This window comes from Astyanax mexicanus, chromosome 21 (assembly GCF_023375975.1).
Source record: "Astyanax mexicanus isolate ESR-SI-001 chromosome 21, AstMex3_surface, whole genome shotgun sequence".
Lineage (NCBI taxonomy): Eukaryota > Metazoa > Chordata > Actinopteri > Characiformes > Acestrorhamphidae > Astyanax > Astyanax mexicanus.
The window spans coordinates 33,429,318-33,551,213 of record NC_064428.1 but is presented as its reverse complement, the minus strand read 5'-3'; the positions used below and the strand labels follow the sequence as shown (position 1 = coordinate 33,551,213).

The 121,896-nt window shown below is 37.2% G+C and overlaps 5 protein-coding genes across 7 annotated transcripts; 1 reads left to right on the top strand and 4 right to left on the bottom strand.

Annotated features, from left to right (window-relative positions):
* The first annotated feature begins 6,626 nt into the window (after window positions 1-6,626).
* ifngr1 (interferon gamma receptor 1) lies at window positions 6,627-35,679 on the top strand. Of its 2 annotated transcripts, NM_001360864.1 has the most exon segments (10): window positions 6,850-7,085; window positions 24,700-24,820; window positions 26,424-26,596; window positions 27,672-27,833; window positions 27,836-27,838; window positions 27,840-27,850; window positions 28,151-28,307; window positions 30,682-30,821; window positions 34,000-34,584; window positions 34,646-34,874. In NM_001360864.1, coding segments are annotated over 9 exon segments (1,173 nt in total). In that variant the 5' UTR covers window positions 6,850-7,015; the 3' UTR covers window positions 34,336-34,584; window positions 34,646-34,874.
* Window positions 35,680-39,166: 3,487 nt separating this feature from the next.
* ltv1 (LTV1 ribosome biogenesis factor) lies at window positions 39,167-58,555 on the bottom strand. Of its 2 annotated transcripts, none has more exons than XM_022674560.2 (11): window positions 58,386-58,555; window positions 57,010-57,141; window positions 56,443-56,667; window positions 55,118-55,205; window positions 51,579-51,708; window positions 48,829-49,081; window positions 44,087-44,214; window positions 42,926-43,059; window positions 41,792-41,844; window positions 40,885-41,082; window positions 39,167-39,802 (listed from the first exon to the last, which is right to left on the bottom strand). In XM_022674560.2, exons 1-11 carry the CDS (start codon window positions 58,386-58,388, stop codon window positions 39,689-39,691), a joined length of 1,458 nt encoding a protein of 485 aa, XP_022530281.2. In that variant the 5' UTR covers window positions 58,389-58,555; the 3' UTR covers window positions 39,167-39,688. The 2 variants fall into 2 exon arrangements, with proteins under 2 accessions (XP_022530281.2, XP_022530280.2); XM_022674559.2 differs by having other exon boundaries at window positions 40,885-41,085; window positions 58,386-58,554.
* An 8,124-nt stretch (window positions 58,556-66,679) lies between these two features.
* LOC111193475 (uncharacterized) lies at window positions 66,680-69,192 on the bottom strand. Its single transcript, XM_022674384.2, has 3 exons — window positions 68,883-69,192; window positions 67,101-68,198; window positions 66,680-66,926 (listed from the first exon to the last, which is right to left on the bottom strand). The coding sequence occupies exons 1-3, from the start codon at window positions 69,090-69,092 to the stop codon at window positions 66,768-66,770; spliced, it is 1,467 nt and encodes a 488-aa protein (XP_022530105.2). The 5' UTR covers window positions 69,093-69,192; the 3' UTR covers window positions 66,680-66,767.
* Window positions 69,193-73,327: 4,135 nt separating this feature from the next.
* On the bottom strand, window positions 73,328-102,370 carry capn9 (calpain 9). The gene is made up of 20 exons (XM_022674562.2): window positions 102,013-102,370; window positions 95,164-95,233; window positions 93,861-93,979; window positions 90,592-90,725; window positions 89,404-89,572; window positions 87,881-87,964; window positions 87,025-87,110; window positions 86,702-86,779; window positions 85,559-85,719; window positions 85,296-85,450; window positions 83,916-84,124; window positions 82,506-82,542; window positions 81,773-81,853; window positions 81,448-81,505; window positions 80,314-80,378; window positions 78,106-78,174; window positions 76,692-76,770; window positions 75,730-75,846; window positions 75,137-75,195; window positions 73,328-73,703 (listed from the first exon to the last, which is right to left on the bottom strand). The coding sequence occupies exons 1-20, from the start codon at window positions 102,217-102,219 to the stop codon at window positions 73,677-73,679; spliced, it is 2,064 nt and encodes a 687-aa protein (XP_022530283.2). The 5' UTR covers window positions 102,220-102,370; the 3' UTR covers window positions 73,328-73,676.
* A 1,262-nt stretch (window positions 102,371-103,632) lies between these two features.
* taf5l (TAF5-like RNA polymerase II, p300/CBP-associated factor (PCAF)-associated factor) lies at window positions 103,633-114,917 on the bottom strand. The gene is made up of 7 exons (XM_007260615.4): window positions 114,784-114,917; window positions 112,651-112,792; window positions 112,431-112,535; window positions 110,608-110,801; window positions 110,344-110,490; window positions 108,183-108,605; window positions 103,633-107,369 (listed from the first exon to the last, which is right to left on the bottom strand). The coding sequence occupies exons 2-7, from the start codon at window positions 112,787-112,789 to the stop codon at window positions 106,566-106,568; spliced, it is 1,812 nt and encodes a 603-aa protein (XP_007260677.3). The 5' UTR covers window positions 112,790-112,792; window positions 114,784-114,917; the 3' UTR covers window positions 103,633-106,565.
* Window positions 114,918-121,896: the final 6,979 nt, after the last annotated feature.

Genomic DNA, 121,896 nt, shown 5'->3' with positions numbered 1-121,896 from the left:
CTTCAGTTCGACACGAAAAGAAATCACTGAATTTAACTCACACAGTCTCAGTCAGTCACTCATCTCATTCACCACACAGCCTGTCACTCACCTCCTCCACAGTGTCTGCCTATTTGTAAAAAGCTAAATATCTATTGAACCATTGAACAATTTGTCTATAATAGGTTTAAAAATAAAGAAAACTTTAAAAAATAAAATAAAATAAACAAACAAAAAAAAAAAACTAAAAAAATAACGTGGTTAATGAAGTTATTGTAAAAAAGTGACTGCCTATTTAAAAAGCAATAGAAGTTGTTCATTTGTTAGAGTTCATTTGTAACTTATTTTGAGTGATTTTTACTCACTTTTGTCTCTCCCACAACCTTAATCCTTTACAGCTTCAAAAACATGTATTATGCAAATTGGGTGATGACGTCATTTAGCGACTTCTAGCGACATTTAGGACAGCCAATAGCTACTTTCCTTACTGAGGAGTTGGCAACACTACCTTTGCCAAGTGGTTGCCATAAAGTGAGCGAAGTGAGCAAAGCCAATCGTTCTCTCTCGGACTCCGGCTGCTGATGGCATGCAGAATAATTGATTGAGTCATTCTTGGATCATATTGACATCGCCTTAGTCCACTGAACCACTAACCAAACATTTTTTCCTATGGCTTTGGTCGAAGAATCTTTTTTGATTAAAGAATCCTTTTTTAAGAGTATCTATGTATGAAAAATATGGTAAAAATCTAACATTGTCGATTCCACACAAATGTTGATCACCATTAGTAGAGGGAACGAATCAGTACAATCCAGCAAATATGGAGCTAATCCTGAATCTCCTGACTGATAAACCTGATCAACTAATCCTTTATCTGAAATCCTAACAGACAGACAGACAGTCAGACAGACAGCAGAACATCAGTGAGCACACTGGCCACCTCTCCACACGCCAGCAGGTGCACACGTGTGTGGGATGTGGGCAGAGGGGGTGAATAAAGAGCGCATTATAGTGATGGTGGCGTGTGGGGGGATTTTAAATTGATTTGATGGTGATTTAGAGGGGATAGAGGGACCGCCCACTGCTTTCCTGCCGTCCTTGACCCGCCTTAATATGGTTGTTTTTCTCCCACAGGTGAATTAGTAGCCACAACACTGATGGCACCCCTCAGCTATTTGAAGATTGGCACTGAAAAAAAAAAAGCTCTGACAGTGAAAAGGGCGTGTGTATTTGTGTGTGTTTGTTTGTGTGTTTATGCAAAAATGTTTTTACTTCATAAGAAAAAGGGGACAACTATAATACATACACTGGGACTTTTTGAGAGGAGCCGGGTCAACAGACCGGCCTTTTTTTATTTTATTCATTTTATCTCTTTATTTGTTTTATTACTGGTTTTACTTTTAGCCTTTTACTTTTTTTATTTCATTATTTCATCCTTTTATTTTTTATACTTTCTTAACTGACCATAATTATTTATTTATTTTAGTCCCATCAATTACCTTTTTATAATTTTGGTGTTATTTTAATCCTCTATTTCTTGTGTTTATATTTTGTATTATTCAAATTATTTATCTATTTGTTTAATTGCTTTACATTTTAGCCTGTCTGTGTATCCTTTTTTTTCCAATTATTTTATTTCTTCTTAATAATACCTTATATTGTTTGCTTGTTTTTATGATTTAAACTTATTTTTCAGTCTCCTTAATTTTGTAAAGGCTCGGCTGCATTGAAAATTGGCTCACAAAATCCTAAAATAAACACCAATATTATATCGTTATTTAATCAACATTCAAATAAACAAAAATTAAGAAAATGTTTATTTAATGCTTGTATAAATTAAGGAAACTTAATACAAAATATTATTGCTATTTGGTTTGTAGTCTTATTATGGCATTTGCTGTTTTCAGTAATTTCTGTACTCAATATACCGACACTGCTATAGCTTGTAGATTAATTACAGTGTATATACCATATATATATATATATAGACAGTACATTATTAATAATACCATGTGGGTTAATTCAGTTGATGTACAGCTGTAGGTCTCTCCATTCTACACACTATAGTGTTCAGTATTATTAGTAGGACACTCAGAGCTGATCCTTTACATGCATTTCTGTCTGTACTGTTGGGTTCAACTCGGAACTAGAAGAACAAGGTGAAACTAAGGTCTAAAAACACACACACACACACACACACACACACACACACACACACACGCACACACATACACACACACACACACACACACACACACACACTCGCACAAGTGCCCCAGGTCACTTACACGTTTGGTGTTCACATCCAGACTAGTGTCTCCCCACATCTGCCTGAATAAAAGACTAAAAGACAGCTGCTGTAATCCTTTAAGAAGCTTACACACTCTCTCTCTCTCTCTCTCTCTCTCTCTCTCTCTCTCACACACACACACAAACACACACTCACAAATTCCTCTTACCTTGTGTGACGTGAAAATAGTTTCCATAAATATTCCCAAAGAGAAAAAATACATAAATATCAAAAATCACCAATGCTCTTTTATTTTTAATATGTTTATATTGCAGAAAGAACGAATGGATGAGCAGGCGTCCCAACACTTTTGTCCATATAGCATATGTAACTGTTTACCTCCATTAAGCAATTGTATTTAAACATCAATTCATATTGATGCACCACTGGCTGCAGGTGTGGCCTGGTTAAACTCACGCTCTTGCCACAAGGGGGCGTAGATAGATAGATAGATAGATAGATAGATAGATAGATAGATAGATAGATAGATAGATAGATAGATAGATAGATGGATGGATGGATGGATGGATGGATGGATGGAAGGATGAGGGGTGTGTACATGCTGTGACCAGAGTGGCCAGAGAGAAAAAGTCTTCAGTTTGCTGTGCCGAGATGAGTTGAATAGTCTTATGGCCTGAGGGACAAAAGACCTCCGCAGTCTGTCTGTGGAGCAGGACTGGGACAGCAGTCTGCCGCTGAATGAGCTCCTCTGCCTGGTGATTGTCCATGATATTAGAAGTGTTGAAGTGCTTATTCTCACTGCCAAATAAAAAGTCTCTCAGAAGCTACTTCTGGGTAGTGCACCTCCTGGTGAGAGACCACTGACTGACATAGACTTTATATAGCGGACTAAGCGCTGCCATTATGAGTGGGAGATCGCTGGTTCGTATCCCAGTCATGCAGCTTGCCATCAGCTGCCGGAGCCCTGAGAGAGCACAATTGGTCTTGCTCTCTCTGGGTGGGTACAGTAGATGGCGCCTTTTCTCTTCATTACTTCTAGGGTGATGTTGATCAGCACAAGGCTGCGTCTGTGAGCTGATATATCAGAACTGAGTCACTGAGTTTTAGCACTGTAATGCTACTTGGCAACGTTCAAAAAGAGGCGGAGTCTGACTTCACATGTATCGGAGGAGGCATGTGCTAGTTAGTCTTCACCCTGCTTTTGTTTTGGCATCAACAGTGAAGGAGGATATACAGCTCACTAGCAACTACCTAGTCTAACTAAATTAGAGAAAATTAGAAATACTTATAAAAAAAAGCATAAAAAAATCTTTACATCATTATTAATATCTTAGGTGTCCCATACATAGTTTTATAGAGTGGGAACACTGGGAACACTCCACACACTCAGAACCTAGTTCTTAATCAGGCCGTATACTGTGGTGTGTGTTATGTAAGACAAGCAGTGGATTCAAATCCGGTGTAATGATGGTAAAGAGGTCATCTATACAAGCCAACAAATAATCACAGCCTTTACTCAGGCCAGAGAAATCAGAGGAGACCCAGCAGCTTACAGCAGGGTCAGGAGCTGATCATCACGGACCACCGAGACCCCGGGCGAGGGTAAGCCAGAGCGAGGGAGAGTGTACAAAGGGTGTAAACAAGGGTGTGTGACTGAGAGTGAATATGTTAGTAACAATCTTCAGTATTTATTTTCTTTTTTATTTTTGTCCTATTTCCCTCAGCGAGTTACACTGAATTATGAAGTCAGTTAGTTAATAAAGTAAGTGAGTGTAAATAAGTGAAAAAGGCTCAGAGTGGTCCAGCGGACTAAGGCGCTGCCACTATGATCAGGAGATCGCTTCGAATTCTGTTCATGCAGATTTCCATCAGCTGCCGGAGCCCCGAGAGAGCACAATTGGTCTTGCTCTCTCTGGGTGGGTACAGTAGATGGCGCTCTTTCCCCTCAACACTCCTAGGGTGATGTTGATCAGCACAAGGCTGCATCTGTGAGCTGATGTATCAGAACCGAATCGCTGCGCTTTCCTCAGAGCGTTAGCGCTGTGATGCTACTTGGTTATGCTGCATCAGCAGCAGCTCAAAAAGAGGCGGAGTCTGACTTCACATGTATCGGATGAGGTGTGTGCTAGTCTTCAACCTTCTGGTGTTGTGCCATCACCAGTGATAGAGGGAGTCTTAATGAGTGGGTTGGGTAATTAGCTGTGTAAATTGGGGGAAAAAATGGGAGGAAACCTTAATAAAAATAATTTTAAAAAATGGAAAAAGTGATTGAGGTGAATGAGGGTTAATGAGTGACTTAGCTAGTGAATAAAGTGAGTGTAAATAAGTTAGAAAAGTGAATGAGGTGAGTAAGGGTAAATTAAAGAGTGACTCAGCTGGTGAATAAAAAGAGTGTAAATAAGTGAAAAAGTGAATGAGGTGAGTAAGGGGGAATAAAGGAGTGACTCAGCTGATGAATGTAAATAAGTGAGAAAGTGATTGAGGTGAATGAATGACTCAGCTAGTGAATAAAGTGAGTGTAAATAAGTGAGAAGGTGAATGAATGAGTTACTCAGCTACTGAAAAGGTAAGTGTAAATAAGTAAAAAGGGAATGAATGAATGACTCCGCTAGTGAATAAAGTGAGAAAGTGAATGAGGATGAATGAATGAGTGACTCAGCTAGTGAATAAAGTGAGTGTAAATAAGTGGGAAAGTCAATGAGGTAAGTAAGGTGGAATAAATAAGTGACTCAGCTACTGAAAAAAAATAATGTAAATAAGTGAAAAAGTGAATGAATTAATGACTCTGCTAGTGAATAAAGTGAAAGTAAATAAGTGAGAAAGTGAATGAGATTAGTGAGGGTGAATGAGTGACTCAGTTAGTGAATAAAGTGAGTGTAAATAAGTGAGAAAGTAAATGAGGGTGAATGAATGAGTGACTCAGCTAGTGAAAAAAAGTGAGTGTAAATATATGAGAAAGTGAATTAATGAGGGGAATGAGTGAGGGTGAATGAATGAATGAATGAATGACTCCGTTAGTGAATAAAGTGAGTGTAAATAAGTGAGGGTAATTGAATGAGGGTGAATGAATGAGTGACTCCGCTAGTGAATAAAGTGAGTGTAAATAAGTGAGGGTAATTGAATGAGGGTGAATGAATGAGTGACTCCGCTAGTGAATAAAGTGAGTGTAAATAAGTGAGGGTAATTGAATGAGGGTGAATGAGTGACTGAGTTAGTGAATAATGTGAGTGTAAATAAGTGAGGGTAATTGAATGAGGGTGAATGAATGAGTGACTCCGCTAGTGAATAAAGTGAGTGTAAATAAGTGAGGGTAATTGAATGAGGGTGAATGAGTGACTGAGTTAGTGAATAATGTGAGTGTAAATAAGTGAGGGTAATTGAATGAGGGTGAATGAATGAGTGACTCAGCTAGTGAAAAAAGTGAGTGTAAATATATGAGAAAGTGAATTAATGAGGGGAATGAGTGAGGGTGAATGAATGAATGAATGAATGACTCCGTTAGTGAATAAAGTGAGTGTAAATAAGTGAGAAAGTGAATAAGGGTGAATAAATGAGTGACTCCGCTAGTGAATAAAGTGAGTGTAAATAAGTGAGGGTAATTGAATGAGGGTGAATGAATGAGTGACTCAGCTAGTGAATAAAATGAGTGTAAATAAGTGAGGGTAATTGAATGAGGGTGAATGAATGAGGGACTCAGCTAGTGAATAAAGTGAGTGTAAATAAGTGAGGGTAATTGAATGAGGGTGAATGAATGAGTGATTCAGCTAGTGAATAAAGTGAGTGTAAATAAGTGAGGGTAATTGAATGAGGGTGAATGAATGAGTGACTCAGCTAGGGAATAAAGTGAGTGTAAATAAGTGAGGGTAATTGAATGAGGGTGAATGAATGAGTGATTCAGCTAGTGAATAAAGTGAGTGTAAATAAGTGAGGGTAATTGAATGAGGGTGAATGAATGAGTGATTCAGCTAGTGAATAAAGTGAGTGTAAATAAGTGAGGGTAATTGAATGAGGGTGAATGAATGAGTGACTCCGCTAGTGAATAAAGTGAGTGTAAATAAGTGAGGGTAATTGAATGAGGGTGAATGAGTGACTGAGTTAGTGAATAAAGTGAGTGTAAATAAGTGAGGGTAATTGAATGAGGGTGAATGAATGAGTGATTCAGCTAGTGAATAAAGTGAGTGTAAATAAGTGAAAAGGTGAATGAGGGTAAATGACTGAGTGACTCAGCTTGTGAATAAAGTGAGTGTTGGTAAGGAAATCCCCGTAGTTTTTGTCTCCAGTGGTTGGTGCAGGTGGGCGCCAGCAGAGGGAGCCACCATACCTGTAAAACACAAATCTCTCGAGCTGAAACGCGAGCCTCCTGTGGGCACGTGCGCTCAGGTGTGCAGTGCGCGTGGGAGTTACCTGTTCACTCAAAACAGCAGGAATTAAATCACTGTTCTGGAACCCTTTTGATCTTATTGTAACTGTTGCGAGCTCGTGCCTGTTTACAGACTTCAGAAACGTCCCATGTTCTAATTCCCTCCGTTTTTTTTTTACCGGGGGCGTCCCTGGTCGTTACGCGCGTTACGCAGGCGGAAGCGCGCGCGGGGGGAAGGAGTAGCTTAGGAACGCTCTGAGCGCGTCCACAGGGAGAACCGCAGAGGCTCCAGCTCCTGTTCTGACTCAAACTCTGGGAATTTGAGCTTTAAATCAGCGCCCTCTCACATTTAAACTCATATTTAGACTTGAATCCGGATTGTGATGCGAATTGTGAGAGAGAGCTGAGTGTCTGAGAGGGGAAAGATGCGAGCTGGGGGTCTCGGGGGTCTCCTCACCCTGTTTACTGCCCTGTTCCTGTGGTACCCTACAGCTGGTGAGTAGAATTATGGATATATTTCTGACATATATACACTCATTTCAGATATTTATGACTTTTCTAGGCTCTGATGTAAGGTTAAACACCAACTTTGATAAAGAAATGTCTAATGCTCTGGAATTTGATTTTGTTTGGGATTTTAAGTGTTTTCACAGGATTATGGTTCAGTTTCCCATAGAGATTAAACTTAGTCTTGGACTACATAGTGTTCTGAATGGAGATTTTCAATTTAAATAAGAATAAACACTAAAATATATTCTAGAAACTGTCAAATCCAGTTAAAACTCTTTTAAAATCCCAACAAATTCAAATACCAGTGTATATAATGAAGGATATTTAGCCTATTCTTTGACTACACTGCATGTTGAGTAGGACTTAGGCCTAGACCTAATCCTTACACAACTTTTTTAAATGTTTCTAATGTTTTCAAAAGGAACTGTACAGCTGACTAGTAGAATTATGGCTATATATCTCACATATATACTAATTTCAGATGTGTATGACAGTTCTGGGCTTTGATTTAAGCAAAAACACCAATTGTGGTAATTGAATTTGTTGTTTTTACTGGATTATGGTTCATTTTCTTATAGAGACTAAGCCTAGTCGTGAACTACACTGTGTTTTAAATGGAGATTTTCATCTGAAGGGAAAATGTAGTCTAGAATTAGGCTTAATCCACACCTGAGAAGCTGTTTTGTCCAGTCAAAACTCTTTCAAAATCCCAACAAATTAAAATACCAGTGTATTAACCGAGGTATATTTAGCCTATTCCTTAACTACACTGCATGTGGAGTGGTAATTAGGCCTAGACTTAATCCTTACACAGCATTTTAAATGTTCCTTATGTTTTCCAAAGGGACCCTACTGTTGATGAGTAGAATTATGGCTATATATCTCACATATATACAAATTTCAGATATTTATGACAGTTCTGGGCTTTGATTTAAGGAAAAACACCAACTGTGATAACAAAATGTCTCATTTATTTTTGGACTACACAGTGTTTTAAATGGAAATTTTCAATTCAAAGGAAAATATCGTCTAGACTAAGCTTAATCCATATCTGAGAAGCTGTAAAGTCCAGCCAAAACTCTTTCAAAATCCCAACAAATTCAAATACCAGTGTGTTAAATGAGGGATATATTCAAATATTCCAATCCTAGATTGGGATTAAGCCTAGTCTTGGATTACACTGCAATTTGAATAGAGATTTCACACTGAATGAAAAATCTAGTCTATAACTAGGCTTAATCCCTGTCTGGTCTTGTCAAAACTCTTTAAATCCCAACAAATTCAAACGCCAATGGATTTACAAGGCTTTTGTTCTATTTCTGGGATTTTACACAGCATTTTGGACATTTAAAATAGAGTTCAACCAATTGTGATGAAGAAATGTCTCATTTAATGCTCTGGAATTTGAATGTGTTGTGATTTCTAAGAGTTTTTACCAGATTATGGGTGAGTTTTTCCATAGGGACTAAGCCTAGTCTTAGACCACACAGAGTTTTGAATAGAAATTTTTAATTGAAAGGAAAATATAGTCTAGAACTAGGCTTAATCCAGACTGTGATTAAGACTAGTGTTTGACTACACTGCATTTTGAGTGGAGATTATAGTCCATGACTAGGCTTAATTCCTGTCTTGTCAAAACCCTTTAAATCCCAACAAAGTATCAAACGAGTGATATATTTAATTTCCCAGACTGGGATTAAGCCTGCTCTTGGATTACACTGCATTTTAAATGGACATTATATTGTATGACTAGGCTTAGTTCATGTCTGGCATTTGTTAGTTTTTGTTAGTCTAAACTTGGACTATACAGCATTTTGAATAAAGATTTCCATTTAAATTGAGAATATTTCCCTGTCTGGGAAAGCTGTAGTCTACTCAAAACTGGTCAAGAGCTGCTTTACCAACTAACCTACAGGTATACTGTATATTTTTACCTGGTTCACTAGCTTTTCAGCCACCTTGACCATCAGCATAGCCCAGAGTAGATCATCTAAACCAGCTACCAGTAAAAGAAACTGGTCTAGAGCCGGGGAAAGTACAACATCTATAAATATCTGACGTTACTAGGTAACATGGGTGTGACCAGATAGAACTGATAGGGTACAATAAACTTTCAGTTTACGATTAAAAAGTTAATCCAGATCAAATAGTCCAATCAAAACCATTAAAATCCAATATATAAAAATACAAATTATATACCAGGTATTAAACAAAGCGTTTGTTCCTCACATTGAGTGTGTATTGCTTTAAAAGAAACCTAGAACTATGTAGAAATAATTAAAAATAATGATTTTTATTATGAATTCTGAAGTAGGTCTGTCACAATAACCATTTTGGTAATACATTTTGTTAATTATCGCAATAAATTCTAGTATTTTGTGGTTGCTGTTTAGTTGCTAAGTTAGATAAAGGGTATGGTGTTGCATAGTGATTGCTAGGGTATTTTAGGTGGTTGTTGTGGTATCCCAGATTGTTGCTGTGGAGTTGCTAGGTTAAATAGAGAGTATGGTGCTGCCTAGTGATTTATATTGCATTTCTGGAGGTTTCTGTCGCTATAGCATCCTTGGTGGTTGCTGTGGAGTTGCTATGTTAGACAGTGGGTATGGGGTTGCATGCAGATTGCTATGGTATGGCAGGTGGTTGCTGTGGTATTTTAGGTGGTTGCTGTGGAGTTGCTAAGTTAGACAGAGGGTATGGGATTGCATTGTGATTTCTATGGAATTTTAGGTGGTTGCTGTGGAGTTGCTAAGTTAGATAAAGGGTATGGGGTTGCCTAGTGATTTCTATTGCATTTCTGGAGGTTTCTGTCGCTTGGTGGTTGCTGTGGCGTTGCTATGTTAGACAGTGATTTATGGGGTTGCATGGTGATTGCTATTGTATGTCAGGTGGTTGCTGTGGTATTTTAGCTGGTTGCTGTGCAGTTGCTAAGTTAGACAGAGGGTATGGTGTTGCAAGGTGTTTGCTGTGGTTTTTAGGTGGTTGCTGTGTTATCCCAGATTTGTTGCTGTTAAGTTGCTTAGTTAGACAGAGGGTATGGGATTGCATTGTGATTTCTATGGAATTTTAGGTGGTTGCTGTGGAGTTGCAAAGTTAAATAAAGGGTATGGTGTTGCATAGTGATTGCTAGGGTATTTTAGGTGGTTGTTGTGTTATCCCAGATTGTTGCTGTGGAGTTGCTAGGTTAAATAGAGGGTATGGTGATGCCTGGTGATTTCTATTGCATTTCTGGAGATTTCTGTCACTATAGCATCCTTGGTGGTTGCTGTGAAGTTGCTATGTTAGACAGTGGGTATGGGGTTGCATGGTGATTGCTATGGAATTTCAGGTGGTTACTCTGGTACCCCAGATGATTTTTGTGAAGTTACTAAGTTAGACAGAGGGTATGGTGTTGCATGGTGTTTGCTATGTTTTTTTAGGTGGTTGCTGTGTTATCCCAGATTTCTTGCTGTTAAGTTGCTTAGTTAGACAGTCTGTATGGTGTTGCGGGGTGAGTTCTATGGTATTTCAGGTGGTTGCTGTGGAGTTGCTAAGTTAGACAGAGGATATGGGATTGCATTGTGATTTCTATGGAATTGTATATGGTTGTTGTGGAGTTGCTAAGCCAGACAAAGGCTATGGTGTTTCATAGTGATTGCTGTGGTAATTTAGGTGGTTGTTGTGGTATCCCAGATTGTTGCTGTGGAGTTGCTAGGTTAAATAGAGGGTATGGTGCTGCCTGGTGATTTTTATTGCATTTTTTGGAGATTTCTGTTGCTATAGTATCCGCGGTGGTTGCTGTGGAGTTGCTATGTTAGACAGTAGGTATGGGGTTGCATGGTGATTGCTATGGAATTTCAGGTGGTTGCTCTGGTACCCCAGATGATTTTTGTGAAGTTACTAAGTTAGACAGAGGGCATGGTGTTGCATGGTGATTGCCACGGTATTTCAGGTGGTTACTGTTGAGTTGCTTAGTTAGACAGAGTGAATGGGTTGCGGAGTGATTTCTATGGTATTTCAGGTGGTTGCTGTGGTATCCCAGATTGTTTTATGGAGTTGCTAAGGTAGACAGACGGTATGGTGTTGCAAGGTGATTGTTGTGGTATTTCAGGGTGTTGCTGTGTTATCCTAGATGGTTGCTCTGGAGTTGCTAAGTTAGACAGTGGGTATGGTGCTGCAAGGTGATTGCTAGGGTAATTCAGGTGGTTGCTGTGGTATGCTAGATTGTTGCTGTGGTGGGTAAATGGAGGGTATGTGTTTGCTGTGTTAGTTCAGGTTGTTGATCTGATGTATGATCATGTACCTAAATATTCTTATTTTGTACTATAATTTATGTTATCTTACATTTTATTATATTTTATACTCTAATAATAGTCCTAATATATTAATTTCTAATAGCCATTATTTGACTCATTATTTAACTAATATAACAGTTATTTACTTGAGGCAAGCAAGCTACAGTTACTATAGTATTTCTGTATCAGATCCAGAGCTTAGTCTTTATTTATCTCCACGCTATAATCACCTGTACAGAGGAATGCGTATTACAGTGTCCAAAGTGTGGGATAGTAACACATTAACTCTAAACACTGTGGAGGAGTGTGTGAGTGTCGGCTGGCTGAGATTAGAAACACTCACAGAACTACGGTGGGCGAGAAAGCCCAGCGCAGTGCAAATTGAAAAGCGCTGCAAAAGCACAAAACACATCCATCAAAATTACAACACAGGTGCAGCAAATAGAAAAACGCGCTGCAAAAAGAAAAACGCGCTGCAAATAGAAAAACGCGCTGCAAAAAGAAAAACGCGCTGCAAATAGAAAAACGCGCTGCAAAAAGAAAAACGCGCTGCAAATAGAAAAACACGCTGCAAATAGAAAAACGCGCTGCAAATAGAACCACAACACAACGGAAGTGAGTCACAACACAACGGAATTTTCCCGGGGACCTTAAAAGATGCTGTACCAGCTGTATACAAAGGACAATAAGTGGCAAACAAGCTTCTGAAAAGTAAGTTATGTTTATTACCTGTGATTACCACGGTTGTGTGCATATTATTAAAAGTTCTGCTTCACAAAACGCCTTGTTTGCCACTTATTGTCCTTTGTACACATAGTGAAGTCCGAGACGTTACTGAAGACGCAGCTTAGCTGGTACAGCATCTTTTAAGGTCCCCCGGGAAAATTCCGTTGTGTTGTGACTCACTTCCGTTGTGTTGTGGTTCTGTTTGCAGCGCGTTTTTCTATTTGCAGCGCGTTTTTCTTTTTGCAGCGCGTTTTTCTATTTGCAGCGCGTTTTTCTATTTGCAGCGCGTTTTTCTTTTTGCAGCGCGTTTTTCTATTTGCAGCGCGTTTTTCTTTTTGCAGCGCGTTTTTCTATTTGCAGCGCGTTTTTCTTTTTGCAGCGCGTTTTTCTATTTGCAGCGCGTTTTTCTATTTGCTGCGCCTGTGTTGTAATTTTGATGGATGTGTTTTGTGCTTTTGCAGCGCTTTTCAATTTGCACTGCGTTGGGCTTTCTCGGCCACCGTACAGAACTGATTAATCACTTTCTGAAAGTGTTTTAAAACAGTTTATTATTCACCAGACACGGCCAGATTTGTGATGTTTTTTTTGTAACCCATTTCGATGTTTGTAACTCTTTTTTAGACATATTTTGATGAAGCTGTTTTTTTAGTAACACTTTTTAATTGTCTTTTTTGTAAAACATTTTTACATGTTTTCAGGTTGTTTTGTAACATGTTTTTTTTGTAACAAGATTTGTTTGTATTTACCAACCAATTTTAATATTTTTAGTACATGACACATTAATTTTTTTTTGTAATCCATTTTGATGCTTTTTTCTAACACATTATGACGGTTTAAGTGATTTTTGTAACACATTGTGAGGTTTTTTAACAAATATTTTGTGATTTTTATAAAAACTTTTAATGTTTTTTGGAAACTCATTTTTATGTTTTTTGCAAACAAATTTTTACATTTTTTGTAATCCATTCTGATGTTTTTTTTCTAACACATTTTGATGGTTATTTTTTTGTAAAACTTTTAAGTGATTTTTGTAACACATTTAGATTTTTTGTAACACATTTTTATGATTTTTTTAACACATTTTTGTGTTTTTTGGAAACACATTTTTTTTTCTAACACATTTTAATGTTTTTGGAAACATATTTTACTGGTTTTTGTAACATATTTTTATGCTTGTTTTTTTTTACACATTTTAGAGATTTTTGTCAAACATTTAAGTGATTTTTATAACACGTTTTTATGTGTATTTTGTAACAATTGTTAATGTGTATTTTGTAACACATTTTGATGTTTGTGAATACATTTTTATTATTTTTATAATGCATTTTTATGTTTTTTGGAAACACATTTAAGAGATTTTTGTAACACATTTTAATGAGCTTTTGTAACACATATTAGTGATTTTTTCTGACACATTTTAGTTTTTTTTTTTCTAACACATTTTAGTGAATTTTGTAAAAAAAAAAATTTGGAACACGTTTTTTTTAGTTTGTTTTGGAACACGTCTTTGATGTGTTTTTTTGGAACACTTTTTTTTTGTAATTTAGAAATAGTAAAAAAGGCCTCTGTAGCTAACATCACATCACATCACTAAATGCAATCAAATCCTTACAGCAGTGGCACTTTATAATGTAGTGTTCAGCTCTCTCTGGGCAGTAGAGACAGTTACTCCAATAAGCAGCAGCAGGATAAACTCTTTTTAATTCTCTTAATCTTAAAAGAAACAATGAATGAGTCCCAATACTTTTGGTAATGAAGTGTGTGAAGGTGTGTGTGATGATACAGCCTGAACCCTGAAGAACCGGGCGGGGCGGCTGCTATTAAAAATAGAAAGAACACGGATGTTCTTTGTTGTTGGGTTTCATCGCCCACGCAAATTCTTCAGAACTGGTTTCACTGTGTACACACTTAAGCAACTTACATGGGCAATGTCACAGTGTGTGTGTGTGTGTGTGTGGTGGTGGTGTTTTGTATTAAATGTGGATTTGATTTGGTTTCAATTACTTAACTTTCAATCAATCAAACTTTATTTAAACTCGAGCCATTACACAGGGAATGGATTGTCAAAGAAAAACAATAAATAAATAAAAAGACCAAGCATTTTAATAAGATATATAAGATACTTTAATATAAGATATAAAACAAATAAAATAAAAATGAGAAATTAGTCAGAATCGTAAAATCATAGGTAGGAAAATGATTAAAATGCAACTACAAATTAATAATAAAACTAAGCATGTAAACCCTGAAAAAATATACTTAATTAATGAGCATTGATTCAGTGTCAGAATATGTTTAATATTAATCGATGCCTGTCAGTCAATGTTAAATAAAGGTTGTTTTAAGGTTGTTTTTCCATCATAAATCTTAAAATATGTAATATACGCTAACTTTGCTATTTAAAAAAAATAGACATGTATATATGTAGAAAACGAGAGTAAATCACATGTGAGTGAAATTTATGTAGAAAAAGGCAGCTAATTATTGGGTAAACAAACAGTTGCTAAGTTGGCTTAGCTAATGCTACTATGCTAGCTCTGTACAGCTCGTACCTTTCAGCTTGAGAACATACTTCAATTTTCGTACAGTTAAGTACGCTTAGCACAATTTAAGTAAGACTTTTGTACTATTTTTAAACAGTTAAAATATTATAAGTACAAAATAGTTGTTCCATTTTAGCGCTCTTTAAATACACTGATTTATAATGTGGCTACAAGAAGACTTTAGTGCACTATAGCATAATAATGCTTAGTATACTTTAATCTACTTTTCTTTTACTAGGGAAAAAAAAAAAAAAAAAATATATATATATATATATATATATATATATATATATATATATATATATATATAATGAATAATAATTACAATCAGTAAAAGAAAACTATAAAAGAAAGGTAAAAACACAGCTTAACCAAACCAAGATTAAAAAGTTAACTAAAATAAATACGACTAAAAAAACTACTAAAAAAAAAACCAAAAACCCTTTACTTATGTAAATATGTATATCTTGATTGTATTCTATTTATAAAGCTTGCACTGTCATCTTGCAGTGCAGAAAGAGACATTTGAATAATTTAAAAGTATTAAAGTAAAGTATAAATAAATATATATATATTTTTTAATAATTTTTAAATATTATATTTTTATTTGTGGGGAGTACATTTCATCTAAATCATTCAAAATATTTAAATGAGCATTGATTCAGTGTCAGAATATGTTTAATGTTAATCAATGCCTATTAGTCAATGTTAAATAAGGTTTTTTTAAGGTTGATTTCCACCATACATTTTAAAAGATCTAATATACGCTAAAAAAGTGTTTATTTAATGTTCTTTGCTATATAAAAAAGTGCACATGTAAATATTTAGACAAAGAAAACTAGAGTAAATCACATGTGAGTGAAATTTATGTAGCATAAGGCAGCTAATCTTTGGGTAAACAAACAGTTGCTAAGTTGGCTTAGCTAATGCTACTATGCTAGCTCTGTACAGCTCTTTAACTTTCAGCTGGAGAACAGAGAGATCTTGAAAATGAGAAATGTGATGCTAAACACTGTTTCATTTAATTTATTATGTATTATTAGTGAATTTAGCTTTAAAATCAACATAGATCTGTTTAAATCATGCTAATATGCTATTTAGCAGCGCTAGGGGACTGTGGAGCTGCTGCTGCTGCTTGCTTTGTAAAAAACCCCACAGTAAAAACTGTCTGTCTTTTCTTCTCGTATTGGAAACAAAAAACGATTCAGATTTAAAGAGGAACTGAGTAAAACAGTGAATTCTTTTCTTGGCTGTCCTTTTTTTCTGGATTAGAACCTCTCAGTATGACTAAACTTCAGCAAACATCCATTAAACAGTCCTTGGAAACTGACTTTAAGAGAATTTAACTAGGTACTACCCATGTTTACGCCACATCTGGGGGCATTTCAGGAAGCGAGAACAGTTATTTTAGTCTTTAAACTAACTTTCAACTGTAAAAACAATAGTACTGGGACACCACACTGCAAAAAAATCCATTGGCAAAAACTGGACGAAATTTATGCAAATTAAGACAAATATATGTATATTAAGCAGAAAAATCTGCCAATGGGGTAAGCAAAATTTCCTTAGTAAGATTTCTTACAAAAAGCAATGACAAAGTGAAGTGAAGTAAGTGAAGTAACACCTAAATCAAGCAAAAAAAGTCCCTGTTTTTGGACACAAGAATCAGAATAACTTGATTGCTGCTTGATTGTGCTTATTTTGAGTTTTAAGGTACAAATTCTAAATAAAAACAATTAAGATAATTATCCCTAAAATAAGCTAAATAATCTAACACTTACACAATGCTTAGTAAGACAAAAAGTCTTATCAGAGAAGAAAATAAGATTTAATGCCTTAAATTCAGAAAATTACACTTGCTAAGAGTGCAGCAGTTCATTAGCATTTATTAGAAGGAGGCTGTGTTCCAATTGTGCACTGCACACTTATACTAGAAGATATTTTACTATATATTAATTATAATAATGTGGGTTTCAGTGTATATCTTCCTGTTGAATATAATGTGCGCTATTTAATTCTAAATAAATCTACTTTTGTAATATATAATGTAATATTTGTGCACTTTCTAGGGTTCAAATAATACATTTTTACAATTACAATCAATCTTCATTTAAATGATCTGATTTGATTCATATAAACCTTACATTGATCCTTATAATTAGTCTCTTTTTTATTACCTTTTTTTATTTTTATTTTTTTTTATAAATAGCCATTTAATTGTGTTTGTTATAAGTGAGATAATTAGGTGATTTTGCTTAATTCAGGAAAAAAAAAACACCAATGGAATATGGCCATTTCCATAGATGAAAACACTTAAAACAAGCAAAAAAAATAAATAAAATAAGTTATTAATTCTTATAATATTGCTTTAATAACTTTAAAATGAGAAATATTGGACATTTCAGCTTTCAACATTTTTAAAGAAAATTTTGCTAGGTAAGGTATCGTTTTTTAACAACACGCCTCTCTGAATTTGAGTTTGTTTTCTTAATGCTTCATCATACCAACACATTTTATTCTAATAAACACACTCCTAAACCTTGTGGAAAGTTTTTCGAGAAGAGTTGAAGAGCTCTATTAAGAATAGGATGTCCCTTAAAGGAGAACTTAGGTGTTAAATTGACTTTTGTTGTAGTAAAACATGATAAAAAGTACTAACCTTTGTTAAATAGCACACCTCCTTTCTCCCGCAGCTTTCTGAAATACAGTAATTATGTGCGTTTTGCCCAGCCGCTTTGGGGCATATTTTGCCCCAATATTTGCTTTTTCCACCGTTATCCAGCTTAAAGTAGCTCCACACCTCCTTGGTAGAATCTAGAGAGCTTTGACATTTAAAATGAGGCATTAATAACTTAAAAAAGTGCAAAAGGAGCTTATTAAAAATCACTGTTTACATCCCATAACGCTTGCTTCAGCTCTGAGTGCCACCATCACTGTACTGATAATGACATAGACATATATATATATATATATTAGAGGTGTGCCAAAAAATCGATTCACATAAGAATCTTGATTCTCATTTACTACGATTCAGAATCGATTTAAAATGTCCCAAAATCGATTCTGAGGGGCGGGTTTTAGACTGATTTTGGGCTGGGTATTTTTGTTGGACCTGGCAACCCTGGGGATAGCGCTTGTCCCTTCAAACGGAGATCTTCCAGACACACACAGAGCGTAGGTGTTTGAGAATCACCGGTAAGATGGCAGAACAAGCATTATATTACCTTAGATTAACGTGTAGTTTTAATGTTTTATGGCAGAATGCTTCATAACAAGCATAAAAATGATCGCTAGTAGTTAGTTTCAGTAACTGTTAGCTAGCTAACTAGCTAACTTTCCAGTTCCACCTTAAATAACGCTACAGGTGGCAGCGGGCTGCAGCATTTAAGGCGGAACGGAAAAATAACAATAAGCTAATCAGAGCTAATTTCAGCTCCTCATCACAGAGGAATTAAGGAATGGACAATATGAATTAATTTCTCCACCTCCTGCTCCCTTTCTGAAGAAATACAACGACCTTAAATTAACTAGTTAATCAGCAGCTGCTCCTGAACTTTAGCGCTCCAGTGCTATCATCACATCAGCCCAGCAGCGTCACCTACACACCACCGCTAGTAGCCTGGTAATAAATCAGTGTTATTTATTATTTATTTATTGTTCATTAACGTCATTGTGATATCCCAGTGATTCCTCTGTCACTGAGGACCCACATTCCTGCACATTTTATTGTTTTTGTAACACATTACCTGCTTCAGGACCAGTGTATATTTTGGAGGCTTTTTTCAATAAGATTCATAAGCCAGAAGCAGAAATTTTTATAAATCAAATCGTTTTGAATCAAAAATCGATTTTGAATCGAATCGTGGCCCCCAAAATCGGAATCGAATCGAATCGTGAGATAGTAAACGATTCCCACCCCTAATATATATACATAGACTCCACATAGAGTAGCAGCTGTAATTAATTCTTATGATATTGCTTTAATAATCTCAAAATGAGAAATATTAGACATTTAGACTACATTTTTAAGAAAATTTGACTAGGTAAGAGATTTTTTTACAACACACTTCTCTGAGTTTGAGTTTGGTGGTTGCCAGGTGAACGATTATTATTATTATTATTATTATTATTATTATGGTGTGGGGTTGTTTTTTGAGGATTGGACTAGGCTTGCCAGTTCCAGTTAAATTAACTCTTGATGCTTCATTATACCAAGAGATTTTGGATCATTTTCCTATAAACACACTCCTAAACCTTGTAGAAAGCTTACCCAGAAGATTTGAAGAGGGCAGTTATAGTTGGGAAAGGTGTACTGACATCATATTAACCATTACAAATTAAGAATAGTATGTCCCTTAGGTTCAAGTTTGTACAAAAACAGACAAGCTAATACTTTTTTTGCAGTGTAGGCAGGAAGTAAAGCAGCTGGTATAAATCCAGGAGAAAACAAGTCACAGCCTCAAATAGTCTGTCTGGCATCTATTGCCACACACTCTGTCAGATCACTACAGTGAACAAGGTTCCCGGCCGAGCTCCTCCTCCACACGTACACGTCTGTTCCTCAGAATTTAACTGATCTGTAGAGAAATGCCTCAGGCTGAGGGGCACATCATAGAAAGCTGAGGAGTTTCCCAATCAAAAAACAAGGAAACGGAGAGAGAGCTGAACTGGGGCTCGTCACTGGTCCCACCGGGGAACTGCAGTTCACAGTTACATGAGTCACGGAGTTCACCCTGAGGCTGCCAGTAAGAGTTCCTCAGAATAATTCTGCTGCATTACATTTATAATGAATCATTTTCAAATCCCACTCACTGGACACTTTATTGGAAACGCCTCAATTTTGTTGCTTCACCTTGCTGGGGTACAGTTAGTTACACTTACTGGTCACTTTATTAGAAACACCTCTCTTATAGCTCCTTCTTCCTGGTGTACAGTTTAGTTAGACACACTTCCCCTGGCCACTTTATTGGAAACGCCTCAATTTTGTTGCTTCACCTTGCTGGGGTACAGTTAGTTACACTTACTGGTCACTTTATTAGAAACACCTCTCTTATAGCTCCTTCTTCCTGGTGTACAGTTTAGTTAGACACACTTCCCCTGGCCACTTTATTGGAAACCCCTCTCTTGTGACTCCTATTTGCTGCTTTACAGTTTTTTAGATACAATCACCCTGGGCACTTTATTTGAAACCCCTCTTTTGATGGTGTATAGTTGATCCAATCACTGGCCACTTTATTGGAAACCCCTCTCTTGTGGATCCACCTTGCTGCTTTACAGTTAGTTACACTTACTGGCCACTTTATTAGAAACACCTCTCTTGTAGCTCCTCCTTCCTGGTGTACAGTTAGTTAGATACACTCCCCCTGGCCACTTTATTGGAAACCCCCTTTTTTTCTTCTGTACAGTTAGTTACACTTACTGCCCACTTTATTGGAAACCCCTCTTTTGATGGTGTATAGTTGATCCAATCACTGGCCACTTTATTGGAAACCCCACTCTAGTGGATCCACCTGGCTGCTATACAGTTAGTTAGTTAGTTAGTTAGTTACACTCACTGTGGCCACTTTATTGGAAACCCCTCTTTTGCTTGTGTTCAGTTTGTTACACTCACTGGCCACTTTATTGGAAACACCTCATTTTTTGTAGCTTCACCTTGCTGGGGTACAGTAAATTACACATACTGGCCATTTTATTGGAAACACCTCTCTTGTAATGCCTCCTTCCTGGTGTACAGTTAGTTAGATATACTCACTTTGGCCACTTTATTGGAAACCCCTCTTTTGATGGTGTATAGTGGATCCAATCACTGGCCACTTTATTGGAAACCCCTCTCTAGTGGATCCACTTTGCTGCTTTACAGTTAGTTAGATACACTCACCTTGGTCACTTTATTGGAAACCCCTCTTTTGATGGTGTGTAGTTAATCCAATCACTGGCCACTTTATTGGAAACACCTCCTTTTTTTGTAGCTTCACTGTGCTGGGGTACAGTAAATTACACGTACTGGCCATTTTATTGGAAACACCTCTCTTGTAGCGCCTCCTTCCCGGTGTACAGTTAGTTAGATATACTCACCTTGGCCACTTTATTGGAAACCCTCTTTTGATGGTGTATAGTTGATCCAATCATTGGCCACTTTATTGGAAACCCCTCTCTAGTGACTCCACTTTGCTGCTTTACAGTTAGTTAGATACACTCACCTTGGCCACTTTATTTGAAACCCCTCTTTTGCTTGTGTTCAGTTAGTTACACTCATTGGCCACTTTATTGGAAACACCTAATTTTTTGTAGCTTCACCTTGCTGGGGTACAATAAATAAAAATGCACTGGCCACTTTATTGGAAACATCTCTCTTGTAGCTTCTCCTTCCTGGTGTACAGTTAGTTAGATATACTCACTTTGGCCACTTTATTGGAAACCCCTTGCTGGGGTACGGTAAATTTACACGTACTGGCCATTTTATTGGAAACACCTCTCTTGTAGCTCCTCCTTTCTGGTGTTCAGTTAGTTAAAGACACTTCCCCTGGCCACTGTATTGGAAACACCATTCCTGTGAATCCACCTGGCTGGTGTACTGTAATTTAGTTACACTCACTGGCCACTTTATTGGAAACTCCTCTCTTTCTGGTGTATAGTGGATCCAATCACTGGCCACTTTATTGGAAACCCCTCTCTAGTGGATCCACTTTGCTGGTGTACTGTAAGTTAGTGACACTCAGACTGGCCACTTTATTGGAAACCCCTCCGTCTCTTGTAGCTCCAATTTACTATTAGTTACAGTTAGTTTCGTTATCTGGCTCAAACATACGTAGTGTAGTATTAAGTTTCTAATAAAATGGCCAGTGCACGATACAGACAACTCTGTAGTTTACTTTAGTCTGGTGAAAGTGCTCATCTGCAAAGTGTCCTTTCATAACATCTTCTTTTCACGGATGAGCAGTAGGACGTGCCAGAGCGTGAAGTGGTCGGTTGGCTGCTTAGAACTTGAGAAACTGGTCTAAATGCCAACCATGCTTACCTGTAAATGCCCTCCCAGCTCCTCTTCTCTCTTTATCTCTGTTCTTTCTTTAGCACCTTTTACAGATCTGTACTTATCCACCTTTACTCTTTTACTAAAAAACTGTAACAGTATCATGTCCCATGACTTTTGGTATGGCCCATGAAAGCTAATAAACTCTGCACTAACAGGTGGGATATGAGTGTGGGCTCTCTTGTATTAAATATGTATGTATGTGAAATGTCCAGTTTCATCTACACCCACTATCAGACCTCAATACAACTCCCGGGATTCACAATAGGCTTGTTCGACTTAACCCGGCGCTGCGCAGTCCGATCGCCGCCTGGCTCGGTATGGTGCATGCTGGTTAGTTTTTTTGTCCGACTTGCGTCTGCGCCTTCATCACGTGACGATGACTTCCGGCGTTATAGTCCCGCGAGTGAAATCTGCCTGCAGCCGTCTGACCCAGGCGCTGCAGTTGCTTCCCACCAACTGCGGGAGCCTAGAGCCGCCCTGATGACGACAGAGCTTAATCCCCATTGGTTAGAAGATCCACCGACACCTATCACGTGTTAATCTTTTTATTTTAAAATATATATCTCCTTAAAACCGCTTAAAAAAACACAGTATTTACACTGTCATATCTAGTAGCAGTCATGCAGTATTCAAAAATATTTATTTGTTCATAATCTGCATTTTATATCATAATAAAGCTCAACTGCTATCATTTTTACTGTTTTATAAAGCGCCCTGAACTGCTCTTATTAATTATCTTTAAACCTATATAACTATTATACTGAGATCTACTTTTCTTTTCTTCTATTGTTTTTGTGTTGTGAAATGCGCTAAACAATTAAAGCTGTGTAAATGAGCATGATGTATTTATTTCCAAGAACAAAGGACAGAAAAGCTGGTCTGCAAATAAAAATTTAATCCCATTATTAATTTAGTACTACACAATACATCTGTAACATGACAGTATGTTTTGTGAATATTTATAACAAGTTTTTATCTCAATTTAATAACACTCATGTTATCTGTTTCACTTTTGCGATTTTATTCACACCAGAAGTAAACAAACAGTGCATTCATCGCGAGATCCTGTGTTGTTCACGTGGGCTGCAGGTGGAGACTGTCCGACCTGACTTCTCCGCTCCTCCACCCCGCCCACCTGCACGCGGCTGCTCTCGCTGACCAGCAAGGCGAGGCGCAGCCGCATCTCGAACAAGCCTATTGCCTTGCCATGAGCACGTTAGCCATTGTTCAGTCATTGTTCAGTCACTCACTCACAAGAGAACACCTCACAACTTATACAGGTGTGGGTTTTCCCAAGTTGTCCCCTGAGGTGACATTTCATGGTTAATTTATATTCTGCTGTCCCGTGACTTTTAGCATGACTGTGTATTTAAGCTTTAATACCACAACATGCAAAAACTGCACTAATCAGCAAACTGTCAAACATGGTGGCGGGAGTGTCATTTCCTATCAGGTTTACCTGGCTGCTTCTGGAACAGGCTGATTTTTTTTTTTTATTACTTTATGGATTATGTTACTAATTATGATAACTTTTTTTTTTAATTATTATACCTGGTGTTATTTGTAAATAAACTGGGATAATTATTTTTTATTTAGCCTTTAAAATAATCAGATTTCTTTATACAGTGCTGTAACATCATTCTGATATAAAACATCAACGATTAATTCATCTTAGAATACAGTTAGCATCTATGCTAACACCCTCCATTCCTTACTGCTGGGTTCAGCTATTAGCTAGCATCGAGCTGCTAACTGCATTCCAGGGTTCTGAGTTCAATAACTGGAGACTGGATTGAACAATTACAGTATCATGCATCTGTTAACAAAAGTTATGGCTAATCTGCCATTTCAGGCTTCATAATAAAAGCCTGAGGGCATATCATATAAATTAAAAGATGTGCACAAAACAATCTTTGACTGTACTTTAGTTAAAAAATTAAGAACATCCATTTGTTTCGTTTATTTGGACTGAGTGAACTTCTGATCAAAATATATGGTCAAATATATAAATATATATAAACTCTCTTAATATTTGCATCTAATTTTAAGCATCTTAAGCAGAGCTGGTATATGTTATTCATACAGAGCAACATATTTCAGCTATTAATGTAAAAATATAATTACAGTATATAGAGTGTAGTTATTCTTTAAAGCTCACCTTCCGCGAAAATCCGATTTTTCTTGTTTTTTGTGGAATACAGTAGGTCTCTCCGAGTTGAATGTGTACACCTGCACATTAAACTGTTTTGCAGCCCCCATTGTCTGCAGGAGCTAAGCAAAGAAATCCCCCCTCCCCCCCTCCGAAAAACGGGTGAATTTTGAATTATCTTTCTGCCTACGTAGGCAGAAACTCACAGACCAGCCCACCTTGGCTCGAGAAACTCCCAGAGGCGGAGCTGAAGCGACGCAACATCACCGCTCATCAGTTAGGAGGTGGGAGGCAGTGAGCGGCAGAGCGGTGGAGGGGCGTCGCAGTGCTCCTAGCCAATCAGAGGAGAGATATTTGCATGCTGTTTGCATGTATGAATATTCATGAGCAAAGCTGGAATCCGGTCATTTTGGACACACCCCTAAAACAGTCCATTAAAAAAGAGCTATACAGAGACACCTGAGCACTTTTTTTTTACAAAAACGGCTCACATGTCATTCATTCATACTAGAGACCACAACTAGACATTTTAAAATGAAAGAAAAAACGACGGAAGGTGAGCTTTAAGACATATTTGAATAATCTATAATCTTATAATTTTTCTATTGTTGTAAGAGATATACAGTATTTACAGCATCTGATACTGACTGATGTTCATTACATATATATTATAAGTCTATATCACTTATTCGTTTATTTATTCATTTGCTCCTCAGCTAAAATGCTTTTGAATTGTACAGATTAAAAAGCGATTAAATGAAATGAATTTAGATTAATTAATCACAGAGCATGTAATGGTCACTTGAACCTCATTTTGTGACATTTTTGACTTTTTCCATTGTTTCCCTCTGTCTCTCTCTTCCTTTATGTTTTTCAGTTCGATCTTCTGACCTTCCGCCTCTGTATAATGTGACTGTGATGTGTGACAGTTATGGAGTTGTGGTGAGCTGGGAGTCTTCTCATCATCAGCAGCAATTCATTCTGGCTCTCAAATCTAACAAACAACAAAAGTAAGTTTTAATATTGTTCAATAAGTGATCATAAGAAGAACCTCTTATACACTGTACTGTATATCCAGATGTCTAATGATGCTATCTAATGATACACTCAGCTACTGTCATCTGAAACATAAGCTTAACCAGTCCCTGTGTTATAATATTGCCAATAGAATAGGACTCTTATCTGGAGTAGATAATGTGATAACGTGAACCTATTGGAACCATATAGGAGAAATATCAGCATTCGATTATTTTATATACAATTATATTTAATTACATTACTGGTGTCAATGACTTAAAAATTAATTAAAATCATGTTATGTTTTTTAAATGCTGGTATTTTCCTGTATTTATGTGAGGGCGATAGTAATAATAGTATAATGTGTATTTTTTATTGTATTATAAAATCTCAGGGTAAAGAGAGAGAGAGTGAAAGACTGCGCAAGTGACTGAGAGAGAGAGGGAGAGAGAGAGAGATGGAAAAACTGCGCAAGTGAGCGAGACAAAGAGAGGAAGACTGCGCAAGGGAGAGAGATACAGGAAGACTGCGTGAGTAAATGAGAGAGAGACAGAAAGAGAGAGGAAGAGAGATGAAGACTGCGCAAGTTAGCGAGAGAGAGAGAGAGAGACAGAGAGGAAGACTGCGCAAGGGAGAGAGATACAGGAAGATTGCATGAGAAAGCGAGAAAGAGGAAGACTGTGTGAGTGATAGAGAAAGAGAGAGAGAGGGACAGTGGGGGAGGACTTTGCGAGTAAGCGAGAAAGAAAGAGAGAGAGAGGAACACTGCATAAGCGACAGACAGAGAGAAAAAGAGGAAATCCGTGCGAGCGAGCTTGAGAGAGAGCAAGAGAAAGATTGTGTGAGTGAATGGGAGAGAGAAAGACTGCGTGAGTAAGCAAAAGAGAGAGAGAGAGAGAAAGAAAAAAAAGGAAGATAGTGTGAGTGAGCGAGATAGAAAGAGCGTGAAAGGCTGTGCGAGTGAGTTCTAAAGAGAGCAAGAGAAAGACTGCAGGAGTGAGAGAGAGGGGAAGACTGCGCGATTGAGAGAGAGAGAGAGAGAGAGAGAGACTATGTGAGTAAGCAAAAGAGAAAGAAAGAAAGAGAAAGAAAGAAAAGATTGTGTGAGTGAGTGAGCGAGAGAGAAAGAGAGGTGGAGGACTGCGAATGAGCTTGAGAGAGAGAAAGAAAGACAGCAAAAGTGAGAGAGAGAGAGAGAGACTGTGAGTGTGAGTGAGACAGTTTAAATGATCCACGTTTCTGCGTGCGCTCTCCACGTATGCCGCGTTTATGCTCACCAAATGTATTTATTTATTTATTTTGGTACTCTGTAGTACAGAGGAGTTTTGCTCTGTGAATTTTTCATATAGAATATTTAGCCCTGTCTGTAGCGCAGTGGAACAGCGTTCTCTGGAATGATGGAGCTCCATTCAGTACTTTTGGATGGGATGAGTTGGGAAATTATTAGAAGGTGTTTCAGTACTTTTGTCTGTAGAGTTTATAGTATTCATTTGTTGTTTAGGCTTTTTGTACTGGAAATAATTGAAGGGCTTTTTCTGAACTGTGAAAAATCAGAAATACTGAAAGGTTTTCTCTGTTGTGTTTCAGGCCCAACGGTACAGTGATACGTATTAATACGAGGGAAACTCAATACAACATATCAGAGCATCTGCTGGACCCGGCCTTTAATAGATACCTAGTGGACGTGCAGACGGAGGATGGCAAATATGCAGATTCCAAAGTATTCACTTATAATAGTAAGCAAGATGGCATACAGTGTAAGTACATTTTTGATTAGTTTTTGTTTAATGCTTGTATTCTTTACATAAATAATTGCAAAAAAAAAATAAAACTACATGAATTAAATCATTTTAGAGTGTGTATAGAGTGAAGGTTGAATCTTCTGCTCTGTGAAATAATATTTTTTATATATAAACCATCAAATAATCACCAGACCTGCTTATGTAACTTTATGTATGTAAGTAAGTGATTATAATGTTATAGTGCATTGCATACTTGAGTAGCCAAGCTAGGAATTGACATCTGACTTTTGAATGTTGTCAGGGTTCAAATCAGTCAGTAGTGCACCTGTGCTTTTCATTGCCAAGATAGCAATACGCCAGAAATGTATCTAAAAACACCTCACTTCCAGACCACTATGCCCATCATCATAGATATTTACAAGCACCGTAGCTATTTAAACGACACAAGTGTAAGGGGTGAAAATAGATGGTTGGTGGGGTGTAAGATAGCAATGAGCATCGTGACGCACCTTGCACAGGGTATACGATAGCGCCCCAAGTGTCTAGTCAGAACATACCTGTAATCATTATACATATCTGCCCGAGACATAGGTATATGTTTGAGTAAAATGAACAGTGGTGTTTTATTCTATAAACTACAGACAACATTTATTCTAAATTACAAATAAAAATATTTTAGTCATTTAGAGCATTTATTAGCAGAAAATAAGAAATGGCTGAAATAACAAAAAAAGATGCAGAGCTTTCAGACCTCAAATAATGCAAAGAAAACAAGTTCATATTCATAAAGTTTTAAGAGTAAAGAACTAATCAATATTTGGTGGAAAAACCCTGGTTTTTGTTTTTTAATCATTTTTTTTTCATGCATCTTGGCATCATGTTCTCCTCCACCAGTCTTACACACTTTTTTCGGATAACTTTATGCTAATCACTCCTGGTGCAAAAAATTCGAGCAGTTCAGTTTGGTTTGATGGCTTGTGATCATCCACCTTCCTCTTAATTATATTCCAGAGGTTTTCAATTTGTTAAAATCAAAGAAACTCATAATTTTTAAGGCTGTGTATTAAACAACTGTCTGTTCTGTTCTCAGGTAATCTTACGTTTCCTCCAGTCGAGCTGATACCAGGAGACTATCAGCTGACGGTTAAGTTCAGAAACCCTTTCCATCTCTACAGAGACACGCCGGCTCTACGACAACTACAAAAAGAAGACATCCTAAAGTTCTCCATCTGCCCCAACAAGACCAGCCGCTCAACAGACTCATGTGTGGTAAGTGCACACAAATACAAACAGCTAGGCATGCTGGGACTGCTTCTACAAACATCAGTGAAACAATGGGTCTCTCTAAGTCCAGTCGTAAAATTTCCCCACTACTAAATATTCCACAGCCAACTGTCAGTGATATTATAACACAGTGGAAGAGACTGGGAACCACAGCTGGTAAAGAGGCAGAGTCTGACTTCAGAAGGCAGAAAGGCCTTTGATATTTAAGAGAAAAAGGGATAAAATAAAAAATAAAAATAAAATGTGCATACTGAGAATTAGCCTCACAATTGTTCTCCATTTCAGAAACATTCCTTTAGGTGCACTCAGGATTCGGACACGTGTGAGGGCACCGTACCGTTTCCAAAAGAACAGGAGGAATACTGCGTTACCCTCTCCGGATCCATCAGGCAAACCTACGTCCAGGAAACAGAAAGCTGTTACAGAGGCTCCCTGAAGCCCAGTAAGTGTTCTCCAGTAAGATCTTCAGATTCTGCACATATCCATTTTCTATTCCTGATTCAGTATCCTCTATATATTATTCAGTAACTAGTATAAATGACTCGGGATCTATTATAAATTATTCAGTATCAACTATACATAAATCACTCAGTCACTGCTTTAAATGATTCAGTATCTGCTATTTATACTATTCAGTAACTACTATAAATGATTCAGTAACTACTATAAATGATTCAGTATCTGCTATTTATACTATTCAGTAACTACTATAAATGATTCAGTAACTACTATAAATGATTCAGTAACTACTATAAATGATTCAGTAACTACTATAAATGATTCAGTAACTACTATAAATGATTCAGTATCTACTATAAATGATTCAGTATGTACTATAAATGATTCAGTATCTGCTATATATAAATGACTCAGTATCTACTATATAGATTATTCAGTAACTACTATAAATGATTCAGTATCTAATTTAAATGATTCAGTATGAACTATTTATTAATTAGTAACTACTATAAATGATTCAGTAACTACTAATGTTACAGTATCTACCAGGAGTGGGTGTGGTTGCATGTTTTCATTGCAGCAGAGTCAGAGTCATCTCGTTTACATACTCATCTTATTTACTCAAAATCCTGCTGCAGTGAATAAAAACCTGCTCAGCAGGATTTGGGACCGTCACAACCAGGGGACAGTTTTATTACTCAAATGTTGATCTTTGATGTCTCAGGAAACATAATTGTCATTCTTATTTAGAGATTTACTTTGTCACAGATGATTCTTCTAAAATTGCTTAGGAGAAATAGCATGAGACAAAAAGACAGGAGACATGAATTGTTTCTGAGGTTAAAGGAGTCAAAACTGAGAATTCAGTCTTAGGCCCCATCTTACACCCTTACAGCTCATTGCTATCTTACACCTCACCTCAAGTCTACGGCAACAGTGCTTCTGAATCTATCTACACTGATGGGCGTTATGGTCAAGTAATCAGGGGTGTTCAGGTACATTTCAGGTGTATTGCTATAGAGAAAACACAGGTGCACCGCTGACTGAATACAACCTAGACAGAGGGCAACAGTCAGACGTTCATTGCTATCTTGGCTACGCAAACCTAACTTTTACATTAACCATAAACAGAATATAAAATAAAAAACATTGCTCTTCCTGTAAATTAGAGCTTAGATTCTCTCTCAAGAAAACAATCTGTGAAGTAGGTGTTCGTTTTTTAGTGCTATTTTTATTAAACTTAAAGAAGAGACACATGTCAGATTACTGAGCTCTTTATCTCACATTTAAGCAGCAGGAGAGTTACACTAACTCAAACTTTTCTATAAGAATAGACTAAACTATGAGAAATTGATTGTCTAGATAAAATGTAAATTATTAGTCTGCAATTCACATGAAAATAAATATTTTTAGTTCATCTACTACTTTCTATTTTATAATTTTCCAGTAAAATAAATATTTGAAATTATTTGGTCCACTAGGTTGTGTCATTAATGACTCAACATCGCGATGGATGGTAACCATCGCGATGCCACGCCCACGTTTTTGTTTTTCCAGAAACATGCACATACTTTTGTTACTCGCCCCTTAAAAAATGTACAAAAGAAAATAAATTATGTAATTTCTATTATAATCAGAAAAATAACAAACGAAAATAAACCAAAATGTTGACAAAATTATAATCTAACGAATTTCAAAACATAGAAACGAAATAAGTTAAAATGATATTAATATAACATAATATAATATAACAGCTGGATCAAACAGTTCAGTGTCAGTCATAAGGAAAGCGTGCATGGCATTGCAATAGAAAAAAAAGGTCCTATCAAGTGAAGTAAAATATATGGTATTAAAAGGTATTAAATTCACATATTTATTGATATTTAATCAAGAGAAATCAGGCAAAATGCGCTGCGCCGCACTGCGCTCTCGCTCTCTCTCTCTCTCTCTCTTCCGCAGCTCAGAGCTGAATTCAGCGCGAGGCTAGAAACTATTTAAAAACTCAGTTTAGTTAAATAAATTAAGATGAGTTAGGACCCGTAAAATTAATCAAATATTATCAAATATAAAGGATAGGTTGAGGTTTTGGTGAGCTGTTTCAATTATTTGAAACTGAAACTGATATTATTCTGCGCACTATTAGATGAGATTTTATTTTATATTATTTTTTTTTATTCATTTTAAATATTTTTAGTATTTTATTAATCAAACCCCCTGCCAACGATATCATCGTTCATCGCTATGTTACACTGTAAACATCGTCATCTGCCAATTAAGGAGACATCGCCCAACCCTAGGATCCACCACCTGTGTGCTTTTATTATGTAGTATTTATCTTGTCTCTGTCTCTTCCACAGGTATCCCAATCACTGTATACATCATTCCAGTGTGTGTGCTCCTGGGAATCGGCCTCATCATAGGGTTCATGATGTTTTTGGCAAAGAAAATCAACAAGAACATCAAGGAGAAGATTCGCTCTAATCTCCCAGATTTCCTGGTAAATTAATGCTCTGAGTTAATCTGGTGAGAATGGCGGCAGTTTAAAAAGAGCCGGAGTTTGATTAATTTAGCTTGCTTTTCAAATTATTGGATTTAGGGCAAAATTTCCATGTTGGTTTGAATTCAAAGAATATTATTAATATTAATTATTATTAATATTGTTACCAACAAATGCAGTGTTGAAAATTATATAAATCTGTTTTTTTAATGTACAACGGAGTGGTGAGCACAATATATTAAGTGGTAAACACTAGATACTAACTAGTAAACACTACATACTATGTGGTAGCATCAAATACTATGTTGTGAGGCACTAGATACTAGGTGGTGGGCACCAGATACTATTTGCTGGGCACCAGGTACTATGTTGTAAGCAAGCGATGCTATGTTGTGAGCATCATATAATATGTTGTGAGGACCAGATACTATATTGTGCAGTTTTCATATTAAGCAGTGAACACCACATACTATGTAGTAAGCACCAAATAGTAAATGGTGGGCACCAGGTACTAGGGCTGCAGCTATCGATTCTTTTTGTAATCAAGTACTCTACGTAAAAATCGATTCGATTAATCGAGTAATCGGATAAAACATTTTTTTTTGTTAAAGAGCAATTAAAAAGGCATTTCACTTAATAATGAATGACCAATTGGTTTCCTTGTTTAGATAAGTTATGTTTTTTAAATCACAACATACATTTCCAAATTGCAAATACAAATAAATAAACCACAATAAAGAAATAAATACCACAATTACAAAAATACATTTAATTACATTACTTTCAATTTTGGATTTCTTGTAAGTATCAAATATAGGGTATTAATCAATAAAAAAAGGCATAAACATCGTCTTTGTGTTGTGCATCTTAGCTTCTGAACAGCAGAGATGTTGTCAGTTCTGCCAGTGTTGGATCAGTGTGCTGCATTCTTTTACCACCAAGCCACTTCTCCAAAATATATCAGGACCTGTGGAATAATTGTGAAACAGAAGTATTACAAATGTGGTTTTTTTCTTTATTTATATGTTGGACTACTTGGGTCTAATTACATCACTAAGACTAATAAGTCTAATAATAAAGTCATGGCCGTGCATTTATGAACGCATTGGGGCACATTAGGCACTAGTAGTAATTCATATTTTATCCAATAATATTTTATCCAATAAATAAGAGACACACACTTCCTTATATGAACAACACAGTGTTCATACACAGTTTCTGTCTCACCGGTCAAATGTAACTCTTAGATGAAGAAATCATGCATTTAGTTTTCAGCCAAAGTAACTTCAGTGTAGCTAACTTTAACATTATTATTGTTTATATTCTGAACTCCACAGCGCTGTGTTTACTGTTTAGATAAAGCATGTATTCATTCGAAAACTTGTCTCTGTTCTAATAAACTATAAGTAATAGACAGTGTTTCTATTAATAAGCACTCCACGGCGCTGCCGTTATGTTATTAAGGCATATTAATGTTAATCTCATTGATTTATTATAAGTTATGTTTACCTGCTCTCTCGGTTGTCCTCAGCTCAGATGGTGCAGCATTAAAACGCGCTGTTTTGGGAGGCAAGGACGCGCTGCACTGAATACATGTCACCGTTCCAACCTAAAATGCTTTTATTCCTTTAAAACCGCTGTTTTCTCTCGCCGCTTCCATTTTTGCCGCTGCTCAAACCTCCGTCTCCTTCTTCCCGGGCGAGAGTGACGTAACGCTGAGCGCGTTGTCAAAATAAAAGTCGCGGAAATACCGCGCGCTGAGTTTATTAATTAAATAAACGATTACTCGAGGCACAGAAAATTAATCGATCAATTTTTTTAATCGAGTTACTCGATTTACTCGAGTAATCGTTTCACCCCTACCAGGTACTATGTTTTGAGCAAGGGATACTATGTTGTGAGCACCAGATGCTATGTTGTGAGGACCAGATACTATATTGTGCAGTTTTTATATTAAGCAGTGAACACCACATACTATGTGGTGAGCACCAGATAGTAAATGGCGGGCACCAGGTACCTTGTTAAGAGCAAGGGATACTATGTTGTGAGCACCAGATACTATGTTGTGAGCATCAGATAATATGTATCAGATAATACACCAAATATTAAATGGTGGGCACCAGATATTATGTGGTCCAGTAAACATTGCTTTTTACCTATTAGTATCAAGTACTCACCTAATAGTATCTGGTGCTCACCACACAATATCTGGAGCTCATCACACAGTATCAGGTGCTCACAACATAATATCTGGAGCTCTCCACACAGTATCTGGTGCTCACCACAAAGTATCTGGTGCTCACCACATAGTTTTTGAGGTTCACCGCTTAGTATCTAGTGCTCACCACATAGTACCTTGTGCTGACCATAAAGTATCTGGCCCCCACCACTTTCTCTACCTAAAAAAGTCACTGTCACATAGAACCAAATACTATGTTTTGGGCACCAGATTACCTAAAACTGATTGTATCTGATGCCCACCACTTGGTATCTGGTGCTTACAACTTTTCTTTAACCAAAGGAAAATACACTATGCCACTTTCACAGCTCTGTAAAATATACAGTTCTGGAAAAATATAAGAGAGCACCTAAAAATGGTGAGTTTCTTTGATTTTACCAAATTGAAAACCTCTGGAATATAATCAAGAGGAAGATGGATGATCACAAGCCATCAAACCAAACTGAACTACTTGAATTTTTGCACCAGGAGTGATTAGCATAAAGTTATCCAAAAGCAGTGTGTAAGACTGGTGGAGGAGAACATGATGCCAAGATGCATGAAAACTATGATAAAAAACAGGGTTATTCCACCAAATATTGATTAAATAACTGAACTCTTAAAACTTTATGAATATGCATTTCTCTCATTTTCTGCAAATAAATGCTCTAAATGACTAAAATATTTTTATTTGGAATAAATAGAATAAAACAACAATGTACATTTTACTCAAACAGAAACCTAGAAATAGCAAAATCAGAGAAACTGATTCAGAAACTGAATTGGTCTCTCATTTTTTCTAGAGCTGTATATACCATATATTTCTGAACAGGCTTTTAAAGGGTCAGAAGCTTTGCTGATCTACAAAAAAAAACTTTATTGAAATTCTAATATATATAGAGATAAGTGCGTCATTGTGGGTGTGGTGAACTTACGTTACTTTAATTTCTGGTTTGACAGGTAGAGACATCGTACACTCACCCTTTCAACACTTTGATAGCGGGGCCGGAACCTGTGGAGAGAAATCCCCTGGTGGAACCAGTCATCATAATTCCCATCAGGCTCGACCTACCAGCCAATACGCGTTCATGTGGGAGTCTGATGGATCTTGAAGACGATCCCGGGAGGACGCGTGCCGTCTGCGTGCAGGAAGCAGAAGTTGTTGTGGAAGCTGAGGAACGTAAAGATGAGGCGATAGGCGGCTTGGAGACGGGTTACGACATGCCCCACGGCCCCCTGTTGGAGAGGAGGGCAGAATTTAGCCCTGGGGACTTTGTGAACACTTACAATACGTAACGAGCATAACGTATAATGAGAACCTCCCTTTTTCTACACCCATGATTCATTCTTTCAGTGCTTAAGAACTCCAGCAGCACGTCCGTGTCTGAGACACTTAACACCACCACAAGAAGCATAACTCAGTATAGCACATTTTTAATGCACGCCACACGCAAGGGGAGTGAGTGCAGTTAGATGGAGCCCCTTGGAGATCAGATCTGAGCGTCTTATCTGCTTGTGACACTGCAGTGCAGTGGTGGTCTATTCTGAGGGCTCCTGACAAATTGAAGAACAGGGTTAAAGGAGGATAATAATAATAATAATAATAATAATAATATAAAAGTATGCAGAAAAACAAAACTATAAATTGTACTGCAGTGGAGCTAAACAAATGGAAGCATTTTTGGTCCTAATAATGTGGTCATAATGCTGCCCCCATAAATAACTATGCTAAACAATATTAATTGTCATTTTAATACTATTTTACTACAAAGCATTGACACAATGACAAATATAATAATTCAGAATGCATAAAGTATTTTTGCATTATTTATAAAGAGCTTTTTAGTTTTGCTTTAACATGTTCCATAATAATAGGCTCTCCTTATAAAGTAAACACTATTGTAAAAAAAAACTGGAATTAGCTAACTTGTACAATAGGTTGATAGTGTAATTATTTTATTAGTGACTAATAAAGCCTAATAATAAATATCTACAGTTTTCAGTATCATATAACCACTTATCTTACACTACAGATATGGAGAAAACAGTTAAACAGTTAAACACAAAAAGAAGGATAACTTATTACAACACATTTTTTTTTTAATGCACGCCACTCGCAACGGGAGTGAGTGATTTAGAGATCAGGAGCCTTATTGCAAGGTACACCCTGCACAAGGGTGCAAATGGCGTTAAGTGAGGTGTGTTCAGGTTAATTTCTGACGTGTTGCTATATATATATATTTTGGCGACAGAAAATACAGGTGTGCCACTGACTAATTAAAACCCTGACAACAGTCAACAGTCAGCCGTTCAATCACATCTTAGCCAGACAGGAGTGCGTGGCTCCGCAAGCCCTCTGAGAAAATTACAGGCTGAATTATCTACCATTTATCTCTGAATTTGTTTGTCGTGGTCCTCCGGTAATTTTAGTCCTGTCCGGATCCAAATCTGTGAGTTTCGTCACCTCACGTTTAATAAAATTGCTATTTGTCCACTGCCACGCACTGTAATTACACTTTGGGCCCTCGTTTCCACGGAGAAGCACATTAAAAACACAACAGCGAGTGGAAATGGAGGAGCTACTAAACGCGATGTCATGTGACCGAGAAAGCCTTAAAAAAATAAAATAAAATCACCGGTCCTCCTGTTGTGTTTTTTTTTTCCAGTCCGAATTAAACAGTTTTATCACTGAGTAGACGTGTGAAATATTTTTCACTGAGAAACTAATCCTGTCCGGATAGCGCTTAAGATACACTCCCGCTTCTTAAACAAACAACAAATAAACACGGTGCAGAGTGCAAATTTAACTTTTACATCAACAGTAAACAGAATAAAGAATTAAATAACATTGCTGTTCTCTTAAATGCAGCTCAATATAAAGCGCTGCGCTGTTAAGATAAGAACGTGCCAAAGTCAGAGCTCACCTGGTTCTTAAAGGTAATGACAGCTGGCGCACTGCTTTATTTGGTTTATTTTATGTTACGCCAAAAATCAACCCAAAACACATCCATGATTAAATAAGAGAATTAAGAGAACATGTGTTTTGCGTGTTTCGATGTGTGATAGACGTATTTTTTTGTTGCCTCACGATACCAAAGACACTTATAGACACTCCCTAAATGCAGCTACGCCTATGCACAAATGAGCGGTGCGCTATAGATCGCTAAAATTTGGCCTCAGGTGCATAACACACATATTAACACACTATCTTTAGGGGTCTTTAGGGGTCCTGTCCATTGAAGAACGAGGTAAAAGGAGTATAATAATAATAATCATAGTCATAATCATAGTAATCATAATATAAAAGCTAAGAAAATAGAGCTGAAACAAAAAAATTTAAGCAGGTGGTCATAATGTTGTGCTTGATCTGCTTGATCTGTAAATATGAAGTGAAAATTTAAGGTGAATCAGGGAATATAGAGCTACTCATGAATAAATTCTATGGACTTTTATTATTCAACTCTACTCAAACAGTCTGCTACTGTTAACTCTTAATAATGAGTCGATTAATTTAATGATTTGAATCACTGATCTGAGACATTGTTCAGCGTTCAGGTTCTGGAGGTGTGGCAGGTACTTTCCACAGGTGCTGCTCTAGGCCTATATGGAGTCAATAGGCCATGTGGTTCATGTGGTGTACTGCAGTCAGTTTCACAATGACTGCACATGCGTGTGGATGAGGCAGCTTACACGTCGGCGTTCAGGAGGAATTTTAACCTGTTTTTCCTTTTGATTTAGTTTTTACCAAGCCATTCTTTTGTGTGAGTTTTGGGTCACTGTCCTGTTGCATGACCCCAACTGCTGAAGAGTTTCAACTGACCTACAGACACTCCTATGAACCAAAGGGTTCACATACATTTATTTGCAACCGTAATAATAATTGTAACAAGCTTAATAAAATATACAAATATACAGTATAATATATAGACACTAATCTTACATAACAGATAAGGAAAATACAATACAGTCCAATACAGCACAATCATTTACTGTCTCGGAAGAGAGAGAACTCATTAAAGTACATTTTTGATGCACGCCACTCGCAAAGGGAGTGAGTGCAGTTAGATGAAGCCCTATTAAAGAAATGGACTTTTCTTTTTTAGTTGCAAATTTTGCACTAAATTGCACTACTGCTGTAATTAAAAAAAAAAAATATATATATATATATATATATATATATATATATATATATATATATATATATATATATATATATATATTTTTTTTTTTTTTTTTTTTTTTTTTAGCCCTCAGGGACCCACAACTGGCCTGGAGCCCTAAGCGGTTGGTTACCTGCCTTGCCTGGTGGCAACTGGCAGCTCTAAATATGAGCACATACTGCTGTAAATAACAGAGATTGGGAGAATTGTTAAATCCGATTTAATGAATTTGTGAATATGTTGCCTTAACTGTATATAACTGGACTATAAATTTATGTATTTAGTGGATTTACATGATGTTGCTACAAAAAAGCCATATGTTTTTAAGCCATGTTAAATGTATCGTTAAGGGGTGTTTGGATTAGAGTAGAGAGTAGAACTGTAAGGTGGCCAATCTTCAGCACCCTCTCCTTCAGTCAACCAATCACAGGCTGGCTGAACACTAATTAATGCCAGGCTCATGTGTGTGAAGAGCTTGGAGACTGGAAAAAAAAGCAAGGGTTAGAGGGGTGCTTAGGGGGATTGGATTGGGAATCACATGTAGAGCATTGAGCAGAGCTAAAGTATGGTGGTGTATTAGTGAATATTGTGTTTTGAAAGTTGTTGTGTGTGTGTAGTATGTTTTTTAAATAAACTACTCATTTTCATTAACAAATTTTGTAGTTCAGTCTATATGTGTTAATTGTGTTGTGTTGCTTGTGTACTTCAGACTTTTTTAACCTGTTTTTAACATTTTATAAGCTTTTCTTACGACCTTAAACATAAATTGTCATGCAGTGTGACATAGAGCTTAGATTCTCTGCCCGAACCCGACCTGACCCGAGGCCCGAGGGGCCGAGGGGCCGAGATTTCCCACCACATTCCTCGGGCCGGGTCGGGCTCCAGAAAATAGTCTGAGATGTAGGCATCTGTTTTTTAATTATATTTTTATTGTATATAAAGCTCTGGTGTGATAATCACAATGTTGCTAAGTAACCAATTGTTATTGTTCATCAAAGTGAACGAAATAGCGAAAACTGAAAGTGAAAAAACATTTGTGTTAAAAAACAGATGAAAGGAGATAAAGTGTGTGAGAACATTTACCTGTGAGTAGCTCATACCAGAACACACAAATCTCTCTCTCTCTCTCTCTTTCTCTCTCATTTCTTAGATTGATCTCTTTGATGAGATGTGTGAAAACTAATAAAAACTAGCAACCCCCCCCCCCCTAAAAACTAATTAAAACTTGAACTGAACTGTAGGAGAAAAAAAATAATAAATAAATAAAATGAAACTATAATAAAAAATTTTATATTTTATATATTTTTTTATGGGTCGGGCTGTCATAATGACAGTTCATGGTTCGGGCTGGATCGGGTCGGATTTTTTGGGGACATTTTGTGACATTACATTACAGTAGAAAAATATATAGTTTTAATTATGAAGTAGAGGGAAGCATGAAGTGCTGTAAGATTTTACTGTAAGACTTTAGACTTGATAATAAAACACAGTGGATCAACACCAGCAGATGACATGTCTCTCCAGTGCAGTGTTTTTTTTTGTTTTTTTAATTTTTTCCGAAAATCTTACAGCACTTAATGCTTCCCTCTGCTGACAACTTTTATGGAGATGTGGATTTCATTTTCCAGCAGGACTTGGCACATTGCCCACACTGCCAAAAGTACCAATTGGTGTTATGAATATATAATATTCTAATTTTCTGAGACACTAAGCCATACTCAACAATAAAAAAATAAAACACTTAAAATAGATCTCTCTGTGTGTTTAATACATCTAGATCTAAATGCACCTGTAACAGCATTTATTTAGTTGGCGGAGAATTGTTAGCTTACTTAATAATAAAATACAATTTAATAATATTTAAGAGTCATGCTGTGTAGCATTAGCAGCACAATGGTATGATTGATGTTGCAATATAAATAAAATAATAATAAATTTATAATAATAAAGCAAAGAAAGACGAGAAATTCACAAAGGTCTCAAAAAGTTTAATTTAAACTTCTGAATTTTTCTGCCCTTCAGAACAAAGGGCAACCACTAATACAGACACTCAGATCAAATTATAGATTATTAATTCAGTTTTATATTGGTACAGTTTTTCCACACTCAGATATAATACCATTTCTGTTATGAGTTATGAGCTTGTGCATCACTTTCTGGTCCACATTCAGTTTATGCAATAAGCTTCACTTCTCTACACCCAAAATGACCGGTGCATTGTGGGAGACTGTAGTATATAACCTTCTTCAGCCACAAAATCATGTTGTGTAGACGATCTGAGAGATCTTCTGCCTGGATCTTCATTAAATCCAGTATAGGTAGAGGTAGGAGGGGAAGATTCCTCAGACAGGAAGCTGGGAGAACGTCCCCCAGAGTCTTTATACCAGCAGAAACTCTATGTACTGTAGGTGTGCATGGTCTATATTCTTCTATGTTCTTCTCCACAGTTCTGTCTGAAGATTGATTGATGATTGATGAGTCCACAGAGGCTACGACAGCTTCATGCCCTGAACGTTAGCCCTCAGACCAACCATCTGTTTCTCCTGCATCAGTTTCTCCTGCTTAAACGCCACCTTATTAGCCTTCTTCTCCACCCGCCGCTCCTGCAAGGGAAAAAAAAACAAGCAAAAATATGATAAAATAAAGTATGATATATATTTTTATACACAGGATAAACTATATTTAACTGGAATGTAAGGAGTTTATGGAGTTTAGAGTGGATATATATATATATATATATATATATATATATATTTCAATAAATATATCCTTATTTGACGCCACATTTTGTTAATATAATAAAAAACGAAATATTAAAAACGATATTTTGTCCCAGCCAAAGTAATTTTAAATAAAACATTGTTCTAGCAGTTATTGCAACAAACATGTTTAAGGTCATTTTATGCAACTGATATAATAAAATAAAGCATGACGCACCCTTTTTAAAGCAAATACACATTTTTAAAGGAGAAATCTGGAGTGAAATAGATTTAGGTTTTTGTGAAACATGATAACAAATAGGAACTTTTGTAGAATAGCCCTCACCTCCCTTCTCACCCAGCAGAATTCGCAAATAACGTGAGTGACAGGGGCATAGAGTTTCCCAGGCAATGAAATGACAAGCTCAAACAAACTGAAAGGAGCTCCACACTTTATTTGTAGAAATCTGAGGACCCTGACATTTAAAACGTACTTTGAAAACGTTGAAGGTGCACAAATAGTTAAACAACTAATTCATTTAATTTGTGTGTATAAATAGTATTTTTTTAATAAATCCGTGACCTCAAAATTCTACCAATGGCGTGTGGAGCTACTTTGAGCTTGATGTTCATGACTATGCCTCTATCACTAGCATTGTAAGACTGTTGGGAGCATCGGCTAAAAGTGCTGTATTTAAGAATGCTGGGGTGAATGGAGGTGGGTTATTCTACAAAATTGTTATCTTGCTTGTTACCATGTTTCACCACAAATCCAATACAAGTCAATTTTACACCAGATTACCCCTTTAAAGCACAGTAAAAAGCTAAAAAAGTTTTTATTATTTCGATTTTAACATTTTTTGTAATTTACTGTAAATAAGTTGAAATATTGTACATTGCAAACAGAACAAATCCCAAACAAGAAAACCGTAAAATCTGAGCAAAATAAAGAATTACATCCTTAAACACACACACACACATCGTACCTTTCTCTCATCTTTAATGGCCTGTTTCCTGAGTCTGCGGTCCTCTTTGCTCTCCTCTCTGGATCGGGGCTGAGTGGAAACTCTGGGCAGATCCGAGTCGTTTATCCTCTCCATCCTCTCCACCTGCCGAGCAGTCAGACCTTTCTTCGGCAGAACGTCCAGAGGAATCCCCGTCTTACTGGAGACACGGATCTGCTTCTGCTGCAGCACATAGACATACAAACACAGGAAATGAAGACAGCAGCTGGGAACAGTTAAAAAACACTCTGGGCCCTATTTAAAGGATCTATTTTTAATGGATTGAGGGCGTGTCGGGAGTGTCTGGTATCGTGAGGCGCAAAAAAATGCACCTTACACAGCTCAATTACTAATTCTCTTACTTAAATGAGGGTGTGTTTTAGGTGCAACATGAAATAAACCAATCAGTGTTCCAGTTGCCATTCCCTTTAAGAGGCAGGTGAGCTCTGACTTTGGCGCGTTCGTATCTTAACAGCGCAGCGCTTTTATACGTCTCAGCAGAGAAAGATATTGAGGAGAAGGAGCTCCAGCAGCTCATTTCAGGAAACAGCAATGTAATTTTATTCTTTATTCTGTTTATTTTTGAGTTAAAAGTCGGGTTTGTGCTGCAACACGTTGTCAACTGTTGAATCAGTCAGTGGAGCTCCTGTGTTTTCGACCACCAAAACATATAGAAACACACCAGATATGTACCTGAACACACCTCACTTCCAAGCCACCACACCCATCAGTGCAGATTTATTCCTAGACTCTGACGCTATTTTAATGACGCAGGGGCAAGACATGAAAATAGACTGTCGACAGGGTGCAAGATAGCAACAAGCATCGCAACACACCCTGCGCAGGGTGTATGCAGGGTCCTCAGCATTGTGTTACTGGTAGGCGTTACCTTCTTTGTGTCTTCTATCAGCTTTGGGTGATTGTAGATGTTGGAGTACGTGCCTGAAGGAGAAAGAAATGAGATATAATTTAATTTTAATTCAAAGAAAAGTCTAATAGCTGGAAAAAACAGAACCGTGTTGTGCAAATAAAGTGGTTTTAACTACAAGGCAGTTGCTAGGCAACTGGTTTTAATGTTATGGTTCTCAATGTGGTGTTTATGGTGTTGCTTGATGGCTTCTATGGTATTACATTACTAATAGTACATGTACTTATGTCAGAAAGTAGCTGCTGCATTGTTTAAGGTGGAATGTAAACATAAAAGAAGGAACAGCTATACACAGCTCTTATGGTGGTACTTAATGTGATCTCTATGGTATTGCTGTATTTTTGCACTATAAGGTGCACTTAAAATCCTTTAATTTTCACAAAAATCATCAGTGCATCTTAGAATTCGGTGCACCTTATGTATGAATTCTACCAGTCAGGTATTAAGGAGCAGTAAAGACACTCCACTGAAGTACAGCGTTATACAGGAGTTTCAGTTTAGTTCTCAAGCAGTATTAACATTAGCCACTAACCGTGCTAAGCTCTTTGGCCATTCAGAGGTGAGTATCATCGGCCTATAGCCTACTGCTAACTGCTGTTGCAGCAGTAGCAGTAGCCGCTAATGCTAATGCAAGACCTGCTAAATTAGAAGGGAAACATGGCGACACCCCTGTTCCTTACTAGTGTCGCATAAAATGTGCCTTATAATCCGGTGCGCCTTATAGTGTGAAAAATGCAGTACATGCTGGCTGCTATGGTATTGCTTGTGGTTGACATGGTGTGAACTCATCACTTGCTGTGGTGGTTGCTAGGTTGTTGTTATGGTATCCAAGCTCACTATAATTTTGTTAAGTGGTTGGTATGGTGCTGCTTGATGATTCATACAGTTTCACATGTGGTTGCTATGGTGTTGACAAACTGCTATAATGCTACAGCGGTTGCTGTGGTATCTCAGATGGACACTGTTGTGTTGCTAGCCTAATAAGTAGAAGCTTAAAGATTGAACACAGAGCTCACTACGCACTGAATTTTTATGGGGCAAATGATTAAATTTTAATATAATACACAACATTTTTAAAACATATGTTGGTCTTACTGATGATGGTTTCACAGTCCCATTTCTCGGTGGGCGGCTCCTCAATAACCAGCGTCTCCATTTCCTCCTCTTCATCATCTTCCTCCTTTACTGTGGGCAGCTCAGGCGGACCCAGCTGCTCTGGAGTCTGGCATCTACATAACATCAACAGGAGACAACAGGACACATATAAATTTGCTAAATTTCCTTCGGGATCAATAAAGTATCTATCTATCTATCTATCTATCTATCTATCTATCTATCTATAAGAGCTTTTCACACATACACAGTAATTAGATACAGTAATAACCTCAATGAGGTTTAAAGTAATGAAGTACAAACACTTTGTTACGTTTCTTAAGTAGAAAATGTTGATTATCAATACTATATAATTTACTGGAGTAAATATTTTTTAAATGACTTTTTACTTCTACTTCTTACATTTTCACACAATTATCTGAACTTTCTACTCATTTAATACATTTTAAAAAATAGCCTCGTTACTCCTGTTTCATTTCAGCTCGTTTTTTCATTCCGGCTTTTCATCGTTCAATAAAACCCCCATCCAGATAAATCTCTTCTCCAATCCATGAATCTGATTGTGATTGGATGTAGAGAAGTATAAACATATACCATTCCGACTCCCTATTGGTTTATACTGTGATCCATCACACCTGCACACGTCACACCCCCTAAAATACATTCCTTTTTAAAGGGCATATATGCAGCTGAAACACTAGAGAACCTAGAGCCTAGTGCATCCCAAACTATATTATCAACATTAACATTTTAATAATAGAACATTATAGAATATTATAGGACTGTGGTTCGTTCTAAACTTTTGTTCTTTATGGCTTTATTTTTTTTCCTTACTTTACTTTTACTTTTATACTTTAAGTAGTTCTGAAACCAGTACATTAACACTTTTACTTAAAGAGTAAAAAGCTTGAGTTGATCATTCTTCAGCTTCTACAGAAGTATTTTATTAAACTCTACTATCTATACTTCTACCTATAGAGTAATAAATGAAAATATACTGTTCTTAACTTTGCTCCTTACCAAGATCAGCTGTGTGAGATTTGGGGAAGATCTTAATACCTAAACTACCGAAACTAATACTACTTAGCATTTTAATAGGAGATTTTCCATTGAAAGACTGTGTTGGTGTGTTCACACACTCACTCTTTCTGCTTCTTTCTGAAGTAGTCCTGGATGACCTCGTCCAGTCTGGCGCTGTCGGGGTTAATGTATCCCTCCAGCTCTGCGTTATCCAGAGCACCGATCTCATCATCATCAAACTGCTCATAGAACTACAATCACACAATCAAACATTAATGTAACATATACTTAAATTAGTAAACTCATACATATTTAACAGCTGTGCCTTGTCAAGAGTTAACTACCGTATTTTTCGGACTATAAGGCGCACCGTATTATAAGACGCACTATCAAAGAACGCCTATTTTCTGCTATTTTTCCATACATAGGGCGCATCGCATTATAAGGCGCGTTAAGTGACACTAGAAAGGGTGCCTATATCAAAGTGAACAGGGGTGGCGCCATGTTTCCCTTCCCCCACCGGGGGTGGTCGCTTGCCGGTGGAGCGTCTCAGTATACAAATCTAGCTCTTTCAAAGTCAAACGAGTGCTGGATATTAATCTACACAGATTCCTCTCCTGAAAACTGTTTATTTGGGTGAGTAACGTGCTTCAGTTTATTTACAGTAAGCTTAGATTTCCAGATGTCCACTAAGGCTTGCTGCACCAGCGTTAGCATAGCTATCCGCTAGCACGCTAGCTAGTCACCTAAACTAGTAAAGTTAACCCAAACTTAAACGACAGCGTTACACTGAGTAATCCTGCGTGTTCTGGTAAGACAGTGAGATATTAGCTAGCGATTCGTCCCCCGTAGCTTGTTTTAACACGGTAAACAAGCAGATTACAGGCTGATAAAACTCACCTCTGAGAGAGTTAGCGCTTAGCATCTAGCTAATGCTAGCCAGGCAAAGCAGCACAGACTTACAGGCCGATAACTCACCTCTGAACGGTGAACGCTTAGCGATTAGCATCTAACTCTAATAATACTGCTCCAGCAGTATTAAAAGTGCTAAATTTAGATAATATTGATCTCTGAACAGTGAAAAAGCTAGCTAGCTAAGCGGTTAGCATCTAGCTAATGCTATTTATTGCTGCTCCAGCCTCGGAGCGGCACGGCTCTGCACGGAGTGTGTGTTTACTGCTCCTTACACCTGACGGGTAAAATTTAGATAATACTGATCTCTGAACAGTGAATAAGCTAGCTAATGCTATTTGCTGCTCCAGCCTCGGAGCTGCACGGCTCTGGACTCTGTATAGCACTGAAACTCTCTATAACGCTGCACGGAGTGTGTGTTTACTGCTCCTTACAACCTGACGAGTAAAATTTAGATAATACTGATCTCAGTGAATAAGCTAGCTAGCTTAGCGGTTAGCATCTAGCTAATGCTATTGCTGCTCAGCCTCGGAGCTGCACGGCTCTGGACTCTGTATAGCACTGAAACTCTCTATAACGCTGCACGGAGTGTGTGTTTACTGCTCCTTACAACCTGACGAGTAAAATCCATACAAAAGGCGCACCGTATTATAAGACGCACTGTCAATTTTTGTGAAAATTAAAAGTTTTTAAGTGCGCCTTATAGTCCGAAAAATACGGTACATGAATTTCTTGTCTCTTAATAAAGTGTTTGAGAGCATCCGTTAAAGTAAATTAGTGAAGAGGTAGAGTTACAGGTATACAGTGAATAATATCTCTATTTTAATAATGTTATAATCCAGATTATGAGAAGCAAAAACTACTCAACTAAGCAAAGAAAAAAAAAGACTAAGAAATGAAGGAAGTCAAGCTGAAAGTCAACTTAAAAAAGGTTATGATGATGGAACTCGCACTCATCAGGCCGCTCTAGGAAAGGAAGAGAGTTTCCCCTGTTGTACAGCAAACCACTAAAGTTAACAGCTCCCCAGATAAGAGCACCTAAATGCTAGTGCTGGGCGGTATGACCAAAAATGCATATCACGTTATATATATATATATTTTTTTTTAGATTCTGACAGTTTCTCGATATATCACAGGATTTTTTAAAAATGATTATTCATAGTTTTTTTTGCATGACTGGGTTATATGATATAGGTTTGTAAGTTACTGTACTGTTAGGAGTACATATAATATAAAACACTAAGGCTTTAAATTAAGGTTTTGATTAGTATTGGGTTTACTTTGTCCCACAAAATTACACAATATAATCAGACTTTATTACCAGAAACAGCTAAAGAATACAAACAATAGACCTTAAAGAAAGAAATGCCTTTAACAACTTTAACAATACTTCCTTTACTAAACTAAATAACGTCACTGTCCTATGAAAAACACTTATCTCCATTTTTGTCGATTTTTAGTTTAGTACATAATTTGAACAGACAAGCTGTCTCTTACATTTTGTCAAAATTTCTTCATGAACGGACCAATAGAAACTCTTCAAAATAACCTGGAATAAACTCTTTTTACATTGACTTCCATTGAAAGTTTACATGTTTTTTTTTCTCTCTCCTGTAAAGTTGCTGTTTTGGAGATAAGTGTTTTTCATTGGACAGCGAAGATATTTTAAATAGTTCTATAAACACTATAAATGAACCTAAAATACTCAAAATGTAAGTATTCAAATACATATGTCTCAAAAGTTCTATTGCACATATAAGACACAAGTTTAATATAATCTTTCAATATGTTAATATTAAAGTCGTTAGAAGCATTAAAGTAATAAAATCAGGTGTTTAATAGTTTATCACGATTCCCTCGGTTGTCCAGTTAACAAATAAATTCAGTTTAGTGTGCATCAATATTATCCTTACATTAAGTTGCATTATTAATATATTTAAAAGGGCTATAGTTACTCATATTGCAAGGAGCAGCAGCAACAGAAGATGATGTGTGCTTCTTTGGTGGTGCTGTTCTACACAGTGCTCCACAGCGCCTCTAGCGGTATGGTGGTGTGTGAAAAACACATACTGGTTCTACATTCCCCTCCAGTATACCGTATGAACCAGTATTCCGCCCAGTACTACTACAGGTGCTGGTCAACGAATTAGAATAATTTGAAATAGTGCAATCATGAAATTCTTTGAATGCATTTTTTGTGCAGAAAGCAAATCAGGTGTTCACCGCACCTGTCCTACTCATTAGACTAATCACAGAACTCGTTACCTGGAAAAAAATTTGCTCAGCTGAGCTTTCCAACAGGCCCATTTAGGCCATTTAACTGTAACACTGTTGTTTTATTGAATTAGAATAATGGAGAAACCGTTTCATTGAATTAGAATAAATGCTCGAATTTTTGTTTTCTGTGAAGAGTTCACTGTGCAGTATAAAGTCAGGGTTGAGTAGAATTTCTAAGTTGTAAAATCAATCATGGGTAAGCAGCGCGACCTCTCAACCGCAATAGTGGCTCAAATTCAAGCCCTTCGCCAACAAGGCTTGACCCAAACTAAAATTGCTGAGCAGCTCGGCATCAGCCAGTCTTCCGTCTGCAAAGCTCTCAAGAAAAACTGCAGCAAGCGCACCAACTGTTCCGGCGTCCGAAAAACTTCTGCTCGCGACAACAAGCAGCTGAGAAAGATCGCAGTCAGCAACCGGTTCAAGTCCACTTCCGAGCTCACCGACTTGTGGAACAAGCAGACCGGCGCTGACGTCTCCAGATCAACCACTTACCGTCGTCTGCGCGAACTCGGCTTCAAATCTCGCGTTCCAGCAGTAAAACCGATGCTGAACAAGAAACAAATGGAGAAACGGCTGAAGTGGGCCAAAGAACACGGCGAGTGGACAGCTGAAGACTGGCAGAAAGTGGTCTTCAGTGACGAATCACGCTTCTGCATCTCCTTCGGTGACCAAGGTCCTCGTGTTTGGCGTGGTGGTGGCGTGGTGAAAAGATCCGTCAAGTTTCCCCAGAGCGTTATGGTCTGGGGATGCATGTCCGCTCGAGGTGTAGGGAAACTCTGCTTCCTCAAGAAGACTGTCAATGCTGCCGTATATCAAGATGTTCTGGAAACGTTCCTGATTCCGACTGTTGAGGAACAGTTCGGCGAAGAAGACTTCATATTTCAACAGGATCTTGCACCGGCTCATGCGGCAAAGTCGACCAAAGATTGGTTCACTAAAAAACAGCTTGAAGTTTTGGCATGGCCGGCCAACTCGCCTGACCTCAATGTCATTGAAAACCTTTGGGCCATCGTCAAGCGGAAAATTCGCGACAGAAAGCCTACTACGCTGGACCAACTGAAGCAGAACATCGCCACTGCCTGGGAAGCTGTGAGTGCGGAAACTTGCGACAAGCTGGTCAAATCGATGCCGCGGAGACTTCAGGCAGTCATACAAGCCAAGGGGGCAGCCACAAAATACTGAGAAAGTGATGATTGTAATTATAATAAAAATTATTCTAATTCAATGAAACGGTTTCTCCATTATTCTAATTCAATAAAACAACAGTGTCACAGTTAAATGGCCTAAATGGGCCTTTTGGAAAGCTCAGCTGAGCAATTTTTTTTCCAGGTAACGAGTTCTGTGATTAGTCTAACGAGTAGGACAGGTGCGGTGAACACCTGATTTGCTTTCTGCACAAAAAATGCATTCAAAGAATTTCATGATTGCACTATTTCAAATTATTCTAATTCTTTGACCAGCACCTGTAAATGCTATTTTGGTTTGTTTAAAACTTTTAAGTTACTACATGATTTATTATGTGTTTCTTCATAGACTGGATCACTTTACTATTCATTTACTATGTATAGAAAAATGCTGTATATGTGAAGCAGCCAAAACTCTCAGAGGAAAGCGCCAGATCTCCAGCTCTGATACAGATCAGTCTCATGTTCTAAAACTCGATGATCATGATCTACCTTTTCGAATCGGTCGTCCAGCAGCGTGAGCTGTTCGTTCCTCCTCATGACGGACGAGGTGAGGGAGTACTCTGTGAAGCGGCTCTTCGTCTCGCAGTCCATGAAGGCGAACTGTCGCCTGCCGTCTCCAAACTCGTCCTCCTCGTCTGAAACAGCTCCGGCTGAGTCGTAGTCCTGCTCTTCCTCTTCCTCTTCTCCACTTTCATCTGTGTCCTCCCACTCATCATCATCACCCTCACCTTCACCTTTATCACTGTGGTATTCAAACGATAATTTAAACATTTTAATTTGCAGGTTTGACAACATTCACTGTGAAAAGCACCAGCTCTATTCCTACCAGTTCCATTTGCCTTCAGAATGAGCCGTTTAAGGGCTCTGTCACTTTTATGCAAATGAGCTGTTGCTGGTCACGCCCCGTGTTAACACCGAGAGTTTACACACGTTGTTAGCACTAGTTCATGCTTAACTGTAATAGAAGCATGAAACTCATTTGAACTTATTTAAAGGTTCTTACATCTCCCTCATCTACAGACTTGCCACGGACAGTAGGTGCAGATCCCTCCCTCAGACAAAGTCTACTGGTTAATCCTGCAGTGCACTCTTCTGTCTGAGGTTCTCAAAAAAAAATGACTGATCTTCAACTGATCTAGTGAGAGGGGGTCTGACAAGTGATTGGTGGTTTTCTTATTAAGATGTCACAATACGGGAGGAGCATCCAAACGGCCCATAGAAGCAAATGATTCACAGAAAACGAAAAACATTTATTATAGGGGCAGGTAAGACGCAATTGGGGGGGAAAATAAATAAATATATAAATAATAATAATAAAAAAAAGAACAAAAAAAGTGAGTTCTGTGTTGTATGAATGAAAGCCCATTCCCGCCATCTAAAATAATAAAAAACAAATAAATAAATCCAGCTTATTTTTTCTTATTATTAATTTAACTGTTCTCATTATTTTGAAATACTAAGTTATTATTCTGAGATACTAAGTCATTATTTTGAGATAGTAAGTCATTATTTTGAGATAGTAAGAGTGTTTGCTTTTGGGAAAATAATGACTCACTATTCGTAAATCATGAGATAGCCGTTTACTTAATAATAATAAAAAAAGTGCTGGATTATTATTTTATTTTTTTTAGGTGAAGGGAATGAGCTTCCATATGTTTGTCCCCTTTAAATTAAATTGTGTTAAATTGTGTTTTATTTTTAAACGTTTTTAGATAGCTGGGTTCAATCATTCTGTTCTACGAAAAAAGAAAAGGGTGAAAACAGAAGATACAGAAACTCGAGACACAGCGTCGCTGATTGAACTCTTTCAGCCGTTAAACGTGAATAGAAACACAGAGCTGGGTTTTCCGTGTCGCTCACAGAGGGCCTCAGGGCGCGCTCACAGTTTGGTGGGTTTTGGCTCTTATTGAACTGAATCTGGTGCGGGTGTTTTGTTAGTGTAGCTTGTCTGAACAGGCAGATCACCTTCTGAACCATGATAAGTTTCATATTACTGCAGTAATGGTCTCCTGTCTAATGTACAGTAAATCTGTAAGCACACAAATCACCCAAAATGTCTTTTTCTTAACAATTTGTAAAACATTCATCAAAATGCAGTTTTTGGTAAAAGAAGGTTAAGGCAGTCTGGACATTTTAGAGTGTCCAATTCACCTGATCTCCATGTTTTTGGACTGTTCTCAGGTAGGGACTTGAACCCAAGACCCCAGCACTGATAGGTGAACATGCTAAACACTAAATCACTGGGTCACCCAAACGCCTAATGACTAATGACTTTTATTCTGGGTTCTTGCGCCATTTTAAAATTCAAGTTTAATGCTTTTTTCAAGACCTCAATAAATATCATTTAAGACCGAAAATTTTGTAATAATTTCTTGTTTTTTCCCCACTAATTTTAGCTAGCTTGTCGCTAATGTTAGCTAGCTCTCTGCTAATGTTAGCTAGCTCTCTGGTAACATTAGCTAGCTCTCCACTATTCTTAGTTCTCTCCACAGTAATGCCACTAATGTTAACTAGCACTCTGCTAACATTAGTTCTCTCTTGGGTAACGTTAGCTAGCTTTCTGCTAATGTTTTCTCTCTAAGGTAATGTTAGCTAGCTCCCTGACTATTCTTAGTTCTCTCCACAGTAACATTAGCTAACTTGCCACTAATGTTAGCTAGATCGCCACTAACATTAGTTCTCGCTCAGGTAACGTTAGCTAGCTGACCGCTAATGTTATCTAGCCCTCCGCTAACCTTAGTTCTCTCCATGGTAACGTAAGCTAACTTACCACTAATGTTAGCTAGCACTCCGCTAACCTTAGTTCTCTCTACGGTAACGTTAGCTAACTTGCTGCTAATGCTAATATGTGCTTTCCCACCGGCATTAAACAGACCATCTGAAAATATAAAACCTACAGCAAATTTACAGGAAATTTTAAACAATTTAAGACCTTAATATAATAACCCAGCTTTTAAAGATTTTTCAAGGACCAGCGGGAACCCTGTAATTATCTAGATGTGACCGTTTTATAGCATTTCAATTAATACTTCAGAAAAAAGTTTAAAAGTATTGTATTGGGATTTAAATTTTGGTATTTGGTCTTCACCTGGATTTAAGTAAGTAAATGATGTGGGGTTGGTTGATGCTGCAGTTGGTCTGCAGGTTTAGGTTCAGCAACAGTATGTGCTGAAAGAATGAGGTCAGCTGACTACCTGAAGTTTTTATATAAAAAGACCTGTGACCTGGTCTGCACGTACCCCACATTTCTTTTCATGACGTCATTGGCTTGAATGACGAAGTCGTCCTCCAGCATGTTCTCAGGATCATCAAAGTCAAAGTCTTCGTCCAGCGCCGCCACGATGTCCGGGTCCATGTCCAGCCTCGGGCCTGATACAGCAAGAGACATGTTTACATACAAAATATATATACAGCATATATATATATATATATAGTAACCAACACTATGTTGATGTGTTTAAAAAAAAAAGATTTTTCGATTCAAATCGATTTTGATTCCTATAAACCCAAGATCGATTCTTAGAATTAGCCCATTTTCATCGTATATATGAGTACAATTTTAATGTCTCGCCTTTTATCTTGCGAGGCCATCCTTTTTTTGAGCGCCACCCTCTGGCTGGGGCGATCAGTGAAGCTGGATTTCCACATTTCTGCATTTCCACTCACTGCTGCATGTGTATCATAAAACTACTACATTTTACACTGTTTTAAGTTGTTTTTCAGTGCTGTTTTTTTGCCTGTACATATTTCAAAGTAAGACCTGACAAACTAAAGCTTAGCTACAGTTAGCTTAGCAGGTTAGCCGATTCACAGGTTAAGCTAAATGCGTTTTAGCCGGATTTCTGAGAGCCACCCAGGCATCACCACTTACTCAACAGCCACCACCAGCTAGCCAGCAATTCCTTAGTAACCAACAGCTATAAATACCATGGTGGCACCTTAGCAATCAGCTAGCAAGCCCTTAGCAATCATCAAGTAACACCTAAGCAACCACCTAGTAACACCTTAAAGGAGAACTTTGTGTAAAACTGACTTTTTTGGTGTAGTAAAACATGATAAAAAGTTCTTCCCTTTGATAAATAGCACACCTCCGCTCTCCCACAGCGTTCCGAGATCCAGAAATTTTAACAGTTTATCCAACAAACACCCTTCAGACTGGGTGACACGTGGCATAATTTACCCTGATAAATCACTTTTTCCACTGTTATCCAGCAGCTCAAAGTAGCTCCAGACCTCCTTGCTAGAATGCGGAGAGCCCTGACATTTAAAACGAGGCATTAATAACTTAAAAAAAATAGCGTATGTGGAGTCTATGTATATATATGTCTATGTCATTATCAGTACAGTGATGGCGGCGCACAGAGCAGAAGCTAGCATTATAGGACTTAAACAGTGTTTTTAATGAGCTTCTTGTGCACTTTTTAAGTTATTAATGCCTCGTTTTAAATGTCAGAGCTCTCCGGATTCTAGCAAGGAGGTGTGGAGCTACTTTGAGCTGGATAACGGTGGAAAAAGTGATTTATCAGGGTAAATTATGCCCCGTTTCACCCAGTCTGAAGGGTGTTTGGACAAACTGTTAAAATTTCTGGATCTCAGAACGCTGTGGGAGAGCGGAGGTGTGCTATTCACCAAAGATAAGAACTTTTTAATCATGTTTTACTACAACAAAAGCAATAAAAGTCCATTTTACACCAGAGTTCTCCTTTAAACAAAATCCTGTGTCACAGCATCACTGCTGATGGGTTTTACAGGATCTGCATTCTCTATTTGTATCAGTTTTTCTGCCCAATGTCTCTTTAGGCATGATTTTAACCCCGTTGCCCTCTGAGTGATGAGGAATGAGGGCATGTCCTGACACTTCTGCTTGTGTAAAGAACGGTTGGGTAAAACAGAGGGTTAATGCAGAAGCTGCTGCTGCTAAAAAAAAAAAAAAAAAAAAAAAACAACACTACTGCCAACACACCTTACAGGAAACACCGAACAAAAAACAGTAAGAGCAGCAATTACACAACAGCAGCTTTCATCACATGACTTACAACATGCACTAAATCATTTATACTTCCAGCACAGAGCATAGCCCCGCCCACCCTCACTATTCCTGCACCTACCGCAATGAAAGGCATAAGAGGTCAAGAAGGTGCATTTATATGGATACCTGTTTTTTTTTTTTTTTTTAACGGTTTACCAGATACTTTGGAGCATTTCCAGCTAATTTATAAGAACATTTAGCAACAGGTAAGCCAGCCTGTAACATTACAGAATTAACAACTTTCTGAAAACATGGCTTTCATCATAATGTTCTCACAGAAATTACCAGCTAAATGATTAAAACATTAGCCCTATCTGAACAGGATTAGTTTCTCAGGGGGTCCTGGGGTAATTTTCTCTTTTATGGGGGTCCTCTGTGATTTTATTCCCATCCAGAACGACAATGTACGTGTTTCTCTCAGAAAAACGTACTCTGAGAAAATTACAGGTTGAATTATCTACAGCTTTTCGCTAAACTCTTTTTGTGGTCCTCCGGTTATTTAAGTCCTGTCCAGAACCACATCTCTGAGTTTAGTCTCCTCACGTTTAATAAAATAGCTATTTGTCCACTGCCGCACACCATAATTACACTTTGGAAACTCGTTTCCATGGAGATCCATGTTAAAAACACAACAGTGGAAGTGGAGGAGCTACTGAACACAAAGTCATGTGATGGAGAAAGCCTTTTCACAGACGTCCCCTGAGAAACTAATCCCGTACTAATCACGTTACCAGGCCGTTTAAAAATGCTAAATAAACGCTAAAAAACAGTAACATTTAGATCAAGTGTTAGCTGGGTTGGTGGAAGGATTTGACTGCATTCAGCTTTCACCACACTTCATTAAAGCTGGGTGTTTAATTCATAAACCCCCTTTAGCATAAGTCTAGGGTCAATAGTGCCAATAGGTTCATGTTTGCATCTCAAATTCAAATTTGAATATCAATGAAAAGTTACTTTTTATTTCAGTAATTCAGTTGAAAATGTGAAACTCATATATTATTTAGATGTATTAAACGCAGGGTGATCTATTTTAAGCGTTTATTTATTTTATATATTGTTGATGATTATGGTTTACAGCCAATAAAAACTCAAAAACAGTGTCTCGGAAAATGTAGCCAGTGTGGGCAGTGTGCCAAGTCCTGCTGGAAAATGAAATCCGCATCTTCATAAAAGTTGTCAGTAGCAGAGGGAAGCTATAAGATTTTGTGGGAAAACAAAACTGCACTGACTTTAGACTTGATAATAAAACACAGTGGATCAACACCAGCAGATGACAGACATGACTCTCCAAACCATCACTGATCATCAGTAAATTTTACATTTCATTTGTAAATGAAGGGAGCAGAGTCTGGAGGAAAAGTGGAGAGACACATAGTCCAAACTGCTCGAGGTCTAGTGTGAAGTTTCCACCAATCAGTGATGGTTTGGAGAGACATGTCATCTGCTGTTGTTGATCCACTGTGTTTTATTAAAATAGATCACTCTGTGTGTGTAATACATCTATATTATGTAAACTGAATTACTAAAATACAGTAACTTTCGAGTAACACTCAAAAACAAGTGGTTGGGGTACAAATTAGAAATGTGATTGGGCCAAAGTCTGTGTAGGTAAACAATGGAGTGATGATCTGTAATGAAATCTGATCTAGTTATGTAGTCTCTTCTCATTGGCTGATATTTTTTTTTACACCCAGACACAGGAAGAGATTTGTCGGATTTAAAGTTGGACCGGTCGGACGTTTGCCTCACCTGACACAGGAGCTGCTTTGTTTAACAAACCCACTTCCTCCTCGAACTCGGAGGCAAAGACGGATGAGGGCAGATTAATGGACGCGGCCTAAACAGGACAGAGACAGGTCAATAAAAAGAGGAAATTAAAATTAAAACCACAGTTTCTTCCAGTTATGCCTCAGGCAGTTATGCCCCTAATGTATATCCGAGTGAAAATAAAGATTGATTGATTAATTGATTAAACACTGGATCTTGCCACAAGGGGGCGTAAAATTGCTTTTCCACCAAAAGAACTCTGGTTCTTGGACCAGTGCCGTTTGGGCGTATAAGAGTCGTCGTCACGGTTTACACTTCAGAACCAAGTACAGTATTTTTGCACTATAAGCTAAACTTAAAACCCTTTAATTTTCCCAAAATACCCAGTCAGGTATTAAGGAGCAGTAAAGCCACTCCACTGAAGTACAGAGTTATACAGGAGTTTCAGTGAAGTTTCTCCAGCACAGAGACTGGAGCAGTATTAGCATTAGTTGCTAACTGCGCTAAGCACTTGCTCTTTCAGTGTTCAGATGTGAGTATTATCAGCCTGTGGCCTGCTGCTAACTAACTATGTCGAGTTCTGCTGGAGCAGTATTAGCTTTACATGCTAACAGCGCTAAGTGTTAGCTCTTTTCCTGTTCAGAGGTGAGTATTATCATACTGTAGTCTGCATATTTACCCTGGTAAAACAAGCTATGTGGGAAGAACCGCTGGCTAATATCGCCCTGCCCCAGTGTAGCGCTATCGGGCAGCATTAGCCGTTAACCGCATTACTAGCACTAGCGGTTAGCCACTAATGCTGCTGCACCCAGCCTTAGTGGAAATCTGGAATCTAATCTAATATAATCTAATGCTAACATCCAGCACTCGCTTTACTTTAAAAGAAAATGTTTTTTTTAAGAATTACAGTTTTGTTTACTTGAATTAGGAGGAAAACATGGCAATACCCCTGTTCTTTACTAGTGTTGCATAATGCGCCGTATAATATGGTGCGCCTTATAGTGCAAAAAATGAGGTAATATTCTTAGGTTTCCGCTGCAAACAAACGTTCCTGGTTCTGGAACCTACTTTTGTGGGTGGAAACACGGCGAATCCGTTCAAAATTTGGTTCAGGATCCAGAAGCGTGCTGATTGTCAGTGGAAAAGGGTTATCAGAGGCTACTTTTGGGTAGTGCACCTTCTGGTGAGAGAACTTTGACTGCTAGACATGCCTCTACAGCACAGTCATTTTGCCCAGCTGAGATACTTTGAGAGGGTTACACATCCCTAGAAGTAAATATAAGGAAAAATTAGTAAATATGTCTTACAGGTATAACCATGACCTCCTCCTTGCCCTTTTCCTCCTCCTCTTCCTCATTCTCCTCCTCCTCTTCATCCCTGAAGGTCACAGTCTGTGCGTTTCGTTGAGTTTGCGATGCTGAGATCAGCTCTGCAGGCCGGGACGCTTCTTTAAGATGCTGCAGGTAATTGTAGTCGTCATCGAAAAACACACCAAACTGCCTCTGCTCCTCCCTCCTCTTCTCCACCTCCACCTGCAAAACACAGATAATACACATCTGTACACATGCATTTCTGGACAAGCTGAAGTTCAAGATCCATAATCAGGCTCAAACTGACCCGACTATTTAATACACTCCTCAGGTTTGAATGAGATGGCTGTTCAGGTGCAGGTTAACCTGATTAATTACACAGATAGTTTCACCTGTGTGAAAAGAAACCAAACTGAAAGGGAAACTCTTCAAGTAAAAAAAATAGTGCATCAACTGATCTGGACCAGAGAAACAAACTACAGGTGTAAAAATGCCTTTAAACACTCTAAAAATCAATTCTAATTTTAATTAAAAATAAAAACTGCAATTCGCAGTCGTTCTCACCTTTGAGGCCGGTAAGAGGACATGTTGAGGAGCTTTCTCGTCGGCTGCTAGCGGATCCTTCTGACTTCTGTGAACCAGGTGGAACGTCACGGCGTTCTTCTTGTTTATGAACGGCTTCTTCTTCCTGTGAGGCTTTATTTAAAACAGAGAGAGAGAGAGAGAGAGAGAGAGAGAGAGAGAGAGAGAGAGAGAATCATTTATTTATTAATTTATTTTAAACAGAAACTTTGTCATTAATACCAATAAACAAGTGTAACTGGTTATATCTGTATAATTGTAAATTTGGGCTATTTTTACTGCCAATATCAAGGGATTTTATCTTTTTGAGATCTCAACTATAGCTCAATAACTTCTCTCATCTCTATAGACTTTCTGTAAAAAGATAGACAGAGACAGATAGATAGACAAAAAGACAGACAGACAGACAGAAAGACATACAGAAATATAGACAGACGGAAAGAGAGAGAGAGAGAGATAGAGAGAGAGAGAGAGAGATAGACAGACGGACAGACAGAAAGAGAGAGACAAACAGAAAGAAAGAGACAGAGACAGATCACTAGACAGACAGAAAGATATATAGATAACCAGACAGAACGATAGACAAAGATAAACAGATCACCAGACAGACAGACAGACAGATAGATCAAAAGACAGACAGAAAGACCGACAGATAAACAGACAGAAAGATCACCAGACAGACAGAGAGATAGATAGATAACCAGACAGAACGATAGACAAAGATAAACAGATCACCAGACAGACAGACCGACAGATAAACACAGACAGATAACCAGACAGAAAGACAGAAAGAACAGACAAACAGAAAGAAAGAGACAGACAGACAGACAGATCACCAGACAGAAAGAAAGATAGATAGATAACCAGACTGAAAGACAGACAAAAGATAAATAGATAGATAGACGGAAAGATAAATAGATCACCAGACAGACAGACAGACAGACAGATAAATAGATTGAAAGACTGAAAGACAAAAAGATATAAGAAATAATTTTTCTGTAATACTGAAGCTTTATTGGTTTCAAACTAAATATTTTTCTTCTTTTCAGAAGAAATATAATAATAATAATTTTCAAATTAATATTAGACACAGGCAGATTATATAATAAAAGTTCAGTAATATTAAAATACGAGTTCTCTGTAAATTCAGTATCTTTATTTTGCTAACAGCTCCAGCAGTAACACAGTAAAGCCACGCTGTGTGTTTTATATAACGTTATTTGTATATTAGATAATACGTGTATTATTAAGGGATTTATTTAATCAGTAGTTCAGTTCAGTTTAAACACATGCAGCTGTTTATGTTCAGTAGCTGCAGGGCTAAAGCTAACTGCTGTATAAGAGTTAAATCTCCTTACCATCGTGTTAAAGTGAAGAATTCAGCTCAGACTCGCTCAGTTTATCTCTTATACTCCTATAAACCCGCAGAGAGCCCCGCTGTTCCCCTGAGTTACTGAGAAAAACACGCAGATTAAACACAGCTAAACCTGGAGCTGCTGCTCTCCGTCCACATGTGCTTTACCCGGCCACAGATAGTATCTAACCGAGAGCAGCAGAGACTGACCACTCCAGGGTCAGAGTCTGTTTCAATGTTGATCTCATGCATTTTATTTTATTTTTTATTTGATAATGTATTTTTAATTTTTATTGTGTTTATCCACTTGTCAGTTTTTATTACGATACATGTAGTAGTAGTGATACAGCTGCTCATTTTGTTTCAAAATACTGTAATAAATTTTGTAATTATGTAAGCCTTTTATATGTCTAAAACAAAACAAAAAAAATGATTCAGCCTAAAAAAAAGAGTAAACTTTCTCTTGTAAAAAGGAAATACTAAATAAGAGCATTAAAAGTATGCTTAGGTAAAAAAAACCTAAATACTTTTTCTATTTATATTTTATGAAAAAACACATTAATTATACTGTCTCTGTATTTCCATAAAGTGTATTTTAAGCAATGTGCTTTAAATTATACGTTGACTGGTGTTTTTTTTTTTGTGTTTATCCACTTGTGAGTTTTTATTACGATACCTGTAGTAGTGATACAGCTGCTTATTTTTGTAATTATTTAAGTCTTTTATATGTCTTAATAAAAAAAATAAAAATAATACAAAAAATTCAGCCTAAAAAAAAGTTTCTCTTGTAAAAAGGAATAAAATTAAAATTATGTTCAAATTAGGTAAAAAAAATAGTAAACTAAAAAGTACTTTTTATATTTAACATATTCTATGAAAAAAAAAACACATTAATTATACTGTCTCTGTATTTCCAATAAGTGTATTTTTAATCAATATGCTTTAAATTAAACGTTGTTTTGACAGAAAATATTTACAGTATGTCTTGGCATTAAATACTGCTTAAAGTGCACTTTAGTGTAGTTTTTTTCCCCAGAAGCATTAAGGTGTGTTAACAAAATGTGCATCAATACACAAAGTAGTCTACATATCTACAATATACTTCAAGGGCATTAAAAAATATCTTTATAAAACACAAACTTAAATCTGCCAAAGTTTGCAGAATATATATATACAAAAAAACACAAAAAAAAACTTAAAAAAATCTAATGATTTTATGTTGTGTTTAAATATAGCTTAATTACAGTTGAAATATACTTAAGACACAAAAAAATGTTCCAAAATAGTACATTTAGTATGTATTTAAGTACATATTTATTTTTTTTAAATCATGTACTTTTCCATCTTAAGTATACTTTTAAAAACCTCTCATATAAGTACAAATTTTCTCAACATAGAACAATATTAAACGTGTTTCATAATTTTAGAAATATTTTAGAGCTGTGCTGCACCTTGGCTGTAAACTCCAGAACTACATTTGGCTCTCCATCCAGTCAATCAGCTCACAGTAATTAGCAGTAACGCTAGCGCCTTTACTGCATAAAACCCGTCTACCGAAGAAAAACTGAAATATAGGTATGTTTTATTTACTTTTTTAATTACATTACTTATTATACTTTACTAAATTAAAAGAATATTCTGTCTAAATGCTTATTCACTATTTTTAAGTTGGGTTTTTAGCCGTTTAGCCCCATTGACACCAATTCATTGAGGTCTCACTCGCGGGCTCCCTCTAGCGGTTCACAATCACATCTTTCGTTTATAACTACGGAGACATGAAGTGGGCAGGCGCGCCATAAACCAACTCTGGTCCGGCCATGTCTGGACTATACCACCGAAGCGCAGCGGGGGCGCTTTATTTATAACGGTTATAAATATACGTTTTTTATTAATTTGTATTACTTTTAGTTAAAACTAACATTAATAAACGTGTATATATATGAAGTTTTTAACAATTTATGTGACTAATTTCTGAATTTAAGTGCTGCAAACTTCACGCGTTCCATAACCTAAAAAGTATTTTGGTTTAGTCCATTCTACGTAATGAGACTGTCAAAATGAAAGACCCTGTTGTGCTGCTGCACTATGGAAAAAGCAAATGATTGAGGCTTTTATTATCGTAATTGATCTCTTTATTTATTTTTATTTAAATATTGATCTGATTAGTTTTATTTCTCTTTTGTTCGTTTTTTTGTTTTTTTTTTGTTAGTTGTAGGGCGTGATTTTATTTTCATAATACTTTGTTTGTCCATTCTTTGTACCAAATAAAAAAAAACGATTAAACTATTAAATAAAACAAATAATTATACATATGGTGAATAAATAGTTAATAGTGCATATTAGTTAATCAGTTAATACTTTTAATAATCAAAAATAAAATATCAACAATCAGTCTGTAAAAAGTCTGTAGCTTTACCATTTTATATTCATGTTAAATTAAATTAATTCTTATTCATTACTAATTTTTATTGTTATAGTTTATGTATTATGTAATAAGCATTTTGATATAATTAAGTAGATAATTATTGTCACAATGATGTTGCAGATGTTTTAAAAAAAATCTAAAATAAATAAATAAACAAATAAATCAATAAATAATAATATGAACACTGCTTCCAATTTAAAAGAAAACAATCTTAAGGATTGCTGCTTTAACAATACATATTGACATTTTAATTGCTTCAGACTCTCTGTCTATTGTACATACATTGTAAATCCTATTTTTTTTTGCTTTTTAACGTTTCGTTGCACATAACACTAATCAATACCTGTTGTCCATCAGAATAGATCCTGAACCAGCCAATAAACAAGTTAATAAAGTAATGAAAAAGTAGCTTAGCCTTGGCCACTGTACGGAAAAAACAGCAAATCAGATATTAGGGCATGGCAACAATAAAGCCACTATCAGCTAGTGGTTCGTCCAACGTAGCTTGTTTTAACACGGCAAAAACACACAGACTACAGTCCAATAAATTCACCTCTGAACAGCGTAAGAGCTAGCGCTGCCATTAGCGGCTAATGCTAATACTGCTGCACCCAGCCTTAGCACTGGAGAAACTTCACTGAAAACTCAACCTTATAACTCTGTACTTCAGCAGAGTGGATTTACTGCTCCTTAATACCTGAATACATAAGGAGCTTTGGAAGTGAGTTTTAGGAAGTTTGGGGTTTAGGAAGTCTGAGTTTTAACAATATTATCCATATTTGATGAAACATATTGATATGATCCTATCAAAAAGATACAATATATTTCAAAATGAATATATAGTCCTTAGGCTAGACTAACACTGCTTTCTCCTACCTGTGTAATTTAAATCACATGTAATCCAGATGAAGCTGAGTTGGATTTTGTTATTAAGGTTTATACATTTACCATAAAATTACATATTACATTTTTAATCAGCTTATTGATGTGGGAGTTGTAAATGTTGTTGTATTTACTGTATGTTTTTCTGTATATATATATGGGTTTGTGTGTGTGTGAGCGAGAGATAGGGCTCCACAAGGGGGTGGAGTCTCATAATTCCTCATGTTTATGTATAAAAATGCATTTAATTTTTAATAAAATAAAAGAAGCTTATTTGTTTGCGTCATTTTGTTCCATCCACACGGATTCTGCTGTATTGAAGTCCAATATGTGAGGGGTATCTGTTGTCTGACTGTTGACTGTATAAGTCCTTTTTTCTCAATAACCCTGTTATCTTAGATTTTGATGAAGATATAATTTGCATTCTTGTTCCTGAAGTTCTCGTGTTTTGGTGAATTTTTATCTTGAGAAAAAATTACTCATTCTGTTCTGCCTTTAAAAACTTAAAGAACAAAGAATAAAACTTTTTCTTGAATAAAAAGATTAAACTTATTCTGTTCAGATTCTGGTCATTTTATTGTTACGGTTTTAAAGTAATCCAGGCTAGGAAGGAACATATAAGGCTCATGTGTCAAACTCAAGGCTCGAGGGCCAAATGTGGCCCGTCACGCTCTTTTATGTGGCCCTCGAGAGCCTGAAAGGTCTTAATGTCTAAAAATAAATGGGTCAGAACCGTGCTTTGATCAAAAACTACATTTCCCACAATGTATGTCGATTGTGTTACCCGCGAAGTTACAGTTTCCCGCCACTACACGGCAGTGCGGTCATTGATGTGGAAACGTTGCTTTAATTTTGCAGAAAAATGTTTATTTTAATCGAAGCATCTCATTAGTTTGATTACAGGCTAAATTGTTTTAATTATTTTTTTACACGTTTTTACAATTTCTGATTTTATACTAATTAAGCCTCTTTTCAGTATATCAAACGATTTGATCAGTGATTATTAATATTATAACTTGTGTTTGATGTTATTTTTTATTCACTTGAATAGTTTGATCCTTGATTTAATGGAGTTTGTGGATTTTATATAAAAGAGCAACAAGCAAACATATTTTTTCATGCAACTACAATGTTTTATTTGAATAAGTAATACATTCAGAGAGTTATTTAACATCAAGGAGTAGTTATATTTATTTTATATTACATTTGGTTTATAATTTGTTACATTTATAAGTTACATCTGGCCCTTTGAGGACAGCCATTATGCCCTTGATGTGGCCCTCGGTGAAAATGATGAACTCTGATGATTCTTGCTCTTCCTTTCCTGGGCCGGTCCTGATGAGTGCCAGTTCCATCATAAGGTTTTTGATTATCTTTGCAACTGCACTTAAGGATACTTTCAAAGTTCTGAAAAGGTTTCAGATTGACTGACCTTCATTTCTTAAAGTCCCTGTTTTCTTTATTTATGCTAACTGTACACTAGACGACTTCGAAAAGACTCGAGACTTAACTAAACTAAAGTCTATTAAACACCCTCTCACATCTAAAGACACAAAGTCACAGACTTTAAGTTTTGCAGGGTCACAGTTTGCAAGACTGCAACTATGATAATTTATTATTGTAGATTATTAAAGATTATTATTGTATTAAAGAGACACTCCTGCTCACTCCACAGCTCCACCAGTTTCTCCTCCATTTCTACACTCCAGGAGAACCGGGGTTTCTGAGTCATGGCTGGAGATTTGTGCTTCTTTTATTTTATTTTTCTTATGTTGTGTTTCCATAAACACACAAACACACACAAGTAATGGTTTTAATTTAAATTCTGCACCATGCAGTGGAGTAAAGCATTTAAAGCTGAGTGGTGTTAAAGGTACCCAAAGTCACCCAAATAGAAATACTACAGTGTACTACAGTGAAGTTAAATTAGAGTTAATCTAAAATTAGAATGTGAAAGCTTTATAAGCATCTTCTTAAGGGATTCTTAAAAGTATTATATACAAATAAATGGACAAAGTATATATTAGAAATAAGACCAGATGATTTGTTAGAAATATACATAGAAGGAAACATTTGAGATGTAATTTAAGCTAATGATGTAATCCTAATTGGTTTAAAGTAATATAAGGATTGGATCTATTCTTTTATGTATAAATGTATTATTTGTATTGCAAATATATTCCCTAGATGTATATAGTTTTGTTATGAATGCTCAATAATTATAGGCAATGTTAAAACGCTTAATAAGAAACTCTGTAATCTCTGTAACTCTGTAATCTGTTTTTCTTTAATGCCTTTCCAAACAGAAACTAAAAAAGTATAATATACTACATTATATACAGTTGTGGTCAAAAGTTTACATACACTTGTAAAAAAACATAATGTTATGGCTGTCTTGAGTTTTCAATAAGTTCTACAACTCTTATTTTTCTGTGATAGAGTGATCGGAACACATACATGTTTGTCACAAAAAACCGTCATAAAATTTGGTTCTTTCATAAATTTATTATGGGTCTGCTGAAAATGTCACCAAATCTGCTGGGTCAAAAATATACATACAGCAACAAAATTTGTCAATTTTGGTGATGTAGCGAGTTGTGTCAATCAAATTAGCTTCATGTCATGGCCTCTTCACTTCTTGTAAGTGATTCTTATCACATGCTGCCGAGAGGAGATTGGTCAGGATGGTCAAGAGTCAACCAAGAATCACCAAGAAGCAGGTCTGCAAGGATTTGGAAGCTGATGGAACACAGGTGTCAGTCTCCACAGTCAAGCGTGTTTTACATCGCCATGGACTGAGAGGCTGCCGTGCAAGAAAGAAGCCCTTGCTCCAGAAAACGCACCTTAAGACTCGGCTGAAGTTTGCTGCTGATCACATGGACAAAGATAAAACCTTCTGGAGGAAAGTTCTCTGGTCAGACGAAACAAAAATTGAGCTGTTTGGCCACAACACCCAGCAATATGTTTGGAGGAGAAAAGGTGAGGCCTTTAATCCCAGGAACACCATGCCTACTGTCAAGCATGGTGGTGGTAGTATTATGCTCTGGGGATGTTTTGCTGCCAGTGGAACTGGTTCTTTGCAGAAAGTAAATGGGATAATGAAGAAGGAGGATTACCTCCAAATTCTGCAGGAAAACTTAAAACCATCAGCCCGAAGGTTGGGTCTTGGGCGCAGTTGGGTGTTCCAACAAGACAATGACCCAAAACACACATCAAAAGTGGTAAAGGAATGGCTAAACCAGGCTAGAATTAAGGTTTTAGAATGGCCTTCCCAAAGTCCTGACTTAAACCCCATTGAGAACATGTGGACAGTGCTAAAGAAACGGGTTCATGCAAGAAAACCATCACATTTAGCTGAACTGCACCAATTCTGTCAAGAAGAGTGGTCAAACATTCGACCTGAAGCTTGCCAGGAGCTTGTGGATGGCTACCAAAAGCGCCTAGTTGCCGTGAAAATGGCCAAGGGACATGTAACCAAATACTAATGTTGCTGTATGTATATTTTTGACCCAGCAGATTTGGTGACATTTTCAGCAGACCCATAATAAATTTATGAAAGAACCAAATTTTATGACGGTTTTTTGTGACAAACATGTATGTGTTCCGATCACTCTATCACAGAAAAATAAGAGTTGTAGAACTTATTGAAAACTCAAGACAGCCATAACATTATGTTTTTTTACAAGTGTATGTAAACTTTTGACCACAACTGTATATCATATATCAGCTCTGGAAAAAATATGATACCACTCAAAATTATGAGTTTCTTTGATTTTACCAAATTGAAAACCTCTGGAATATAATTAAGAGGAAGATGGATGATCACAAGCCATCAAACCAAACTGAACTGCTTGAATTTTTGCACCAGGAGTAAAGCAGCATAAAGTTATCCAAAAGCAGTGTGTAAGACTGGTGGAGGAGAACATGCCAAGATGCAAAAACCAACCAGGGTTATTCCACCAAATATTGATTTCTGAACTCTTAAACTTTATGAATATGAACTTGTGCTCTTTACATTATTTGAGGTCTGAAAGCTCTGCATCTTTTTTGTTTTTTCAGCCATTTCTCATTTTCTTCAAATAAATACTGTAAATAATATTTTTACTAGGAATTTGGGAGAAATGTTGTTTGTAGTTATATTTAGTAATATTTAAATTATTTAAATGAGCTCTTATCCTAAAGTCCTTCAAATAAAAAAAAAATATATATAAAACCTTCAAACTTTTGGCACAATTTTTTGCATCATATGATGTACAACATTACGGTGCTGAATGGATAAATGGTTGGACTCTTACATTTAGTGCTTTCCCTGCTCCCAACTAATGAACTAATTAACTAATCACTCTTCATTTCTGAGCTGTGCTAAAGCAGGGAATCCACTAAAATGTGCAGGACAGTGCGTCTCCTTCCTCTGTAGCTCATATTACTTAAACCATATATCATTAATAAAAGCACTCACACTGAAGCACTGAATATTTATAGAACACTACTTTTATTTTATTTTATTCTGCAGCATCATAAAAAAAAGTGTTTTTCAGCTCCAGACTTCCTGTGCTTCCTGTTCAGATCATTAAAGTCTCAGTTAGTCTATGTAGATCCGGGTCCGAGCCCCTAGTGAGCGAGCCTGCGGCGACGGGGGCGAGGAAAAACTCCCTCACGGTGAGAGGAAGAAACCTCGAGAGGAACCACGGCTCACAGGGGGAACCCGTCCTCCTCGGGTCGACACCGGATCACACAACAAACCACAGCCAAACCCTGGGAATCCCTGACCTAAACCAGCTCCATCTATCTATCTATCTATCTATCTATCTATCTATCTATCTATCTATCTATCTATCTATCTATCTATCTATCTATCTATCTATCTATCTATCTATCTACAGTATACATCCATCTGTCCATCTATCCATCTATGTATCTATATCCCTTTGATCAATTTTCTTTAAATAAAATACCAGAGCTTAACTCTTTGTACTCTGTTTGGGAAATGAACACCCACTAATCTAACCTAATCTATCCACCCATCCAAACATCCATCTATCTAAGAAGCGGAAGTCAGGAGCATCCAAAAACTTTTCTTCATTTGCTGCAGCCTGAAGTCCTGCAAAGTCTTGAAAAGATGCATGACTTCTTTTTCTTTTTCTCTGGTGGAGAGACGGAGGGAGGATCAGGAGGAGAACTTTCCTGGACACCGGTCGTGGGCGGGACGTTCAATGGTGACACTTTTGTGGCAAACATCTGGGAAAAGAAGAGAATATTATTACGTTAAAAGTTGTAATAGCTATGATAGAAGCTGCAAGGTTGCAGGTAAAGTTTTCAGAGCTAACTGTCAATAAACCAAATAAACCAAATGAAGTCATAAAAACCTGAGGATGAATATCTATATTAATATCATGATTCTAAATTAAATACCTTACGTATCCTGTTCCTCATTTGGCGGAATGTTCTCTTTATCCTGGTCAGTAGAGATGGTTGCAGGATGGGAATCTGCTCATAGACCATGATGTCCAATTGTCTCTTCATAGATTTAAGGAATTTTTTAGCTGGAACTGAAGCCTGAGTTTTTTCCATTAAAGAGGCCATGAGGTATTCCTTGATGTCCCGGATAATTCTCCTCACCACTCGATTAGAGCCGGCCTGGAGCACAGCGCTCTGGCTAGTGGACATGCTCTGCTTGGACCTCAGAAGTAGGTTTGTTTTTATAGCCTCTTTGAGTTTATCCTGAGTTAGCTTCAGCAGAGCTTTGGATATCCTCTCCACCACTGATTTGTTGTGGTTTGGGTAGATGTTCTTGATGAAGATAAGCGATAATGCTGAGGTCAGCAGTTCCACGATTTCTGAAGATGTTAATGATGCACAGCGTTTCAATTTAGCGGTAAGATGAAATCCAGGATCGCTCAGACCTGGGATGGATGCCGTGATCTTTGAAGTTTCTTTAAGGATGCTGCTGCGGATGAATTTGTGTGTCTCAGTCTTGAGAGTTTTCCTATAGCTTCTAATCACTTCAAGAATGTCTTTTTCGCTGTCGAAGTCCTTATCATCCTCTTCTTTCTCTTCTTCGGCACATCCAAGCATCGCCCTCAGTATCTTCTCAGAAAAGAGACTGTACTTCTTGTAGACTCTCTTCTCTGAAGCGCCTAGTTTTAATGAACCCACTGCGTTCTCTGCGACGTCCATTAGAAATCTGCTCATGGGTGAGTCTACAAAAACACTCCTGGTCTTGCTGGGCATCTGCCTGATGCAGATGCTCAACAAGTACTGGAAGAAAGTACTTAGAGCGTCCTTCGCCATTCGGGAAGACAGGGAGTCTATCACGACGTTGGGATCTACGCAGTGATCGTAGGAGGCCGCGGTTAACCAATTGGACACGATGCACAGGTGCCAGTACTCCAGCATCTTGTCGGCTGTAGAATCGACCAGTTTCTCAGCCATATCGCTGCCCATCTGTTGAGCCTGAGTGACGCTATAGGAGGACTCGTTCTCGCAGAGCTTTATGAGGGTGGAACTGGTCTATAGAAAGAGAGAAACAACCACAGATTAGAACTTTTAGCCGCCTGAGTGACAAAAACAAATCACACAGTGTTCACAAACAGCACTTTTTAGAGGTGTTAATAATCTAATAATTATTAATTGAATATAGAAGACACTACTAGGCCTGTCAGGATATTGATCTGTTGGTTTGTGTTAAAGATATATATTGTCTCAGAAATTACTGCAATAAACAATGCCACTGATATAAAATCTGACTGAAATGGAGAGGTGTTTCGTAAAGAAGAATGGACCAAAATACCTTCAACCAGAAACAACCAGTCTCTCATTGGAAGCTATAGGAAGCGTTTAGAGGCTGTTACTCCTGCAAAAGGATCTACTAAAAATTGATTTAATTTTTATGTTGCCTAATTTAGTTTAAATAATTATTGCACACTTTCTGTAAATCATATGAACTTCATTTCACTTCTCAAATATCACTTTGTAAATATGTGTTCATCTGCTATATGATATATTTAACTGAAACAATTTAACTGAAATTGTTAAAACCATAAAAAAAACATTATGTGACCCAGTTTGGTTACCCATGTTGATCCCCCATGTCCAACACTAATATTCACATGCATATGTAGGTAAAACCTTTAGTTTCCAGTTGGCATGTTAAATAATAAATACAATAAAAATAAAGTGAATAAAGTGTCTTACCTGTCTCAACACGATCTTCAAGATGTTGTCGGTTAAGTCAGCAATGGTCCTCGACCCCAGAACGTCGCCCCCCGTGCTCTGGGGCAGCACGGTCCCCATAAGGCTTTTGATTTTGGAGTGGGTGTGGAGGAAACCTTTACGCGTTAAGCCGAAAAAGATTTTGTAGTCCTCGGTATCGGATACGGTTCTCTGGTCCTCGGTTCTGGACATAGTTCTTCTCTTCTCTCTGTTATGGATCTGATAAGAGCTTCTCTGAAATCCGTCCTTCTTCCAAAGAGACAATCGCGCGAATGACGTTCTGTTTGTGATGTCAGCGCTTTAAAATTCTCCCGCAGAGTTGAGCGATGACGTCACGTTCGGAACACCGCCTGCCCCGCCGCCCTTGGTTACCGCTGGTTGCTAGGATGACTGGTTCTAACCTAAACCTCTGTGTGTTTTTAAGGTACGGTGTCCTGTGAGGGAAAAAACATTCAAAACATTCATATTCACTCATAAAATATTACAATTAAAAAACGCCTCAGATATCACAGCAAACAATGAACTGAGATTTCTTTTTCTGAAATTATTGTAAGAATAATTATATTCATGTTTTTATTTATATTTATATATTTTTATACAATGATGTAACTATTTATATAACGATGTATTATTATTAAAGTAATTAGCAATCATATATACAAAATAATAACTATAGACCGTTTTAGAGGAATATTCATGAGCGTAGGAAGTGACGTCGCATGTTCCTAGGACACTTCAGCGGTAAACAGCGTTCAAAACAGTGGACGTAACTTTTTAATTTAACATGAATACAAACTTTACCTAATCTGAAAGTCACAAACATTGAAAATCAGGTCAAATTGTTCTTTAAACAAGTAAACTACGGAGGACCAAAAATTACATAAGTATAAATAAATACACATATAAATGTATAGATATGTAAACAAATAATGAATAAATAAATTAATGTTGAAATTAATAAATAATAATAAAAAAAAATTATATATATATATATATATATATATATATATATATATATAAATGCACATATAAATGTATAAATACATATATATAAATAAATACGTGCACAAATAATTGTATAGGTAAATAAATTAAATACATTTCTTATTTTTATATTTATTTATTCATTTATATGTGCATTTATTTATGTCAACATTTATTTATTTATTCATTTATTTATTTCAACATTTATTTATTTATACTTATGTCATTTTTGGTCCTCCATAGTAAACACGCCTGCTTTCGTTTTTCACACTGCTGACCTGCCGTACAGTTACAGTGTCCTCTCACAACTTCTCCCTGCTTCTTATCTATAAATCATGCAGAGTACGTGTTGGATAGAGTTTGACTTGCTCCAACCTCACCATACACTATAGTGATGCTTCTCTACTACAGGAACAAATATTCCCAACTTTTCCACTGAGAAAGTAATTATATGCGCCCAAACTGCGGTGCGCTTTCACTGCCTCAGTTTCAACAAGGTAGTGATCACATCTGGCAAGCGTTTTAAATCAGAGGAAAAAAACTTCCCTCTTAAATCCTTATCAAAAGGATCAGGAAAAGAGGTTTGATCACTTTTGACTAATTTCTGACCATATGTTTGCTCGGTTTTCGGGAGATTTGCGAAATATGCGCTCTCATTTTGACAGCTTTATAGTTGAAAATAGCGCCACCGGAAGCGTCGAAGGAACAGACATGCGCAGTAGCTTTGTTATTGTTTTCCTCATTGAAACGGTCTATAGAAAAAAATATAAATATTTCTTCCTTTTTTCTTTTTTGTATATGTTTTTTTTGTAACAGTTAAAATGAAAAAGGAAAAATACTAGCATGTCTCTCTCTCTCTCTCTCAATATATATATATATATATATATATATATATATATATATATAAATATATTTATATACTCTATATATGCATATACTGTATTTTTTATATATGAATAATTTATTAAATTTGTTTTTAAATAAATAATTCAGGTTAACATTAAATTTGTCTACGTAGTCAATGAATAACAAATAGAAAAAGAATAAATTAATGTAATATATATATATATATTTGCAAAATCATACAGTATTTAAAAAAAATATTGTTATTGTTCTTTTTAAATAAATATGTATGTACAATACAAAATAAATAATTATGTGTATATGTTATTTTCGAAGAATGTGGAGAGGCTGGAGCACCTGTCCCTTTGGCTCTCACTGTCCAAAGTGCCCTTTTGTCTTTTTTTTTTTTTTGGTAAGTGTATGTGTGAAAGTCATACCTGTTTTGGCTGGGAAACTACTGTATTTTTTCCCTCCTGCCGTCTTCACGTATTAGTATTTTCCCGTGAATTTAAACTTTGGAATGAGATAGATAGGTAGTCCAAGGTTTGAGAAAAAATATATGAATGTAAAGTTTAACTTGCCCTGATGTGCCTAATCAGCCAATAACTATTTCATTTACAAATTGTGTTTATTAATTTAGGATTGCAGGACTTACTGTAAGTTGTACAGTAAACTGTAATAAATGAAAATTCATTAAGTTAACTAGTTAGCTAGTAGCCGGATGTAGAGGATAGCTAGAATTTAGGACACTGGGTAATGTTGGTAGTTTAATGCCGTTTATTAACCCTGATTACGGAGCAGTGCTTTGAGTTGCTTGTATTTAGTCTAGAGCTTCTAGTCAAGAGCCCTAGTTTATTCTGGTTATTCCAGAGATCTGTGTTTAACCCTGTGTTTAGCCTAGGACAGTTTTGCTTTAATTTTGACCCTTTGTCTATGTTTGAGTTTTGCCAAAGCGGCTCTGATTATTCTGATTAGTCTGATTATTCCAAAGTACCTTTGTTTTAATCAAAGCCCTGCCTTTATTGAGATTATTCCAGAGCTCTGCACTGAATCTAAAGCACTGGCTTTATTCTGGCTAGTCCAGAGCGGTTTTACTTTTAGTCTGGAGCGTTGCCTTTATTCTGATTATCCACAGCTCTGCTTTTGGTCAATTATTGCTTTATTGTTAGTCAGGATATTCCAGAGCAGCTTGAGTTTTAGTCTTCAGCTCTGCCCTTTATGCCCTTAATTCAGATTCAGCTCTGTCTTTTATTTAGATTATTCTAGAGCTCTGCTTTCGGTCCAGATTATTGTCTTTTATTTAGATCATTCTAGAGCTCTTCTTTCGGTCCAGATTATTGCCTTTTATTCAGATTAATCTAGAGCTCTTCTTTCGGTCCAGATTACTGCCTTTTATTTAGATTATTCTGGAGCTCTGCTTTTGGTCCAGATTACTATCTTTTATTTAGATTATTCTAGAGCTCTGCTTTTGGTCCAGATTATTGCCTTTTATTTAGATTATTCTAGAGCTCTGCTTTCGGTCCAGATTATTGCCTTTTATTTAGATCATTCTAGAGCTCTGTTTTCGGTCCAGATTATTGCCTTTTATTCAGATTAATCTAGAGCTCTTCTTTCGGTCCAGATTATTGCCTTTTATTTAGATTATTCTGGAGCTCTGCTTTCGGTCCAGAGTATTGCCTTTTATTCAGATTAATCTAGAGCTCTTCTTTCGGTCCAGATTATTGCCTTTTATTTAGATTATTCTAGAGCTCTGCTTTCGGTCCAGAGTATTGCCTTTTATTCAGATTAATCTAGAGCTCTGTTTTCGGTCCAGATTATTGCCTTTTATTCAGATTAATCTAGAGCTCTTCTTTCGGTCCAGATTATTGCCTTTTATTTAGATTATTCTGGAGCTCTGCTTTCGGTCCAGAGTATTGCCTTTTATTCAGATTAATCTAGAGCTCTGTTTTCGGTCCAGATTATTGCCTTTTATTCAGATTAATCTAGAGCTCTTCTTTCGGTCCAGATTATTGCCTTTTATTTAGATTATTCTAGAGCTCTGCTTTCGGTCCAGATTACTGTCTTTTATTTAGATTATTCTAGAGCTCTGCTTTTGGTCCAGATTACTGCTTTTTATTTAGATCATTCTAGAGCTCTGCTTTAGGTCCAGATTACTGCCTTTTATTTAGATCATTCTAGAGCTCTGCTTTTGGTCCAGATTATTGCCTTTTATTTAGATCATTCTAGAGCTCTTCTTTCGGTCCAGATTACTGCCTTTTATTTAGATCATTCTATAGCTCTGCTTTTGGTCCAGATTACTGCCTTTTATTTATATTTTTCTAGAGCCCTGCTTTAGGTCCATCTTACTGTCTTTTATTTAGATTATTCTAGAGCTTTGCTTTCAGTCCAGATTACTGCCTTTTACTTAGATTATTCTAGAGCCCTGCTTTCGGTCCACATTTCTGTTTTTTATTTAAATTATTCTAGAGCTTTGCTTTTGGTCCAGATTACTGCCTTTTATTTAGATCATTATAGAGCTCTGCTTTCGGTTCAGATTACTGCCTTTTATTTATTTTATTTTATTTATTTTATTTTTTAGGACAGACACAGTAAAGGTTGAGTGTGATTGACGTTTGCAGATTTATTATTTTGTTGTAAACATCAGAACTCAAAACTCAAAATATGGATAAACATTTTTAACTTCACTCAAAATCATAATCCGTATCCATGTAAATACACAATAACTGCAGCATGAAAAAGTATACCCTGAAAAAATCCAACAGAACACACACACACACATCTAAAAAACAGTAAACTCTGCGTGATTATCTTTCGCTTAAGTAAATTTGGCTCTGGCGTTGTGCTCGGAGAAATCTGTGCTCTGGAAAATCTGCTGCGTAATAAATCCAGTCCGGGTGTTTCAGCAATTGACCTAAAAAATATATTTTCTTCTGGTTTCCTCTTCTTTATTCAGACATTCATGGTCAGCAGCAGGAACTGTATAAAAGAAAACAATAGACATGATAAGATATTAGAGTTTTTTATGTATTTTGCACATGATTAATCTGGAATTAGTTCTGCGTTATTTTTTTTTAAATTACGACACCAAGTTTGATCCCGATTTGCGCAGTAATTTGCCCGGTCCAACATGATCTATCATCTATCAAATATACTACTTTTTAATTGAGCTAAACTGCAGTTTATTCTGACATATTAGCCAAATAATATACTGCTATGAACAAACGCTGTCTCTGCTGCTGCTCCATGCTGTTTACACACTAAGAGATCAATATGTGTAGCGTTCACTGCTCACATCTGTGCTGCACTTTCCATAAAAAAAAACTCTGTGTTTAAAAGCGCAGGAGCAAATTTTCAGCGTTCTGTGTTAAATCAGAGGAGACAATGTGCTCGCATGGTTTACTGGTGCTCATTTTGGTGCGTTTTTATGTCTGTGTGAAACCAAACCAAACAGAGGGAGAAACGCTCCAAATAAACAAACTCATCAACTGATCCGGACCACAGATACTTTCACAACTACAGGTGTGAAAACGTTCTTTTATACTCAGCTAATTCAGAAATCCTTACAAACCAAACTGAGATGTTTATAATAAAGTAAAAAAAAAAAAAAGTTTCCTCGATCTAATTTATAATGCATTCTTTATTCCAGCGCTCCACATTGACTTTATCTGCCTTTAAACATACAAGTATATACCAGTATTTTAATTTTAGACACCACTAATATAAATATTATTGATTTTTACATTTCTTACATTCATGTATTATTTATATGTAACTTGTATACATATGTATCTTAAGAACAGCAATTGCGATTAATCGCAGTTAATCAAAATCAATTTGAGTAATCTGATTACACTTTTTAATTGATTGAAACCACTAATAAATACACATTCTGAATCATAATTAATACTGTTTATTTTTCTTTACACTGTATAAAATACAAAAGTACATATAAACTGTCTACAATTTGTATATATATACATATACATACATACATACATACATACATATACATATACATATATATATATATATATATATATATATATATATATATATATATATATATATATATATATATAGTACCAGTCAAAAGTTTGAACACATCTCATCATTCAATGTGTTTTATTTTTATGTTTTTTTACATTGTAAAATTGACATTAAAGACTATATTAAAGCTCTACATAATTATTCTGTAAACAAAAAGTGTTAAATAAACCAGAATATGTTTTATACTTTAGTTTTATACTTATACTTTCTACATGTGTCCCTTAATTGTTTTCATTACTTTAATATTAATCTAATGTAGAATCTAACGTAAAAAATAAATTAAATAAAGAAATAAATAAAATCACTGAATGAGAAGGTATGTCCAAACTTTTGACTGGTGCTCTGTATATAAAATAGCTCACCTGTTGGAAGTTCAGGTCGATTTCTCCTTTGTTTCGTGTGTCAAGGGCTTGGAAAACTCCTGTAAAAGAAGCAAAAAATAAATAAAAAAATTTCCAAAAGTAATCACTCATCCATTCAAATCATTAAACTCTTAATGTTCCTAAATACCTTTTATAAACATATACCATTCTGACTCCCTATTGGTTCATACTGTGATCCATCACACCTGCACACATCCAGACAAACTCCAGTCCAACTAAAGCTTCTTTTAATATATTTACATTCTACTAAAATACATTAATTTACAATCAGTATATATGCAGCTGAAACAGGGAACAGCCTAGAGCATCCCAAATTATATTATCAACCATGACATTTCAATAATAGATCAACTTTGTTCTTAATGGCTTAATTTTTTCTTCTTACATTACTTTTACTTTTATACTTTAAGTAGTTTTGAAACCAGTACTTTTTTTAAACACTTTTACTTAAAGACTAAAAACGTTGAGTTAATACTTTAGCTTCAGCTTCTACAGAAGTATTTTATACTTATAGTATCTATACTTCTACCTACAGAAGAAGTAATGAATTTTGGTAATTTGGAGCCACTTACGGAACATGTTCTCCAGCCGGACGATGCAGGTCAGATAATCATCAAAGTCAATTTCCATCTTCTTGTCAGCAAACCTCAGACAGATCAGCTGCAGCAGCGCGTTATTCAGCTGTATCCCTACATAACAAATATGTACAGTATTACTGTTAATAACACAGAAATACAGCACAATTTACATACTGTTGTATCGTAGGGCTGCACGATATTGGAAGAATTTACATTGCAAATGTTCATTCTTCGACGATATATATATATCATGATATTAAACAATGCAGGGCCCATGACGTCACCAGAGCCCCGGCCCCACCCATGCGCTGTCTTGCATCTGGACCAATCAAGAGCTGAGTCAGCCCTGAGCTAAACTCAAAACCCGAGGAAAACAGCAAAACAACAGTAATCTGCCCTTTAATCAGGCATTTAAATGGCTTTTGTTTTTCTGGGATTAAAAGCGTGAATTCAGCTGTAACTGGAAATATCTGCGCTGAAAAACTGTGCTGGACTGAGGTGCACAGCTTTCAACACAAGCTCACGTTTACAAGCACGTGCCCAACCATGTGGATGGAGGCCATGCACAGTTACCTCGTGTTTACTACACCTAGCCGCCCCCCCTCCCCCTCGCGCTTCTCAGGCAGCAGCAGCCTGTCACTCACACAGACACAGCGACAGTGCTGTGTATCTACTTCTTGTGTCAAGAATCGAAACATTGCAACATGACGCGTTTAATTTAATTGCCCTAAGTGATATCACACATCCTACGTTGTGACATTTGCACATGCGCACATCGCAACGATGACGATGCTTAAACGATATATTGTGCAGCCCTACTGTATCATCAGTGTTGCACAAGAACCTTCCAAACTTCAACAGAAGTCAATTTAAAAATACTTTAATTTTGGAGCATTTCTATTGGTCCCTTCATCAAAAAGTTTGGACTAAAAGTAATAAAACAAAAAGTGACATACCTACTGCTTTCAGAGCGAGGCGGAGCTCGTAGGAGGACATGCGTCCACTGCGGTCCGTATCGTAGGACAGGAACAGCATCTGCATTCAAAAAGCACCACATTAAAGATGTAGAAAATCTAAGTACCATATTTTTTAGACTATCAGGCGCACTATTAATGAATGTCTATTTTTATACATAAGGTGCACCAGATTATAAGGTACATTTTAAGCGACACTAGTAAGGAACAAGGGTGTCATCGTGTTTCCCTTCTAGTTCAGCCGGGAGACGCCTAAGAAAACACAACTGAACATTTTCTTTTAAAGTCAAACGAGTGCTGACTGTTAATCTACACAGATTTCTCTTTTGAAAACTGTTTCTTGTACAGTTCGTAGCAGCGCTAGCCTCGATTAGCAGTGCTTAGCGCTTGTAAAAGCTGGCCAACAGCGTTACACTGAGAAATCCTGAGTGTTCCAGTAACCCAGAGCGCTTTCAGCTAGTGGTTCATGTCACGTAGCTTGTTTTAACACTGTAAACAAGCAGTATGAACAGTGAGCTGCTGTTAGCGGCTAATGCTAATGCTGCTGCACACAGCCTTAGTGCTGGAGAAACTTCACTGAAAACTCACGCTTATATAACTCTGTATATCTAACTCCTTAATGCCTGACTGGTAGAATTCATACACTCATAAGGCACAGCAGATTATAAGGCACACTGATGATTTTTTGAGAAAACTAAAGGATCTTACGTGCACCTTAAAGTGCGAAAAATACGGTACTATACTGTATGGACAAAAGTATATGAACACCTGCTCATTGTTTCCTCTGAAATAAAGATATTAAATTAACGAATGAATGAAGTTACATGTATATACACACACCAGCCAATCGCGCACAGCCTACTCTCAACCAGAAACAACCTCCACCTAGAGGACTGCATCAACTGCACCAAGACAATTTAAAGTATCCTATTTTCCTGAACTCCCTCTTTTTGGACTGTGTAAGGAAACCAGAGGGGGACTTGAACCTAGGTAGGGACTTGAACCCAAGCCTCCAGTGCTGGGAGGCGAACGTGTTAACCACTAAGCCACCGTGCCACCAATAGGATAAGTTGCGGATGAGATGGAGATGAGGTGGAGTGGTGAACATCCAAAAAGTGTTTATGTTGTTTTTGTTGGAGTAACTGCCTCCACCCTCCAGGAAAGATGCTCTGCTAGATTTTGGAGCTGGATTGCTGTAAGGATTTGATTGCATTCATTAACAAGAGTAAGAGTTAGTGAGGTCAGAGTGTTGAAAGACCACCACCAAACCTCATCCCCAACTTTCAACTCCAATCCAAAGTATTGGAAGGATCTTAATCATTCCTGAGGTTGTTTTACAGTTAATCTTAGACTGATAATTTATTGATTTACAGCCTGAATGAGAGACTGTGTTTACCATCCATTTCTTCAGTTTTTCCCAGAAAACTTTGAACTCCTGAAACTCAATCATGCCTGAGTTGTCCACCTGAACAGTCCGGTTAAGGAAATTAAACATATATACTTTTACAATATTGTGGCGCGGAAGAGGAAGGAAGACCCGTGAGACTCATGCTGAACGCTCAACAGCTCCTTTATTGAACAGGCTTGCCACTCACTTACAGCCTTTAACAAGACTAGGAGAGCTAAAACCATCAACCCACAGAGCTAAAATAGCCCAAAGGCCACCAACCCAGCTGTGTGTCTCCCAGATGGCAGATCCAGAGTGGTGCCCACCCTCTCTGCATAACCCCTCCCAAGGGAGATGCCCCACCCCTGTCATCCTCGCACACAGGAGAACAGAACCATGCCTGCAGGCAGCCACACACACAACCCAGAGCCGCCACAATATACTCATATTTACATATATGTTTTTTCCAATACTACATGTATTTTTTCAGTTTTTTGCTAATTTGTCTTCTTTAAATGAAAAATAAGATAAGATAAAGGACAGAGAAACAGGTCAGGAAGATATATAAAGAAATGATAATAAAACTATAACAATAATTCAAAACAATTACAGGAAATACATTAAAAGATACTTAACAATTTATATATAGTAAAGGAAACAATATATACTATATATAATCGAGTGCCGCTAAGATAAGGTCAGAGGAGATACAGTCATACGAAAAAGTTGGGCACCCCTATTAATCTTAATCATTTTTAGAAGAAGCCATTTCTGCAAGCACGCCACAAAGAAATGGCTTCTTTCGCATCACTCTCCCATACAGCTTCTCCTTGTGCAAAGTGCGCTGTATTGTTGACCGATGCAGAGTGACACCATCTGCAGCAAGATGATGCTGCAGCTCTTTGGAGGTGGTCTGTGGATTGTCCTTGACTGTTCTCACCATTCTTTTTCTCTGCCGTTCTGATATTTTTCTTGGCCTGCCACTTCTGGGCTTAACAAGAACTGTCCCTGCGTTCTTTCATTTCCTTACTATGTTCCTCACAGTGGAAACTGACAGGTTAAATCTCTGAGACAACTGTTTGTATCCTTCCCCTGAACAACTATGTTGAACAATCTTTGTTTTTAGATCATTTGAGAGTTGTTTTGATGAGCCCATGATGCCACTCTTCAGAGGAGATTCAAATAGGAGAAGAACTTGCAATTGGCCACCTTAAATACCTTTTCTCATGATTGGATACACCTGGCTATGAAGTTCAAAGCTCAATGAGGTTACCAAACCAATTTTGTGCTTCAGTAAGTCAGTAAAAAGTAGTTAGGAGTATTCAAATCAATAAAATGATAAGGGTGCCCATACTTTTGCACCGGTCAAATTTTGGTTTAATGCATATTGCACATTTTCTGTTAGTACAATAAACCTCATTTCAATCCTGAAATATTACTGTGTCCATCAGTTATTAGATATATCAAACTGAAATGGCTGTTGCAAACACCCAAATATTTAGAACTAAAAATGATTAAGATTAATAGGGGTGCCCAAACTTTTTCATATGACTGTATGTTTATGGTTAGGTGTAAATTTAGGTAAATAGTAAATAAATAAATAGTAGATAAAAAGGTGAAAAATAATATTGCATGTTAAACATATTGCACAAATTGTGATAAGGAAATCACAGTACACATAGTGAGAGGGATATTGCACACGGTAAGCATTACAGCTATATGCTTAAAGCTTTAATGGTAAAAAATAAAGGGATAAAATGGGGGTGTTATAAAACTACAGCTCTTGAATAAATGAAGAGACAGCTTCTGTTTCTGAATCATTTTTGCTATTTATAGGTTTATGTTTCAGTAAATGAACATTGTTGACCTCAAATAATGCAAAAAATATATATAAGTTCATATTCATAAAATTTTAAGGGTTCACAAATAACCCTGTTTTTTAATCACAGTTTTTTTCATGCAGCTTGGTATCATGTTCTCCTCCACCAGTCTTACACACTGCTTTTGGATACCTTTATGCTAATCACTCCTGGTGCAAAAATTCAAGCAGTTCAGTTTGGTGGTTTGATGGCTTGTGATCATCCATCTTCCTCTTGATTATATTCCAGAGGTTTTTAATTTGGTAAAATCAAAGAAACTCGTCATTTTTAGATGGTCTCTCTGTATGTATATATTAATATTTTATATCTGAATTAACATGTTGGGGTAAAAGGATACATCCATTAGGTTGATGATACTGTGGCAGGTGTTCAGGGTCAGTCCATCAAACTTAATCTCTTTCCCTAGAAGCAAAAAACACGCACAGTACACTCATTAAACATCCTTTACTACTGAATCCACTTACAACACACTCATTACTACAGTACACTCACTCAAAGTATTTATACACTATATACAATATATACACTGTATTGCCAAAAGTATCCACTGGGTGTCGGTCTTGATGCTGTAAATCTGCCTGCTCTGGATTCTGAACTACACAACAAGGACTCCAGTTCCCAGCATGCACTCACAACGGACTCCCCTGACTCTGATAATCCCATGAGGCTGCGGTGTTCCCGCTCCCCCCGTTACTGATCGCTTACACCTGTGTTGTCTAGTATATATACCTCTCATTTTGCTCTTTTCCCTGCCGAATATTGAATCTAGTTAGCTAGCTCTTCTACAAAGCATTTCCTTCTATAAAGCCTTTCCGTAGCTTAACTTTCTACTAGTTCTGTTCCGCTTATACTTAAATTATTATTTTTTATTTGAATGCTTTTGTTGTTCTCATTCTTATTTAATATTTTTTGTTTAAATTTATTTTATTCTATATTTTATTTGAATATAAATGTCTTGTTACCTTTTTAACAGTTTTATTTGTTAATTATTACTTTTACATTTTGCTGATTTATTTAATTTTATTTTGAAGCACCTTGAGCTGCATTTTTATGTATGAAAAGTGCTATATAAATAAAGGGTATCATTATTTAATATTATTATTCCTGTTGCCAACCTATTTTTGTCTTTTTAACTCCTCTTTTGCCTTGCTCCTTCTCTTTGCTGAATTTACCGTATATGACCTTGTTTTGCCTGACTACTCTTTTGTCTTTTTGATTATATTTGCTGCCATTTTATTGACTTTTATTGACCTTGCCTGTCCCCTACTACTCCTATAAGCCTAGCCCCTTTATCGATAAACCGTGTGTTTAGTATATCCACGTGTGTCTGTCATGTGTGACACCGGGTGACTAAATACTTTTGCCAATATAGTGTCAATATATTTCAAATAAATGGAAACTCATGTTTTCATATAATAAATGTTACATTTTGGTGTTGATTTAAAAGGTTTACGAACTGTAATAAACTCACTCCTGCTCAGGACTCCATTCAGAACGTCCTGCAGCTCATAGGCGCTGATGGCGTTATCCTGCAAAGCACATAACATCAAATATATAACTTCTAATATACACAGTCCAGTCAGAAAATGATGAATATTATTGGATTTTTTTCAGCTACAGTGAGCATATAGGACTGTAAATATAGTTCTGTAAATACGGACTGTAGATCTGTATCTGTTCCTGTGCATATTTTATTGTTATCCTTCTCCTTTCATTCTGTTCTTCAATAACCAGAACATTAAAGAAAACTATTAAACAGTGAAGCAAAAATATATAAAATATAAAATAAGTCTTACCGAGCCAGCAATCTGTTCGAAGAGGCTCCGCAGACCCTTTTCCTCTGGAGTTTCCTCCTCTGGTGGACTGGGCATGGGTGGCTAAAGGGGGGCAGCAATAATAGTGAATAAATGCAGTATATCACACACTTACTGCTAAAACACACACATATATATGTACTGATATTTTTTCAGATTTTAAGGAATATCAGACAAATATAACCTGAGTAAATATGCAAAGTAAAAAAAATTAAATGATGATTTAATTTATTAAGGGAAAAACAAACTAACAAATCTGGCCTTTAACTGTGATTAATCACTTTTTGGGAAGATGAGTTCAATTTTACTACTAACCACAACCAGGCCTGATTACTGCCAGACCTGTACAATCATCAATAAATCACTTAAATAGATCCTGTCTGACAACATGAAGCAGATAAAAGATTTTAAGAAAGCCGCACATTAAAAGGAAATTCAAAAACAGATGAGAAAACAGACATTGATCATCTATCAGTCTGGAAAAAATAATAAATTAATTTCTAAAGCTTTGGGACTCCAGAGAACCACAGTGATTCACTATTATTCACTAATGGAGAAAACAAGGAACACTGGTGAACCTTCCCAGGAGTGACTGACCAACCGAAATTACTCCAAAAGGGCATGAACAACTCATCCAGGAGGTCCCAAAAGAACCCAGAACAGCAGTATTTATATATATGTAAGGTATATAAAAGGTATATAAAAAGTCACTTACATCAGGGAGATCCGCTTCAATGGTGTTCCCCATCTCTCTGTGTTACACACACACACACACACACACACAGACACACACACAGACACACACACAGACACACACACACACACAGACACACACACACATACACACACACACATACACACATACACACTTCTTATTCCTGCTTTGCACCTGTAATCTGCATCATAAGTACACTCAAATGCCAAAAGTCATGGGACAGATTTAGGGTGCAGTAACTGATCACAAAGTATTGCCACTGGGGACGACTTGAGAATGCCCACACTTGTATAAGTGGTGAGGTCTTATCTTGTGTGAGGTTGAGTGAGGTCCCATGACTTTTGGCATGTTGGTGCATTTATGCACTTGTTTATCAAAAATAAGAGAGAGAGAAAAAGAGAGAGAGAGAAAGAGAGAGAGGGGCAGAAAAACAGAGAGAATGAGAGAGATAGAAAGACAGAGAGAGAGAGAGAGAGAGAGAGAAAGACACAGATTGAGAGAGAGAGAGAGAGAGAGAGAGAGAGAGAGAAAGAAAGAAAGAAACAGATTGAGAGAGAGAGAATGAGATACAGAGAGAGAAAGAAAGAGATACAGACAGATTTAGAAGAGAGATATATAGACAGAAAGAGAGAAAGAGAGAGAGAGATACAGATTTAGAAGTGAGAGATAGACAGAAAGAGAGAGAGAAAAAGATAGACAGATTTAGAAGCAATTGATATAGACAGAAAGAGAGAGAAAGAGAGAGAGAGAAAGAGATAGATAGATTTAGAAGTGAGAGATATAGACAGAAAGAGAGAGAGAAAAAGATACAGACAGATTTAGGAGAGAGATATAGACAAAAAGAGAGAGAGAAAGAGATAGACAGATTTTGAAGCGAGAGATATAGACAGAAAGAGAAAGAGATACAGAGAAAAGGAGATACAAAGAGAGAGAATGAGATACAGAGAGAGAGAAAGAGAAACAGACAGATTTAGAAGAGAGAGATATAGACAGTAAGATAGAGAGAGAGATACAGACATATTTAGAAGCGAGCGATATAAACAGTGGAGATGGAAAGAGATAGACAGAGAGAAAGAGATACAGACAGATTTAGAAGAGAGAGATATAGTCACAAATAGAGAGAGAGAAAGATACAGACAGACTGAGAGAGAAAGAGATACAGATTTAGAAGAGAGATATAGACAGAGAGAGATACATAGAGAGAGAGAGAAAGAAACAGAGAAAGGGAGAGAGAGAGAGAAAGAGATACAAACAAATGAAGAGAAAGCGAGATAGACAGAGAAAAAGAAAAACAGGCAGAGAGAGAGTGAGAAATAGATACAGACACAGAGAAAGACAAAGAGAAAGAGAGACAGATCCATAGGGAGAGAGAGAAAGAGAGACAGATAAACAGCAGGGAATGTACTGTACATGGCTTCAGCTTTGCTCTCGGAGAAGACACGCAGGGCGAAGTCAGCCTCTATGTGGGGCTGGAAGGTGGTGGGCACCACCAGGTAGCTGCCGGGGTCCAGAGAGAAGCGCTCTGAGATCTCCCGCATGTTAATGTAGGTGCGGCTGCGAGCTTTAGACGAGTTAAAGCGGAAGAAGTCCTTCTCCAGGTGGTCCTCGTCATTAGGGGCCTGGAACAGAGAAAGAGCAACGGTGAGAACCAGAAGCAGAGTGATTCAGAATAGCAGCAGGTCATATTCAGTGAGGTCTGGTGGTCTGACACAATTTATTACCAACAGTAATAGGTCTAGGGGTGCATTTTACTTCTTATTTTGTTAGTACTCGTTAGTACACAGAAGCATTTCTGAGTGGAGAAGGGATAATATATTGTGTTTAATGGTACCAGTGTGCTGAAACGGCCATCCCTGCTAAACCTGCTAATATATTCATTCTAAAAACTGGGGTGTCGGTCGCTTTTCACGGGAGTTCTTCTTCTGGCCACGACACACATTTTTACATACTTGTGTCACACGTACAGCCTCTAAAAGAGGATCCGGCTCAGTTTTACTGAACGCGAGCGTCTGGTGGAGCAACGGAGACTTCAGAAGGGGAAACTCAGAGCTCAGTAGCTCATTCACTCATAGTAAAAACAAAGAAACGAAGGAGTGAAGTTTCTGACTGAGCGCTCTTTCTCTCTCTCTGACTGAACATAACATATTAATTCTAAAAACTGGGGTGTCTGGTCGCTTTTCACGGGAGTTCTTCTTCTGGCCACGTCACGCGTCTTTACGTACTTATGTCACACGTACAGCCTCTAAAAGAGGATCCGGCTCAGTATTACTGAACGCGAGCGTCTGGTGGAGCAATGGAGACTCCAGAAGAGGAAACTCAGAGCAATTACCCATTCTCACCAGAGAGGGCCCTAAATCCCAAAACTTACGGATATCAGCTTTAATTAAAAATTCATTTAATGTGGCCTAGGGTTCATTTTGAGGGCACATAATGGGAAAAATAAGGGTTTTCACAAAAGCTGGACATTGTGAGATGGCAATGGTGCTGACGTGACCTCCTCCAGTTTCTCTCATAACCCAGAAAACTCGAAGTGGACTCCAAAAGTCAGTGGTATTTGTATTCTCATTTTGATCAAGTGGAATGGATTCTTTTGTGACGCAATAGAAGCAGCATTTGGTGAACTAATATCCAAATTAATAATTTTGACAAGTCCCCTACATTATTAATTACAGCAACGCCCATGATTATAGCTCATAATTTGCACTTTTTAAACACTATAAAATCTCAGTTCATTCTATGACCGCACTCTACGTTTCCAAGCTCTCCTCTGATCTACAGTATTTAACTGACCTGGTAAATGGCGAACCCGATGGTCTCCAGATCGAGCCCCTCTTTGCGGAGCTTCCGGCGGTTCTTCTGCATGAGGGCCACAATGACACTGCACCGACCGTCACCGTCAGCATCTTCCAGCTTCAGCTTAAACTGAGGGTTCGTCCAAAACGTATCTGTGGACAAACAGACGAACAGCAGAATTGTTGCACATAAATATATGTAACTAAAAAGATTGTTCTTCATGGAATCCAGTGTTTTCTAGTGTCACAAAAGTTCTTCACCAATGAAGTTCCTGCAGCCTCCAGCGGTGGAGCCCCTGATCCAGTTGCCCTCCAGCACGTTCACCACCCACTTCTTCTTGGTGTCGTCCATCAGCGAGTCTGGAGTGAGGTTGCAGATCTCCACCCTGTCGTAGTTTGCTTTGAAGTCTTCAAACTCCATCCTGCAACACAAGCGTGTGAGTAGTTTTGTCACACTGCTCCTCCAAGAGGAGTTTGATCTGATTCACCAATAAATCAAATCATATAGTGTTGCTAAGTGGTTGTAAGGTAAGTATTGCAGGTCAATAGTGACCTGGGGCCTCATGTACTAAAGGTGCGTACATACAAAAACATTGAGTACGCCATATTTCACTTCCACGGTCAGATGTACTGAATAACACTTGAATGTGAGAACGTGAGCGTTTCCCCACAGCACTTTCATTTCAGGCGTATGTATGTTTCTAATGTTTTTTTTTTTTCATTTGGCGACAACTATTAAGATATCCTTTACGCACACATTGTAGTAAACCATTATTGGGTAAAATGAAGTAAATGAATCAGACAATTAAACAGTAAATTAATCAGACAACTTCATTGGCTTACTGAAATAATCATTCAATGTTGCACTGAGGGCGCAGAGGGGTCAAGCTGTCTAAAGCACTGCCACTATAAGCAGGAGGTCGCAGCAAAATTGGCCATGTTTCCTCCGGGTGGGTAGATGGCGCTCTCTCCCCACATCACTAAAGGGTGATGTCCACACCACAGGGCGTCTGTGAGCTGATGTATCAGAACCAAGTTGCTGCGCTTTCCTCTGAGTGCACTTTGATGATTCTCAGCAAGAAAAGAGGCGGTGGCTGGCTTCACATGTATCAGAGGAAGCATGTGCTTCTCTTTAACCTCCTGGTGTGTTGGGGCATCACTAGTGATAAGGGGAGTCCTAATGAGTGGGTTGGGTAATTGGCCGTGTAAATTGGGGAGAAAATGGAAAAAAAAAAAAATAAAATTATACAAAAAATAAAAAATGCGCTACGTGTTCTCTTCATTTTTTCCACAGCTGTATATTCACCTGTGAACCTCAGCTATGAGCTATAAGAAGTCCAAAGACACCAGAACCATCATGAACTACTATTTAACTATTTTGCTGTATAAAAGTTTAGTTCCTACCAGAATTCTCCATCATCTGTGGAGTTTTCAAGCACTCTGGTCTTCTCTGCTTTATCCACACCACTCCACTCTCTGGAACTGAAAGAGACCAGAGTAAGGACATTAGATAACGAGCTTATTATTGTTAGAAAACATTTTTAAAGCTTTTAGGACAGATTTTGCTATGGGACACTTTGCACATCACATCTACATGAGCTTTTTAATGACATCCCATTAAAAAAAAAATCAGTAACATCAGTGTGGAGTCAGTCCCTCTTTGCATCTCTGCTCTATCAGCAGGTGTGGAACTATTTTTAGTTATATAGAACCATAAAGGGACGTACTTGTCGCTCCAGGGGCCGTTCCACTCTACCTGCCCCCAGGGGTTTCTGACCCGGATCAGCTTCACCTTCTTCCCTCTGTAATCCACCTGCAGAAGATCCAACACACACACACACACACACACTGTAAGCATAGCTTAGAACATCAAGTTATTACATTTAAATAGGAAGTTAATCTGGCTAAGTTGAGTTTACTTAACTTTTTTTTAAGGCAGCCGGTTTGCTCAAATTTTCTGAGTTGAATTTACTTAAAAACAAAATTGAGGAAACCAATTGCCTTAAAAAAGTTAAGTAATGGGGTATGAAGACTTGAGTTAGCATAACTTAGAATATCAAGTTATTACAGCTAAAGGGGAACTTAATTTAAGACCAGAGAAGTTGAGTTTACTTAACTTTTTTTAAGCAGCTGGTTTGCTCAATTTTTTTAAGTAATGGGGAATGAAAATATGAGTTAGCATAAATTAAAACATCAAGTTATTACAACTTAACTAAACTAAAGTTGATTTATTTGTAAGGTAGCCCAGGGGGAATCACTATGATCACACTGATGGTGAGTGCTAGTCAGAAACTGTTGGACACACCCAGTATGCAAATAGATTGTGACAGAAGCCAATGGAAAAGAAGCTGTTAATGAAAACAGACTAATCTCAGTTTGAATACTTCAGTATATGAGCCCACAAATCAGTTCAGCTAACTCAAAATAGTTGATTATTGTTTAGAAATTTTATGTAAAACAGACTTAAATCATTTGAGTTTAAACTGTATATGTGTATTATACAGTAAATCTGAATTCTTATGCATAAGAATCAACAAAGAGCCCTGACCAGCCACCATCACCTGAAATCTGACTGTCACTCACCTCCGTCAGGCCGGTGATGGAGTAGGCGTGGCCTTTGACCAGACCTGATGCAGTCTGAGCCTCAGACTCAGCCGAACTGGTGATCTAGTGGGGGGAAAACATTTTTAAGTGTATTTATTAGGACTGTTACCGTTAAAGCGATAACACATGTAATTTATTTGGTATTATTATTTTAATGCGAATTAAGTACGCCACCAAGTTTGACCATTTTTTGCTGTTTTTATAATTTTTTTAATTTAATTTTTTTCCCATTTTCTCCCCAATTTACACGACCAATTACCCAACCCACTCATTAAGACTCCCCCTATCACTAGTTATGCCCCAACACACCAGGAGGGTGAAGACTAACACATGCTTCCTCTGATACATGTGAAGTCAGCCACTGCTTCTTTTCGAGCTGCTGCTGATGCAGCATTACTGAGCAGCATCACAGTGCGTTTGGAGGAAAGCGCAGTGACTCGGTTTCGATACATCAGCTCACAGACGCCCTGTGCTGCAGACATCACCCTACGAGTGATGTGGGGAGAGAGCGCCATCTACCCACCCGGAGGGAGCAGGGCCAATTTTGCTCCCTCTGAGTGCCGGCAGCTTGATGGCAAAGCTGCATGAGCGGAGGATCAAACCTGCGACCTCTCACTCATAGTGGCTATGATTAAGGTCTAATTCAGAAATAATTACAACCAAGCTGAGATTTTTATAATGAAGTAAAAAAAGTTATTTTTTACTTCATTATATATTTAAGTATATATTGACATCACTAATATAAATATAACAGCATTTTAAATTTCTTACATTCATACTTTTATTAACATTAAAATATCCACTATAAAAACTTGCATCTTAAGAAGAACAAGTGCGATTAATCGCAGTTAATCACAGAGAACTGTTGTGATTAAACTTATTTACACGACTAGTATTTACTAATCATTTTAATAGTGTTTTTAATTTTTTTTTTTCATAATTCTATTTCTATTTTTATCCCATTTTCTTCCAATTCACACGGCCAATTACCCATCCCACTCATTAGGACTCCCCCTATCACTAGTGATGCCCTAAAACCAGGAGGGTGAAGACTAGCACATGCCTCCTCCACAACTTTTGTAAAGTCAGACTCCGCCTCTTTTTGAACTGCTGCTGATGCTGTAGCATTGCCGAGTAGCATCACAGCGCTAACGCTCGGAGGAAAGCACAGCGACTGGGTTCTGATACATCAGCTCACAGATGCAGCCTTGTGCTGATCCACATCACCCTAAGAGTGATGAGGAGAGAGAGCGCCATCTACTGTACCCACCCAGAGAGAGCAAGGCCAATTGTGCTCTCCCAGGGCTCCGGCAGCTGATGGCAAGCTGCATGAACAGGATTCGAACAGGCAATCTACTGATCATAGTGGCCAGCACCATTCGGAGCCTAGTCTTTTAATAATTTAACGTCAATAATGCATCAATTTATGCAGCATTGTTCTATGTAGTACTATTTCTTTCACAAAAGAACTACTAAAAAAAATTAAAAGCATTTATTCTCACGTCTATAGAGCAGCCCATCATGGATCCTCTGTCCAGAGCTTTCTTCAGGATGGTGTAAAGATCAGATGGAGCTTTCTTGGTCTCGTACATTTCGCCCACGCCGCCGGTGAAGTCCTCCATACCCTCCAGAGTGCTGCCCCCCTTCAGCGCCTCATAACTGCCGTTCAGTCTAAAATACACATATACAGTATAGTGTTTCTTATATATATGCATTTGTCTTTCATTTTTTTTATTTTGAATCTTTATATTTTTCATTTTTCATTATCATTATAACTACTAGTATTATTATACTATAGACAATATAATCTTTTCATCTAGTTTTTTTATACAATATATATTTTAAAATATGTTTCTTTGAAGTAATGAAACACACCAGTCCTGCTTTAAATTTTTATAAATATTTCCTAACCTTCGAAAAAAACGCTTTTATTGTGGTCATTTACGCCAGTCAGTCAATAATACCCCCCCCCCCCCCCCCCCTTCCTGCTGATGTCCAACCATCTGGGTCTCACCACTGCAGCTCAGTCCAACAACTCTCCCTCCTGCCCCTCCTCTAAACCCATACATCACCCAGTGCACCTCCCAAACAACCCCACCTGCCTGTTTTTAGCCTTTTCAAATTTGAGCTGAGAGAGGAGTCAGCTAAAATCAGTCAGATGGGGTTTAGTGCTCCTTTAAAGGAAAAGTTTGGATTGGGCACTGGGTGATGTATGGGTTTAGAGGCAGGGCAGGAGGGAGAGCTGATTGGCTTAGCTGCAACAGCAGCAGTAGTGTGTCTCTGATATCGGTGAGATGCAGACGGGTGGACGTAAGCAGGGGGAGGGGGTTATTACTGATTGACTCACCTATAGCACAGTTGAACCTGAGAGGGCTCTGCAGAGGCAAAAAATACCACAATAATATATATATATATATATATATATATATATATATATATATATATATATATATATATTTTTTTTTTTTATATAAAGGTAATTAAAGGTTTATAAAAAAATTAAAGCAGGACTGGTATGTTTTATTATTTAAAAGAACACGTTTCACCTATTAATAAAAAAATATAGTTTAGACGTTAGTGGCTCTTTAACTGTGGTTGATGAATAAAAGATAGATAGGAGATCTATTACTTTGTTTTATATCTACACTATATGTATGTGTGTGTGTGTGTGTGTGTGTGTGTAGATGTACTTTGCGTAGGCCTTCTCCAGCAGAGCGCTCCAGAACTCGTTGTTGTCCGCAGAGTGCAGGAACACCAGCTGATTCCTCACACAGGGCAACCGGTCGTCCACCACCACTTCCAGCCACTTATTGTGCTGCCAGAACTGCCATAAACACACACACACACACACACACACACACACACACACACACACACACACACACACACACAAACACACACAGAGTAAGTAAGTAAGTAAGTATGTATGCTGGGATGAGACATCAGTTTCGTTTGGCATCTGAGAGAGTCACAGAGCTGGAGGATGATGATAGAGACCCTGAGCTCCTCCACCTTCCGACCTTCTTTTTGAGGATGCCCCACAGATGCTCACATGCTCGACCAGTACCACAATAATTATCTTCACATCATCAAAGAATCTGTCTCATCAATTCATTTACTTTAAACTACCTCACCGGGTTCACATTACCCCTTGTCGAGACTTACTGTTGAAATTTTCCAATGAGACGTGCAAATTTTATCTGGTTATCTATGTGTTAATGTTCTCTGTGCGCAGCTTTGCTTTTGTTACTTGATGATTCTAATTTAATGCTGAGTGTACAACAGCAGCCAAGATGGTTTGAACCAAATCTCTCTTTATAACATTCATTTTTTTTGGACTGATTTCATAAATTATGTTAATAATGTTAACATATACAGCATTTAAAAATGATGAGTTTCTTTGATTTTACCAAATTGAAAACCTCTGGAATATAATCAAAAGGAAGATGGATGATCACAAGCCATCAAACCAACTGAACTACTTGAATTGAATTACGCCAGGAGTGAGCAGCATAAACTTATCCAAAAGCAGTGTGTAAGACTGGTGGAGGAGAACATGATGCCAAGATGCATGAAAACTGTGATTAAAAACCAGGGTTATTTCACCAAATATTGATTTCTGAACTCTTAAAACTTTATGAATATGAACTTGTTTTCTTTGCATTATTTGAGGTCTGAAAGCTCTGCATCTTTTTTGCATTCTAATTTTCTGTAAATAAATGCTCTAAATTATAATATTTATATTTGGAATTTGGGAGAAATATTGTCTGTAGTTTATAGAATAAAACAACAATGTTCATTTTACTCAAACATAAACCTATAAATAGCAAAATCAGAGAAACTGATTCAGAAACTGAAGTGCTCTCTTCATTTTTTTAAAAGCTGTGTGTCTAAAACATCACCCTAATCTACAATGATTACTAACATGTGGTTTACGACACCATATGACACTGTTATCTATAAACACAGACTCAAGTACAGGCGCACTTCCAGCTGCAGACATGTTGTGTTTATTATTTTCAGTACTAATAACAGCAGGTCAAGAAGCCAACTTTTTTGCACCAAACTAAAAATACTAGTGCATCTCAAAAAAATTGAATATAATTGAAAAGTTACTTTATTTCAGTAATTTAGTTGACAATGTAAAACTCATATATTATATAGATGTATTAAACACAGAGTGATCTATTTTAAGCGTTTATTTATTTATTGTTGATGATTATGGCTTACAGCCAATAAAAACCCAAAACAATAGGAATTTTTAGCAGTGTGGGCAGTGTGCCAAGTCCTGCTGGAAAATGAAATGCACATCTTTATAAAAGTTGTGAGTAGCAGAGGGAAGCATGAAGTGCTGTAAAACTTGTGGGAAAACAAAACTGCACTGACTTTAGACTTGATAATAAAACACAGTGGATCAACACCAGCAGATGACATGTCTCTCCAAACCATCACTGATCATGTTGGTGCACTGTATTATATGAAGTCCAAATTCATTTTAGAACAATGTATAATAGATACTTTTATAGATATATTTATAGTTAAAAATACAGTAGTTGATAGCTAATCACTGTTAACCCAACCTAAGCATAAATTATTCAATTTATTAAACAATTACCGTATTTTTCGGACTATAAGGCGCACCGTATTATAAGACGCACTATCAAAGAACGCCTATTTTCTGCTATTTTTCCATACATAGGGCGCATCGCATTATAAGGCGCGTTAAGTGACACTAGAAAGGGTGCCTATATCAAAGTGAACAGGGGTGGCGCCATGTTTCCCTTCCCCCACCGGGGGTGGTCGCTTGCCGGTGGAGCGTCTCACTATACAAATCTAGCTATTTCAAAGTCAAACGAGTGCTGGATATTAATCTACACAGATTCCTCTCCTGAAAACTGTTTATTTGGGTGAGTAACGTGATTCAGTTTATTTACAGTAAGCTTAGATTTCCAGATGTCCACTAAGGCTTGCTGCACCAGCGTTAGCATAGCTATCCGCTAGCACGCTAGCTAGTCACCTAAACTAGTAAAGTTAACCCAAACTTAAACGACAGCGTTACACTGAGTAATCCTGCGTGTTCTGGTAAGACAGTGAGATATTAGCTAGCGATTCGTCCCCCGTAGCTTGTTTTAACACGGTAAACAAGCAGATTACAGGCTGATAAAACTCACCTCTGAGAGAGTTAGCGCTTAGCATCTAGCTAATGCTAGCCAGGCAAAGCAGCACAGACTTACAGGCCGATAACTCACCTCTGAACGGTGAACGCTTAGCGATTAGCATCTAACTCTAATAATACTGCTCCAGCAGTATTAAAAGTGCTAAATTTAGAAAATACTGATCTCTGAACAGTGAAAAAGCTAGCTAGCTAAGCGGTTAGCATCTAGCTAATGCTATTGCTGCTCCAGCCTCGGAGCGGCACGGCTCTGCACGGAGTGTGTGTTTACTGCTCCTTACACCTGACGGGTAAAATTTAGATAATACTGATCTCTGAACAGTGAATAAGCTAGCTAATGCTATTTGCTGCTCCAGCCTCGGAGCTGCACGGCTCTGGACTCTGTATAGCACTGAAACTCTGTATAACGCTGCACGGAGTGTGTGTTTACTGCTCCTTACAACCTGACGAGTAAAATTTAGATAATACTGATCTCAGTGAATAAGCTAGCTAGCTTAGCGGTTAGCATCTAGCTAATGCTATTGCTGCTCAGCCTCGGAGCTGCACGGCTCTGGACTCTGTATAGCACTGAAACTCTCTATAACGCTGCACGGAGTGTGTGTTTACTGCTCCTTACAACCTGACGAGTAAAATCCATACAAAAGGCGCACCGTATTATAAGACGCACTGTCAATTTTTGTGAAAATTAAAAGTTTTTAAGTGCGCCTTATAGTCCGAAAAATACGGTACTGCACAAATCATTAAGATACTTACTAATTAATAGAACTACATGATGTCAGAAGTTACCTGGAAGCGGAAGATGCCAGCATATTCCCGATCGAAGCTCTGGTCGGGTTGTATGACTCGGGCCAGCGTTTCTTTATGTAGCGTCAGAGAGGCGATCGCCGCCAGCAGCCAGCAGTCTCCTGTTTTACACAAACAACACAGCACAGAGAGAACAGTGGGATTACGGGCTGAATCTGAACACAGATTAAAACACAGTTTACTGCACAAGCTTTTTATTTTAAATGTAATCGGGAATTGGGAAGATGCTCTCAGACAGGGATCACACCTATTCTACTGAATAAAGAATGAAGACAGTTTAGTGTGGTGCTTAAGACCACAAGGCTTTTCAGAGCAAAGAACAAAACTGCTAATCCAACTAGTCCAACTTCATTTAGGATTAACAGCAGAAATGTCAAGAGATTTAAAGAATTAAAAGGTTAAAATGCTGTTCACATCATAACAGCACTGTTCCGCCCACCTCAACTCTGACAGAGGAAACAAAAAGGTGCAAAAAATCTCCCAAAGAAAACGGCCAATAACGTTCTACAATGTAACATGCCAAAAGTCATGGGACAGCAGTATGTACAGTAAATTTCATAGATCATGAAGTGTTATCTGAGCTTTTTAACTACAGTTCTTCAAAGCTGTTTGAATAAGCGCAACTATATTTTGAATGATGTTAATGAAAAAAAAACTCCATTGTGAGGGGCAGTTTGGACGAGGCACTGGGTGATGTATGGGTTTAGGGGCGGGGCAGAAGGGAGAGCAGATTGGGCTGAGCAGTGTGCCTCTGATAGCAGCGAGACGCAGATGGTTGGACGCCAACCCGGGAGGGTGATATTATTGATTGACTGATTTGCATATTGTGATGTGTCAATCATCTTCCCCACCTACTGTATAGCACAGTTGAACCTGTAAGAGCACTGCAGAGGCAGAAATGACCACAATAAAAGCATTTTTTTTTTAAAGATTAGGAAAGATTTATTAAAATTTTAAGCAGGACCATTTCATTACTACAGAGGAGCACATTTTAGCTATTAATGGAAAAACTATGGTTTATGGTTTAGAGACTTTATGGTAATGTGAGTAGAGCAGCTTATTACTTTGCTATATTGTGATTTAATTAACACACCACAGCTTTATATAAAATAAAAAATAGCTTTAAAAATTGTATATCTACAAACGATGGCTTGGGCTCAGTCAGAGAATCTAAACTCTAGGCTTTGAATAATGGTCAATTTAAATACTGCTGTCCCATGGCTTATGTCACTGTACAATACTGTTAAACTGTGGTGAACAGTATGTTCTTTATGAGTGTTTTTACCCAGTTGTCCTTGACAGATGTCTGTTCTGTCAGCTCCTCCCAGGATGTACTTGGGGTCTTTGCAGATTTCCTGTATTAGAGAGAGAGAGAGAGAGAGAGAGAGAGGGAGAGAGAGAGAGAGAGAGAGAGAGAGAGAGAGAGAGAGATGTGGCAACTTGTCACCGCCTGAAGGACAGTGAGTAACTCCCCTAATAAACAACTGTTAATATTATTATACTTGATCATTATAATCACTATAATTTTTTTATTATTACTATTGTTATTATTATTGTTGTTTTTACTATTATCATCATTGTTGTTATTATTATTATTGTGATTTTTTTATTATTATTTTTATTATTATTATTATTATTATTATTCTTTCTTTAATTAATTGATGTTTATGTTTCATCGTTGTTTCACTATAGGTTCGGTTGTGATATTTGTGTGCTTTGGCAACATTGTTTTTTTTTAAAACAGTCATGCTAATAAAGCCAATTTGAATTGAATTGAATTGAATTGAGAGAGAAAGAGAGAGAGAGACAGTGAGAGAGTGAGAGAGAGAGAGACAGTGAGAGAGAGAGAGAAAGAGAGAGAGAGACAGTGAGAGAGAGAGAGACAGCGAGAGAGACAGTGAGAGAGAGAGAGAGAGACAGTGAGAGAGTGAGAGAGAGAGAGAGCGAGAGAGAGAGAGACAGCGAGAGAGACAGTGAGAGAGAGAGAGAGAGAGAGATTGTCAGAATATTACTTCCACCATAAGCAGAGTTTCTGTTGTTCTGGTACAGTAAGTGGATCAGATACAGCAGTGCTGCTGGAGTTTTTAAACACTTTAATACTTACAGCTGAACCTTGTAGATACAGTAAAGTCAGAAACAGAAGCATTAGATTTTGATTAGAATATTTTAATTAGAATTTTTAAATTAGAAGGGTTTAACTGAGAGTTTTAATAGAAGAAAGAATAGAGGAAAGAAATGCTAACTACCTGGAAACGTGCCATCAGCTGTGTGTGTGTGTGTGTGTGTTTGTGTGTGTGTGTGAGAGAGAGAGAGATAAAGCATCTGGGAGTCTTCAGCACAGTGCCAGCACAGCATAGGTAGCTTGCGTTATTAAGTTCATTGAGAATATTAGCACCCAAAAATTCTCCCAACCAACATATCAAAAATTGTACTGAACAATCGAACCCTTTCGGTTTGCGACTGGAATAAATCTTTTAGCTGCAGTGAGGAATGGTATGTTAATGAAAAAGTACTCCTCTCAAACTGTTAAACATGGGGGTGGGTGGATGGCTTTGGGTTTGTGCCGCAGCCAGTAGCACAAAGAACACAATTTTAACTGGATAAAAGAATTTTAAAATTTGGTTTACATTTAATTATACCATCTTTAGTTCCAACCCTACAATGTGACTGGCTGAGAGGCGTTCTTTGAGTGCCGTTATCAGCTGGTAATGCACTGTAACCGAAGCTCTCCATGTACAGAATTACTCCACCACATACAGGTAACCTAGCAACAATGCAGCACTTACAAGCCAAAGAGCACAGCTACAAACAAACAGAGCAGCAATGAAACTATTTTAACTGGCGGAGTTTTATAACCAAACAGATCCTATTTTCTCCTTCTCTTTAACTCAAAATCTTTCAATAAACGACAATGAAACTTAGGTATAATCACAATAATAAACTCGAGGTTCGTGCTGCAACGTGTAATAATACCACTGCTGTGGTGATCTATGACCACAACACAGCAGTGCCAATATTACATGTTATAACACGCACCTTGAGTGTAATATTGCTTTAATATTTTATAGGGATTTCTTAAATTTGTTTCTGTTTTACTGTACAGTCCACAGAGTGTTTGATTATAAGGAAGGACACCTGTGCTGCTTCTCTAAGGTGTGGTCACATTAAAACCTTGACCCACTGAGAAAACATTAATGCCTGAGTGACACACACACTCACACTCACACACGCCAATTCACACAGGGCTACACCCAGATGAGAAATGCGGTCCAACAATCATCAGCATTTAAAGCAGTCTGATCACAAGCCAGAGGTGCGTGTGTGTCTGTGTGTGTCTGTGTGTGTGTGTGTGTGTGTGTGTGTGTGTGTGTATGTTGTGGTGGGTGTGGCACAAATCCAACTATCTGAAACAAAAAAAAAGATCTTGTCTTAGATCTTCTTCTAGATAATCACTGCTAAATTCACACTAACCTTACACTGAGAGTAGTAAATAATCACACTATACTATACTGTATGTCCACATATATATATTTCTAAATAATAATAAATACATCCAAAAATATATATTTAATATATACATAAACCTACTCTAGAGGGGTATACAGGTGCATCTCAAAAAATTTAAATATCATTGAAAAGTTACTTTATTTCAGTAATTCAGTTCAAAATGTGAAACTCATATATTATATATATGTATTAAATCTATTTTAAGTGTTTATTTCTTTTATTGTTGATGATTATGGCTTAAAACCAATGAAAACCCAAAAATCAGTGTCTCAGAAAAAAAAATAGAATATTATATAAAATCAATTGGTACTTTTGGCAGTGTGGGCAGTGTGCCAAGTCCTGCTGGAAAATGAAATCCACATCCTCATAAAAGTTGTCATCATAGTGAAAGATTTTCCAGATAAACACTGCACTGATTTTACTGGACTTGATACTGACTTCACACATTACCCACAATGCCAAAAGTACCAATTGTTCCCATATAATATTTGAATTTCCTAAAACACTGACTTTTGGGGTTTCATTGGCTGTAAACGCTTAAGTTAGATACTCCGCATATAATACATCTATATAATATAAGAGTTTCACATTTTGTGATGTCGATATCACAGTTTTCGGGGATAATGCTACTCTTTCGGATATTAAAAACACTGAAAAACACTGTATTAATGTCAGGAATGTATTACTGCAACAAAATAATAAAAACAATAGTAAAATTATACAGTTTAGTGGAATATTCATTTAAAAGAAACAAAAACTTACTAAGGTTAAGACTTTAACAAAACTAAATACTAAAAAATGAACTTAGCAAAACAAAAATCCTCAAAAATACATAAAGTAAAGAATATTTAGTGCATGCATATATACTGCTAATATATAAACAATTATGCAAGTTTAACCCTAAAGATTCACAGTAAACAATAAATATTACCTGATATTGTTATCAGATTAAAAAAAATCACTCCTGCTCTAAATGCAATCAAATCCAATATAAAGTATAAAGCTTTTCTGACAGTAAAGAAGAACTGGTCAACCAGTTTGACCAGCTTGAGCTGAACAGGATGTTTCCTTTCCAGCTGGGTTGTATAAATATTTCGCTTTAATTATCTGTTACTGATTTGGGAATAATTCAGACTAGCTCACTAACCTAGCTATTCTAAATAATGATAAATACAGTTATAACATCCTATACACCAGATTATGGCAACTATTAGGGTTTACCACTGACTTTCATTTAGTTTTTACTTTATTGGCCACATTTTCAGAGTATTGTTCATTAAATAAACAGGAGAACATTCCACACATAGTGTGCATTATTGCACTGCAGCTCAGAGCTAAACCCTCATGACTCTGTAAGCCTCAGGAAACCTATACCTTAATTAAGCATTAATTCAGTTGTGTAGAAGTAAAAAAGGATGCATGTTATTATAAACTACTGGATAATACGTTCTTTATGGCTTTAGTAGTCTAGTTTAAGTGCAGATAGGCTTTCAGGGCCTACAGGCTAACAAGTAATCAAACATACAGCTGGATTTCCTGGGCTGATGAACATGAATCAGTTCAGAAATGCTAATGCTAAAGTAAATACTGACTTTGTGTCATTTTATTATTATTCATTTACTTAGTCAAACAGCTGAACTAGAGAGGGGTGGCTGTAGTCATGCAAATAACATATATATAGCATTTAGCAGCTGAGATTTGGTTTTTAACTCCAACCTACCAAACACCAGACATCATATAGACGCTGTGTTTTGGCTAAATTTGTACTAAATCAGACACCAAAACTGTACACCAATTGTCTGCTTTTGGGCTAAATAAAGGCTGTGGAGGACTGACCTGATTTAGCCCAAAAACAGACATCGGAAACTGGACCGATTCCGATACATCAGCTCACAGACGCAGCCTTGTGCTAATCAACATCACCCTAGGAGTGATGAGGGGAAAGAGCGCCTTCTGCTGTACCCATCCCGAGAGAGAAAGACTAATCATGCTCTCTCAGGGCTCCGGCAGCTGATGGCAAGCTGCATAACCGGGATTCAAACCAGCGATCTTCCGATCATAGTGGCAGCACTTTGCCTGCTGGACCGCTTTGCGCCCCGTAATATGAGATTTACAGGCTTTATTAAGCCCAAAAATTTTATTTTATTAAAAGTTAATATAAACTGTTGTTTAGTTTGTCTGATTTGGTCCCTAAAATTTAGCCATGACTGGATCTAACTACAAGCTTTCTCTCTCTCTTCTAAGTCTTGTTTTTTATAGAAAGTGATTTAGAGATAGCTAGAAAGGTTACCAAAGTACCAGAGGGCAAGAAATATAACTTTAAATACCTAAATAAGGCGTGTCTCTGATTGTTTTCAAGAACCGCTTAGATGCACTGTTAGATGCTCAGTTCCTTAATGAAAGACTGTGGTCCCTTGATTTCCAAATGAAATGCAAAATTTTAAGAGCTTTTTTATGGAGATGCGGATTTCATTTTCCAGCAGGACTTGGCACACTGCCCTCACTGCCAAAAGTACCAATTGGTCTTATATAATATTCTAATTTTCTGAGACACTTTTTGGGGGTTTTCATTGGCTGTAAGCCATAATCATCAACAATAAATGAAACAAATGCTTACAATAGATCACTCTGTGTCTAATATATCTATATAATAACTAACAAAGTTTCGCATTTTCAACTGAATTACTGAAATAAAGTAACTATTTTTGGTGATTTTCTACTGTAAATTGTAGAGATGCACCTGTAGTTGTAAGACTTGGTCAGGCTGCATCTTCAAGAACGAACCTGCCTTATTAAAGGGATGGCTGACAATGAATGGAAGCTAGCAGGGAGTGAACATTAGTACATTTAACAGCAGAACTGAGCAAAACTTTGCAAATGTTGAGGTTTTTACACTCTAAAACATAAAGATGGAGAGTAATGCCACAGAACAATGGTTCCCATCCTTGGTTTCTGCATGTTTATGTATACAATGGTCAGGACAATATAGGCCAGGGGAAGCCCAGTAGCAGATTTGGGGAATCTATGCTATAAAAACACCCTTCAGCATTGGCAGAAGACCTTCTATAGATGGTTCTGTAAAGCCCCAAAAGGAGGGCTACTATTGGTACTAACGGCAGAACCCTCAGCATAGTGTGTTGGGCAGGGGGTACTTCCTGACATACTAGCGCATCTATATAAAAAAATAGAATATCATTGAAAAGTTACTTTATTTCAGTAATTCAGTTGAAAATGTGAAACTCGCTCTTAAGCGTTTACTTGATGAAAACCCAAAAATCAGTGTTTTCTCTTTGCTTAACCCTTGAGCGGCTAATTTCATTTTCCAGCAGGATTTGGCACACTGCCCACATTGCCAAAAGTACCATATTTTAGTTTTCTGAGACACTGATTTATGGGTTTTCACTGGCTAAGTGTAATACATCTATATAATATATCAGTTTCACATTTTCAACTGAAGTACTGTACTAAAGTTACGTTTCAATGATATTATATATATATATATATATATATATATATATATATATATATATATTTTTTTTTTTTTTTTTTTTTTTTTTTTGGAGATGCATTTGTAGAGTAGGTTAAAAAAAACACTGCCGAAGAAGAACCACTTTTGATACTCTAAGGCAAGGGTGTCCAAACTACGGCCCGCGGGCCATTTGCGGCCTGTTTCCTTTTTTGGAGCGGCCCGTGAGGTATTTTAGAAATAGAATGAAAGTTGGCCCGCTGTTAAGCAGGTTTTTATAATGTGAGATTTAAAGTTTGAACGCTAGGTGTCAGAAACGGGCCAAAGAGTCTAAAAGCGGAGAGAGTGCGCATTTCTAGCACAGAAAAACGGGCCAAAGAGTCTAAAAGCGGAGAGGGTGCGCATTTCTAGTGCAGAAAAACGGGTCAAAGAGTCTAAAAGTTGCCGTAATTAAGGAATTTAATATTAAGAGACATCATGAAATTAAACATCAATTTGAAAAATCTTAGTTTACAGCACTGTCTAAGATAAAGATAGTAAGTCAAGTAAAACAGTGTGTAAATGAAGTAATCAGGAAAAAAAAGTATTATTTAAAGTGGTATATTTCATTATTTACAGAGTGAAATATATTTCTCCTTCTGGCCCCCAACAAAAAAAGTTTAGACACCCCTGCTCTAAGGAAATAAAGCCCAATTAGAATCTGAAGTAAAGGTTCCTTAAGAAATGTTTCAAGGAAGGAAATGCTTACCTAGAAGCGATTGCTACAAACAGTTCTCAAATCAGCTCTTCTAACCAATTTAGACTCTAATTTCTACAGACAATTAGTATGCCACTGACATATACCACTAAAATTAGACTCTGGACCAGCCCAGGATTTCTAGTGACAGTTCAGACAGGTATCCTATATAAATGGTCCAGGCTGGCAGAGCAAAGACTTATGAGACTTATCCAGACTTATGAGCAAAGTTTGGAGCATAACTGCGTATAAAATAACCATTTTTGATGCTACAACTAATTGAAACATAAAATTAACCTTGTGTAAAGGTTCCTCAGTGATTTCAAATAAGCTATAAACTATTTAGAAGTTATTTCTACAGACATTTTAGACAAGAACCCTATTAAAATGAGACTCTGGTCCAGGCCAGGCAGTTCAGAACTCACCCCAGGTCTCTTCCACTCGAAGTTGACGGGCACGGCCTGGCTGAAGAAGAGCGAGGAGTCGCAGGCAGGGAAATCAGGGTCCTCAAACAGTTTATTCTTCTTCAGGCACTCCTGCCTCAGCTCCTCGTACGTCCTCCCATCCGCCTGGATGCTCTCCGCCGACACCTTAGCGGCAGGACCACCGGACAGCGTGGAACTGGAGGGCATCTTTACACACTGGATGGAGCTTCACTCGACTGACTGGAGCCTGAGTCTGAGTGTGGGATCTTCACTCATTCAAACCTAATCAGTCTCGCCCGCTGTGTGTTTGTGTGTGTGTGTGTGTGTATGACTATGGGGACAGGCTTGTCAGGTTGAGCAAACTCTGTCAGAAGAAACTGGTTTGACCTCCTGAGCGAAAGTCACCACGCCTGAAACCTCAAGGCCCAGTCGTACCCTCCCACCTGTAGAAGCTTCTGAAGAGGAATTCTATTCGGAACTTTACGCTGCTCTTAACAAGTCAGCAATGTCAAAATCTTGGCAAATCTGCAGAAACGCCCAAGAGAACGAGGCTACCAACTCATTCCTAGCATTGCATTACCACAAATAAAAAAAAACCATCCAATAAAAGAGGCCTGAAGATAGTCTCGCAGGTAGGATTGTGTCTGCGGTGACTATAATACACTTTATACAGCCTGCTTTCTGGACTTTTGCCCGGTCCATCCCATCCCATCCCCACCTTGTCCCAAACCATCCTATATTATCTACACTGAGTGGATCATTAACCTGAATTGTGTAATTATTTTATAATTAGGACACAAATCTTGTAGTTTTACTACAAGTAGAGCTCCAGTCATAAAGGTAAGACAAACACCTACAGTTGTGGTATCAATGAAAGCAAACTGTCCACAATTTTGAGAAAAAAAAAAAAAACACCAAGAAACAGGTGGACAAACCACAAAGACAAAAAAGGGCCAATTGAGATAAATAAAGTGTGTCTTGAGGAGTAAACCTAAAAAATTCAAATCCAAGACCATTGTACAGCTGTTAAACATGGTGGTGGGAGTATCTTGCTGCTTGCTCTGGGGCTGTTGTGTTGTGTAGTGCTGTAATAAATAGAAGAGGTTGAACTACCAGAAGTACTAGAAGCAGCTGAACATGTCTTCAGACACACTGGTGCAAATCTGGCTAGAACAAGTAAAAAAATAATAAACAAATAAAGTCTTGCTGTTTTACTACAATTAGAGCTCTAGTCCTAAAGGTAAGACAAACATCGACAACAATGATCGAAATAAGCATGTTAAGCATGGTGGTGGAAGCATCATTCTCTGAGAGGGTTCTGTTAGGAGTGAAACTGGTACATTGCACAAAGATAATGGGGGAAAAAAATGGAGCATTATCCAAAAATGAATCACCAAAAACCTTAAATTAGATTACCAGATGGACAATTGGAACTTTTTGAAAAGGACAATGACTTCAAAACACACAAAATGTGGATGTAGGGACTTCTAAACAACCTGACCACACTGAGACAGGAATTAATGTGTCCCATGACTTCTGCTATGTCTTTGGTACACACATATTAAAAACATTATCACATTTAAAGCATCTTCTCCCAGAAAATTAACTGAATACACAACATTAGGCATTACAAAAATATATTTACAGCTTTAACTACAAAACAAACGACGGATCTGTCTACAGACATGTATAAAAAAAATACAAAGTTTTATATACACGCATGCTTCTGACGAACATGTCTGCAGACATGATGGCACAAGTCTGGCCACAACACAAACATACTGTACGCTTGAAGCTCAAAAAAATAATAACCAGAAAAACAGCAGGTTTAAGCCACAGGTTTTTTGCACAGCCATGTGGAGGCTGCCTGGGTGAGTCACAGATACACAACAGATACATTTCAGACATTTCTGTTCCAACTCTACTCCGTCCCCACCCATCTTACACTACAAGTAAAACGCTGCCAAGTATGTGTAGCGTGCGTTCTGAGGATGACTGAAGAAGACCCGTTGTTTCCCTGTTGGGCATGAAGGCAGCTCTATTGTAAAGTCTCAGTACTGTATTTTTTGGCGTATTTTAAGAGACACTATAAGTGACTTTTAATTCAGCAGGTCTCGCTGCTGGGGGTTGTTGAGGGGGGTAGCTAGCTAAGTTAAGTAAAGCTAAGCTAAGTAAACAAAACTGTAATAAAAAAAAGACTTTCTTTTAAAGTTAAACGAGCGCTGGATGCTAATCTGCACAGATTTCTCTCCTGAAAAAAGTTTATTTGGTAAGTAAAATGCTTCCGTTTATTTAAAGTAAGCATAGACACATAATTTCTCCAGCACTAAGGCTGGAGCATTAGCATTTTCGGCTAATCGCTAGCGGCAGCTATACACTGAGAAACCAACTGAGAAGCTTGTTTTAACACTGTAAACGGGCAGACTACAGTCCGATATACTCCCCTTTGAAGGATGAAAGAGCTAACTAGCAATTACCGCGTTTAGCAGGTAATGCTAATGCTGCTCCAGCAGTGCTTGCCGGGGTCAGCAGCAGGCTACAGTTCCATAATACTCACCACTGGATGGGGATATATTGGTTAGCAGCTAATGCAAATGCTACTCCAGCTCCAGTGCTGGAGAAACTTCACTGAAACCCCTGTATAAGAGTGGCTTAACTGCTCCTTAATACCCGACAAGTAGAATTCAACCATCAGGTGCCCTGTCGATTTTTGGGACAATTAAAGGATTTTAAGTGCACATTATAGTTCGAATACGGTAATTGTCACTAATTTAAGTGACATGCAAGTAACAGAAATCAGAAATTATACAAACAAAGCCTTGAAAATGCCGCTTAATCAATCCTTATATCATATCCACAGACCTACACTTCACAGTTCACCACCTTCATAATTCATGCATTACTCTATAGACCCTAAAACACAACCCTGTGGACTCCACACAACGTGCTAAACTGTTACCAAATAATGTATCGAAGCTTCTACTAATAACAGGACTAATAAGAAAATTATGACCCTTGTGTTAAAAAAGCTGCAACGATTAGTTGATATAATCAACAAATTTAACTTGAAATTTCACCGTGAACTATTCGTTAATTTGTAATTGAAACACACTACACAAAGTGATGAGTTTAGAAATGCAGTGAAAAAAAATGCCCACAACAACAGATTACATATCGTCGCTGTCCAATGAAAAACACTTATCTCCATTTTTGTCGATTTTTAGTTTACTACATAATTTGAACAGACAAACTGTCCCTCACACTGTGCCAAAATTTCTTAATGAACGAAGCAATAGAAACTCTTCAAAATGACCTGAAATAAACTCTTTTTACATTGACTTCCATTGAATGTTTGCAAGGTTTTTTTTCTCTCTCCTGTAAAGTTGCTGTTTTGGAGATAAGTGTTTTTCTTTGGACAACGACGATATTTATTAAATATCTGAACGTTCTATATTTTAAATGGGTAATTCACACTACACCACTGAGCAAGCGCTCAGTGGTGTACTAGATATAATTTGAAATTTGGCATAATTTAAGTGTTCATACGATTTTAGCTTTGGGACACTAGTGGTTACCATAGGGTGTGTGGATAACTCTTGAAAATGCCATTCCTTTGGGTAGCAGAGTTGAAACATTTCCTCAGGTCCATTAAAAGCTGCTTTATTTTTGAGAGGGAAGTATCTAAAGACCAAAGAATTTGTTGACTTGAAATTTCAATGTGAACTAATCGTTAATTTGTAATTGAAAAGCACTACATGAAGTGCTGAGTACAGAAACGCAGTCAAATATGCCCAAGATAACAGATTACATATTTATTAAATATCAGAATGTTACACTTTTATATATCCCCTCTACACGACTGAGCCGAGGCAGCGAGATTGCATTTTTTTTTCCGTATAGTGTGAACTAGGCATAATGAGACAAAAGGTATTTTTTTGCTTGTTTGGAGGTATTGAAGTTAAATCGCCAGACGTGTGAGATTATCCCATACAGAAATCTTCACATTTTGACCCCGTAACAACATCATAACTCAATTTAAGCTTCGGGACACTACTGTTTACTGTTTTCCATTGGATGCTTTAGTTTTGAGAGTGTAGACTTGCTTAAAACCAAAGATTTCCAAAGTTTTCCAACCTAAATGGCGTTTTAATCTCTAATCTCTCATTGTTTTAATATTATTTATTATTTAGGATCTCTTTTTTCCCCCCACTGCAGCTTAGATGTTTTTTTTTTTCTTTATTTTTTTTGTATTTACATATAAAAATGTTTGTGTCTCAATTCCATAAATCTGTCTGCTTTCTCTAGTTTTACTGAAATTATAAAGCCCAATGAAAAGGCCACTATAGAATGATGCACTTAAGAGATCTCATGTCAGCCAATGCTATAAACAGTGCATTATCTATATGCCCAATAAGAAGGCATATAGATTTGGCACTTAAACCAGCCAGATGGATAAAAAAAATGATGAGGGTAATAATAAGAAAAATCCAGCAGTTATAAAGTCAGTTTAACTTAATATGTAACTCACAAACAAACACAAACACTGTTATTGGTCATTGCTCTTGTTTCTCCAGTGCTGTACCAGTTACCAGCAGCAGGTTACACGCCATAAACTGGACGTTAAGTACGCTGCTAGTTTCTCCCGTATATAATCCCACCAGTTCTCCGCTAGACCCGTCCGCCGCAGCCGCCGCCCCGCTGTGAGCGTTCCGGATGTCCCACACCCGCACAGAGTTGTCCAGGGCAGCCGAGGCCACCAGGGCGCTGTCCGGACTGAAGGACAGACTCATCACGCTGTCTGTGTGTCCCCGCAGGTCTTTAAACAGAGTCCCGGATGCCAGATCCCACAGTTTCACCCTCTGGTCCTCTCCGGCCGAGGCCAGGTACTTCCCGTTTGGAGAAAACGCTAGGGACAGAACCGGGCCTCGGTGTCCGGTGAATAACCTGACGGAGTTGCCCTGCTGAGTGCTCCACAGCCTCACCGTCTTGTCCGTGGACCCCGTGGCGATGTAGTTAGAGTTGGGGTGGAATTTCACGCAGTCCACGTCCGCCAGGTGCCCGGCGTAAAGGCGCAGTGGGTACGTGCGCTGGAAGGTCCAGAGCCGGGCCGTGCGGTCCTGCGACGCCGTGCAGAAGTACAGGCTGCAGGGGCTCACGTCCACGTCCCACACGGGGTAGGCGTGGCCGCGGTAAAGCGCCACATTCGTGAAGCTGTTCAGGTCCCAGTACCGCACCGTGGAGTCCTCGGAGCAGGACAGCAGGCCGGAGCTGTCCGTCAGGAAGGCGGTGCGGTACACGGGGCCACAATGTCCACGAAGGGTCTTTATCTCACTACCTGAGGCGTCCTCCTCGTCCGCCTGAGGAAAAAAATAAATAAATGAATAAACAAAAAGAGAGAGGAAAGAGAGTCATCATAAAAGTAAAGCATTGTAATATTGGTTCATAATTTAACAGGTTTCACAGGAACCAGACTTTCATATAACGTGTCATGATCTGATCCCAATATGAGGCTTTAAGAGTGCTGAAAATACAAAATAAAATATACAGAACAATTTTTTTAAAGTAGAACAAAATTAGGCTATTTAATTTATGCATTGAACAAAAACAAAAAAAAGTTAGGTATGCAGAAATATAGGATTATATGTCATTATTTGTTAATAATTCCTTTTTTTTTTTTTTTTACTTAAAGTGGATTGTGTGTTATATGTGTTTTTGTTTGTTAGTATAGAGGTGAAACGATTACTTGAGTAATTTGAGTTACTCGATTTAAAAAATGTATCTATTAATTTTTAAAAGCTTAAGTGAAATTTCTTATTTTATGAAATCTCTTATTTTATGTTTTGTCTGATTTCTCGATTATAATCAAATCGATTTTTTCAGTAGAGTACACGATTACTAAAATAATCGATAGCTGCAGCCCGATATAAGTATTTAGGTGTCAAAAAGATTAAATTATTTGCAGTTTAGCCAGTTGGGATTTTAAAAATGCAGAATTTGATCTGTTTAGTATTTCTTCCAGTTTAAAATTTGGGTTTTGTAAAAGAAAATGTAGTTTTTTTTAACTACATTCTTACATATGGCATTGCATTAAAGAAAAAAAGAAAACCACAAAACTGTCTGAACACAGACTGTAGTTGTTTTATCTACACTTCACCAACACTGTCACTCACCTCCTCCTCCAGCACGTCACAGGCCAGGCGGATTTTGGCCACGTCGGCTTTGTGTGGTCCTGCTTTCAGCTTCCTGGCCCGCAGGCTCCACAGTTTAACGGCGGAGTTGTCGAAGCCGGCGGCGAGCAGCCGACTGTCTGGCGAGACCTCGGCCGTGTTCAGGAGCTGCTCCGTGTGCTGGAAGGCGTAGAAACACACGGTGGTTAACGACGGGGGGCCTTCCCTCACTCGCTTAATGCAGTCCTGAAGAGCGTCCAGAGCGGCCTCGTTCTGAGGGAGCCCCGCCGTGACCTCCACAGGCTCCGCCCCCTCTGCTCCATCCACACCTGACCAGGTGCTGGAGGAAGTGGAGGTGGAGTTTCCGGTGTTAAGCCCCGCCCCGTAGAGCTGGTAGTCGGTTCGGCGCACAGCCGTCACCTCGACCTGCAGAGAAAAAGAAAAAGCAATGGTCTCAAATTCATTCAATTTTGGAACATCAGAATTTATGAATTACTATCAATTAGTAATAATTGATAAATTAGTTCCCCCACCCTTAATACATATATTCAACATGTTCCTCCATTCACACTGTTCTCAAAATTCCATGTTTTATTTTTTAATCAGGGTTCACATACACTTTACAACCAATAAATATTCATAATGTTTTTTAATGACTTTTTCATGCCTTTGCTGCAAATTTTAATGACCATCCGATCTTTAATACATCAGTACAGACATAGCAAAAAAACTAAGTCAATACTGGTTAGAATAGGCCTATATCTCATATATAATACATTCAAAAAACACTTTAAACTGTCACGTTTTACTAGCTGAATAACATGTCTGCATATTTTGCATGTCTCTGCCTTATATGTGTCTAAATGAAGCCAGACCGCATTAAATCAGCATTTTTCTTTCATAGTTGAAACTGAAACTCCTGTTTAAATAGGACCCATAGACAGATAGCTAATGCAATGAGATGTGACGGATTTACAAAAAAAAATTCATTTTTGTAAACCAAAACAGTCAAAACTTTCTGGGTATTATTATTTTTTCAGGCCTGGAAATTGCCATTTTTAAACTGCATGCCTTTTCCAGGTTTTTCATGACCATATGAACCCTGTACAATGTTCCTCCATTCGTAATGTTCTTTAATGTTTTGTCCCATATTTAAATCTTTTCTACAAACAACCCCCAATTAATATTATTATCAAATGCTCTTTGCTATTAACACTGTTCTTTAACTGCTCTTGTACTTTCACACTATTCTCAAACATTCTACCTCATCTGTTCACAGACCTGCCAAACTTGAAAGAACTTTTGTTTACAGGCGGGACTTGTTGTGAGAAATGCCATTCATACTGCAGTCAGTGGGGCGGGTCTAATCATTGATAAGGTCTCACTGAAGCATGATGCTAGGCGAGGCAAGGCGGGGGGTGGGGGGGGATGAGTGCCCTGATTTATGGATGATACGGGGCATGCTTTGCGCCTGCAGATAAATCGCTTTTCACAACGTTATTCAGGCTCAAAGTAGCTCCACACCTCATTGGCTGAATCTGGAGAGCCCTGACATTTAAAACAAGTCATTTAAAACTTTAAAAACTGCACAAGAAGCTTATTAAAAACCACATCTTCAATTTAAGTCACAATATGTCAACAGTTTGCAAAATTAATTCCTTGGAAATGCATGAATTCCAGCTGCTGCTGAAAATATCTGGTTACTGTCAATTTTAGAATGCAAAGAACCAACAACAAAATACATAAACATTGCTCAAAACATTTTACTATTCACACTCAACGGTTGACTTATCGTGACTTCAATTTAAGATGACAGCGCTCAGAGATTTACGTACACTATGGGATGTAAACAGTGGCTTTTAATAAACTTCTAATGGAGTTTTAAAGCTCTAAATGCCTCATTTTAAATATCAGGGCTCTCCGGATTCTACCAATGAGGTGTGGAGCTACTTTGAACCTGGGTAACGGTGCAAGGTGCAAGACATGCCCCACATCATCCAGTCTAGATGCCGGTTTGGGCAAAGTGACAAAATACTGAATCTCAGAGAGCAGAGGTGGGATAATCAACAAAGGTAAGTTATTATTATATATTTTTTTCCCCATCATGTTTTAATACGCCCAAAAGTCCATTTCACACCAGAGTTCTCCTTTTAATCTCATTCACCTGTAGGTGAGTGCTGAGCACCCTGCAGATGGCGCTGTTGTCATCACTCTGTAGATACCGCAGCAGGTAACTGTAGGCCTGGTCCGTCAGGTGAACCACGTACTTGTGGTCCAGCAGAGCGCAGAGTTTAGAATTGGAGACCACGTCCTGCAAAACAGCAAAAACATTTGAATCACAAAACATCATAAAAAATGGCAAACAAATGTGAAAGTGTGATTCCTGACTGACTTGTAGAGATGCTGGAGTGTGGGGAGGGGGGCTGACCTGATTTGTTAGAACTCCACGCAGAAGCTCAACAATGGCTTTCTGCTCTACATCCTGCTGGAAGAGGGAGTGGAAACGGCTGTAGAAGGAATCTACTGCCCCCTTCAGGCCACAGCGCGCCATGTCCAGGTGCAGGTAGAGGAAGAGAGGAAACAGCACTACGCTCACCTCGCTCGCCCACGGCACCTCCGCCTCTGAGAGAGAGAGAGAGAGAGTGAGAAAAAGACAGAGAGAGAGAGAGAGAGAGAGAGACTAAACCCATAATTCATACTGTTTAAGAATGCTTCTTCTATAATTAAATAGTCCCATAATAGTCTTTAATACTCAAACTATATTCTAGCAGAACATTCTCCCATCTAAATTATTTTACATTATGCAGATTTCCCTGCTCTAAAACATCTACTATAACTAGTCAGTAAAGCCTAATCTATGTAGAACGTTCTCCCCCTACACAATGTTCTGGAACGATCTCTACTAAAATGTTCTTGTTTAAAAACCCTCGCCCATTTTCACATTTCTCCATTGTCCTTTCGCATTGCACTTACACTTAAACTTAAACTATACCAAAACGTCTCCTTTCACTAAAATCCACTTTTTCTTGTTCTTTCCGAAATACAGTAGGTCTCTCTGAGTTGTATATGCACGCCGCATAAAACTCAGTAGTTAGTAAAATAAATTATTTTTTGAAAAAAACGCGTCAATCAGAAAAAGCAACAACATCAACCCGTGAACAGCACTAGGAAAAGGATGGCAGTTCATTCCTGTGTTATTTGTGCAAATAACACATCAGTGTTATATACGTCACCCAGTAATTCAGAGCTTAGGAACAAATGGTTAGAATTTGTCTATGAAACACATCCAGCCAAGTACAATTGAGATAGGTAGGTTTATGTTTAAAACAGTTATTTTTACACTAGTTAAATGTAAAAAAGTTAAAAGTGGATTCTTGCTTTCTGGACCTGGACTACCCACCTCTGTGTCTGTATAAGTAACTATAGGTTTATATAGGATCTCCGGTGGATTTGGCGTTTTAAAGAGACTCTAAGACTCAGCAGGTCAAAGCATTATACATGTTGTAAAGTAACATATGACATTGCAAAGACTGTTATTAGTGTAAAATGTCTTTATTTTAAAATGTTTCTAACTGTCGTCTGTCTTGAATAAGAATGCTTCTTATTCAAATACTACAGTAAAAAATATCAGCAATAGCTAACAAAGAGCCCCGCTATACACATACACCCACATATACATACATGCACAAACACACAAACACAAATTAAATGAATGGACCAAAAATCAGACAAAATCAGCACACATGTTCATGTCTCTGTTTAGTCATCAAAACATACAAATAGATAGATATACTTTTCTTTTTCTTTTTATTTACTTACTTTTTTTTTCTTCCTACCTCTATCAGTCTTACTTTCAAACTTGTTTTCTATTCCTTATATAACTGTTGTCTGTCTTGCTGGTGTCGTGGTGCTGTTAGCCAATCAGAGGTGATATGTTTGGATGTATTAATTCATGAGCAAGAGCCAAAGTACTATAATTTCTCCTAGGGATTCTAGGAAATTACATGATTATCGATACCAAATTATAAAACTCTCACTCATCTAGTTATCCATTTCAGTTCCTTTGGGTAGCACAGACACTGGGTACCAACATGTTTTTTAAATATTGGTATAAACTTGGTACTGAAGTATCAGTATTTGTGACATCTACAGTAAGTAGACAGATGCTGAGATATTGAGAATGAGACCCAACATTCACAATTTTTTCCCCCTATTTCACACTTTTTGTTTTAAAACACTGATGTCACTCACCGAGCAGAAAGGTCCGTAATTTAGAGAACTGAGCATCGTACTGCTGAGGGTCCGACTGGCACGGTGCTGCAGAGACCACATTCGCACAGCTGGACTCTGTCTGGACTAGAAAGAGAAAGAAGAGATAGAGATTTTATTATGAATCAGCAGACCAATAGCTTGAGGATGATTTGAAAAGACAGATCTAATTATCCAACACCTGGCTGCTCTACTAACACACCTGTGAGACTGGCTGCCATTTCCTCAGCGGACTGAGAGAGCTTTGCTCCTTTCAGTGAGCCGTCCGTGTCCACATATTGACGCCTCTTCAGGTACTGCGTCACCGTGTACTGGATCTGCTCAGTCCGGCCCCGCTTCATCACCTTCATCACATAGGACATCAAAAAAACAATCAAATTATAAACAAAAACTCCTCAGAATAAGCCCAGCCTGACCTGCATGAGTGTGAAAGAGACTAATCATAATCAATGAATCCCTGAAATAATGTAAAATATTTTTTTTTATGCAAGATGCCCAATTCAGTATGACCTAGGCCAGGAAGTGTGACGATATTTAAAGATATTTTATTTTCAAAATACAGGATTGCAGTCAAAATGTATCATTAGAAACAGATCCTTTCATTCATTTAAAGAAACAAGACTAATTATACTAAACCTTTAATCACTGATGTTTTCCTTAACATGCCTACAAAAGTATATTACATCCCATAATTAAATTATTTGCTCATTTAATAAAATGTTACCGAATGCTAAATTTATTAGAGATGCATCGATGTGGGAATTCTGGGCTGATGCTCATATCTGATATTTCACATGTACATTACTGCCAATGCCAATATGTATATTTATAAAATATAAGAGACTACATATCCTGTTAAAACAAACGAAAAATAGCTTAAATCAAACATATTTTAAAGAAGCACAGCCAGTGTTGCCTGGTCCTATTCTGGCATATGATAAATACGTCAGCAAACATTGGTTTAAAATATCGGCCAAATCAGCTGATTATTTAAAAAAAAAAAACAATACAAAACAATTATTGGCCTTATAAAATAATTCCTTTTTTTTAAGACCACTTAAAAATAAATAATTATATCAAATTAAAAACCTCTGGAATATAATCAAGAGGAAGATGGATGATCACAAGCCATCAAACTAAACTGAACTGCTTAAATATTTGCACCAGGAGTGAGTAGCATAAAGTTATCCAAAAGCAGTGTGAAAGACTGGTGGAGGAAAACATGCCAAGATGCATGAAAAGTGTGATTAAAAACCAGGATTATTCCACCAAATATTGATTCCTGAAAGCTCTGCAGCTCTTTTGTTAATTTAGCTATTACTAATTGTTTGCAAATAAATGCTTTAAATGACAATATTTTTATTTAGAACTTGGGATAAATGTTGTTCATAGTTTATAGAATAAAACAATGCTCATTTTGCTCAAACATATACTTGTAAACAGCAAAATCAGAGAAACTGATTCAGAAATTGAAGTAGTCTCTTAACTTTTTCCAGAGCTAGCTATATATTCTTTCTTTTACTAAACTGTTAAACGATTTAGAAAACTAGATTTACATTCTATCAATTTAGTTAATAAATATGTTAGTAGTTTAAAAAAGAGCATTCATTAAATGTAATTATTTTGATTAAATGTTTACCTCAGCTATATAATTACTTAATTTGATAATTTAACCACTAAAATTGATCTACATTATCAATTTAGCTAATAATTCAGTCTCCAGTTTTCAAAAGGCATTCTCTAAGACATATTTAACTAATAATGATTTTTTTTGTTTCAGTAATTAAAGACTCAGCTACATTATCTTATTGATTTAACAGATAATTCCCTCTGATTAACTAAAATGAGTTTTTTTTTGTTTGAGCATCTAAATAATATATTTCCTCACCTTGTAATTTAGTTTAGGTTTTATTTAGCTATTATTAGTATGTCCAAGATTTGGGCACAAAGGTATTGAATCAAACTGGGTTTAGAACCAGAGCAACTCAGAGAATCAATGAATGAACTGAACTGAATGGAGCATCCTTAACTAGCGTTAACTAACCCAATTTAGCTTCAAACAAAACACCAACACACACAAACTGAAGGTCAGCCGCTCAGAACAACATTAACACTGAACTCAATCCAATACAGGAGCTGTAAAACGTATAAAACCAGTAAAAATGACTTTAATAGATCTGAACTATAGAAACCCTCAGTCTCCATCAGCACAGGCCCCACTCAGTGCTAGCATATTAGCATGCTAACGGCTAACAGCGGCTATTTTACCCATTTTAGCTTCCCGCCTTTTATTCTAAACCGCTAAACCCGCGGTAATACCGAGCTTAATACTCACTGCATATCTCTCCCACCGCCTTTCACTCAGAAACAGTAATAATTCGGAGTGAATTCGGAATAAAAAGCGCTGAAATCTCGATTCAAACGAAGCTAAGCAGCTCCATCTTTGACGGCTTCAAAACCCTTACCGCCACAGTGAGCAGGCAAAATAAAAGTCCACTTAATTTGTTTTACTTTAGTACAAATATTTTCTCTATAAAAACGTGTTATATTTGTATTATTTTTAAGCTTTAAATATACATATATTTATATAAATAGCGATAGTTACCCAGTTATTATTTTAAAATTAGCTACGTACACTGCTACTTCTTGTTAGTCAGCCTGGTGCGGACTTTTATTATGTCAAGAAAAAGGTAAGGACTTTTAACGTTACAATAATCGTATTTATTTTGTTAATTTAATATAATGGATTTCGATTTATTAAATTAAATACTATGAATTAAATCGTTTTGGACTAATTCTGACTACATTATTTTCATTTTATTTATTTTACTATTATTTTTTACAAATGAAGCAAAACTAGAGTTAATAAGCAAAAAATATATATATAAATAAATGATCAATACCCAATTAAATAGCAGCTACTGTTTGTAATTTTTCAGTGTTTATATATTCATTAATTTGTTTATTCAGACTTATATAATTATTTAAGACAAATTAAAAATAAAAAAATGACATATTGATGTAAATCCATAGATATTATATATATATATATATATATATATATATATATATATATATATATATATATATATATATATATATATATATATATATATATATATATATTATTGTTATTAAGAAGACCCAAAGCTAGAATTGATCAAATTTAACTTATGAAACAAATGGATAAATGATGAAACAAATACAATTGGTTTACACTAACTAATATTTACATTAATAAATCAATACACCTCAGAGGACAATACTCATTTCTGTTATTGAAACTCACTCTAGTTACTGGCACTCATTCCTGTTACTTTTTATGTTTTGAGTAAAATTTTTGAATAAAAATAACAGGACTGAGTTTTTAGCAAAGAATTAGCAAAAACATTAAAAATAGCTAAATGTCGGCTATGCTAATAGCATGAGGACCCTGAGCATATTCTAATGATTTCCCCCAATATCTATAAAAAAAAAATAAACAAATACCATCTAAGAGTTAATTTAAATAATTAAATTATTAATTCAGGAAAGAGTGTTGAGATTGAGCTCCTCAGTCATACTTTTAATAAGAACAAATACACAGAAAAACAAATGAGGGAACTTAATTTTGGTCTTCCCATGATCTTCAGAAGAACCAGCTGATGTCACTTCCTGTTGTAGATGTGACTTGTAGAATGTTTCAGATGGGGTAATGTGTTACGGTAACATGACTAAGTGAAACCCAGAGACACAACTAAAATATGTACTTTAACTTAAATATTATGGATTTTAAAGTTATTTTGTGTGCGCACTTACACATGTAATTTCCCGGGCACAGAAATGGCACTGATTTGGTGGAATATACCATACCATCAAATTATATGTTTAATATCTCTTGCTTAATTAGGCCAAAAGTGTTGGGACACCTGCTTATTCATAGTTTCTTTAAAAAAAAAGTGTATTTCGAATGTTATCCTACTTCTGTTGGAGTAATTGTCTCTATTTCATGTGAAGACTTTCCACAAGATTTTAGAACATTGCTGTGAGGATTTGATTGCAATTAGACACAAGAGGATTAATGCTGTCATCACACATTCCAATTTCCTAACTCACCCCATTCAAATGTATTGGATGGAGCACCACTGTTCCATAGAACACAGTTCCACTGATCCACAGTTTATAGTTTTTGGACAAAGAGTGTGATTTACACATTTCACTCAATTATATTTACGCCATTTTGCTGGAACTCTTATCCAGAACGACTTACAAGGTTATTCCTATTACAGAAGTGGACCAATGTAGTGTTAGGAGTCTTGCCCAAGGGTTCTAATTGGTGTAGCAAAGAAATTCAGTCACCCAGACCTGGAATTGCACCCCAGTCTCCCACATGATAGCTTACTGGTAGGCGGTGGTGTTATCCACTGCACCACACCAGTCACCAACGCTCAATGTAGCTGATGATCCAGGACATGTTCTCTGGAATTTTCTTACATTCTGGACCTAAGTTATGAGGCTAAAATGTAGCTCGTTAACATTAATAGTGGAAGCCTTGAAAGTGTACTGCTGGCCCCATAATCAGCCACTTCAATCAAAACACTGGAAATCTAAGCTTACTGTAAATAAACATAAGCACTTTATTCACCCAAATAAACAGTTTTCATGAGAGAAATGTGTGTAGATTAACATACAGGACTCGTTTAGCTTTGAAAGAAAATAGATATTCTTTTTATTACAGTTTTGCATTTTTACTTAGGTGCCCCCAGCCACAAGTCCTGCTGGAACAGTAAGATGAGTTAGCATTGTGCTAAACATTTAGCTACGTAACTCATCACACACTTGCCTTAAACTTGCCTGTGCTGAGTTGTTAGCTACGAAATCTCAGAAGTTGCAACTTGACACTGTTTGGCATACTGTCGTTTACAAACATGGACAAAAATGCTTTAGCATAGCTAGCTAACCAAGCTAACAACACAGCAGTACTAAGTCATCTAAAAGTCTAGGACTCTGAATTAACATAGTCCAGATGAGTCTGGATTGATTTCTGTAGAAAAATAAATACTTGTTTTCACATTAATCTTAGTCTCTACAGAAAAATATGTAAATACACATAAATACACAGCCATGGTCCATTAAAGTGTTCCACAGCTGTGCTCAGTTCAGTCTTTTCAAAACGTTTTTTCTTGGAGACTTTAGCTGGGTTCTGGTTTCAGTCTCTGCTCCTGAAGCTTCTTCCCACAGTTCATAGCTAGCGTAGCCACTGCGTAGGAGGACAAGATGACGATGGTGCTGCCCACAAAATGCGTGGACGCTCCGCGCGGGGCTGCTTTCAGTACCTTCCGAGGAAATGCACCCTCTGCTCCGGTTACGACTTGAGCAATTGGCTCCATTGGGTTCTCAAAGAGGAGTTTGATAGCTTCAGCCAAAGTGTTCAAGTGCCCGTCTGGTCTGGTCTCGTCTGATTAGCCGAAGCTAATGAAAGAATGGTGGAAATGTCTCAGGAAGTCCAGAAATCCAACTGAGACAGCGTTGAGTTGGTCCAATGTCCAAATGTCCCAATGTCCCAATGTTCCAGAGTTTCGTTGGTCCAAAGACACCAGTTGTATCTCCAGTCAAAGGCCGTTTTCTGGATTATCCTTGTCTTCTTCACACAAAGACAACAGTTCAAGCAAATATGACTCTTCTCTCTGCAATATTCTTCAGCTAAAGACAAGATTCACTGCTGTCTTGTCCTCCATTCACTACAAACAGCCTCTGTCTGATCCCTTCTAATCTTTATAACCTTCCTCGCCTTATCTGCCCCTTTCCAGCGACACGTCAAATCCCGCTAATGAGCTGCTAGGCTAGGTTGCGTCAATGGGCAGGGGAATGGATGGCCTAGCAGTGGAGGAGCTAAGCCTGGATCACTCAGTCGGATACTTCTGGGTTTAATTCTATTAGAGGAGCCCTACTGGGCTATTCATTACTGTGGATAATGAAGAGTACACAGAGAGGCAGGGAGCATGGCATCATTTCCTCATTTCCACAAGAGCTACGACCTGTTGGGGCAGTTTTTGCATTTTTGCATTTCAGACCTGAACTAAAAAAAGGATGTGTAAAATTTACTTTAAAAAAGCAGCAACTTTCTGCGATTTCAGATACATTTAAGTAACTTCAACTCAGTTTCAAGACTTAAATGTTACATAGATTAAATAAGTGAACTGAACATCAGTCAATCCTTTCTTTTAGTAAACTTTACTTCATTTGTTTTTACTGAATCAATCCTTTCTTTTATTAAACTTTACTTCATTTATTTTTACTGAATCAATCCTTTCTTTTAGTAAACTTTACTTCATTTATTTTTACTGAATCAATCCTTTCTTTTAGTAAACTTTACTTCATTTATTTTTACTGAATCAATCCTTTCTTTTAGTAAACTTTACTTAATTTTTGCATACAATATAACTTAATTACAATTACTTTATATATACAATATTACCGTACCCGTCAAGTTTGGGAATTGTTTTGCTGCCTATTTCGAGCCGTCCCACTAGCCCAACAGAGGTTCAGGATCCCTTACATTTTAAGACACGTTTACAACAAATCTAATCTATCTTCTCCACACTAACCAATCTCCACGCTCTGCAAAACCAGCAAGCTGATTGGCTGTTTCTCCTGAAAGGCATGACTTTATCTGTATATCAGCACCGTGATTGGCGTTAAGATATTTTCCATTTACACAGCGGTCAGTGGCCTCATTAATAAGTTTTTAAAATAAAATCCTTGAAATTTATGGGAAGATACCAATACGGGAGAACGGCGGGAAGATTGGGTTAAAATACGGTAGTTTCCCGGCCAAAACAGTATTACTCAAATAATTTATGATACATAATATATTATAATATATATATATATATATATATATATATATATATATATATATATATATATATATATATATATATATATATATATATATAATAATATTTTTAGTTAAAATGAATGTATTACATGTCATCCATGTGTTGAGACAGTGTAATGTGTGTATTAACTAAAAGGAATTATGATATATTATGTATGAATTAAGTCATCCATTTTCCTCTTGATTATATGCCAGAGGTTTTCAATTTGGTAAAAATCTAAGAAACTCATCATTTTTAAATGGTCTCTTATTTTTTTTCCTGACTGCAATTTGCAATCAAATAAAAGCCAAAGCATTTTTTCCCCACACAGTCCCATTTTATTTTCCCCACTTTTGACCAGTTTGGGGTTGCAATAACACAATAAACAATGACTTCCAGAATTAGGTTATTTAAAAAAAAAGCTCTAATGACATTTATATCCAGAAATTTAGAAGTTTAAACAGCATTGATACTGTATCTAGTAACATAAGTTTCTAAAACTATGTCAAAATAAAATGAATGTCCCGAGTGATGCTTTAACACCCAGTAACACCCAGAAATGAGTTCTGTTTTAATTACATTTATACAGATAATTAAGTTCTAATTACAATAAAATACAAATTTAAAAAATGGTACAATACACATCAGTGCTGTCTAATGAAAAACGTTTATTTCTGAAAGGGCAACTTTACAGGAAAGAGATAAAACATTTATAACTTTCAATCGAAGTCAATGTAAAAATAGTTTATTTCCATTCATTAAGAAAAAAAATAACTCAGTTTGTCTGTTTAAATAATGTAAAAAAAGTAAAAGTCATCAAATATGGAGATTCTTTTTTTTTGTTTGTTTACTGGACAATGACGATATTTAGAATAAAATTCAAATATTATTATCTAGAATTAAGCTTTGATAAATGTTAATATCCAGAATTATGTTGTAAAAACATTCACATTCAAATGAAGGTGTAGTTTAAGTTATATTCCCACGCTGGGCCTCATTAGGTCATATAGGCACTCCTCTGCAGGAAACAGTACTGAAATCAGGGCAGATAAGACTGAGATTAGAGGTGTGCTATCACTGCAGGGTACTACAAGCTCCTGGCTTTTCTCCAAGCTCAGACAAAACGCTGACTCCAGGAGCCTGGGAGCTTCCCAAAACACAGCCTGACTCATCTCAGACAGATAGCAGCGAGATGAGACTCTGTGAATACTCATCTGCTGAAAGAAAAGCTCTGTCAGACTCAGGACTGATTACCTGCAGTACATATTAGCCTAAATGTTATATAGACCTACAAATATGATGTATGATGTTACTGCTGCATATTTTAACAACTTTTCTCACCACAATACTGACGCGTCTAAATACGATGGTTCCCCTGAGAGGAAACTGGTGCTCACCACTGCTTACTAAAAGTTCTCTAAGCATACAACTTTGTTGAAAATGAAACTAAAACTAAAAAACAGACGGAATCAGTTGTAAACGAAAGGAGAAGACAGCTTTATTTAGCAGGTAGTTTCCATCTTACAAAGCAGATCAGAACCACAAGTCTTCTAGTTTACAGAGTCAAAAACATTAAGTTTTATACATAAATAGAAATGGGTTGAACATTCTCATTGGGCTGGGACACAGGTGGGGCTTACAGAGTCAAAAACATAAGGTTTTATACATTAAAATGGGTTGAACATTCTCAGTGGGCTGGGACACAGGTGGGCTTCAGGCCCCACTTACTTAACCCCTTCAGTTTTGTCATTACGTCAAGTCAGGATCTGTTTATTAAAAGGAAACTTGAGCGTCCTCACCTGCCTCGTTAGCTCTTATCTATCTTGCTAACGAGAAATTGGCTAGCATACAGGGGGAAATTGTTAACTTCTAAGGCGAGTGTTTCCCTATTATTGGCCTGCTGATCTGTAAATTAAAAGACTCTTGAGTGTCCTCAAGAGACCAGGGCAGGTTGACCCCTTACACACAGACAAGCCCGTTTGAGAAGCCACTTGCTTGTTACAGTCTCATTGCATTCACATATGGTGTAAATATCTATAAGGAAACTAATTTTAATCACCACAATACTCTGTGTTTTCACTGTGTGAAGGTCCATATAGTAAATCAGTATTGTAGAGAATTGGTCTTTATACACACTAAGAAAAAATAAGTACAGATTTGTACTTAAAAGCAGGGTACAAAAGCTTGTCTCTAAAGCTGTATCTTATATTGAGGTGCAAAAGAGTACCTTTCAGTGATGATGCAAAATAGTTTGGCTTTTAAATGAAAAATATACGATTAAAATATATATTGTTTGTTAATGCAGAGATACAGAACACAGAATTTACCTTTTGGCTGGTTAAATGGTACAAATCTGTACTTTCTGCTGTTAGGAAAGACTTTGTACTTCAGAGGGAACACATTTGAGACTGTAAAGACCAATATTATACTTTTCAGGGTTCAATTATGAAAAGTACTGTACACTCTAAAAAACAGAGGTACGATATAAGGACTTTTTGGTATTCAAAGGTACACTCTTCATAAAGGTACAAAGGTACAATATAGGTCTTCCCTCTGAAGTACAAGTAATTTCTAACAGCAATAAGTAC

Bases quoted from the DNA above. Each gene is read 5' to 3' on its own strand.
- capn9 (XM_022674562.2), bottom strand. From the start codon at position 102,219: ATGCCCTCCAGTTCCACGCTGTCCGGTGGTCCTGCCGCTAAGGTGTCG. The intron at 95,234-102,012 runs GTGAGTTCTGAA...TCTCTAATACAG, and splicing joins TCGAGTGGAAGAGACCTGGG to GAAATCTGCAAAGACCCCAA. The intron at 76,771-78,105 runs GTAAACACAGTC...TTTTGAATGCAG, and splicing joins AAAAACTGAAGAAATGGATG to ATGCTGTTCCTGTCCTACGA.
- LOC111193475 (XM_022674384.2), bottom strand. From the start codon at position 69,092: ATGTCCAGAACCGAGGACCAGAGAACCGTATCCGATACCGAGGACTAC. The intron at 68,199-68,882 runs GTAAGACACTTT...CTCTTTCTATAG, and splicing joins TGAAGATCGTGTTGAGACAG to ACCAGTTCCACCCTCATAAA. The intron at 66,927-67,100 runs GTATTTAATTTA...TTCTTTTCCCAG, and splicing joins TGAGGAACAGGATACGTAAG to ATGTTTGCCACAAAAGTGTC.
- taf5l (XM_007260615.4), bottom strand. From the start codon at position 112,789: ATGAAGCGGGGCCGGACTGAGCAGATCCAGTACACGGTGACGCAGTAC. The intron at 112,536-112,650 runs GTGTGTTAGTAG...TTCTCTTTCTAG, and splicing joins AATGGCAGCCAGTCTCACAG to TCCAGACAGAGTCCAGCTGT. The intron at 107,370-108,182 runs GTGAGTGACAGT...TTTTTTCCTCAG, and splicing joins GTGACGTGCTGGAGGAGGAG to GCGGACGAGGAGGACGCCTC.
- ltv1 (XM_022674559.2), bottom strand. The intron at 43,060-44,086 runs GTGAGTGTGTGA...GATGTTATGTAG, and splicing joins TTCAGAAAGAAGCAGAAAGA to ATGCCAGACTCCAGAGCAGC. The intron at 41,845-42,925 runs GTAAGACCAACA...TTTCTCCTTCAG, and splicing joins GGACTGTGAAACCATCATCA to GCACGTACTCCAACATCTAC.
- ifngr1 (XM_049469183.1), top strand. From the start codon at position 7,016: ATGCGAGCTGGGGGTCTCGGGGGTCTCCTCACCCTGTTTACTGCCCTG. The intron at 7,086-24,699 runs GTGAGTAGAATT...TATGTTTTTCAG, and splicing joins CCTGTGGTACCCTACAGCTG to TTCGATCTTCTGACCTTCCG. The intron at 26,597-27,671 runs GTAAGTACATTT...TTCTGTTCTCAG, and splicing joins TAAGCAAGATGGCATACAGT to GTAATCTTACGTTTCCTCCA.